The sequence below is a fragment of the Oncorhynchus clarkii genome, chromosome 4 (genome assembly GCF_045791955.1).
Source record: "Oncorhynchus clarkii lewisi isolate Uvic-CL-2024 chromosome 4, UVic_Ocla_1.0, whole genome shotgun sequence".
NCBI lineage: Eukaryota > Metazoa > Chordata > Actinopteri > Salmoniformes > Salmonidae > Oncorhynchus > Oncorhynchus clarkii.
The window spans coordinates 61172920-61317098 of NC_092150.1; the positions used below are offsets into that span (position 1 = coordinate 61172920).

General features: G+C 42.9%; 1 protein-coding gene across 4 annotated transcripts; it reads right to left on the minus strand.

Moving 5' to 3' along the window:
- Positions 1-42463: 42463 nt before the first annotated feature.
- LOC139407041 (ephrin type-A receptor 7) lies at positions 42464-114262 on the minus strand. Of its 4 annotated transcripts, none has more exons than XM_071150345.1 (17): positions 114062-114262; positions 112315-112379; positions 108486-109155; positions 92941-93096; positions 86816-87151; positions 58565-58689; positions 53261-53429; positions 52448-52559; positions 51400-51455; positions 49329-49454; positions 48702-48887; positions 46914-46975; positions 46358-46567; positions 45887-46036; positions 44131-44324; positions 43202-43357; positions 42464-42976 (listed from the first exon to the last, which is right to left on the minus strand). In XM_071150345.1, the coding sequence occupies exons 1-17, from the start codon at positions 114153-114155 to the stop codon at positions 42862-42864; spliced, it is 2982 nt and encodes a 993-aa protein (XP_071006446.1). In that variant the 5' UTR covers positions 114156-114262; the 3' UTR covers positions 42464-42861. The 4 variants fall into 4 exon arrangements, with proteins under 4 accessions (XP_071006446.1, XP_071006444.1, XP_071006442.1 ...); XM_071150343.1 differs by having other exon boundaries at positions 49329-49442; positions 52448-52556; positions 114062-114252; XM_071150341.1 differs by having other exon boundaries at positions 52448-52556; positions 114062-114252.
- Between the last annotated feature and the right edge of the window lie 29917 nt (positions 114263-144179).

Below are 144179 nucleotides of genomic sequence, written 5' to 3' on the forward strand. Positions count from 1 at the left end.
GGACCCTGGCCCCCCCACTGTCCCCTACACCTTCAGGAGCCCATTGAGGCCCCAGTAAATATCCACCTCACAAAGGGCTTGTTCTCAGTGGGGATAAGAGAAATCTACAGGCTAATTATCTCAGACCTAGCCAGGCAGATTTGTAGAGGCCTGCCAGGCATGCTCTCATTGGTCATATCTGGTAGGCTAGTCTGGGATTAGTGAGGTGGAGAGAGGGAGGCATATCCACCCCTGTGGCGAGGCAGCCCCTACCAGGCTAGCCCGACCAGCAGGCCTTTATCAGGGTGTGAATGGAGATGGCCTGCCACGATGACCGTCCGCAGAAAGGGCCAGGGCCGTCACCTATTATCCCTGTCTTTTGTTGAGAGATGGTGACTATGGAGGAGCGGGAGGGGGATTTGAGGTATTCTGAGACACGGCTAGGGCCTGTGAAGGCCAGAGTGGAATGTGATCGGAATCCAGCGGTGTGTTTGATGCTTTCGTTCATGTGACCTCTTTTCTCCCTGCCTCGCCGTGCTCCGTGTCTCTGAATCAGTGGTGGGATGGATGAAAGCAGTAGGTCTGGCCCAGGCCCCTCTGGACAGAGCCCCAGCCCCTCTCCCCTGGCTCCACGGTCCACTGAGCCTCACTGGGCCTCACTAGGGTGATGAGCAGGGATCTCCGGCTAGCAGGTTAATGTGCTTTTATTGCCATGGTGGAGGTAATAGAGTTGTGATGACTACACCTGCCACGGCCAGAAGGAGAGGGGAGAGAGAGAAGCCACCGTGACAACTCCCAGAGGTCTAGAGCTGTCTATACGGGCAAAAGTGCAGCTGACAGATAAAGCATCTGACAATGACATATTGCTGTGGGACAACAATAAAAAATGACTAGAATTTTAAAACGTAATCCGTCTCTCTTCTTCACTGTTTTGTCCTCTTGTTTCGGGCTTGCTCTTGAAATTTTACATAACAGCGAGAGGGTAAGAGAGAAAATTACAGCCAGACACTTCTCTCTCTACCCCCAATTCAACCCACACGCATCCAAAAACACTATACAGCATAATTCTGCTTCTAAAAAAACAATAGAAGTCTTTGCTGGATTTACAGTGTTTTCTGCCTTGCTCTCCCGTTCTGAAGAATTCCTATTCATTATTGATTACTGGAGGGTTTGCTGACGTAATGGACAAGTGTTTTGTTCACTGACCTCTCACCTGATTGCTTATTATTTCTATGGTTAAAATCATTTTCAGAAAAGAGCCACTCCATTGTACAGAGTCATCTCAGCTGGAAAGCAATGGTGTAACATCTGTAATACCGTCAATACAATCACAAGGCTACGGTTGTTCTTAAAGCTAACGGACACATTTGGATCAACTCCAAATTCTTCATCATACTGATCAAGAAAATCCCATATTACAGGGGCCTCTGTGAATATGAAGTGACTTGTCAGATTAAGTTTTACATTTCATTTCACCCCGCTAGAAAATCACTTTGTAACAAATCACTCAACAATTGTGCAAGGGGTTTAACTTGAGGAGGCCTCAAAGCAATGTGAGGTTTTAGGGGGAAAGTTTATTTTGCCAAAATGTAATCCGTTTGGAATTGATTTAATCCCGGATTCACAGGGTGAATAGTAATATGCACTCACATAATGATAGCGTCTCCTGCAGAGTCCAACAGCCTTCTGCATTCCTCGCCTGTGAGTCGTAGACTGTTTGCACGGCAAGGCTTTTCATTCCCCTTCACATCACTTTGACGGCAGTGTAAAATGCATGGAATATCTTAGCACAATTGTTCATTCCTCAACGGTGTCGGCTCAGCCCCAACAATGATCCAACTTATATCCCTCCAATTCGGTTAAAACAACAGATCAGAGCTACTACATCTGATAGGAAGATTTCTGGCTATGCTTTTTTTTTTTACAATTATTATTCATATCCAACATTTTACTTTCCTACAGTTGCTGTCTGGCTTTGTGTTTGTGTACTTGCGTGTGTAGCTATATCGTTTACATTTGACTTGTCGGTACCTTGTGCGCTGGCACGTCTTCATTTGCCTGTGTGCAATTTTGAACCTAGGAATCAGTCTTATATTCTGGATCCCCTCCATCGTATTTCAGTCATGTCCTGGCTACACAAAGGCCTCAGAACTGAATAGCACCATTGGACATATTTGTGGTCGCACTGAAAAACGGCCTATTTATCTGTGTTTGCCCTGAAATCCAGCACTCCTCTGTGCTCACCACTCCTCTGAAAGTGGGATTATGTCTCCTAAGGGTCCATTAAATCTCTAAACCCCAATTACACTGCTACTAGTTGATTTATGGGTTTATTTTTAATGACACATTAAAATGCAATTAGCATCTGTATCCAGAACAAACTGTGTGTATCCAATGAAGGTCTTTCAGTATAAATGACATGGGTTCCCCTTTACCATATCACAGACAGACTCTTTGGCAAGAATCCATTCAATCCACGTGCATTAACTTAGGCTACAGGAAAATAAAGTTTAGGAAAGTGTGAGAATTAATAAATGACCTGATCTGGATTCTATCGTGTTAAGTAGAAAAAGGTCTGGTCTGTGGCTATATTTCACCTGCTTCTCTCTTTCTCCCTATTTCTCCCTATTTCTCTCTCTCTCTCTCTCTCTCTCTCTCTCTCTCTCTCTCTCTCTCTCTCTCTCTCTCTCTCTCTCTCTCTCACTCTCTCTCTCACACACACTCACACTGCAAGTTCCAGTGATTTGCAGTTATGGAATCCTGTTAGCAAATGAAAATTCATTGATTTTTCACAAAAATGTTTTTCGATCCGATCTAACATGGAAGTGGGAACTTCTCCAGGCATTGACCTCAAGAATTACCAGAATTATTCGATTTACTCTACATGCAAACATTTTCCACTCAATACTGCCACTGACCTGCAGTCAGCAAACAAAAGACTGTGTCCCTTCAGGAAGATAGTAATCTTTACACACAGTGAAACACAGAAATAGCACAGAGATCAGCAGATTGCATTCTGGGATGCCGCGTTGCATACCGATCAAGCTCACCGTAATGTGTTCTCTTTAAAAATGAATTTGCTCTAGACAGGCCTAGAAGACATGTAATGCAAAACAGATGTGCTGTTATTCTTCTGGGTGTTTGACGCATTTACCAGGGCTTGTATACTGCACTTTGAACCTAGAGCTAAAGCCATCTCTTTAGCTAGTTTCCTGCATTTTTCATATGGCTGATCGCTTTTCCTCATCAGAAGAAATCTGTATTGACAAGGGGATAGACTAATGCAGGGGGAGCTCACCCGTTCCAATATCCCAATCAGCATATCCCAATCATCAGAGACGGCAAACGTCTCCATTGATTTGTTATGCTCCCTTGATACTCGTGTAATCAGAGGATTCAGATTGTCCATGTGGTCATACTGTACCTTTGAAATGCTCCGTGTGGATGGAAGGGAACATAAGATTTCACATAGATGTATAAGTACATCAAATGCTATAGCAGTAATCCTCCTAAGTGACGTAAAAGGTGCAGTTGAAATTCACTCAATTCCACTATGTTTTAAGGGAAACTACACAGCAGGAAGAGCCTCCTACTGAAATCACTAAAAAGTTATTGAAAGAATGTATTAATTGGACCTGATTCTGTCTTGCTTTTAAAATTCCTTTTATCGTCAGTGTCATGAGGAAAAGTCTTTGTCAGCGACAGGGAAAGTTGTGTTCGACAAATCAGAAGCAACAGGGGAGAAATGGGTATGAGATCAGAGGAGCAACCACATGGCTGAGTTAGTGTGTGGTGACAGCTGGAGTGAGTGGAGTGACCTGCTACAAGACAGCCTGCGTCAGCAGAAATGACATGAATACAATTGATCTTGCCTCCACTGTTGGAGCGACCTCATATTAAAAAAAAAAAGTCTGACAAAGGGTTTGACAGCATCTTTCCACTGAGAGTCAATGCTACTTACCCTTCCCAGCTCCTCAAGTAAAAGGAGGAAGTGTCACTTTAAATCGGATCCAACACTTCTATCTATCGCTCAATGTAATACTCATAAATAAGCTGCTTGCTGTAGCTTCCACCACTCCTTCACCGCATCATAAACCATCATAACACAGGTGGAGCACGTGGGTGCTAGGGAATACAGTAATCATTACGCAAATCTGCAACAACAAAATAATTGAGGATTTACTTTGGGTGGAACACAGGTCATGGAAAGCGGTCCAAACGGTGTGATGAACTGGGGAAGATTGAGCGTCTGAAGTTTCTCTTTCCTGTTCCCGTATTGCTCTTCGGTCTTTCATATGACCGTATACAGTTATTTAGGGCTAGGTAATTTGCGTATGGGACATGGGAATATACTAGCCTGAAGATGGGACAAAGTGAGATTTATCAGCTGAATACATCTTGATAGCTATTACAGTATGAGACATAACAGCGCTCACTCTCCGATCATCAACTGCAAAGCTTTATGGGAGAATAATATTTGGAGGATCCTTTTGTCAATAACTCCACCTATCAATCATGCAAATTACCTCTCACCTTGGAATATGACATTGTGCTAATTGCAGCCATTTCTCAACTGTTCTGATGGTGTGACACATATATCAGATAAGACCCTATTCCCCCCCCCCCCCCCCCATGTTTAGACTGCATCAATCATGTCCCTTTCTTTGGAGGTGATATTACATGTCGATAGAAACAATATTTGTGAATTGAAATGGGTTGTCTTCCCCTCTCCCATTTCCATTCAGTTGTCAAATGTGGAAACAGAGATTTTTTTTTATCTACCCATTTTGTAGCGCATTGGTTTATTTCAGTTGAAAATGCTATAAAATAAAAGCCAGGAAAAACATCAACTTAAAAATGAATGGCTGTTGAATGATTACATTCACACTCCAACTTTCAAGTTTTAACGTCACGTGCAGAAGTACTATACAGCTCCAAACACAACAATGCAGTAATCAATAACAATGTAAGACTAAAAATAACACAAGGTAGAACAACAACACACAAGAAAAACTAATAAGAAGTACATAACAAGCTATCTACAGGATCAGTTCCAATACCACATTTACAATTTGCAGGGATACTGGATCAATAGAGGTAGATAACTATAGTTGAAGTCGGAAGTTTACATACACTTAGGTTGGAGTCATTAAAACTAATTTTTCAACTGCTCCACACATTTCTAGTTAACAAAGTATAGTTTTGGGAAGTTGGTTAGGACATCTACTTTGTGCATGACACAAGTCATTTTTCCACCAATTGTTGACAGACAGATTATTTCACTTATAATTCACTGTATCACAATTCCAGTGGGTCAGAAGTTTACATACACTAAGTTGACTGTGCCATTAAACAGCTTGGAAAATTCCAGAAAATGATGTCATGGCTTTAGAAGCTTCTGATAGGCTAATTGACATCATTTGAGTCGATTGGAGATGTACCTGTGGATGTATTTCAAGGCCTCCCTTCAAACTCAGTGCCTCTTTGCTTGACATCATGGGGAAATCAGCCAAGACCTCAGAGAAAAAATTGTAGACCTCCACAAGTCTGGTTCATCCTTGGGAGCAATTTCCAAATGCCTGAAAGTACCACGTTCACCTGTACAAACAATAGTACCTAAGTATAAACACCATGGGACCACGCAGCCGTCACACCGCTCAGGGAAGAGACGTGTTCTGTCTCCTAGATATGAACATACTTTGGTGCAAAAAGTGCAAATCAATCCCAGAACAACAGCTAAGGACATTGTGGAGATGCTGGAGGAAACAGGTACAAAAGTATCCACAGTAAAACGAGTCCTATATCGGCAAGGAAAAAGCCACTGCTCCAAAAGCCAGCAACAGCACATGGGGAAAAAGATCGTACTTTTTGGAGAAATGTCCTCTGGTCTGATGAAACAAAAATAGAACTGTTTGGCCTTAATGACCATCGTTATGTTTGGAGGAAAAAGTGGGAGGCTTGCAAGCCGAAGAACACTATCCCAACCGTGAAGCACGGGGGTGACAGCATCATGTTGTGGGGGTGCTTTGCTGTAGGAGGGACTGATGCACTTCACAAAATAGATGGCATCATGAGGAGGGAAAATGATGTGGCTATATTGAAGCAACATCTCAAGACATCAGTCAGGAAGTTAAAGCTTGGTCGCAAATGGGTCTTCCAAGTGGACAATGACCCCAAGCATACTTCCAAAGTTGTGGCAAAATGGCTTAAGGACAACAAAGTCAAGGTTTTGGAGTGGCCATCACAAAGCCCTGACCTCAATCCCATAGAAAATGTATGGGCAGAACTGAAAAAGCGTGTGTGAGCAAGGAGGCCTACAAACCTGATTCAGTTACACCAGCTCTGTCGGGAGGAATGGGCCAAAATTCACCCAACTTATTGTGGGAAGCTTGTGGAAGGCTACCTGAAACATTTGACCCAAGTTAAACCATTTAAAGGCAACGCAATCAAATACCAATTGAGTGTATGTAATGTTCTGAACCACTGGGAATGTGATGAAAGAAATTAAAGCTGATGTGAATCATTCTCTCTAGTATTATTCTGACATTTCACATTCTTAAAATAAAGTGGTGATTCTAACTGACCTAAGACAGGGATTTTTTACTAGGATTAAATGACAAGAATTGTGAAAAATTGAGTTTCAATGTATTTGGCAAAGGTGTATGTAAACTTCCGACTTCAACTGTACGGGGGTAAAGTGACTAGGCATCAGGATATAATAAACAGAGTAGCAGCAGTGTATATGATGATTGTATGCGTGTGTGCGTGTGTGTAGAGTCCGTATAAATGTGTGTGTGTGTTCTAATGTCAGTGTGCGTGAGTGTGTAGAGTCCTGTGAGTGTGCATAGAGACAGTGCAAAATACAAAATAAAATACAAGGGTTTACTCAGATTGTCCATGTAGCCATTCTGTTTGCTATTTAGCCGTCTAATGGCTTGGGGATAGAATGCTGCTCAGGGTCCTTTTGGTGTCAGACTTGATGCACCGGTACCGCTTGCCGTGCGGAAGCAGAGAGAACAGTCTAGGTCTTGGCTAGCTGGAGTGTTCAATGATTTTCCGGGCCTTCCTTTCACACCGCCTGATATGGAGGTCCTGGATGGCAGGGAGCTCGGCCCCAGTGATGTACTGGGCTCTCCGCACCACTCTCTGTAACACCATGCGATCGTAGGCGGTGCTATTGCCATACCAAGCAGTGATGCAGCCAGTCAAGATGCTCTCAATGGTACAGCTGTAGAACCTTTTCAGGATTTGAAGGCCCATGCCAAACCTTTTCAACCTCCTGAGGGAGAAGAGGCGACTGTGAGCGTGTGAGTGGACTATTTTAAGTCCTTAGTGATTTGGACACCGAGGATCTTGAAAGCTCTCAACCTGCTCCACTGCAGCCCCGTTGATGCATTTCCTGTAGTCCAGGACATATGTGAGTCCTGCATTTGTCATCACCTCAAGATCGCTTCTCTTCACTCTGAATCTTTGTTTGGGAGGTTATGGGTTTCATTGATTGGTATTTTGAAAAACATAGTTTACTAAATCAGAATAACAAATATCCTTATACTGTATATGGAAATCATGAAATAGGAAATCTGAGAATCATCACTTGAACCTTGTGTAAGTCACACTTCTTTTCGACTTTCTCAAAGCCAAGTGATCAGATGTATCATTTCTCACTGGTTCCAAATCATTTTCCAAGTAATATATTGCTAAGAAATCGCATTCCACAAGGGTGTCTTTGTGCCACCTATCTCGCGAAAGACGTCTGGAGAGCAGGACTATATGGTGTTGTGACTGTCAAACTGGATCTAATTGAACCCTGCTGGAAGGAATCCACTAATCCTCTCATTTTCTGCCCTGTAATTGTTCCCCATGTATATCCAATGTCAGACAACTGAAATATGGGTTACTGCATGTGTAGCAGCAACAACACTAATGATGTCCTTGTACAAAACGACCAGCCTCTGAACTCCAACCTCAAATTCTTCTGTTATCTTTAGAGATAATTGTTTTAGCACTCAAGGGGGACCTGTTGTTTGTCTTGTTCTTCAGTGGTTCATGTGTGAGTTTATTCTCGAAGTCCCCCCACGCAACCATTCAGCTCTACAAGTATATGGGGGGAAATGGATGTATTTGATGGTATTCAAAGGCATCTCTGTTTCGGCTTAGCTTAGCTCTCTCCCTCCCTCCACCCAATTCTCTGTCTGCAGATGTGTGCTGCTGCTGCAGCTGACAGCTGAGTTCGTCACGGAAATAAAATAAGCAATTGTAAATAAAAGTTACATTTCTTGCTAACAATTACTGTTGAATGGAGACCAGGAGGTTAAGCTTGGTAATCAGTGAATCTGCATAAACGAGAGAAGTAATGAATTATGTAAACTAGAGGCATTCTCCCCAAAAAGTAAGACACAGGTTGTTTCCCAAAACGCACATTTACACTGAACAAAAATATAAATGCAGCATGTAAAGTGTTGAGCTGAAACAAAAGATCACGGAAATGTTCCAATTTTGTTCATTCATTTCTTTACATCCCTGTTGATGAGAATTTCTCCTTTATCAAAATAATCCATCCACCTGACAGGTATGGCATATCAAGAAGCTGATTAACAACTTCTTAGGGATAGGGGGTAGTATTTTGATGCCTGGATGAAAAGCGTGCCCAAATAAACTGCCTGTTACTCAGGCCCAGAAGCTAGGATATGCATATACAGTGGGGCAAAAAAGTATTTAGTCAGCCACCAACTGTGCAAGTTCTCCCACTTAAAAAGATGAGAGAGGCCTGTACTGTTCATCATAGGTACACTTCAACCATGACATACAAAATGAGAAAAAAAATCCAGAAAATCACATTGTAGGATTTTTAATGAATTTATTTGCAAATTATGGTGGAAAATAAGACCATTCCATAAAAATGGAGCTCTATAGGAGAAAGCCCTGCCTCCAGCTGTTTGCTTAGAAATTCTAGGGACAATTAGGAGGCCTGCGTCTTGTGACCGTAGCGTACAAGTAGGTATGTACGGCAGGACCAAATCGGAAAGATAGGTAGGAGCAAGCCCATGTAATGCTTTGTAGGTTAGCAGTAAAACCTTGAAATCAGCCCTTGCTTTGACAGGAAGCCAGTGTAGGGAGGCTAGCACTGGAGTAATATGAACGAAAGGGGCAGGCATTACACTGGATGTTGTCAAATCTATCCCGCTAAAGGGATTGGCGTGCGAAGGGTTCACTAACAGGTTAAAACTTCTTAGGGCTGCAATCCTGTTAACCTCTTTGATCTCTAGGGGCGCTATTTCATTTTTGGATAAAAAACGTTCCCGTTTTAAGCGCGATATTTTGTCACGAAAAGATGCTCGACCATGCATATTCTTGACAGTTTTTGAAAGAAAACACTCTGAAGTTTCAGAATCTGCAAAGATATTGTCTGTAAGTGCCCCAGAACTCATTCTACAGGCGAAACCAAGATGATGCGTCAACCAGGAAATGAGCAGAATCTCTGAAGCTCTGTTTTCCATTGTCTCCTTATATGGCTGTGATTGCGCAAGGAATGAGCCTACACTTTCTGTCGTTCCCCCAAGGTGTTAGCAGCATTGTGACGTATTTGTAGGCATATCATTGGAAGATTGACCATAAGAGACTACATTTTCCAAGTGTCCGCCTGGTGTCCTGCGTGGAATTCGGTGCGCAAACGCCAGCTGCTTGTACTTTTCCATTTGATTGAGGGGAGAAACCATGCTTCCACGAACGATATATCATTGAAGAGATATGTGAAAAACACCTTGAGGATTGATTCTAAACAACGTTTGCCATGTTTTCAGTCGATATTATGGAGTTAATTTGGAAAAAAGTTTGCGTTTTGAGGACTGAATTTTCGTTTTTTTTTTGGTAGCCAAATGTGATGTAGAAAACGAAGCTATTTCGAATTCACAAAGAATCTTTTTTGGAAAAACTGAGCATCTGCTATCTAACTGAGAGTCTCCTAATTGAAAACATCCGAAGTTCTTCAAAGGTAAATGATTTTATTTGAAGGCTTTTATGTTTTTGTTGAAATCTTGCGTGCTGGATGCTAACGCTAATGCTAACGCTAAATGCTACGCTAGCTAGCCACTTTTACACAAATGATTGTTTTCCTATGGTTGAGAAGCATATTTTGAAAATCTGAGATGACAGTGTTGTTTACAAAAGGCTAAGCTTGAGAGATGGCATATTTATTTCATTTCATTTGCGATTTTCATGAATAGTTAACGTTGCGTTATGGTAATGAGCTTAGGTCTGTAAATAGAATCCCGGATCCGGGTTTGGTAGACGCAACAGGTTAACGGGATCAATATGACAACAGCCAGTGAAAGTGCTGACTCAAACATACATGTATCTTATACCGTTTTAAAGGTAATCTTGTTAATTCCACCACAGTGTCCAATTTCAAATAGGCTTTACAGCAAAAGCACCACAAACGATTATGTTAGGTGACCACCAACTCACAGAAAAACCCAGCCATTTTTCCAGCCAAAGAGAGTAGTCACAAAAAGCACAAATAGAGATAAAAGTAATCACCAACCTTTGATGATCTTCATCAGATGACACTCATAGGACTTCATGTTACACAATACATGTATGTTTTGTTCGATAAAGTGCATATTTATAAATAAAACAATCTCAGTATACATTGGTGAGTTACGTTCACTAGTTCCAAAACATCCTGTGATATTGCAGAGAGCCACATCATTTTACAGAAAATACAATTCTTAGACATGGAAATATAGATATACCTCTCCTTAATGCAACCGCTGTATCAGATTTCAAAAAAACTTTACAGAAAAAGCAAAAACCATGCAATAATCTGAGACAGCGCTCAGAATTTTTTATTTCTTCATCATGTTGGAGTCAACAGAAATCAGAAATCACATTATAAATATTCCCTTACCTTTGATGATCTTCATTATAATGCACTCCCAGGAATCACAGTTCCACAATAAATGCTTGATTTGTCCAAGTAGTTACTTTTGTTAGCGCGTTTAGTACACAAATCCAAACGCTCGTGCAGGTCCAGCCGAACGTCGGACGAAAACTTCAAAAAGTTATATTACAGGTCAAAGAAACTTGTCAAACTAAATATAGAATCAATCTTTAGGATGTTGTTATCATAAATCTTCAATAACATTCCAACCGGAGAATTACTATGTCTGTAGAGAAGCCATGGAACGCAGGTCGCTATCATGTGAAATGCGTGTGATCCGGACCTTGCTCTCTGCCAGACCACTGACTCAAAGAGCTCCCATCCGGCTCCACAACACAGTAGAAGCCTCATTCAAGTTTCTAAAGACGGTTGACATCTAGTGGAAGCCCTAGGAAGTGAAAGCCCAACTTTATCCATATCCCACTGTGTATTCAATAGGGGCTGAGTTGAAAATCGACCAACCTCAGATTTCCCACTTCCTGTTTGGATTTCTTCTCAGGTTTCTGCCTGATATATGAGTTCTGACATACGTTATGACATATGTTATACTCACAGACATCATTCAAACAGTTTTAGAAACTTCAGCGTGTTTTCTATCCAATACTAATAATTATATGCATATATTAGCAACTGTGACTGAGGAGCAGGCCGTTTACTCTGGGCTCCTCTGGGCACCTTTCATCCAAGCTACTCAATACTGCCCCTGCAGCCATAAGAAGTTTTAAACAGCATGATAATTGCATAGGTGCACCTTGTGCTGGGGACAATAAAAGGCCACTCTAAAATGTGCAGTCTTGTCACACAACACAATGCCAGATATTGCCATGACTCAGGGTAAGACTCAGATGCAGACACAGGAGGCGAATAGTATGATTCTCAGAATATTTATTATAACAAAAGGGGTAGGCAAAAGGCAGGTGGAGGGCAGGCAGTGGTTCATCAACCAGATCAGAGTCAGGCAGTTACAGGATGACAGGCAGGCTCAGGGTCAGGTCAGGCAGAAAGGTCAGAACCGGGAAGATTACCGCGATCAGAGACCATGTTGACCAGAAGTCCGTGGATCTGAAAGACGTGCTGCACCATGTGCTGTGCCGTCTGCTTGGCTGAGGGTACCTTAGGAAGGAGAATGAAATGGGCAGCTTTGGAATACCTATCCACCACTGTAAGGATAGTGGTGTTGCCATCTGACAGAGGGAGACCAGTGACGAAGTCCAAGGATATGTGGCACCAGGGGCGGTGAGGAACAGGGAGTGGTTGAAAGAGGCCAGCTGGAGCTGGCCGTGGAGTCTTATTCCGGGTACAGTGCAGGCGGCGACAAATGTGGAGATGTCAGGAACCATGGGGGCCACCAAAAACGTTGTCGGATGAAAGCCAGGGTCCGACGGGAGCCAGGATGGCAGGTCAGTCTAGAGGAATGTGTCCATTCCAGTACCGGGGAACGAGCAGAGTCCTGGACAAACATCCAGTTAGCTGGGCCCCACTTCCCCACCCCTGTACTATATATACCCCAGATGACTGCAGCCGCTAGACAGGAGGTAGGGAGGAGGGTCTCGGGGTCAGACAGTGTAGCAATGGGGCTATACAGGCGTGAGAGCGTGTCAGGCTTCACATTATTGAACCCAGGGCGGTAGGCTATAGTAAAATTGAACCGAGTGAATAATAGGGCCCATCGAGCCTGCCTTGAGTTGAGGCGCTTAGCGGTGCAGAGATACTATGGTCAGTCCACACTAAGGACGTGCTCTTGAGATGAACGGGAAAAACAAGGATGTCGTCGAGGTAGACAAACATAAACTGGTTCAACATGTCACGGAGCACATCGTTGAACAGGGCCTGGAACACTGTGGGAGCAGTCCGAATGGCATAACAAGGTACTCGTGGTGCCCTCTAGCCATGTTAAAGGCCGTCTTCCAATCGTCTCCTTCCCGTATCCGAAACAGATGGTAGGCATTCCGAAGGTCCAACGTTGATACACGGGTGCAGGGTTTTGTACTTCTTCTCCACAAAGCTGAACCCTGCACCGGCGGGGGAGCGATGCGGAGGGACAGATGTAGCTAGGGCCTTGTTGAAAACCTCCCAGTGGTTCTGGTATTCCGTGGGAATTGTGGACAGATCTGAGGCTTCTCCCAAGCTGGCAGGAAGACGTCCCGCGCAGGTTGTCCCGACTTCGCGCATGGCAGAACGGGCTCGAACCCATGATAGAACCAGTTGCCCAGTCGTTCAGGGGATTGTGCCTCTGGAGCCATGAAAACCCCAAAACTACTGGTACATGAGGAGATTCAATGAGCAGGAACTGAATAGACTCACTGTGATTACCTGACACTTGCAGGTTAATATTAATCGTATTGTGGGTAACTCTGCCAATAGAGCGCCCATCCAGCGCTCTGACGTCCATAGGAATGGGGAGAGGTTGTGTGGAGATTCCCAGCTCCGACACTAGCGTAGCGTCCATAATGCTCTTGTCGGGCCTCAGTGCCAATAAGCACCTGGAGAGATTTGGACTGGTCACCCCACAACAGGAATGGTCTGGTAGATATGTAATGTCCTGTTGTTCTACAACACAGCTCTTGGTGCTGAGTCTGCATAAGCATTCAGTAGGAGACAATCCAAACCTGCTCAGGTGACATCGGATTCTCCCGATGTTGTAGATGCTGGAGACTTCCGTGATTCCACGGAGGTGAGGTGGGAGCCGTGGACGAATGAGTGTGACTGAGAACATAACTTCTCTCCCTCCTATGTTTCCGTAGCCGCCCATTGATGTGTATGATCAAGGCTATGAGAGAGTCGATCGAGGTCCATGGGAAACTCCCGGGCTGCGAGCTCGTCTTTAACCACCTCCGATAAGGAACGTGTCGAATAGAGATTCCAGTTTCCAGGCAATCTCGGTGGCCAAAGTGCAAAGGTCTACTGCGTAGTCTGCCACACAAAGGGAGTTTTGATGCAGTTGTAGTAGGTTCCGAGCAGCCTCTCTCCCAGATAACAGAGAATCAAACACCTTTCTACCCTCCGCCATGAGCTCCTCCAGACTGAGGCAAACGGTGGATTGTTGCTCCCAGCTCAAAGATGAGGGAGCACTGGGAGAGAAATGCCCGGCAGGTTCCTGGATCTCCAGCGTAGCACTCCGGAGGAGGTAAGCGTGGTTCTCGGGAAGCCAGGGCAGGCTGGAGAGAAGTGTCACTAGTAGCGGGATTACTGAGAGTCTGGGTGGGTTACTGCTCCAGCAATGCAGTGAAAGAGTAGTTATGGTGTCCCGCCAAGGTCTGGAGTCTATCCATAAGGGTTTAAAGTAACTCCTTGTGTCTTCCAATGGCGGCTCCTTTGAAGGAGACAGAGTTGTGGAGCTGGTCCGAGTCTGCTGGGTCAGTCATGGCCAGTTCGTACTATCTCGACTCAGGACATGACCCACATGCAGACACAGGAGAAGGATAGTACGATTCTCTGAATATTTATTATAACAAATATGGCAGACAAAAGGCAGGTTGAGGGTAGGCAGTGGTTTGTAAACCAGGTCAGAGTCAGGCAGGTACAGGACGGAAGGAAGGCAGACTCCGGGTCTGGACAGGCAGAAAGTTCAGAACCAAGAAGATTAGAAAACCAATACTTGATAACAGGAAAAACGGGAAACACGATGGTACAACCGGACAAGACAAGATGAACGCACAAGAAAATGCAGGTATAAATACACAGGGGATAATGGGGAAAATGAGAGACACCTGGTGGAGGCAAGCACAAGACAGGTGAAACAGATCAGGGTGTGACACAGATGTATCAAGTTTTGAGGGAGTGAGCAATTGGCATGCTGACTGCAGGAATGTCCACCAGAGATGCTGCCAGAGAATTGAATGTTAATTTCTCAACCATAAGCCGCCTCCAATGTCGTTTTAGAACATTTGACAGTATGTCCAACCGGCCTAAAAACCGCAGACCACGTTTAACCACGCCAGCCCAGGACCTCCACATCCAACTTCTTCGCCTGCGGGATCGGCTGAGACCAGCCACAAAGACAGTGGATGAAACTGTGGGTTTGCACAAATTAAGAATTTCTGCACAAATCATCAGAAACCATCTCAGGGCAGGTAAGTGGTTTGCTGATGTCAACATTGTTAACAGAGTGCCCCATGGTGGTGTTGGGGTTATGGTATGGGCAGGCATAAGCTACGGACAACGAACAAAACTGCATTTTATTGATGGAAATTTGAATCCACAGAGATGAGATCCTGAGGCCCATTGTTGTGCCATAAATCTGCCGCCATCACCTCATGTTTCAGCATGATAATGCATGGTCCCATGATGCGAGGATCTGTACACAATTCCTGGAAGCTGAAAATGTCCCAGTTTTTCCATTGTCTACATACTCACCAGACATGTCACCCATTGAGAGTGTTTGGGAGGCTCTGGATTGAAGTGTACAACAGCGTGTTCCAGTTCCCGCCACTGTCCAGCAACTTCACACAGCCATTGAAAAGGTGTGGGACAACATTCCACATACCACAATCAACAGGCTGATTAACTCTACGCAAACGAGATGTGTCGTGCTGCATGAGACAAATGGTGGTCACACCAGATGCTGACTGGTTAACTGATCCATGCCCCTAACTTATTCTTAAGGTATCTGTGACCAACAAATGCATATATATTCCCAGTCATGTGAAATCCATAGATTAGGGCCTAATAAATATATATAAATTGACTGGTTTCCTTATATGAACTGTAACTCATATAGAAATCAACTGCCTACAAACTGGTTGAGGAAGACGAGGAAGTAGACGGGAAACACATCTCCACAACCGACATCTCAGATCATACAACCTTTGAGTACAGCCCAAAATTTACACGGGAACATTCTCAGTGCTAGGGAGAAAAGAACCTTCCGAAGAAATTCTCCATTTAGGTCAGGGTGAATTGCCATAAGTTGATTTAGATCCTTTTCCAGACAGTTCCCTAACTGAAGAATGATTTACACTCATCTAAGTCATATCAGAAATATCAGTGGCACCCCACATCTCTCCCATTAACCCTGGAGGGCTGATCAAGCTGGAATCGGGGCATGATGGATGTTGGTGGGATTTCGACTTCCCATGACCCTTTGCACCACATACCAAACTTCACTGGCAAAGGTGACTGGGAGCTAACCTATTTTACATTGAATAACATCCCACCAAGGTTATTAGGGAACATGTACTCCATACATCATCGAGGCTACAGCTGTAAGCAGATTTTCCAACAGGGGCAATACGCCAAATAGAGAGCAGCTTACTTCATGTATCATAAGTTCCTTCAACATAAATTCTCAATATTCGTACAAGTCCGACAAGAGTTCTTTTGCAAGGTGCTATTTTAAATATTCTCTACGTTGTTGGTTTATCAACTGGGAATCGATCTGTGAGATGGAAAATACAATGTGTCTAAGGCACAGCAACTACTCGGTACACTTTCCAGGAACAAAACAGAGCCCTGTCTTTCTTTCCCCCCCAAGTCTTTCCCATTAACCCATGGGGAGAGTACTGGGCCTCGATCAATAGTGGCCCCATTAGAGACACCCATGGAGGGTGGGCTCATGGCATTGACTGGTCTTTAGCCATCATAATAAGAGTCTGGTAGCAGCAATTTGTGTGTGTGTGTGTGTGTGTGTGAGTGCATGTGTGCTAAGGTGTAGAGAATCAGAGCAGTTGGTCAGTCCAGTTAAAGTGTTTAGCAGTCTGATGGCTTTGTAGATACTATAGAAACGGTCGCTGAGCCTGTTGGTATCAGACCTCATGCCCCAATACTGTCTACTCGACGGTAAGGGAGAGAACAGCTCGTGGTCGCCCTGTGTGGGGTCCTTGATGATGCTGCGGGCCTTCCTCAGGCACCGTTCGAGTAGATGTCCTTGACTGGTGGGAGCACGTTCCCAGTGATTTACTGGGCCGTCTTCACCACCTGCTGGAAGGCCTTGAGGTCGTGGACAGAGCAATTCCCGTACCAGGCCGTGATGCAACTGGTCAGGAAACTCTCTTATTTTGAGAGGACCCGGGGTGGCATGCCGAATTTCTTCAGACGCCTTAGGAAGTAGAGATGCTGTTTCGCCCTCTTGACACGAGTGGTGGTGTTGGTCTATGACAAGTCCTCAGTGATGTGAACGTTGAGGAACTTAAAACTGCTGATTCTCTCTACTGCAGTCTCGGGGCATGTTCCCTCCTCGGCTTCCTGATGTCAACAATAAATTCCTTTGTTTTGCTGACATTGAGGGAGAGTTTGTTGTCCTGGCAACACAATGCCAGTTCGCTTACCTCCTCCCTATAGCCTGACACGTCATTGTTGGTTATAAGGCCTACAACTGTGATGTCGTCAGCAAACTTGATGATGGAGCTGGTGTCGTGCAAAGCCACACAGTCAGTTAAGTTAAGAGTCAGTGTGGAGCAGGTGTTGTTGCCAATCAGGAAGTCCAGAAAAAAATATGAAACAATAAAACATTTTCCTTTTTAGATAAAACTATACTAAATATGTTCACGTCACCAAATACCCGATTAAAACACACTGTTTTGCTATGAAAGTCTACAGTAGTCTCAACAACACACTCTAGTCTAGCACCATTGTGTAGCTGGAGGACAACTATTCCCCCTCTTCCTCTGGCTACATTCAATACTTCAATACAAAACCTTGGAGGCTCATATGCCTTACCCCCTTTCATAGATCTACACGGCAATTATGACCACTTCCCGGAGGACGTCCTCCAACCAATCAAAGCTTTTGTAATATGAACTAACATGTTGTCCATCCAATCATAGTATTAGAAACAGAGAACTAACTTAGTGTGGTGTATTGTGGTTGTGCCACAGAGCATTATGGGGGTTCTACGTGTTGAGAAGCTTGGTGAGTTGGTGACATATTGGATAGAGATTGAGAGTGAAGAATGATAGTTGAGCATTTTTAGGATATTATTAAATTCAAACTAGTTTCTTCAAACTGCAGGAGAAGGAGGAGGTAGATTCTTTTTTGTTTTCTTGGTTTTAGGACTTTATTTTTGTGTTGAGTTAGTGCAATTAACTTTAGTAGCAAGTGCTAGCGTTAGCTAGCCACCAGAGCGCAGTTTTCTCCTCCAGAATGGCTAGCAAATGCAAACAACAATGAGGTGGATTTTTTGTTGAAGAATCCCTTTCACTGGCCACATCAGATTCAAGCTTCTTGGGAAAAGCCTCATCGAACATCTAATGGACGAACGACCGCATGTTCAAACGGCGCAACACGATGAGAAGGTAAGAAGATACAGGGTCACAAGCAGCTTATCGACAAGAGTTGGCTTTTTACTAAGGGTCACGATGAGAGAGAGAGAGTTCAGCCAACAAATGCAACTGAACTCAGCAAAAAAATAAACGTCCCTTTTTCAGGACCCTGTCTTTCAAAGATAATTCGTAAAAATCCAAATATCTTCACTGATCTTCATTGTAAAGGGTTTAGGCACTGTTTCCCGTGCTTTTTCAATAAACCATAAACAATTAATGAACATGCACCTGTGGAACGGTCGTTAAGACATTAACAGCTTACAGACGGTAGGCAATTAAGGTCACATTTATGAAAACTTAAGACACTAAAGAGGCCTGTCTACCGACTCTGAATAAACAGCAAAAGAAAGAATCCCAAGTTCCCTGCTCATCTGCGTGAACGTGCCTTAGGCATGCTGCAAAGAGGCATGAGGACTGCAGATGTGGCCAGGGCAATAAATTGCAATTTCCGTACTGTGAGACGCCTAAGACAGTGCTACAGGGAGACAGGATGGACAGTTGATCATCCTCACAGTGGCAAACCACGTGTAACAACACCTGCACAGGATCGGTACATCCGAACATCACACCTGCAGGACAGGTACAGGATGGCAGCAACAACTGACCGAGTTACACCAGGAATGCACAATCCCTCCATCAGTGCTCAGGCTGAGAGAGCCTGGACTGAGGGCTTGTAGGCCTGTTGTAAGGCAGGTCCTCACCAGACATCACCGGCAACAACGTCTTCTGTGGGCACAAACCCACCGTCGCTGGACCAGACAAGACTGGCAAAAAGTGCTCGTCACTGACGAGTCGCAGTTTTGTCTCACCAGGGGTGATGGTCGGATTCGTGTTTATCGTTGAAGGAACAAGCATTACACCGAGGCCTGTACTCTGGAGTGGGATCGATTTGGAGGTGGAGGGTCTGTAGTCTGGGGCGGTGTGTCACAGCATCGCCGGACTGAGCTTGTTGTCATTGCAGGCAATCTCCACGCTGTGCGTTACAGGGAAGACATCCTTCTCCCTTGTGTGTTATTCTTTCTGCAGGCTCATCCTGGCATGACCCTCCAGCATGACAATGCCACCAGCCATACTGCTCGTTCTGTGCATGATATCCTGCAAGACAGGAATGTCAGTGTTCTGCCATGGCCTGCGAAGAGCCCGGATCTCAATCCCATTGTGCACATCTGGGACCTGTTGGATGGGAGGGTGAGGGCTAGGGCCATTCCCCCCAGAAATGTCTGGGAACTTGCAGGTGCCTTGGTGGAAGAGTGGAGTAACATCTCACAGCAAGAACTGGCAAATCTGGTGCAGTACATGAGGAGACACACTTCAGTACTTAATGCAGCTGGTGGCCACACCAGATACTGACTGTTACTTTTGATTTGACCCCCCCCCCCTTTGTTCAGGGACACATTATTCAATTTCTGTTAGTCACATGTCTGTGGAACTTGTTCAGTTTATGTCTCAATTGTTGATTCTTGTTATGTTCATACAAATATTTACACATGTTAAGTTTGCTGAAAATAAATTCAGTTGACAGTGAGAGGACGTTTCTTTTTTTGATGAGTTTACAAAGAGCTTGCAGAGGTAATTAATTGCAATTAATTACTTTCTGGACATGTGGAAGTTTCTACTGTCTTATCTGGGATGTCGAAATCAATTCAGAATTATTCATCTATTAAAAGTGAGATTAAAAAGAGAGTTTGATTTAGTGCATTTTTTTTGGCGCAAGCTTAAGTAGGCTTTTTACTTCCCTCCAGTATTTATTTACAAAGGTGATTTAGAAAGGTGATAACACATAATCACTCCGGGCAGACACAAACAAAAACTCATTACATAAATGTTGCAGCAGCCTAGACTACACCCAAACATTCGAGATCTGACATGCTGTATGGGATGAAAACGAGCTGATTTTTCAGTCTGATCACCTTTAGGCCACTAACAATAGCAGCTGCATACAGCTAATGCGCCCTGTCCATCTGGCCAGGGTAATAAAATTGGTAACGTTATGCATTTATGGTCCATTTGTTTGTCAGGAGAAAATGTGAATGGGATCAAATTTGGTTTATATACAAACATGGGCTGGCTAGGCTGCCTAAAACTTTTAAATTCAAAATTATTAACTGGAATGAATCACTCAAAATAATAGTTGCAAAGGCCTACATGATGCAGACGTGCATAAAGCAAGCTCAGCCATGTGGGTTCTATTGTCTATCAGTTGTTGTCTCTATGTCTGGGTAGAGGAAGCCCACCTGTTAGTCTAAATATAATTCATATGAACAAGTATAAGGTTGCTGCAATTTGACAAGGTTGTCATCCCCAGACCTTGATTTCAATTTTTTTTAACCATGTGATCTGATGAGAAAAACGTTTTTTTTTTTTTACAACTGATGAAATAACTCTCATACCCTATAGGGTCCAGAGTTGTCCTGGTTAGCTTACCAGATAAGGAACAACTCTGGGACCCATGGGGAAAAAATTGCCCCACCACTCTGGGACCTATGGTGCCACCAGTCTGCTCACAGTTGTCAGGTATGTGGAAGATCAGGGCATTGTTCAGGAACATTTCTTGTCAAGTGGGCGAGATGCTGTGTTTGACTTTGTGAATTCTGAGATATCTGAGTCTAACTTCATGGAGAGACTTGTTGCGCTGCTGTTCCCTTATTAGAGGTCATGACCTCTCCACTCCACTACTATTGTCAACTCTCTCCTGACATGAACTGCAGCCATGTCTCATGTGCCTGCTCATCCACTGGCACATTGAATGTTTCCTCTCCAAGCACTGTGAGTAGACCTGTCAATTTTCTCTCATTACTGTATGTTGAGTCAATCTCATACACAAACACAATCACATTATCAAACATAAATGATTTACTCCTTGCTTGGGCAAACTCATTCTTAGCTCTTTTGTCTAACTGTGTAGTGTATTGTGCTATAGTTTTTTGTCTTCCCAGTCCAAACCTGCCCTCAGTGGAGGAGTTGCGCTCTTCTCCAACACCATCCACCCATGAGGAGCCTGTCCTGCACTATGAACACCTCAACCCCTGTCCTGCACTACGAACACCTCAACCCCTGTCCTGCACTACGAACACCTCAACCCCTGTCCTGCACTACGAACACCTCAACCCCTGTCCTGCACTACGAACACCTCAACCCCTGTCCTGCACTACGAACACCTCATCCCCTGTCCTGCACTACGAACACCTCAACCCCTGTCCTGCACTACGAACACCTCAACCCCTGTCCTGCACTACGAACACCTCAACCCCTGTCCTGCACTACGAACACCTCAACCCCTGTCCTGCACTACGAACACCTCAACCCCTGTCCTGCACTACGAACACCTCATCCCCTGTCCTGCACTACGAACACCTCAACCCGTCCTGCACTACGAACACCTCAACCCCTGTCCTTCACTACGAACACCTCAACCCCTGTCCTGCACTATGAACACCTCAACCCCTGTCCTGCACTACGAACACCTCAACCCCTGTCCTGCACTACGAACACCTCAACCCCTGTCCTGCACTACGAACACCTCAACCCCTGTCCTGCACTACGAACACCTCAACCCCTGTCCTGCACTACGAACACCTCAACCCCTGTCCTGCACTACGAACACCTCAACCCCTGTCCTGCACTACGAACACCTCAACCCCTGTCCTGCACTATGAACACCTCAACCCCTGTCCTGCACTACGAACACCTCAACCCCTGTCCTGCACTACGAACACCTCAACCCCTGTCCTGCACTACGAACACCTCAACCCCTGTCCTGCACTATGAACACCTCAACCCCTGTCCTGCACTACGAACACCTCAACCCCTGTCCTGCACTACGAACACCTCAACCCCTGTCCTGCACTACGAACACCTCAACCCCTGTCCTGCACTACGAACACCTCAACCCCTGTCCTGCACTACGAACACCTCAACCCCTGTCCTGCACTACGAACACCTCAACCCCTGTCCTGCACTACGAACACCTCAACCCCTGTCCTGCACTATGAACACCTCAACCCCTGTCCTGCACTACGAACACCTCAACCCCTGTCCTGCACTACGAACACCTCAACCCCTGTCCTGCACTACGAACACCTCAACCCCTGTCCTGCACTACGAACACCTCAACCCCTGTCCTGCACTACGAACACCTCAACCCCTGTCCTGCACTACGAACACCTCAACCCCTGTCCTGCACTATGAACACCTCAACCCCTGTCCTGCACTACGAACACCTCAACCCCTGTCCTGCACTATGAACACCTCAACCCCTGTCCTGCACTACGAACACCTCAACCCCTGTCCTGCACTACGAACACCTCAACCCCTGTCCTGCACTACGAACACCTCAACCCCTGTCCTGCACTATGAACACCTCAACCCCTGTCCTGCACTACGAACACCTCAACCCCTGTCCTGCACTACGAACACCTCAACCCCTGTCCTTCACTACGAACACCTCAACCCCTGTCCTGCACTATGAACACCTCAACCCCTGTTCTGCACTACGAACACCTCAACCCCTGTCCTGCACTACGAACACCTCAACCCCTGTCCTGCACTATGAACACCTCAACCCCTGTCCTGCACTATGAACACCTCAACCCCTGTCCTGCACTACGAACACCTCAACCCCTGTCCTGCACTACGAACACCTCAACCCCTGTCCTGCACTACGAACACCTCAACCCCTGTCCTGCACTATGAACACCTCAACCCCTGTCCTACACTATGAACACCTCAACCCCTGTCCTGCACTACGAACACCTCAACCCCTGTCCTGCACTATGAACACCTCAACCCCTGTCCTGCACTATGAACACCTCAACCCCTGTCCTGCACTACGAACACCTCAACCCCTGTCCTGCACTACGAACACCTCAACCCCTGTCCTGCACTATGAACACCTCAACCCCTGTCCTGCACTACGAACACCTCAACCCCTGTCCTGCACTACTACCACCTCAACCCCTGTCCTGCACTACGAACACCTCAACCCCTGTCCTGCACTATGAACACCTCAACCCCTGTCCTGCACTATGAACACCTCAACTCCTGTCCTGCACTACGAACACCTCAACCCCTGTCCTGCACTACGACCACCTCAACCCCTGTCCTGCACTATGAACACCTCAACCCCTGTCCTGCACTACGAACACCTCAACCCCTGTCCTGCACTACGAACACCTCAACCCCTGTCCTGCACTACGAACACCTCAACCCCTGTCCTGCACTATGAACACCTCAACCCCTGTCCTGCACTACGAACACCTCAACCCCTGTCCTGCACTACGAACACCTCAACCCCTGTCCTGCACTATGAACACCTCAACCCCTGTCCTGCACTATGAACACCTCAACCCCTGTCCTGCACTACGAACACCTCAACCCCTGTCCTGCACTACGACCACCTCAACCCCTGTCCTGCAATATGAACACCTCAACCCCTGTCCTGCACTACGAACACCTCAACCCCTGTCCTGCACTACGAACACCTCAACCCCTGTCCTGCACTACGAACACCTCAACCCCTGTCCTGCACTATGAACACCTCAACCCCTGTCCTGCACTACGAACACCTGTCCTGCACTACGAACACCTCAACCCCTGTCCTGCACTATGAACACCTCAACCCCTGTCCTGCACTACGAACACCTCAACCCCTGTCCTGCACTACGACCACCTCAACCCCTGTCCTGCACTACGAACACCTCAACCCCTGTCCTGCACTATGAACACCTCAACCCCTGTCCTGCACTATGAACACCTCAACCCCTGTCCTGCACTACGAACACCTCAACCCCTGTCCTGCATTACGACCACCTCAACCCCTGTCCTGCACTACGAACACCTCAACCCCTGTCCTGCACTACGAACACCTCAACCCCTGTCCTGCACTACGAACACCTCAACCCCTGTCCTGCACTACGAACACCTCAACCCCTGTCCTGCACTATGAACACCTCAACCCCTGTCCTGCACTACGAACACCTCAACCCCTGTCCTGCACTACAAACACCTCAACCCCTGTCCTGCACTATGAACACCTCAACCCCTGTCCTGCACTATGAACACCTCAACCCCTGTCCTGCACTACGAACACCTCAACCCCTGTCCTGCACTACGACCACCTCAACCCCTGTCCTGCACTATGAACACCTCAACCCCTGTCCTGCACTACGAACACCTCAACCCCTGTCCTGCACTACGAACACCTCAACCCCTGTCCTGCACTACGAACACCTCAACCCCTGTCCTGCACTATGAACACCTCAACCCCTGTCCTGCACTACGAACACCTCAACCCCTGTCCTGCACTACGAACACCTCAACCCCTGTCCTGCACTACGAACACCTCAACCCCTGTCCTGCACTACGAACACCTCAACCCCTGTCCTGCACTATGAACACCTCAACCCCTGTCCTGCACTGAAGTCAAGCTTCTGAACACCTCAACTCATGCCTCATACCCTCATTCAATTACTGCCGTGATCCCTTCCCAAAACTTTGTCAGTAGCCCTCTCATTCCCATTCCCCATAATATTGTACTATAAACGTCTTTACTAAATGCTTTAGGTTAAAATAATTAATGTTTGACAATTTGTTAAACACACTTTGTCGTGTCCGCGCCTACACCGTAGGTTTCCCATCCTCCTCAATTATTTTCAAGTCACCTCCTCTGAACTGTACTCATCCATCAGGCCCTAGTTTATCTCTCCAGCCACAGCCACCAACAGCTCCCTCTCCCAGGTACACAGCACTAATGGCGGCCTCTCATCTATTCTAGTGGGTTTCAGTGTTATTATGAGCTGTGATTATTGGCTACTTAGGCAGTGCATTTATCAGCTGTGTTTATCCAAATCAAGCATCCTGCGAGAGGACAGCCAAACAGCTGTTGACCACTTTTTGCTGCTGGACTACTATGCATTCACAGTGTATTATCTCAGGTCTCGAATTGAACGAATTGTTGCTCATTTTATTTTAGTCCTTTGGAGATTCTCTTGTGTTGTTTTTCACATTCATAAGGGCTCATGTACAATACCACTACAAAGGGATAGAGAGGGGAATTGCCGTTAATTTACATATCAGAGAAAATAAAATCTGCACAAGAATGTAATCGTTTTTATAGGGACGGGGTATCATGCATGTATCGGTGCATAAACAATCATAAAGCAAGATTTCTTCTATATCACAAACCCTGGTCTAGCACATTTACCCAGTTACCCCTCTGCTGCCTGAGCCCTTGGCATCTCCTATAGTATCTATTCATTTTACCATGAATAATGTGGCGCATCTTGTGTGAGATGGAAAGATAATGGTGTCACAAAGCTGGCACACATCTCTCTATTGACAATGGGCTACTCTGTGATTTGACTGCCTCTTCATGCCTCGCATTGCTGGCCAATGAGAGAGCTATTTGCAGAGAAGATGCATGATTGACCCTTCAGCTGACCCTCAGTAGGGTAGCACCCACGCAGCTCACAATACTTGACCTCTTGGTGCAGTGGATGGTAAAGATCAGGTCTGATTTCACTGATTTCTTCCCCCCCTCTCATGTTTCCCTTGAGGAGTAAAAACAGAATTGCATCGTTATTTTCCAAGGTTTGACTTATTTCTATCCTCCCTCCTTAGAACCCAGCTGAGCAAGTGGTACCAATGCTCCAAGTCTGGAACCAATAGAAACCTGAACAGCTTTTACCCTCAAGCCATAAGACTACCAAATAGCTACCGGTCGATCTGCATTGACCCACTTTGCAGTAACTCTTTTGACTCATCACATACGCTGCGGCTACTGTTTATTATCTATCCTGTTGCCTAATCACTTTATCCCTACCTATATGCACATACTGTATCTACCTCAAATACCTCGTACCCCTGCACATCGACTCGGTACTGGTATCCGTTTAAGCAGCAAAGTTATTGTTACTCATTGTGTATTTATTCCTAGTGTCATGATTTTTTTCCTATATTTTTGTCTGCATTGTTGGGAAGGAATATAAGTACACATTTCACTGTTAGTCTGGACCTGTTGTTTTACAAAGCATGTGACAAATACAATTTGATTTAATCAATGATCTTTGCACTTTAGCTGACTAACCCTTCCGTAATGTTATGGAATAGTCATCATCATGCTCTCATTACACTGCAGGGAACAGCAAAATGCAAAGAGATAGATAGGGAATATCTATGATGATGATGAGTAAACACCATTGACCTCTCTGAACCCAAGAATTCTGATTATTGAGGTTTCATAAGAAGGGCGGCTGGACACAAATGTCATTTCAAATCCTCCCTCAGCCCAAAAAATGTTATCATGAATATATTCCACCATACTATGTGCAGCTACATGGCTTTCTGAGGCTCGTCTTCACAGTCGGCCATTACTGGGCCAGAAATAGAGCCTTGACTAGCTCATGCCATATGAGCTGTCTTCGCTACTGACCAGTTAATGGCAGGGATGCCGTAAATCATTTCTCTCCACTGTGTCTTTGAAGAAACCATCAGATCTGCCAAATCCATCAGCCTTCTCCTCAGAGGCATTTGCCAGCCTGTGAAATTGATCATCTTCCCAGGGGATGGCAGTCCATAGAGGGGGAGCCATATTTTACTAGCCCCTAAATACTTAATGCTGCAAGGTGCCATGGGCCAGACCGTAAAAAGGAAGCCGTGTGAATCCATGGTGTCCAGGCTATTCCCAATCAAATAGCCCGCAGTAGACTGATATGGTAAAAGCATCTGAAAGGCTTTTCATACTCAAGTCATGCAACACTCTTCATAAAAAAAACAAGATTTTTTAAAAAGGTATTAAAAATAAAAAGGATTATGATTTAGTATTCTTAGGGGTAAGACGAATGTCAGATTTGCATCAAAAACGCAAGTGACAATTATCCATTTATCTGCCTTGAGCAAACCAGGCTTCAATCAACTTAGCATGAGTTCGCGGAGTTTATGTCTTTATTTTACCCTAATAAGGACTGATGATTCTTACCTTCAAGCGTTTGAATGTCAAGCAATGACATGACTCTGCTGTCATTATCTTAGGTGAGCAGACAGAGACGGTGGTTATTATCCAGAAACCTTTCCCTGCACTTTGTTAATTATTTCTCTGCGTTTCCAGGAAATATTATATAAGCAGAGAAATCATAACGTTTCTGTTTGTCTTCTGAAGGGAAGTCGTGTCTGAGGGAGATCAGTGAAATCGATGACAGACTGTCTCTTCAATTCATACAATCATTGTGTGAATTACATGTTCTCATTAATTCAACTCATATTTCTTAAAGCCAAATGTGTGTTTTTAAAATGTCCTTGTATTGGATTTTCATGCTTTTAATTTGCATACAATCCGGTTCATTTGTCTTGATATGTCAAATAAATCGAGCCCCAGAGGATACATTTCTTCCTTCGAATATAAATATACTTCCTGATGTAATGATCAAACCCGATTGATGATTAAGCCTAAATGGAGACGTTTGAGTTTTGGCTCATTCTTCTTACCTGACAGAGTTGGTGCAATATCACGCCCACTGTAGTTTCAATGACATACCTGACAACAACAGACGACATATGTTTTAAAATAGTCTTCAAGTACGTATATTCACGTGTTTTGTGGAAAGACTAAAGACAGACTCTCAAACAATGCTATTAACGATCTCAAACAATGCTATTAACGATCTCAAACAATGCTATTAACGATCTCAAACAATGCTATTAACGATCTCAAACAATGCTATTAACGATCTCAAACAATGCTATTAACGATCTCAAACAATACTATTAACGATCTCAAACAATGCTATTAAACATCTGCAGGTTTTGCTGAACAGATATCCTCAAATTATAGTGTGTTTTTGAATGTTTAATCAAATCCTTAATTGCTTTAAAAAAATATATAATTTAAGAAAATATGATCAGTCTTTACCTGGCTAAAAGAGAAGGTATATAATATATTTTGTTTACAAGAACTCATTCTATACCTTTAGGCGAAGTTCTATGTAAAAAAAAAAGGGCGGGGGGGGGGGGGGGGGGGGGGGGCTAAGAAACTCAAAAGATGTGATGATAATTGGGGCGGCAGGGTATATTCCTAGTGGTTAGAGCGTTGGACTAGTAACTGGAAGGTTGCAAGTTCAAACCCCCGAGCTGACAAGATACAAATCTGTCGTTCTGCCCCTGAACAGGCAGTTAACCCACTGTTCCTAGGCCGTCATTGAAAATAAGAATTTGTTCTTAACTGATTTGCCTGGTTAAATAAATAAAATTTGATCTGAATGTGCGAACAGATCTGCAAGGAAGCCTTTTAAATATGCTATCGGACCATAAACATACAGTTGAAGTTGGAAGTTTACATACACTTAGGTTGGAGTCATTAAAACTTGTTTTTCAACCACTCCACAAATTTCTTGTTAACAAACTATAGTTTTGGGAAGTCAGTTAGGACATCTACTTTGTGCGTGACACATACTATTTACAACAATTGTTGACAGACAGATTATTTCACTGTAATTTACTGTATCACAATTCCAGTGGTTCAGAAGTTAACATACACTAAGGTTACCGTGCCTTTAAACAGGTTGGAAAATTCAAGAAAATTATGTTATGGCTTTAGGAGTTTCTGATAGGCTAATTGATATAATTTGAGTCATTTGGAGGTGTACCTGTGGATGTATTTCAAGGCATACCTTCAAACTCAGTGCCTCTTGCTTGACATCATGGGAAAATCCAAATAAATCAAAAAAGACCTCCACAAGTCTGGTTCAACCTTGGAAGCAATTTCCAAACACCTGAAGGTACCACGTTCATCTGTACAAACAATAGTACCCAAGTATAAACACCATGGGACCACGCAGCCGTCACACCCCTCAGGAAGGAGACGTGTTCTGTCTCCTAGAGGTGAACGTACTTTGGTGCAAAAAGTGCAAATTAATCCCAGAACAACAGCAAAGGACCTTGTGAAAATGTTGGAGGAAACAGGTACAAAAGTATCTATATCCACAGTTAAACGAATCCTATATGGACATAACCTGAAAGGCTGCTCAGCAAGGAAGAAGCCACTGCTCCAAAACCGCCATAAAAAAGCCAGACTAAGTTTGAAACTGCACATGGGGACAAAGATCGTACTTTTTGGAGAAATGTCCTCTAGTCTGATGAAACAAAAATAGAACTGTTTGGCCTTAATGACCATCATTATGTTTGGAGGAAAAAGGGGAAGGCTTGCAAGCCAAAGAACACCATCCCAACTGTGAAGCACGGGGGTGGCAGCATCATGTTGTGGTGGTGTTTTGCTGCAGGAGGAACTGGTGCACTTCACAAAATAGATGGAATCATGAGGTAGGAACATTTGGTGGATATATTGAAGCAACATCTCAAGACATTAGTCAGGAAGTTAAAGCTTGGTTGCAAATGGGTCTTCCAAGTGGACAATAACCCCAAGCATACTTCCAAAGTTGTGGCAAAATGGCTTAAGGACAACAAAGTCAAGGTATTGGAGTGGCCATCACAAAGCCCTGACCACAATTGAACATTTGTTGGCAGAACTGAAAAGGCGCGTGCGAGCAAAGAGGGCTACAATCCTGACTCAGTTACACCAGCTCTGTCAGGAGGAATGGGCCAAAATTCACCCAACTTATTGTGGGAAGCTTGTGGAAGGCTACCTGAAACGTTTGACCCAAGTTAAACAATTTTAAAGGCAATGCTACCAAATACTAATTGAGTATATGTAAAGTTCTGACCCACTGGGAATGTGATGAAAGAAATAAAAGCTGAAATGAATCCATTCTCTACTATTATTCTGCCATTTCACATTCTTAAAATGAAGTGGTGATTCTGATTGACCTAAAACAGGGAATTTTTACTAGGATTAAATGTCAGGAATTGTGAAAAACTGAGTTTAAATGTATTTGGATAAGGTGTATGTGAACTTACGACTTCAACTGTAAATTATTCGGCTCATTAATCTATATGGTCCAAATAATGAAGATCCACACTTCTTTGAAAATATATATCATAATTTATTATGTTTACAGGCAATACATGAGTCAATTATTATGGTGTGAGATTATAATACGGTTTTAGGTACCTCAATGGACCGTAAAGGAAATCACACTACAATCTATCACCCTCATGCACTTAAGGATATTAAGAATATTATGGATATTGGAACTAGTGGATATATGGAGGTTTAAATATCCTGACCTAGTGAGATACACAGTACATGGCAGAGGCTCAGTCAAGCTGGTTGTCTTGACTACTTTCTTATGTCATTTTCGCTGGCTCCAAAAGTTAAAAGATAGGAGACAGAATGTGGTCGGACCATCAAATAATTTGTATACACGTTACTCTTACAGAGTTTCCGCAAGGTCGAGGATATAGGACATTTTTATCAAAGTCTACTGGAAGACAACTTGTTTTTAACCAAGACAGAAGAATTTATAACAGAATTTTCTCCTACATAACATGGGTACAGCATATCCATTTATTTGTTCTTAACTGATTTGCCTAGTTAAATAAAGGTTAAATAAAACATTTAATAAAAAAATATGTGTATGGGACACTTTTAAATGTGCCTTTAGAGGCTATGCAATTCAATACTCATCATTAAAACAAAAACTATTTAGGTTATAATAGTTTGATCTTAACAAAGGAAATGGAGGAACTAACAGTACAGATAGAGGGCAATAAAAGCTGTAACATAGAGGCATAAAACAAGTTAGAGGAAAAACAAAAAGAAATGGAAGAACTTATTCAAGAAAGATCATGTGTATCATATTATAAAAAATAAAGCCAATTTGATGGAATATGGGGGGAAATGAACCAAATCGTTTTTGTATGTTCAACATAGTAATGCTACCAAAAATAATTTACAGAATCTTGTTACAAATGAGTTATCCATGATTCACTAAACAACATTTAAAAAAGAGGAAGCAAAGTACTTAAAAACATACGTTTTCATTTCAGTCTCCTCCATCTCAACTAACTGAAGTTAATTGTAAGGATTTGTTTTCTAATAATAGTGTAAAATTAGCAGCTATACAGAAAGAGTCATGTGAAGACCTAATTACAGAGGAGGAACTTCTAGATTCAATTAAAGCCTTCATAAAGCCTCACACAATTGGCCCTGCGTCGTCCGGGGTTAAGGTTCGGCCGGGGTAGGCCATCATTGTAAATAAGAATTTGTTCTTCAACTGACTTGCCTAGTTAAATAACGGTTCAATGAAACAATTAAAAATGTTTTGTTTTTTTTAAGTCAGGGAAAACTCCAGGGCTGGATGGCATACCAGTTGAGGTATATCAAATATGTTTCAATGTACTCAAAGGTCCGTTAACATGTTTTAACCGCTCCTATAGAAATGGTAGACTGTTATACTCAGAAAGAAGATGATATTTCCCTGTTACTGAAACAGGACACAGGTGGTAAAGATCCAGTCCACCTAAAAAAAAACCTTACACTTCAGTGCTGTGATGCCAAAATCCTAACAAAATGCATAGCGTATAGAATTCAAAAGGTATTGTGAGATATTAGTCATTGCAATCAGACAGTTTTTTTTTTACATGGACCATACATAGGAGATAATATAAGACAAGTATTGGAAACAATAGAACACTATGATATCTGGGAAGCCACGCCTGGTACTCATAGCTGACTTTAAAAGTACGACTGGAATTTATATATAAATGCCTGGACTATTTTTGATTTTGGAGAATCTCTTATAAAATGGGTTAAAGTTATGTATACTCACCCCAGGTGTAAATAGTGAATAATGGCTACTTCTCAGAAGGTATTATATTGTCAAGAGGAGTAAAAGAAGTTTGTCCGCTATTGGCATATCTATTTATTATGGCCATCGAAATGTTAGCTATTAAAATCAGATCCAACAATAATATCAAGGGGCTAGACATCCAGGGCTTAAAAACTGGTGTCATTATACACTGATGATTCATTCATATTTTCTTTTAAATACGCAATTTAAAATGTTTTACTTTTACATTACCTCGTAGTTTACTAATAACAATTTTTGACAGTGATGTGGACATACACTGTATTTAAATTCCGAAACAAATTATTTCACTGCAATACATTTTAATAGCAAGTTAGCCAAATTAAAAAAGATCTTGGTACCATGGAAAGGACAACACCGTCTATTTGTGGAAAAATGTTTTAGTCGTATCTCAATTGACCTATTTACTTATGGGCCTGGCTACACCTAACGACTTGTTTTTAAAATATTCCACTTTACCTGAAATGGCAGGCCAGACACAATTAAACGGGTGTAAAATAACTGTACTTAAATCCGAACTGGTTTTCTAGCAGACTAGTAAGAATGGCTCACACCGTGTTCAAGAACGGCCTTTTTCCCTTTATTCAGGTTACAACCTCTCACTTTCAGATATTATAAAAAGAAATCATCTCCAAAATATTGCTATTTTTTAAAACAAGAAAGCTATATATTTTGGTTGCAATTTATGCTTAATCCACCAGAATAGACAGAACAAATATTACCAAAAATATTATGCTTAAACACAAATATACTAATTGATTAAAAAAAAATATGTATATTAAAAAAAAAAGTTTAAAAAATGTATCATATTTTAAAATCATATCATAAATAGGACTGGTGGAGTTATGTCACACATGCAGCAAAACAAATGACATGGATATGTCTGCTCTATCCAAAATGACAACCAACTGATTGCAGCATTACAACCAAAATGGAGGAGGTAAGTGGAAGGGGAGGAGGTAAGAAACCTGTCTGTTGGCCCTGCATTAAAGACCAATCTTGGCTAAGGAAAATTGTGATGAATACAAAAGTATACCAGTTTCATTTAAAACTTGACAGCTGTGCCATACAGGTTGCAAAATAGCACAGTAGAAACATTCATGGCAGCTATAAATCAACTGGATGGTCTTCAGAGATAGATGAGAGGGGTTGAGGGAAGCTGAAGGTAAAAAAAAGCTAACTAATGTAAAATATACTGTGTCCGTAAGCTATAATTAGAAGCATAAGTGTTGTTGTCCATTATTTTACTCAAATTAGGTGAGGGGCGGTAGGGTTGGTAGAAAATAATGAAGAAGCAAAATATATTTTAAAAATATATATTAAAAATAATATATACATATTTACCAAAATATATATATATTGGGATTGGAAATGATGTATACAACTACGTTGATAGAAGACACAATCTATCAGCAATATTGAATCTGATCTACTCCCTCATTTTGTATTTATTTATAAATAAATACATTTATATTTTGGCTGCATTAAAACCCCCACAAACAAATACATTTGCATGCTCAATGTCATCATTATGTAGTATTAACACACTCATCAACGTCGTCACCTTGGGATCAGGCATTATAAATAGTCCTGCGCCCAGTCAATTACATTCCCAGATTTCCTTTGATGTAGTGTCCCCCAGCAACATGCACCTTTTCTTTGTTTGGGGATTTTATTCATGTGTGCAAATGACATATCTGCCCTAGTCTTTTTCATTCTGACAAGTCCACGAGCTCCAGTATACATGTTTCAACCAGAAGTGGGTTATATGAGGCATTAGGCAGCAAGGAAGGCACGTTTTCTAGTTAGGCACCTACTACACACCTGACTAACATCGTATACTACATAGAAGAAAACATACGAATATTGGATGGTGAGCACTTCCGTTATAGACTTTATTGTATCAGAATGGAGTGTCGTTTTAGACTTGATAGTACCAGGATGGAGTGTAGTTTTAGACTTTGCTGTACCCGTATGGAGTGTAGTTTTAGACTTGATCGTACTAGGATGGAGTGAAGTTTGTTTCTTGAGTGTACAAGGATGGAGTTCAGTCTGGAATATCAGAGCAAGGAGGGCTGCAGTAAATGAATGATGAGCAGGTGGATGTGTATTTGCATTGTGTCCGAGAGCCCAGGATGACCCTACCCTGTCCTCTCTGTCCATTCTACAGTTGATGGGAACAGGAGGTTGGTGACCCACACTGCAGGTGCCAGCCCACACAGGCCTGTGGCCCAGCCAGATGAGACTGAGGACCACTCCATGGCCAACCCAAGAAGACCGTGGAGGAGGCCAGACTACCTCCACCACACGTTTCTCAAGGTCTTCAAGGTCTGCAAGCCCCAACAGCTCCTTAAACTCCACAAGCTCCACAGAGCCCACAGTCTCGTGACAGGAGCAAGGCAGTGCCCCCAGTCCTGCCACAGCCAAGTCACAGTGAACAGGAGAGCCCTGTCAGTCATTGTGTAAATATTGCTTAGCTATGTACATCCTAGCTTTAACTCTGGGCTCACGAGTGGGGCAGCGGTCTAAGGCACTGCATCTCAGTGCAAGAGGCATCGCTGTAGTCCCTGTTTCGAATCCAGGCTGCATCACATACGGCCGTGATTGGGAGCCCATAGGGCGGCGCACAATTGGTCAAGTGTCGTCCGAGGTAGGCCATCATTGTAAATAAGAATTTGCTCTTAACTGACTTACCTAGTTAAAAAAAAAAGTACCTTTATTTAACTAGGCAAGTCAGTTAAGTGCAAATTCTTATTTACAATGATGGCCTAGGAACAGTGGGTTTGCTGCCTTGTCCAGGGCCAGAACAACAGATTTTTACCTTGTCAGCTCAGGGATTCAATCCACCAACTTTTCAGTTACTGGCCCAACGCACTAACCACTAGGCTACCTGTCACCAGGTAGCCTAAATAAAGGTTAAATACATATGTAGATATTTTAAACCCAGTAGGCAATTTAATGCACATGAATCAAAACACCATATGAACAGCTTTGGACAAAAACCTAAAAGTTCAACTCCCTGTTCACCCATGACTGCGCGGCCATGCACGCCTCCAACTCAATCATCAAGTTTGCGGACGACACAACAGTACTAGGCTTGATTACCAACAACGACGAGACAGCCTACAGGGAGGAGGTGAGAGCCCTCGGAGTGTGGTGTCAATTAAATAACTTCTCACTCAACGTCAGAAAAACAAAAGAGATGATCGTGGACTTCAGGAAACAGCAAAGGGAGCTCCACTCTATCCACTTTGATGGGACAGCAGTGGAGAAGGCGGAAAGTTTTTTAAGTTCCTCGGCGTACACATCTCGGACAAACTGAAATGGTCCACCCACACAGATAGCATGGTGGATAAGGTGCAATAGCGCCTCTTCAACCTCAGGAGGCTGAAGAAATGTAGCTTGTCACCTTAAACCCTCACAAACCTTTACTGATGCACAATTGAGAGCATCCTGTTGGACTGTATCACAGCCTGGTACGGCAACTGCACAAGCCTCTCCAGAGGGTGGTGCAGTCTGCACAACGCATCACCGGGGGCAAACTACCTGCCCTCCAGGACACCTACAGCACCCAATGTCACAGGAAGGCCAAAAAGATCATCAAGGACAACAACCATCCGAGCCACTGCCTGTTCACACCGCTACCATCCAGAAGGCGAGGCCAGTACAGGTGCATCAAAGCAAAAACAGCTTCTATCTCAAGGCCATCAGACTGTTAAACAGCCATCACTAACACAGAGAGGCTGCTGCCTACATACAGACTCAAATCATTGGCCACTTTAATAAATGGATCACTAGTCACTTTAAACAATGCCACTTTAATAATGTTTACATATCTGACATTACTCATCTCATATGTATATACTGTATATTAAACCATCTATTGCATCTTGCCTATGCCGCTCTGTCATTGCTCATCCATATATTTATGTGTATATATTCTTATTCCATTCCTTTACTTAGATTTGTGTGTATTAGATAGTTGTTGTGGAATTGTTAGATTACATGTTAGATATTGCTGCACTAGATATTGAAGCACCAGCATTTCGCTACACTCGGAATAACATCTGCTAACCATGTGTACGTGACCAATAAAATTAGATTTGATTTGATTATAGATTAAAGGTTTTGGTCAGCTGTGAAGAAATTTCATCCATTTGGTATGACTGCATATTATTCTGGTTGCCAGGATTTTGTCTGTGCTAGCAGAGAGCAGAAAGCCTTTGTGTGTTAGCTAGTAAACGCAGAGAGAGACAGATTGAGCCACAGAGGAGTCTGATTATCTCATCAACGACATGTACCTGTAGCAGCCCAGCAGGCACATGCACAGATCGGGCTGTACCTGTGCAGAGCCCAGTTATCTAAAAGGGTCATGATCTTTTAACCTGTGGCGGCATACTAGTATTTATCTAAGCCAAGTATATTCAAATATATTTTAAACATTCATCTCAAAATCAATGTTGACCTCAGTATTTGATGTGAATTGTATGAATAGTAGGAAACTAGTGCTTCAGATTATTAAAGAAATAAAGACATTTCTCCCCGTTAATCCTCTACTGGCAGTCTTTTAGTTTTTCTCCCTCCCTGTCTGACGGTTGAGTTTAGTGCAGTGTATCTGGGAGACATAAGCTTTTCCTATTCAGACATGGAGAGAAGGCTTTTATAAAGAAGATCACTATTGTAACACCTCAAGCAACTGACTGTTAATAAAAACCTCCCCTTTTCCAGCGAGCTTGCACTTTGCAGAGCTCCTTTTCTTTACTTGTTCTGTTGGAGTGTGCATGTTTTCAGCATGAATGCTATGTCCAATCAGCCTGCAACCACTCAGTGTCCCCATAGTTGTGAGAGAAAGAAAAACAACCTCTAGCAAAAATACCTTTAACATAAATCTGACAAACTAGGAGCCATGAGGTTGGAAGAACACTCTGTGTTCCTATTAAATCAGTCCAACTTTACTGTGTATATCAAAATACCTAAACATTTTCCCATCCCTGTTAGATGGCAGGGTGATAAGCAGGCTGCAGTGTACTGTAGGGATTAGTGGTGACAGAGGAGTAACCATGGATCCTCTCTTCCTCTCCCAAAAATGCATGGATGGGGGCCAAACTCCCCTGGAAACATACATTATGGATGTGTCTTAAATGGCACCCTATTTGCTATATAGCGAACTACTTTGACCAGAGACCTATGGGCACTGGTGAAAAGTAGTGCACTATGAAGGGAATAAGGTGCCATTTGGAACAGATATATGTTTTATGATTGAATTCCATCAGCCTCTGGGACGAGATGTTAAGATTCCACCAACTTAATAAAATAAATATTACAATAATGGGAGATATAATCTTTATAAATCCTTTACGGTTCCTTTGTTTAGCCTAAGTCCCTCAGGATGGAGCTTAATTAGATTTTTTGTGCAAGGTTGGAGGGCTGGTAATGTCTTTTTAATGACACCATCCCTTGCTGTCTTTCTTCATATATACTTTACCCACCCATGTCATTCACACACATACACACATCACGCAAACACACACGCACAACATCACGCAAACACACACACAATCACACACACACACACACCATCATGCAAACACGAAAAGGTCATGCATTCCATTTGTTTACATTCAATCAAAACAAGTTTGACCATATTCTTACTTTAACATTCAAAGAACACTGATTCATGATTTACAAAATGGTGCATGCTGATGGATATATGAAACGAGATCCTATGTAAAGACATGACACTAATGACGATGGAAAAGAGTCCAATGAGAGAGGATTTCTATAGAGATTGTATTATATTTCCAAAAATATATGTACAGTCTATTACAAAGGTTACGAAGCAAAAAAAAAGAAACGTCTATTTAACAAGAAATCGTCTAAGTAATGATTTTACACTTCTGCTGTTTGGGGAAAATACTCTTGACCAATGAATACTCTCAATACTCTCATCACAGAAAAATAAATAATAAATTGACAATTCGCATTACTGTACATTAAACTAAAAGGCAAAAATAAAAACAAAATGCAATTCTAAATGGGAAACCTATCAGCTGTCTTTGGTCCTAAATGAGAAGGTATGTACAACTGTGAAATCTTCTGGGTGACAGTAATCATCTGCAAGTGAGATAGAAAAATATAGTGCATTTTCAATGTATTCAGAGCTCACTACAGAGTAATGTGTGTAAAAAAAACAACAACAACAACAACAATATAAATAAAATGTACACGTTTTACAGTTAGAACATATACAAAGTTTCCCTCTGGATCTCTGATCTCTCTTGACACCATCAACAGTGCTGAACTCTTTGGAATTATCCACCATCTATGCAAAAGGCGCGTTCACAATTTCAGTTTGTCCAAAAGGTATGCAGAATATTAACCAGTCTACTTCAATATTTTTGAAACGACTTCTCATTCTTGAATCCAATAAACCCGCCACACAAACTGCCTTAAAAACTTAGTTGAAACACAATAACACCCCCATATATTGAGTTAAACATCCTCAACTACAAAATGGGTTACAAAAAGTAAAAGCGAACAGTAAAAGGTGACATTTCCTGTGAAGGTTACAGATTATTTGTATGGCGGATCGATTGTATCCACGTCTTAATCTCAATTTGGCTCAAATCGCTGTCTCTACGGGACCCCTGACTCAGAGGGAGAGAGGGAAGGGGGAGTGGGGGGCCACCGAGGTGTGAAGGCCCCCAGGGGCCCGCTGTTTGAGATCAGAGCAGGGGAGAGAAGACAGAGAGAGAACGGGAGAGGGGCAGAGAACGAGGACTGACTGCTGCCTGCCTTGTGAACTGGGGAGTTTTGTGCTGACTGAATGCCTTTGCGCTGGTATTCAATTCAAAGGGCTGGCATAGACCCAATTGCTGAGCTTTGCTGTATGGATAAAGAGTGGCTCTGTCTGTCTGTGACACGGGGCCCAGAGCAGGCTGGGCAAGGTCTGATTCCCAGGTATCCCCCTACCACAGGGGTGAGTCCCTTTGGACTGAGCACAATGGAAATGTATCTAGGAAAGAATAGACAAAATCGCTAATGGCTTTACAAATGCTAAGCTTGCAGCCAAAGTCCATGATGGTGTTTCAGGGTTGGCTTTCCGAAGACCATTTCATTCTCTACAGGCAAATTGAAGGGCATCTTAAATAATCATTGGGAAAGCTGCAACTTTAAAAATCTGTATCTATGATGAGTCCACAGGAACAAAGACAGCATCAGCCACAGCCAAATACTCTAACATTGGGTACATATACAGTACCAGTCAAAAGTTTGGACACACCTACTCATTCCAGGGTTTTCTTTATTTTTACTATTTTCTACACTGAAGAATAATAGTGAAGATATCAAAACTATGAAATAACATACATGGAATCATGTAGTAACCAAATAAGTTATATATTTTCTTCAAAGCAGCCATCTATTGCCTTGATGACAGCTTTGCACATTCTTGGCATTCTCACAACCAGCTTCATGAGGTAGTCACCTGGAATGCATTTCGGTTAACAGGTGTGCCTTGTTAAAGTTCATTTGTGGAATTTCTTTCCTTTGCAATGTGTTTTAGCCAATCAGCTGTGTCGTGACAAGGTAGGGGTGGTATACAGAACATAGCCCCATTTGGTAAAAGACCCAAGTCCTTATTATGGCAAGAACAGGTCAAGTAAGAAAAGAGAAAAGACAGTCCATCATTACTTTAAGACATGAAGGTCAGTCAATATGGAAAATGTCAAGAACTTTGAAAATTTCTTCAAGTGCAGTTGCAAAAACGATCAATCGCTATGATGAAACTGGCTCTCACGAGGACCACCACAGGAAAGGAAGAACCAGAGAGACCCTCTGCTGCAGAGGATATGTTCATTAGAGTTACCAGCCTCAGCAATTGAGATGGTTTGGGATGAGTTGGACCGCAGAGGGAAGGAAAAGCAGCCAAGTGCTCAGCATATGTGGGAAATCCTTCAAAACTGTTAGAAAAGCATTCCAGGTGAAGCTGGTTGAGAGAATGCCTAGAGTCTGCAACGCTGTCAAAGGCAAAGGGTGGCTACTTTTAAGAATCTAAAATCTAAACTGTTGTTTAACGCTTCTTCGGTTACTACATGATTCCATATGTGTTTTTCCATAGTTTTGATGTCTTCACTATTATTCTACAATGTAGAAAATAGTAAAAATAAAGAAAAACCCTTGAATGACTAGGCGTGTCCAAACTTTTGACTGGTAATGTATGTTCAAAATACTGTGAAACCTCCCCCTATTTCTTTTTTACACAACTGCAGTTGGAAATATCTATATTTTCCTTACTTTTAATGAGAAAGAAATGAGTGAACCAACCATTCGTCAGAGAATAATACAATGCTGAAGACATATACGATAACATTCATTTTTTTGTTAAAGGTGAAGACTGATGGCACCATTAGGTTGGCTTTTTAGCACATCTTTGCAGAGCCCATTCCTAATCTCTGTGCCCTGATTAGCATACAAAGGGGCAGGGAAGTAAAAAAAAAAGGGTGGGGGGTGGGGGGGAGCATGGAAACACTTTTATGCATGTTACATCACCCATACTGTTTGCCTGGCTCTCCTGAATGGCTAGGGCTGGGACGGTAAGTGATTTTCACAGCATGAGCATCGTAATAAGGAGTATCAGGATTTTCTATATATCATGATATTGGGTTATTAGATGCTGTAAGTACCTCATGCCAAACTGAAGGCCTTCAAACTAAGTGTGGTGCAATGGAAAGGATGATGTCATGACTAATGCGTGTGCCTCTCTGCTGCTTGAATGTCATTTCACCCCACGGTCACAGCCATATGTTCCAAATATAGTCATACACTGTGACCTTGTTATTAAGTCATTAGCATATTCGGGGATACCATTTCGTAAGTGGCATTACTATTTCATGATTTGATAACTTAAGTATACCGGTATATTATCCCAGCACAACAGGCATTTCTGTAAAACCTAGCACCTTCAAATCTCTGAGTAGGACCATTTCTACCTGGACTAATTATTGCTTTGTTTGGTCAATCTTCTACCCTACACTGACTGTGTCAATCATCAATCGTGAAATTCAACATACGCAAGTGTGCATGATTTTCAAGTTCAGGATGAATGGAGCAGGTTGGCATTTACTTTCATGAGTCTTGCCTTGGAGGCAGCTCTGCAGGGTGGTCACTAGCTTGCACAACCACAAAGTCATAAAACCTGATTTTAAACCTAAACTCTAACCTTAACCCTAGCATTGAGGGGTCGGGTTAAATGCAGAAGACACATTCCAGTTGAAGGCATTCAGTTGTACAACTGACTAGGTATCCCCCTTTCCCTTTCCTTTCCTTTAACCACACTGCTAACCCTAATGTCTAACCCGTACCTTAATTTAAGACCAAAAAAAGCGAATGTTTGTTTTCATGAATTTTTACGATATAGCCAATTTGGATTTTGCAGCTGGCCCATCTAGCGGAAACTGCTCAGTTCTGCCTCCAGGGAAAGATTCGTAACAATAAACGTCAACCTGCATGAAATGTTACCACAAAGAAAATGGGGAGCCTTTCCATTCAGACACAAGACCTGTCTCACTGAACTGCAAAAAAACATTGCCATTGAATAGCCTAAAAAGAATGTCAATACACTAGTCTAACACATTTTAAGGCATTATTACTTCTAGAAAGTGCGTACACAGCATTTCCTAGATTCACCCTCAACCACCGTATTCACTAAAATACGAAACAAATACCATTTGCTGCAACATTTTGTTGTAGGGGGGGGGCATTTCAATGGCAACACCATTTGCAGTGGATCGAGTCATCTCATGAAGTTTCAATACAATCCTTCTGTAGAGCAATCTGTGGAAACGTTCAATTGATGAATTCAACAACGGAAATCAAAGTTCTGATTGAAAGCACATTGGACAATAGGATCAAATGATTCATGTGGTAAACATGAACATGTAAAGAATGTTGCCACTTTGATGCTTGATATTACATATAAAACTTGTGATCAATCTCAAATCAACTTGAATGATTGGTGTCATACTGTTTCAAAATTTCAACATACAAATTTGAAATCTGATTTTCCATCACAAAATGGGAGCATCTGTGTTCAGGCAAATGCGTACAGCAAAGCACTCCTGTAAGCTTCAAACGACCGAGAGAACACTACTATCTCCGAAGTCACTTATCTGAGGTGCAGCATACCGTTGTTCACTTCAAAAACATCAGGAAGAAAAAAACACAACTCACTGCAAACAGTTAAAACAGCCAGTAGTGTCTCAAGACAAACTGGTCAAAGTACCTCGAAATCGTCTCCACCAAAATGTTCAGATACCATACTCATCCTTTTGGATGGGAGCGTTTACCCTGTTGTCAAGTCCAAAATAGAAAAAAAAGAAGAAAAAAATTGTAAGGGGAAAATAAAAATGAAAGACTACTGTACGTACCACACCATATCACTGTGGCTCCTGACACTAACAAATTGAACAAACTAGTAAAGAAAATACTGAAAAACCACCGCAAGGGGAATAAACAAATTGTTTGAAATCTTTCTTTTTCCTTTTTTTTTAAAGTGAAATCCATTTTCATGGTGCACAAATAAAATCATTCACGAGGTTAAAAGAACAAGGTAATACGTATCAAACTCGTTTTCCAAAGCTCCATCTCTATTTGATATGTTGTTGAGAGTTCCTCAGAGCGTTTTAAGTTCGGCATCATGTTCAGGTAGTATTCTGTCATTCTCTCCTTTAGTACCCGTTCTAAAGAGGGGTTCAAATCCTTCGCCAAGGATCACAGGAATTATTTCATTCCGAAACATCCGGAAAAAAAATTGTCAGATGGGAGACGACGTCACGTCACGTCACATGATTTTCAATGATTATCCTGGGAGGTTTTGCCTTAGTGCTGCTCTAGATAGCCCGTCCACAGGGGGCACTGTAGTCTGTCATCACACCTGGATTCCTGTGCCATGGAGATGCAGCATCTGGGCTCTCATAGTCTGTATGCTGCTCATGATCTTCTTCTGATGGCCCACTAAACTGATCCCCAAGCTCATCACATCCCTGCAAGACAAGACGGCCAATGATAAATCACAGCAGTGGACAACAGAGAGGCTCAAATAGATCTGAAAACATGACAGGCTTGTTTATGAATCACAATGATGAAATAAAAATGCAGTACTGCCACGTCCAAGGATATTGACTGAGAAAATAATGATATAACAACTCTCCAGAACTGGCCATATTGGATTTGACCTCCACACGTGTTTTAAAGTTCAGGTTCCTTACTCGATTGACATCCTGGCCACAGAGTCCAGTGAGCTGTAGCCAGCGGCGGTGAAGTTGTCTCTGTATCTCTCCATCTTGATGGCCTCCAGCCACTCCCCAACCGAGCGGAAAGTAGTGAAGTCTGGTGTGCTCTGATCTAACAGGGGACTAATCGGTCTGTTGGATGAGCAAGAGGAAGCCATTAACGTCTCATGCGAAAACTGAAACATTCCCATAACAAACACAAACTGAGCCTGGAGCAAGACACAAGAGACAACCAAAGACATCCCGGGGTAACAGTAAATTGCATGTGAAAAAGAAATTAACACATTTTGAAAATTTCAATCGATGTCAAATTCAAAAGTGCCAGTGCCATCTGATCCTCTTTTTCAAACAAATGTGTGTGCTAAGTAACTATCAAAAACCCTCAACATCATATGGATGGTAATTTTACTTCAAACCTCCACAAAATTGCCTTCAAAAATGGAAGCACTTTCTAACAGTTTTTTTTTTTTTTTTGGGGGGGGGGGGGGGTTACACTGTCAATCTCACCCAGGGAGATTGTGTTCTGAATGTAAATAGAATTAATTTGACAAATGTCCCAGAGGGTTCCAGAGTTCCCACAGCACTTAAAAACCCCAGGAACTCATTACAGGGATTGATTTAAAAGCCCTGCTATTGACCATAAAGCCATGGAAGCTGCTTTGGCTTATTGATTCTCCGGGATTTATCTTTCATCTGTGAACTCCTGTGGATAAATCAACCCCTGGATGCTTTGGATTGTCCACTAATGTAGCTCCATAGGAAAGAAATATGAAGAAGCAATACATACTTCCATAGTCTTACAGCTACTTTGGTCAAATGTTCTCTTTGTACTGAAGCTGCTAATTTATTCCATTGGAGTTGTGTAGTGCTCAGTTACAGGGTTTAATGAGACAAGCTTTCCTTACCTCGTGCAGGTTCCCACCGGGGTTTTCAAGGTATTGGGATTGCGAATCATCTTATCAAGGATGCCAACTATTTGATCAAATTTGGGACGATCGGCCCTGTCTTTCTGCCAGCAGTCCAGCATTAGCTGGTGCAGGCCTGGAGGGCAGTCCATGGGAGCAGGGAGGCGGTACCCCTCCTCTATGGCCTTTATCACCTGGGAAAACCAAAACACAGGCAAGTCTTTAAGGGCTATTACCACTACGATTACCACCACATTAACACAAGTCACCATTCACTACAGTTCATTTCCATTTCATTCTCTAATCAAGATGTTTGTAAACAGGAAGTGTCGGTACAAGTCTTGTGTGGTTCCCTATTTACAGAAGTGGTGCTTTGAGAAGGAACAGGCCTAACCAGATGTGATCACTCAGTCTCAGCTTGTTAAGATGATGGTGAGACCCAAGGACCCAGAGTAGCAAGACCCAAATGAGGAGATATTGAGAGTAGCATCTAGTGGCCCTGTCTGGTACAGAGATGGGTCTCTAGAACACCTGCCCATGCCTGTCATACTATACAAATAGACCTGATTGTAATTAATTAAGCAAACAGTGGCTCTGTTTTCCCTTAGATGCATCCTTCATATTGTTTGTACTCTTTGTCTCATCAATAGACTGCATTTACACAGGTCTAATGAATAATGAAAATAAACAAAGTTGCATATCTTCAAGCTACATCTATTCTCACTCTGTCAATAGCTAAAAACAAAGTCCATTGAAAGTCAACGGCGTGAGAACTTTAAACATTAGGGGCAATGGGCACCTTTGATTTGAGACTCAACCGTCTCTTCCTCTATTTCGGGGAATGTGAGTTTGTTTATTTTCTGCACATGTTCATCTGTTATTCCTGTCAGGGCTATTCAAACAAGACTGAGCTATGGAAGAAAACGTGTCAAAGGAGTGGTTTGCCAACATCTTGACAGAGGAACTGTAATCTCTGACATTGATGCCTGTCAAGCACGCTTCTTCCATAACCAATCATGTCTAGCATTTCTAACAGCTGATTGTTCAATCAGCAGGCTTCCCATTAGGAGGAGCTGAGCGTAATATAATCCTATTTAGTCTTTCTGCTGAGGAGAAGACTGTTTGTCCTACTGGATTATGTCCTCTTTAACTTCGCCACGGGAGAAAACTACCACTGGAGCATCTTTCAGACAAGTACTTGCAAACAGCGGCAACTTAAACCCTTTTTTCCAACTTAAGTATCACCGTTACTGACTTTCAAATCGGCGACCAAACCCCTCTAAAGCCACTTTTACGATCAGCACGGTGAACAGATTTGCAATGTTCATCTGTTCCAATTTAGCCTGAAACAAAGCAACGGCCGCAGCTAAAACTGAAAGTTCTACATGACTAACTAGATAGCTCCGGCATTATTGAACTCTGACAAATAAGGTTCAATTATCATAACTCAGTATAAAGGTTAAAAGCAGTTTTGAAGTCCAAAAAGTATTTTGTATGCCAAGTATCCAGTCTGTTTCTTTATATTATCATATAAAAGCATTTGATGAATATCAATCTCGGATTAAAACAGAATGAATTAATACCTAGCAATCCTCCTCATTCAACTCTAAATAGTAATTGTGGCTCACGTTTAAATCAGTCCTAAGAATTCAGCTAATTCTGTTCATTCTGTAATACGATAGCCAGTCTCTGAGTAACATGCGAAACCTGACATGTAGTTGGTGAATGATTGACTTCGTGTAACAGAGCAACTCACGTCTTGATTGGACATGTCCCAGTAAGGCCGTTCCCCATAGGACATGACCTCCCACATGACAATGCCATAACTCCACACATCACTAGCGGAAGTGAATTTACGGTACTGGATGGCTTCCATTGCTGTCCATCGAACAGGTATTTTTCCACCCTGTTCAGTAAAATGCAGGTCAGTGGCTGGAGTAAAGATCAAATTCATTATATCCTGCATCTTCCCCTAAAACATCAATTAGAATAGAGTTACAACTTCGCACACAGGGTCTGCAAAACTTCCAAAAGTTCAAAGCTAAAACTTCACCAAAGAGACTGCAGGCCTTGCATATTGAATAACTAGGCCCAGACATGCATGGGCATGCATGCGTACTTTATACTCCATTCCCATGCACTGGCTGTCGGCTTGATTTGAGTGTTCAGAGAGAGCTCAGGGAGTCTAGGCAGGGAAAGCAATACGGGGCTGGTTTAATTGACTCACCGTTGTTGTGTAGACAGCCTCGGGATCGTCATCGATCACTCTTGACAGGCCGAAGTCAGACACTTTACATACGAGATTGCTGTTGACAAGTACGTTTCGTGCAGCCAGATCTCGATGGACATACCCCATGTCGGAGAGATATCTCATCCCCGCTGCTATGCCCCGCAGCATCCCCACTAACTGGATCACTGTGAACTGACCATCGTGTTTCTGTACACAACAGAGGAAAACAGTCAGCTAAGCAAAATCCGCTCAGTTCACAAAGGCATTGCAGTGGTATTATTTATAGAATAAGGAACTCTTAATGCGAACATACTGTATTACACATAACTGGTAAGGGAGTTGCAGTTGACATTATTTATTTTTTTACATTGAACCTTTTATTTAACTAGGCAGGTCAGTTAAGAACAGTGACAGGCTACTCCGGGCAAACCCGAATGACGGCCGGATGTGATACAGCCTGGATTCAAACCAGGGACAATAGTGACGCCTCTTGCACTGAGACGCAGTGCCGCTGCTCCACTCGGGAGCATTGAACACGTTGAAAGGTACTCACCCTGAGAAAAGCATCTAACGAGCAGTTTTCCATATATTCAATCACAATCATCACCGGTTTGCCTGAAAACAAGGGTGACACATCCATTATTTGACAACAACAACAAAAAATTGTTTATTAACGGCTTGCTAAATTACATTTCAACCTTTAGTGTTATATTGAACCATTTCCTTCATTGGTTTGTAATTAAGTGTTAATATCTGTTCCTTATATTAGGCTGTCTAAATGAGACAATATAAACCAGGGAGCAAGCCTAACTTTATCAGAAACACTACATGTACAAAAGTTTGGGGTCACCCCTTCAAATTTGCGGATTTGGCTGTCTCAGCCACACCCGTCGCCGACAGCTGTAGAAAACTGAGCACGCAGCCATGCAATCTCCATAGACAAACATTGGCAGCAGAATGGCCTTACTGAAGAGCTCGGTGACTTTCAACGTGGCACCGTCATAGGATGCCACCTTTCCAACAAGTCGGTTCGTCTAGCAGGGCAGATTTCTGAGCTGCCCCGGTCAACTGTAAGTGTTATTATTGCGAAGTGGAAACATTTAGGAGCAACAACGGCTCAGCCGCAAAGTGGTAGGCCCACACAAGCTCACAGAACGGGACCGCCGAGTGCTGAATCAAGTAGCGTGTAAAACTTCCTTTGGAAGCAAAGACAGCACAATAACTTTTTGTTGGGAGCTTCATGAAATGGGTTTCCATGGCTAAGCACCCGCACACAAGCCTAAGTTCACCATGCGCAATGCCAAGCGTCAGCTGGAGGGGTGTAAAGGTCGCTGCTATTGGACTCTGGAGCAGTGGAAACATCTGAAGTGGTGTATCATGCTTCACCATCTGGCAGTCCAACGAACAAATCTAGGTTTGGTGGATGCCAGGAGAACACTACCTGCCTCTATGCGTAGTGCCTACTGTAAAGTTTGGTGGAGGAGGAATAATGGCCTGGGGCTGTTTTTCAAGTCCCTTAGCTCCAGTGAAGGGACATTTTAATGCTACAGAATACAATGACATTCTAGACGATTCTGTGCTTGGTTTGGTGAAGGCCCTTTCCTCTTTCAGCATGACAATGCCCCCATGCACAAAGCAAGGTCCATACAGAAATGGTTTGTCGGGATTGGTGTGGAAGAACTTGACTGGCATGCACAGAGCCCTGACCTCATCAAACATGAATTGGAATGCAGACTGTGAGCCGGGCCTAATCGGCCAAGATCAGTGCCTGACCTCACTAATGCGCTTGTGGCTGAATGGAAGCAAGTCCATTATTAATACTTTTGGTCTAGAAAAAAAAAAGTATGTGCACACCTGCTCATTGAACATCCCATTCCAAGATCATGGGCATTAATATGGAGTAGGTCCCCCTTTGATGCTATAACAGCCTCCACTCTTCTGGGAAGGCTTTCCACTATATATTGCTGCGGAGACTTGCTTCCATTCAGCCACAAGAATTTGACAAATTTGACAAACTGACTTGTTGGAAAGGTAGCATCCTTTGATGGGTGCCATGTTGAAAGACACTGAGCTCTTCAATAAGGCCATTCTACTGCCAATGTTTGTCTATGGAGATTGCATGGCTGTGTATACACCTGTCAGCAATGGATGTGGCTGAAATAGCCCAATCCACTAATTTGAAAGGGAGTCCACATACTTTTGTATATATAGTGTATGTACATATTAAGAATGGTCTTTGAGTGCACTTGCTTTACTTTCTTGCTGCAGTTGTAGGTGTGTGTGTGTGTGTGTGTGTGTGTGTGTGTGTGTGTGTGTGTTTGAGAGAGAATGCAGTCCTTACCTCTGGTCACCACTCCCTCCAGATGGACAACATTGGGATGGTCAAACTGGCCCATAATGCTGGCCTCACACAGGAAGTCCCTCCTCTGTTTCTCTGAGTAGCCCACCTTCAGGGTTTTAATGGCCACTGACATGTCCCGTTTCCCTGGGAGCTTCATCCGTCCACTACACACCTCCCCAAACTCTCCTGTGAGACGGACAAAGAGACAAAACCACTCATGGGTCATGAACCTTCAGAAAAACTAGCAATAATGCTTTTTTACAAAGTGCTTAGTGTATGTTCAGAGAAGACAGCTGTGCTGCAGGAGATAATAAATTGGAGTAGAACATATTGTTCTGCTCAAGCTGTGGATATATAGATACTCTCATTGACTGCATCTCTAAAACTGATGTGGCAGCAATTCATCAGCCGTGAAGCATCTTTGCTATTGTCGTACCTTTTAAAAAGATGCAGGCCCACACATTAACTGCAATGAACTTTTCCCCCCCTTTTTGCAATTGCCCTATCAATATACAGCGAGGATAAACCGTGTCCCCATTCAAAGTGTAAATATGTGGCTGTCATTGTGATGTATGAGTGTACGGTATGACTAAACAGAGAGAGCTGGGAGACACCAGCCAGACTCACCTGCTCCAATAACTCGCTCAATCTTAATGCAGGACGCGTCCAGCTCCTTGGCAAATTGATGGACAGCCCTGTTCGGGTCCTCGTAGGTTTCAGGGTCAATGTATGTTTTGGTGCCTGGAAATTTAACTGTAGAAAGGTAAGGGGATTACTGTTACGATTAAATATGCATACAGCATGCCGGGCCAACCGGGCGCTTGTCAGACACACGATAACCAACGGAAACCATTCAGAAGGAATTGCTAAACTGCCAGCTGATGGAAAGCACCTGTGTCAAAAGCTCTTTCTGCAAACACCCTTATACCACACATTTATTATTTTTTCCCTTTTTTTTTTATTTTTCCTCCGATAGAAATGAAAGCGTCATTATATTTTCTTCTCAACCTCCTCACAAAAGGACCAACAAAGATTTGAGCAGCCCAGAATGAGAGTTGCCCGCCAAGGTTGTCTGCTATACGGAACGGGGTTTGGAGCTAGCTCAGTCTATCAAGCTCTGCCAGCGAATGAAGAGCCAGTTAGACACGATACACAGTAAGTTATTTTCCTACGGTCGTTTCTGTGGCTTGATTAACCTCCTGAATCGAACGGCCTGGGTAATGGGGACTGCAGTTATATCACAGTTAGATCAGTACAACGAATACATGTTCCGAATCATGTATCGCCGTAAAATATGAAGTAACACAATGATACTGGAATGACTCCTACCTATTCGCGCACACGTAGGGCAAATGGGTAGTACAAAGAAACATAAGCATTTAGCTGACCGTGGTCTGAGAAAGAAATGTATATAACGCCACACTCATAAATTACACTGTTATGGTACATGAGTGTGTTCCCGCTGACCTAATTTGTTCATATCAAATCCACCCCTAATTACAACATAACCTGCCAACTACCATACCACAAGCTATTTAATGAGATGCATATAGCTGAAGACAATAACATACAAGGAGAGAACAGACACACCAAAACACCATAATTAAATTACTAATCAGCTCCGGGCTCAATAACGACAAGCAGATGCAAAAAAATTCTGCAATATCCTCTGTTTGCGTCCCGGAAAGCCATATTGGCCCATCCACTAACAAACACTATGCATTGTTTTCCAGCTAGGAGCTCCAGCGATGGCAGCTGATATTTTCCTCCACTCGCTCCTATAATTGCTTCGTCCATCCAAGCTGTCACTGGATCTGATAGGGAGACGTCTTATCACAACTGCTCGCGCTACACCGCGGACAAATTAAGCCTACATGTTGAATTCACGCACTATCTGGCTTCTGTCGCCCTGGCAGCGTTTCCTCATTTAATATTGTAGAGCAAGTCCCTCTATTAGGCCCAACAACAGCGGAGCGCTCTTGTTTGTGTTTTCATCACCCAGTGTTTTTAGCAAGAGGGCCTGTGCCTTCCTGCAGCTTGATCTGTCAGATACTTAGCAGCCGAGGACCGTGGAACGCCAACACAGCCCTCTTTCTACCGCTGTGGCCATGCCGACACCCTGAACCTTTGTTTCCAAATCGTCAGTTTGCCTCCAGCAACAGATCATTACGGCTTCGCTTGGGCAGATGTCTGCGGCTGCATCTCCAGGGGCATCGTTAGGACAGGGTGGTGTGGTGTGTGTGTGTGTGTTGGTTAAAGGAGCGTGGAAGGAGAACCTTAGGATAGAGTGAATGTATCTCTATCTCTACTCCGAGGAACACCGGGAGACGAACAGTATACGCCGAGCATACGAAAGAGCCTGAAAAGTTAGTGCTTTTTCATTTTTAATGAAGACTTATCACTTTGAGCTCAGCCCTGGCTCACGGCTCTCTCGCAAATCTCATACGCATGTATTTGCAGTTTGGAACTAGGCCTAATGTCCTCATCTCAACAGATTTGTCCATTAAATCCCAAACAGATGCTCGTGCGAGGGTTCCCGTCTTTCATTCGAATAAAAACCTATCAAATGAAAGGGATCAAACATTACGGCGCGGGGGGCCTTGATGTTGGACCCATTTCCCGTGTCGCGGCGAGGCCGTGCTGTAGTTGAGGTGTTTCAATGTGTGCGTGTGAGCTGACGGGGAAAGAAGGGACTCACATTGGAAATACAGCTCCTCGTCTCCTTCCTGGTCCGCCTTGCTGTAGCCACAGTGTCTGACAGGGAGAGAGGTAGAGGGACACACAATCAACTGATTGGGCAGAGGCAGAAGGCAGAATGGTCTGTTTTGCTCGAATCTTAATGCAGCGAAGCCATGACGCTGTCTATACAGATACAGTACCAGCGGAGAGGTATGGGAACAATGTGTGGCTGCTGAAGTTGAACTAAAGTACCCTCGTGTGGTACTACTACATGCTGTTCTCTGTAAAAGACTGATCAGCATTCCTCGTAATATTAATTTGCAACACTGATGTATTGAATGCACCCTCAAGCAGGTAATTAATTGCACTATACAATAGTGTTTGCTGGCAAACTGAAAAATGGATGGATGGGAAACATCCAAGTAACACATGGTTGACATGCAGGTTAATATGTCAAATGTATATAGAGATTCCTTGTGTACAAGGCTCTACCCCCATGTAAGGCATGCTGTGATGAAATGCTATCCATAATAGTAATGAAGCATCATTGGAGGAGCGCACCAGGAAATGGCGGTAATGGGGACTGACACACAGGAGGGTTGCTCTGGTAGGAGATGGCAAGAAGCACTGACAGACAGTACTTCATCCTACCTGAGTGATTTACTGTATAACACCACAGATGTAACACATGCACACACATACATACACAAACACATGGGTTAACGGACACACACGCACACGCACTCACCATCACCCTCTCACCCGCACACACACAGAAATATGAGCAAAAACCTTTCATTTTAGAGTACACTTGTCTCTATAATGGATCCATTACAACAACAACAAAAAGACATGCACAAAATAATATGGTCCGTTTTTCTTCACAGTGTGAGGACTGGGAAAATGATGCATCACAAACCATTAGCACAGCATGCCACAGATGATGGGTGCGTGTGGTGTGTGGTGGCCTGACTCCACGGCTATGGAGGCCAGTGAGTGACAGTAAGGCTAATTGACAAGCAGAGACTCACAGCAGCGGAGAGTCAATGGGGCCCGCGAGAGCGTACCTTCTCCCAATGATGAAGCCGAACACCATGAAGACCAGGATGATGGTCCCTGCCACGGCCACCACCGCGATGATGATGACGGGATTCTGCTCGCTGGAGACAATGGTGGCTGCTTGGAGAGGGACACACACACACACACACACACACACACACACAAAGGGCACACAGTGTGAACTTTCAGCACATCAGACGTTGGAATCTACAGGGCATAATAGAACCAATGAGGAGTGAGCGGGGAGACTGATAACCCCCTTCTCGCCCTTTACCACAGAGACAAGGGTGTCTAGTTCTATTTCTAGCCTCCGCATGCACGGCTCCACTGTTTCAGAAAGTGGGCTTAATAGTCCCAGATGGTAATGCTGGTGCCCTTCTCCTGAAACAACGACACATTCAGGTTGGATTGTCTCCCATTCAGAGACACATTACACTGCTAGACTATTTGCATTGACAAACCACCAATTGCTCAAAAGAATGGGTGCAGTGGCACTTTCTGCTGTCAGTGCAAGCGGTGCATTACTGGGAGAATTCTTGCATTTTAAATCAAGTGAGTTCAGTTGCTATATAAACACCAGCGAGAGAGGACAGCAATGATTTCTGAGCCCTGCCACTTTAGTTGAGACCTACTGCTCCTTGTGGACGATCCTCAAGCATATTTCTAAAAGGGAAAATTGGAGCTATGAGATCAGTAACTCGGCGAAGGTCTGAACACACTAATCATCTCTATAGAGTGTGTGTGTGTGTGTGTGTGTGCTCATGCGTGTGTCCGTGCGTCCCTTTCGTGTGTGCACGCCCATGCATGTGTTCTGCTGGTACCTGAGGCCTCCTCCTTGGTGGTGACCTCCAGCCGGGGTCCATAGGTGCCGTAGCCGGCCGCGGTGAAGGCTCGGATCTGGAACACGTAGGCAGTGCTGGGCTTCAGGTTGTTCACTGTGGCTGACGTGGACCTGGACTTCACTGTGGAGTAGATGCGATCCTTCTGGTCCTTTAGAGAGGAACAGACATTGGCTTTGTGTTATGTTAAATTAGTCCTGTCAATCATAGACACCAAGATACAGCCATTTTTGTAACATACTTTTTTTTTGTTTTTGTTTTTGTTTTTTTGAATTTTACCCCATTTTCTCCCCAATTTCGTGGTATCCAATTGTTTTAGTAGCTACTATCTTGTCTCATCGCTACAACTCCCGTACGGGCTCGTGAGAGACGAAGGTTAAAAGTCATGCGTCCTCCGATACACAACCCAACCAGCTGCACTGCTTCTTAACACAGCGCGCATCCAACCCGGAAGCCAGCCGCACCAATGTGTCGGTGGAAACACTGTGCACCTGGCAACCTTGGTTAGCTCGCACTGCGCCCGACCCTCCACAGGAGTCGCTGGTGCGGGATGAGACAAGGATATCCCTACCGGCCAACCCCTCCCTAACCCGGAAGACGCTAGGCCAATTGTGCATCGCCCCACGGACCTACCGGTCGCGGCCGGTTACGACAGAGCCTGGGAGCGAACCCAGAGTACAGCGCCCTTAACCACTGCGACACCCGGGAAGCCTTAACATAAATGTTTTGACAATGACAATTGAATCGCGACACAACATTTATTGTGTGTGTGTGTGTGTGTGTGTTTGTGTTTGAGGCCTATCAGTGGGAAAGCTGGAATGTTTCTTCAGTTTGATACATTTATTGAAACTGGGGTGATGGTTGACAGGTCAACTCGGAGGACATGCTGGCTGTCCAGTCTGTTTCTGCTTTTAGTTTTCAGCATGGCCCTAGCAGAGAAGCCACTTTCACACAGATGGGTAGTGCTGAACGGCAGCATGATTCTAATTGCATGACAGGCGAGAGCAGGATACTCGTTTCCCGGGAGACGCATGCTCAGTCCGCAAACAATCGACAGCTCCACCAGCTGATCCTCTTCGTTGCGCGGCAACGTGACGCTTCCCATCTACACTCGAAAGGGCTCCCGTATCCAGTCATCTTGTCTCCTGTTCTCCTCCGGGAAGCAGTTGCAAAACTTTCCCTGCAACTTGACAAGACGCTGTTCAATGTTTGTTTTTCTTCAGTGTGTCGCCGTGCGCTTTGTTGACCAGATTCGGAATCTCTACACCGGCATTGGGAAACACGTTGATCCTTCCGTTAGAAACGTGACTTGCCCAAACGGTGAGCTTCACCTTGAAGGCATCTACTTTGTCCCTCTGTTCACATCGATTGTGCCCCCTCCCCAGCATTGACACACTGAGCGAATTCAGATGATCAAAAATATCTGCCAGGTAGGCTACCTGCACTAGCCATTCCTCACAATCGAAATGTTCAGCCAGAGGTGACTTGTTTTCCCGAAAGAAACTCAGTAATCTCCGACTCGAAGCTCATAAAAACGACCCAAAAATGACCCAACACTTTAGCCCTGGAAAGCCAGCGGACCTCTGCATGATAAAGCACCTGCTGCTGCTTTCCCGTAATGGCAGCTGCCCCATCAGTGGTCACACCGACACACCAATCCCACAGAGCCCAGGAGCATATCCATTGTGTTAAAGATATCCTCTGCAGTGGTGGTGGTGGGCAAATCAGCACTAAAAAGAAACTGCTCCTCGAAGTTATTACCCAAGACGTGTCTGACATAGACCATTAGAATTGCATGGTTGGCCACATCTGTGGATTCATCAAGCTGCAGTGCGTAATGGCCATTTGCGCTGATGCGCTGTGATGTCTGGTGCATTGCGTCGTCAGACATGTCCTGGATTCTCCTCCTCGTGGTGTCATTGGATAGGGGTGTGGTTTTAAGTTTGTTGGCAGCTGACTCTCCCATGATTTCAGTGCACATATCAACCACAGCAGGGAGTATGAGATCCTCTGTGCTGGTGTGGGCTTTTCTGCACTTAGCAATGCGCTGGGCCACAAGGCGTGCCCAGAGTGAAGTGCTTTTTCTTGTACCTTGCATACGTTCTTCAATGAATCTTGTGAGGCCTCCAGATATTGACATTTTCCTTTATAAAAGTCAGATGTCTTATCTTTGTGGCATGGATGCTTGGTGTCCAGATGCTTTTTTGTTTTGGAGGGTTTCATGCTATCATTAGCTAACCTTTTTGGGATAGGGGGCAGCATTTTTACTTTTGAATGAATAGCGTGCCCAGAGTGAACTGCCTCCTACCCTGTCCCAGGTGCTAATATATGCATATTATTATTAGTATTGGATAGAAAACACTCTGAAGTTTCTAAAACTGTTTGAATGATGTCTGTGAGTATAACAGAACTCATATTGCAGGCGAAAACCTGAGAAAAATCCAACCAGGAAGTGGGAAATCTGAGGTTTGTAGTTTTTCAAAGCATGGCCTACCGAATACACAGTGTCTATGGAGTCAAGTTGTACTTCCTACGGCTTCCACTAGATGTCAACCGTCTTTAGAAACTTGTTTCAGGCTTCTGCTATAAAGGAAGAGCTTGTGAGACCTGTTTGAGTCAGTGGTCTGGCAGAGTGTCTCAGGCTCGTGACGCGCGCTCCCGACAGAGCTCTCGTTCCAGTGCTTTTCTTCAGACATAGGAATTCTCAGGTTGGAACATCATTGGTGTTTTATGTTAAAAACATCCTAAAGATTGATTCCATACATTGATGACTTGTTTCTTCGACCTGTAACTGAACTTACAGGCCTCATGAAGATGGATTACTGGGTTGAACACGCTAACAACAAGTGGCTATTTGGACATAAATGATGGACTTTATGGAACTTTATGGAACAAATCAGTCATTTATTGTCGAACTGGGATTCCTGGGAGTGCCTTCTGATGAAGATCATCAAAGGTAAGTGAATATTTAGTGTTATTTCTAATTTCTGTTGACTCCAACATGGCGGATATTTCTCTGGCTGGTTTGGGCTCTGAGCGCCGTTCTCAGATTATGCTTTTTCGTTAAAAAAATTGAAATCTGACACAGCAGTTGCATTAAGGAGAAGTCTATCTTTAATTCTGTGAATAACACTTGTATCTTTTATCAATGTTTATTATGAGTATTAATGCAAAATCACCGGATATTTTGGAATCAAAACATTACTGCACGTAATGCGCCAATGTAAACTGAGATTTTTGGATATAAATATGCACATTATCGAACAAAACATACATGTATTGTGTAACATGATGTCCTATGAGTGTCATCTGATGAAGATCATCAAAGGATAGGGATTAATTTGATCTATATTTCTGCTTTTTGTGACTCCTATCTTTGGCTGGAAAAATGGCTGTGTTTTTTTTGACTTGGCTATGACCTAACATAATCATATGTTGTGCTTTCGCCGTAAAGCATTTTTGAAATCGGACATGATGGGTAGATTAACAAGATGTTTATCTTTCATTTGCTGTATTGGACTTGTTAATGTGTGAAAGTTGAATTTCGGTTGCCTTTTCAGCGGAATGTTGTCGAGGGGTTCCGCTAGAACGCCTGCCCTAGAAAAGCTACAGCGCATTATATAGGACGCACTGCGGTCTACACTCACCCTGCCTGTCTTCTATATACAGTACCAGTCAAAAGCTGTCATCAAGGCAAAGTGTGGCTACTTTGAAGAATCTCAAATATAAAATATATTTTGATTTGTTTAACACTTTTTTGGTTACTACATGATTCCATATTATTCTACAAAATATTATTCTAGAAAATAGTAAAACTAAAGAAAAACCATGGAATGAGTAGGTTGTTGGAAGCAGCAGAAGATGAAGTGGGAGCTGCATGTTTTAAAAAGTTGTCCATGATTTTACTCTGACAGCTAGCCTACATGAGTTAAGTGACAGCTAACTATCAACATGTGCAATGCCTGCAGAACACATCTGCATAGTTAGCTGTCAATCAAGCTACCTGTCTGAAGAAAATCTGTATTATCTGATTGGACGTGTCACATTTAAAACAAAACAATGTGGCAGAATTACATTTTTATTGGATCAGTGTGTGTGTGTGTGTGTGTCGGGAAATCTGTCATTTAATTGGATCAGTGTGTGTGTGTGGGGCGAGGACATTATTGTATTGGTCAGTGAGTGTGTGCAGCGCGAAACCCTGCGAGTCAGAGTGTAGCTAGCCTTTTCACCACTGCGGACGCGCTGCACGTGTACAGTACACGTGCACCTGCACCAAAACATTTATTTTGAAAGGATACCGCCGCACCGCTTATTGGTGCAGCGTTTACCTAGCAAAGTAATGATTTTTTGTGTTTTATTATTCTATCTTTTATGTAGATATATATATATTCTTGCACAAGTCCCGCAACCCCTTAAAATAATCCTGTGACCAGCAGTTGAGAGTCACTGCTGTAAACGCTTTCTATCAAAGCCAATAGGCAGAAAAGAAGCTCTGCGATGCCAGGCTCGGAACCCGTCTGGAATCTACAGACTGCGTGTACTGTGTATTTTGTTGTTGATCTGTAAATTATTTTGTCGGCAAAAACACCAAATGGAATGCCAAAGACTATTAGGAGAGAAGTCATGCTTGTTTCCAATTTTACAGCTGGGCAGACTACAGCCACAGTACGTGACACAGGAGACTGATTCCTGGCAGCCTGAGAGGTCGTGCTCAACAGGGTCTGGAACCTCAGGAGCCATGGAATCTAGCCCTTTGATTTGTTGTGTTAAACCCACTCTCCTCAACCTCATCAACCTCCTCACTCATCTGTTCGGAGTTAAAGTACACGGGAGCTCTATTATATATGAGGGGGCGAGGGAAGATACAGTAAGAGATTGTTAATGCTGGCAAGGTAGTGCAATGAAGTGTGTGCTGCCTGGCATGCGTGTGTGGGTGGCTGTGAAGGACCAGGGACTGATTAAAATCTTATGAGCATCTCATTCAATTTTGAGACAAAGGACGCACTCGCAGAATCCTGCTGATTCCACTCGCAGCGTCTTGCAGATATAATGCAAAATGAAGAGTAGGCTAAATGAAACTAAGAAGAACAGGAGAGAGATAGGGGGAGAGGGTTGAGGAGAGCCAGAGTTGTCTGTGTTCAAAGCTGCCACACACAATCACAGAGAGACAGAGAGACAGACAGACAGACAGACAGACAGACAGACAGACAGACCGACAGACAGACAGACAGACAGACTCTCTCTCTCTCAAACATTAATGGATTCAGCGGGGCATCACACACTCACTTTTTCGTAGTACTTGATCTCATATTCGGTGATGACCCCATTGGGCTGCTCAGGCTCCTGCCAGGAGAGCTGGATGCTGCGCTGCTGCACTCTCTCCTTGATGACTTCACTGACTTGGGAGGGAGCTGTTGGAAAAAGACGTGTGTCAATACGTGATGGGCAAACATACTCACAACTCACATCGTGGCACCTGTGTGCTGGAGTCTTTCTCAACTAAGTATACTTCTTTTACTTTCTCAAACTCACATTGTCTCACACACACACACACACACCGCACGCACGCACGCACACACACACACACACACACACACACACACACACAAACACACACACACACACACCACACTCACGCACACACACACACGTCTTGCAAACTAACCTTGTAGGGACACACAATTCAGTCCCATTCAAAATCCTATATTCCCTAACCCCTAAACCTAAATCTAAACTTTACCCTAACCCTAAACCTAGAAATAGCACTCGACCTTGTGGGGACTAACAAAATGTCCCCATTTGGTCAAATTTTTGTTTGTTTACTATTCTTGTGGGGACTTCTGGTCCCCATAAGTATAGTTAAACATGTCCACACACACACACACACACACACACACACACACCTCCACTAGCTGCTAAACAACAGTCTTTCTGTGGCCCTCGTGGCTTTGCCACCACTCTGATGAATATTCACATGGCCACTCTTAAATGTTTACACCTCATAATGGAAATTTCAATTACTGTCGAAACAGCGGAAGATAGCGTTATCTCAACCAGTGTAAAACTGCAATGTGGGTTATGAATGACAATTAAGTTCAATTAATTCCGTTGATACTCCGGATGGAACAGGCAGCACTTATTCTCCCACATGGCAGAGGCATTCAAAAAGCATTTCAGAGAAATGTACCTGTTACCTTGTGACACCTAGTTTATAGCTGAGTAATTATCTGTTGCACTGGGCATGAACTCTGAAAGTTGGTCTATTTTCATCTACGTCTACTGCACAGACAGTGTATTGTTGCTGCACCTGGTGTGACGAGCTATGAAGTTACGATTGTAATTGTACATTGTAGCAGCTCTGAATATTGAAATTCTCACACATTTAAAAAAATAAATAAAATGTCCACAGTTAAGCAAGAGGAAGTAAACACATAGACGCGTTTCTTTAAGCAAAGATAATAAACCCAAGACATTGAATTCCAATATTTGTGCAGATGGGGCATGCATTGCTCATTGGTGGTGTGAGCTTGAAGACGGACAGATTGGCGGCTGATACCCTACTCCCATCTACAGTATCAACCACACAGTCGTGCCTCAAGGCCAGCTGGCTTCTGAATGAAATGTCGCTTTTATTTTCACAGAACCACAAATGATGACCGATGCAGTTCAACTCCGAAACCTCGACAGAAAATGGGAAATAGTCCTCGTTGAACGTTAAGTTATTGATATTGTAAGAATATGTTGGGAAATACACAACTCAGAGATGGAGGAAAAGAGGTCAAGAAGATGACAATTCAATAGAGTTAACAATCAATGGAAATAGTGTTTTTTTCTGTAATGGGGAATTATTTATCAATGGGTCCGAGTCATGGGAGGAATTTGTCTATACAGTAAGCCTGAAATAGGGTACTTGTTATTTGGCCATTGGCCCAGTTGTACTGCAAGGACTTCTAATTGGTCAACCACAGGCTAGTGCTGGGTAATAAAACAAGATCCTGTCCCTTTGTTCTGGGGAGATAATCACAGGAGAGAATCACTGAGAGCATCACTAAGGACAGGAGAGCATGACCATCTACGTCCAAGCTTAAATTGCTAACAATATTGAGCTGCCATGCTCAACTGGCGGACCGCAGTTCGGATTCGGACCCAAAACGGGTTCAATATGGACCGAGGGTCCCGACAAAACACAAAAAATCACATTTTTAGGAACTCAATTGGGCTTTTCACTTTCTGGTTCAAATTCTGGTTCAAATTCGAAATTAATTTGCTAGTGAACGGGCAGTTATCCTCTTGTTATGTTATTCACTGACATAACAAAAAGCTATTTTTAACCTGTCAAAATGTCCAGATGATTAACTACTGGCCATGTTAGCGAGATTGGTAAGTTAGGCTAACCAGCTACAGTTGAAGTCGGAAGTTTACATACACCTTAGCAAAATACATTTAAACTCCGTTTTCACAATTCCTGACATTTAATCCTAGTAAAAATTCCCTGTCTTCGGTCACTTTATTTTAAGAATGTGAAATGGCAGAATAATAGGAGAGAATTTATTTCTTTCATCAACATTAACAGTGGATCAAAAGTCTACATAAACTCAAATAGTATTTGGTAGCATTGCCTTTAAATTGTTTAACTTGGGTCAAACGTTTTGTGTAGCCTCCCACAAGCTTCCCACAATAAGTTGGGTGAATTTTGGCCAATTCCTCCTGACAGAGCTGGTGTAACTGAGTCAGGTTTGTAGGCCTCCTTGCTCGCAAACGCTTTTTCAGTTCTGCACATACATTTTCTATGGGATTGAGGTCAGGGCTTTGTGATGGCCACTCCAATACCTTGACTTTGTTGTACTTAAGCCATTTTGCCACAACTTTGGAAGTATGCTTGGGGTCACTGTCCATTTGGAAGACCCATTTGCAACCAAGCTGTAACTTCCTGACTGATGTCTTGAGATGTTGTTTCAATATATCCATCAAATGTTCCTGCCTCATGATGCCATCTATTTTGTGAAGTGCAGCAAAGCTTTTTGCAGCAAAGCACCCCCACAACATGATGCCTCCACTCCCGTGCTTCACGGTTTGGATGGTGTTCTTCGGCTTGCAAGCCCCCCGCTTTTTCCTTCAAACATAACAATGGTAATTATGGCCAAACAGTTCTTTTTTTTTTCATCAGACCAGAGAACATTTCTCCAAAAAGTGAGATCTTTGTCCCCAGGTGCAGTTGCAAACCGTAGTCTGGCTTTTTAATGGTGGTTTTGGAGCAGTGGATTCTTCCTTGCTGGGCGCCCTTTCAGGTAATGTTGATATAGGACTCGTTTAACTGTGGATACAGATACTTTTGTACCCGTTTCCTCCAGAATTTTCACAAGGACCTTTGCTGTTGTTCTGGGATTGGTTTGCACTTTTTGCACCAAAGTACGTTCATCTCTAGGAGACAGAATGCGTCTCCTTCCTAAGCGGTATGACGGCTGCGTGGTCCCATGGTGTTTATACATGCATACTATTGTTTGTACAGATGAACATTTTCAGGCATTTGGAAATTGCTCCCAAGGATGAACCAGACTTGTGGAGGCCTACAATTTTCTCTGAGTTCTTGGCTGATTTCTTTTGATTTTCCCATGATGTCAAGCAACGAGCCACTGAGTTTGAAGGTAGGCCTTGAAATACATCCACAGCAATTGACTCAAATTATGTCAATTAGCCTATCAGAAGCTTCTAAAGCCATGACATCATTTTTGGGAATTTTCCAAGCTGTTTAAAGGCACAGTCAACTTAGTGTACGTAAACTTCTGACCCACTGGAATAGTGATACAGTGATAAGTGAAATAATCTGTATGTAAACAATTGTTGGTAAAATTACTTGTGTCATGCACGAAGTAGAAATCTTAACCGACTTGCCAAATCTATAGTTAGGTTAACAAGAAATTAGTGGAGTGGTTGAAAAACGAGTTTTAATGACTCCAACCTAAGTGTACGTAAACTTCAGACTTCAACTGTATCTAAATATTGTAGTTTTCACAGCCAGATTATGTATCCAGTGGCCTCGACCACCAGGGGTCCCCATTGATTTCGTGGTATCAAAACACACAAGACATGGCAAAATGTGTAGAACTGACGTAAATTTGCTTTAAAACTGCAAAATGTTCTATCTGCCCCATGGCATGGTGTTGAATTGCCGGGAATGAGTTTAAAAATGGCAAGCCAACAAGAGGGATGGGAACAGTTTGGGGTCACATGGGTCACGAGGTTGGGGTTTGTTACTACGCCGATAAACAACAATATTAATCCGAACCTTTGACATCTAAGTAAAATGTGTGAACGGACCTTCTAAAATAGTAGTTGAGTACCCCGGATATAAAGTATATCCTATATCCTATAAAATGAGATGGCAAAGGAATTCCCCATAGGAAGGAGGTGAGGAAAGAACCCTGATTGTGTGGGAAGGAAGGTTGGTGTTGGAGATAAAAGTGGATAAAGTGCTGATGTTTCTGTGTCATGCTGCTCAGTGACCCGGTGGGAGAGGAGCTCTCGGCGCTCTCTTGCCCTAACACGGCCTGACCCCAGATTTGTTTTAAGATGCCCTCCCCGCTAATGACTGCTGCTGGATTAAAACCTTTTTCGGGCTCATCTGCATTCCTGACAATAATGCACACGGTGGACAGTGGACACCAAAGACCCTGTCACAATCCCCTGTTTTGACATGTCACATATAATCCCATCAATCCAACCAAAACACGTGAACAATATATCCTTCTCACGATGGCCGGGCAGTTACAGGGACAATTAAGTTTTCCTTTCCGGAGTCACAACAAGCGGTTAGGGCAGCTTAACTTGGACCAGCTTTGATGCTTGTTCTCTGCACCCTGTCATGTGACTGGCCCTTTAATAAGTGCAGACAGCCTCCCTTCTCCTGATTGATGTAAGTCCTGGTTTGAGTTTAGAACTGCCTCAAGACACCTCTAGTGTGTGTTCCTCTCTGAGGTTCTGCTCTGGCATTTTGTTTTCATATAAACGTGTCAATTACCCTGGGAGGATTTCAGCAGCCATTGATGTGGGTAGATAGATAGATAGATGCAATCTAAAGTGACATTTGTACAGCTGAAAGCACTTGTAGCTCAGTAATTGGATCTTTTTACACTTTACTGTCGGTTACTTGCCTCCATCGACTATTAGTTTGGAGGTTGAACGAAGACGCTGGCTATTGTGTGTCTCTCTCTCTCGCTCTCTCCCTCTTTTCAGCTAAACTAGGACAGCAGCAGCAGCTTGCGTGAGCCACCGTTCCTCAAAGAAAACATGACAAAGCCAATCAAATAGATTGAGACGTTCAGTCTCTTGTCTGAGATCTGTAATTATACTGAGGTGTTTCTATGATGAGTTGTAACACTGTGACACACACAACCAGACCTCATCATCAGCTTCACCTCATTTAGCCCCCTCTGGCCTTAGGCATTCTGCTGCTATGATTCAGTCAGTCACCCAGCAGCCCAAAAAATGTAACTCCTCCATCTCACCGCTCCCTCCCTCCCTCCCTCCCTCCCTCCCTCCCTCCCTCCCTCAGCCATGGGTGACATAGAGACAAACAATTTGCAGATCAGTTCCACAGGAGAGAAAACCCTAATTCCAGGATAGTAATTCCAAAAAGTAAAGGGTAGCATTGGCCTTTAAGAACCTGCTTCTCCCCTGTGGATTACTACTCAGGCAGCACCCTGTGACAGCCATTAACGACATACTTCAAATTATGGAGGCCAGAACCCAGTCAGCCACTCTGAGACTTTTAACATACCTGAGGGGCTTAGTGTACCAGAAAATGGTATAAGTGTTATGCCTGTCTCTAAGTGACTGTTTGGGGGAAAGCATTTGTGCAATCGCTCACTCTGCAATATTATAGATTGTATTAGTGACCCCCCCCCCCCCCCCCCAACACCTCCCCCTGTAAAGCTAACTGATCCAGAAACACTCTCTCTCTCTCTCTCTCTCTCTCTCACGTGCCGCACTTGAAAACCTTCATGAATACATTATGCAGGGACATTTTAATATCCGCTTCTTTCACTCAGCCGGTTGGTTCTGAGTAAGTCTACAGTGGCGAAAGCCGTGTCAGAGGCAGAAAAAAAAAATGTCAGCTCGTTAACGAAGCTTCTTTCTTTCTGCTCCTCTGCTCGGCTTGTGAACCAAATCTAGGCTATAAACTACTCGTCTTTTAATTACCAAACTACTGAAGTCACGCTTGAGTATCTTACGCCCACACTGTTGATTGATTATACTAGATGACTTACCGTATACCATCTTAAAAGCCACAGCTACTTGACAGCATTTAAATCCAATACAAGGGGTAGATTGCTGCATCTATTCTTCAACAGGCTCTGCGCAACAGACAGGAAATCTTCTGACAACAGGGACATTTGAAATCAAAGGTTTTGGTCACGTGTGCCACGAATACAACAGGTGTAGACTTTGCAGTGAAATGCTTACTTACGAGCCCATTCCCAGCAGTGCAGAGTTAAAAAAGTAAGCCAAATATATGATGAATTAAAAAAAGGAAAGAGCAACACAATAAACACAACAAATACAATAAATAACGAGGTCATATACAAGGAGTGTCAGTACCGAGTCAATGTGCAGGGGTATGAGGTCGTTGAGGTAACTGAGGTGATAAAATATGTACAAGTTGGCAGGGGTAAAAGTGGCTAGGCAATCAGGACATAATAAACTGAGTAGCAGCAGCTTATGTAGAGTGTGTCTATGTGTGAGTGTGGCGTCAATATGCAGGTGTTTGTGTGTTTTGTGTGAGCGTATGTTGTGTGTGTGTGTGTGTGTGTGTGTGTGTGTGTGTGTGTGTGTGTGTGTGGTATGCGTGAGTGTGTGGGTTGAGTCTAGTGAGAGTGCATAGAGCCAGCGCAAGAGGGTCAGTGCAAAACAATTCAGATAAATAAGTAATATAGTGGTCAATGTAAATAGTCTGAGTAGCCATTTGATTAACTGTTCAGCAGTCTTATGGCTCGGGGGGCAGAAGTTGTTCAGGTGCCTTTTGGTCACAGACTTGGCACTCCGGTACTGCTTGCCGTGCGGTAGCAGAGACAACAGTCTATGCCTTGGGTGGCTGGAGTTTTTGACCACTTCCTTTGACACTGCCTTGTATAAAGGTCCTGGATGGCAAGGAGTTCGGCACCAGTGACGTACTGGCCGTACACACTACCCTCCGTAGCCCCTTGCAGTCGGATGCCGAGCAGCTGCCATACCAAGTCAAGTTGCTATCAATGGTGCGGCTGTAGAACTTTTTGAGGATCTGAGAGCCCATGCTAAACTTTTCAGCCTCCTGAAGGGGAAAAGGCATTGTTGTGCTCTGTTCACGACTGTGTTGCTGTGTTCGGACCATGATAGGTTGTTGATGTGGACACCGAGGAACTTGAAGGTCTCGACCCACAATACCACAGCACCGTTGATGTGAATGGGGGTATATTTTGCCCTCCTTTTCTTGTAGTCCATGATCAACTCCTCTGTCTTGCCCACATTGAGGGAGAGGTTGTTGTGCTGGCACCACACTGCCAGGTCTCTGACCACCTCCCTATAGGCCAGTTCTATGACCTCCTCCCTATAAACCAGGTTTTTGACCTGTCTCCTCGTCATCGAGTCTTCGGCAAACTTAACGATGGTGTTGGAGTCGTGCGCGGCCATGCAGTCGTGGGTGAACAGGGAGTACAGGAGGGGACTGAGCACAAAACCCTTGAGGGTCAGTATGGCGGATGTGTTGATGCCTACCCTCACCACCAGCAGGCGGCCCATCAGGAAGTCCAGGATCCAGTTGCAGATGGAGGTGTTCAGACCCAGGGTCCTTAGCTTAGTGATGAGCTTGGAGGGCACTATGGTGTTGAACGCTGAGCTGTTGTCAGTGAGCAGCATTCTTACGTAGGTGTTCCTTTTGTCCAGGAGGGAAAGGGCAGTGTGGAGTGCAATAGAGATTGCATAATCTATGGATCTGTTGGGGCAATATGCTAATTGGAGTAGGTCCAGGGTTTCTGGGATGATGGTGTAGATGTGAGCCATGACCAGCCTTTCAAAGCATTTCATGGTTACAGATGTGAGTGCTACGGTGTGTTAGTCATTTAGACAGGTTACCATGGTGTTCTTAGGTACAGGGACTATGGTGATTTGCTTGAAATCTGGCCTCCACAATCACCCGACCTCAACCCAATTGAGATGGTTTGGGATGAGTTGAACTGCAGAGTGAAGGAAAAGCAGCCAACAAGTGCTCAGCATATGTGGGAACTCCTTCAAGACTGTTGGAAAAGCATTCCAGGTGAAGCTGGTTGACAGAATGCCAAGAGTGTGCAAAGCTGTCATCAAGGCAAAGGGTGGCTACTTTGAAGAATCTCAAAAATATTTTGATTTGTTTAACACTTTTTTGGTACCTACATGACCCATTGTGTTATTTCATAGTTTTGATGTCTTCACTATTATTCTACAATGTAGAATTTAAAAAATAAAGAAAAACCCTTGAATGAGTAGGTGTGTCCAAACTTTTGCCTGGTACTGTACGTACGGTCACTGTGGGGACAACGTCTTCGATGTACTTATTGATGAAGTCGGTGACTGATGTGGTAAACTCCTCAATGTCATTGGATGAATCCCTGTTTCGTTAGTTTAGCCTCCGCTTCATTGGACCACTTCCATATTGAGTGCGTCACTGGTACTTCCTGTTTGAGTTTTTGCTTGTAAGCAGGAATCAGGAGGATAGAGTTATGGTCCAATTTGTCAAATGGAGAGCTTTGTATGTGTCTCTGTGTGTGGAGTAAAGGTGATCTATAGTTTTTATCCCTTTAGTTGCACAGGTGGTAGAAATGTGGTAAAACAGATTTCAGTTTTCCTGCATTAAAGTCACCGGCCACTAGGGGCGCCACCTCTGGATGAGCATTTTCTTGTTTGCTTACGGCCTTATACAGCTCATGGAGTGCGGTCTTACTGCCAGCATCGGTTTGTGGTGGTAAATAGACAGCTACGAAACATACAGATGAAAACTCTCTTGGTAAACAGTGTGGTCTGCAGCTTATCATGAGGTATTCATACTCAGGTGAGCACAACCTTGAGACTTTCCTAATATTAGAGATCTGTTGTTAATAAAGAGACAAACACCACCACCCTTGGTCTTTCCAGACTCTGCGGTTCTGTCCAGCCGATGCATGAAACCAAATTGATTTACATTATCCGTGTTCTTGTTCAGCCATGTCTCCGAGAAGCATAGCATATTACAGCTCTTAATGTCCCGCTGATAGGATAGACTCGAACGGAGCTCGTCCAGTTTATTCTCCAGCGATTGCACATTCACCAATAGAACATTTGGATAGAGGCGATATTCATTCGCTGCTGTAGTCTCACAGCGCCAGCCTCTATAGGGCCTTGTCCGGGGTTGATCAATATGTCATTCGCCTCACCCTCCTCCTAATCGAGGTTAGCTATTTTCGGTCATAGGAAAACAATGGCGGAAACCGGTGGAGGCTGCTGAGGGGAGGACGGCTCATAATAATGGCTGGAACGGAGCGAATTGAATGGCGTCAAACCATGTGTTTGATATATTTGATACCATTCCACCTATTCCGCTCCAGCCGTTACCACGAGCCCATCCTCCCCAATTAAGGTGCCACCAACCTCCTGTGGTGGAATCATTATGCACCAAAAAATACACAAAGTAGCAATTGGTCAGGAGCCCGTAAAACGGCCGCCATTACCTCCGGCGCCATTCTTTTCCCAACACCATAAACACCTACAAACAACATAGACCTACATTGACTACGGAAACGGGTGTGATATCACACAGACAGCAACCACCTCAGACCTGTATTACACAAGTAAGTTGTTTTTCGTCTGTCCAGCATCCTCTGGATTTCATCCTTGTAGAGACCATAATTTTGATATTTATGACCCACTTTGTTAAGGCACTCAACTTTAATAGACTGGGAGCTTTTTTTAGACATCTTTTCCAGAAGTCTATGAAAACATCAAGATCGGCGACAGAATGGTCCCAGGGTTGACGCTAACGAGCTATGACATAATTCTGATGACTTCCCATTTGACATTGTGACTCCCATAAGAGAGAAAAACTCCCTGGTATTAAATGTTGGCGGCGCCCAGGAGAGAGCCAGGGGAAGTAGAACTGGTGTGTGTGTGTGTGTGTGTGTGTGTGTGTGTGTGTGTGTGTGTGTGTGTGTGTGTGTGTGTGTGTGTGCGTGTGTGCGTGTGTGCGTGTGTGCGTGCGTGCGTGTGTGTGTAGGTAGTGGTTGAACTCCCTCATTGTTACACCTAGGTTCCCGAAGCTTAATAGCTTGATTGGCTGTGAGGCAGTGTAGTGCTGCCTGGGCTGAAACCAGCCGGGGCCTAGTAGTCTAGTAGTGAAAGGTATTCAAATCACTCAGTAGGCTGCACACCGGGAGCAGACATGAAAAAGAAGAGGGAGGGAAAATTCCCTTTTTGTGTTCAGCGCAGTCAGTAGAGGCTCAGTGAGTCTGGAAATAAAAACCTCAGACAATGATAGGCTCGGCCTTTGATGAATGTGAGTGGAACTATCGGAATTGGCGTGACAAGGTTCTGGCTAGTGGGCCTCCACCCGTGAGTGTCCTCCGCCCGCCCTCTCTCCTGCCTGCCCGCCAAGACGAGCCACACACGGAAATGTGCTTCCCCATCTGCCGCTCACAGCTTTGTCGCCTCCATTTAGAGCCGGGGAGGGAGACAGAGAGAGAGCGACCACTGCCGATGTAAATCGTTCAGCCAGTTAAGTAACGGTTTCGTTTTTTTTTTGAGGGCTTCAGCTTTCACGTGGATGACATCGCTGAGTGGAGTTCTTTGTAACTGAGAAATGCCCAAGCTCTGCTCGGCACCTTCAGCTAAACGAGGCCTGTCTCCTATCACTGCCATCACTTGGCAATCTCATACTCTTTTCAAACCAGACATTACGAACAGACAATAAGGATCTATAAATTGTAGCTAAAGCTATAATGTCATATTATTCATCGGTAGGTTACACTTCATTGATCATCTCTATAGTTTATCTGATTCTAATTCAGTGTGAGTGCTATGTATAAATGAGGATGTGTGAAAATACCCAATTTATAAGTACCCTTGATGGGTGTGATTCGAAATAGAGTTAGAAACGGCTCGAGGACAGACCACTGCCTGTATAATGACAATGCTGGAATATATAGGACACCTTTGCAAGGGAGGTCACGGGGGAATCTGTTTCAAAGCAATTAGCAAATACTGATTTGGGGAGGCTGGCTCTTTTATGTTCCATCGGAGAACTGACAGCTCCACAACTGAGGTGCCAATGATGAATACATATCTAACACTTCAGTACTGACAGCTAGACGGGAGCCTTCAAAATGACATTTTCACATCATTATTTTCCCGCTCAAAGACCTTTTTAGGAAACCCAGCCTCCCTATCGTATATTAATTTGTATTCTCCTGGATCAGTGAGGTATCGAATCCAATTTTCTTGGCTTCAGAACTTTTCTGAAAGTGTCACCGTCTATCATGTACTGTATGTTACTACTATTTTTTACATATCACGTGACAATGATATACTATATCTTTTTTTTTTTTTTATCGAAGAAAAGCTTTCGGACCGGAATTTGAATCACCAATGAATAATTTCACGATCGCCCAATTTTATGTCTGCAAAGAAATTAGATTTAATGCGTTTCAGTAGGTCTCCTGTGTGTCACCCTCCATAACAACATGAGTAGAGCTTTGTGCCGGGCTGTGAAGCTGTGTGTGTGACTCATAGCAGAGGGTCAGCGGGGAAAAAATTGCTCCAGACCCCTTTAAATGTTCATGCTACACTGACGTGCTGACACCATGCGCATCATTCCCCCTCCATCGCGTGCTGACAGGGAGTCCGTTCGTTCGTTCGACCCTGCCCCTCGATGGCCGGCCCATGCTGTGTGAACACTGTCCTAATCTCTAAATAGCATTTGGTTGTGTAACAGATGCATAAATCACTGGTCAACTTTGTTACATAATTGTTTAGCCAGCAGGGACCCCACTTATTTAAAATCCACTCCGCTGCTCTGTGTCAGTGGCCAAATTAGGGAACAGGGCTAACCGGGCTGGCAGCCTATCATCAGCCTCTCTGAGACACACCCCGATTCCTCCAAGAGAATAGGAGAGTTGAGGTTTTGTTTTCAAGGCCAGGGGCCATAAGAATTCTGTCTTCATTAGGACATTTCCCTGCTTATAATAGTCAACTGGGCTAATGTACTATAATGATGGCACAGACAATAATACATGTCTGAACCCAGAAAAAGAAAGACACTGTAACATACGGAGTAAACAAAGGTTTGTGTACTACAGTACAAACCACAACACTACACCGAGACCATGCATTCACCCCTGAAGTCAAATTTGGCCTCTTTACATGCAATAACCTCATAAAATGTGCACTTCAGCTACACATTTCTGTCAAATCCTCTGTTGCTCACATTGGGGAGTATACGAGAGCTCAATTTAACGCAATACATTTTACTAGCTGCCAAATGAGGGCTTTCGTTGACTTCCGTTGGCAATCAAAATTTCACTGACTATAAACAGAAGGCCTGGATGTGAGAGGAGAAGAATGTCAACGACGCTAAACGCAAGCGTGTTTCACGGCGGTCGTCAGAAGTCAATGACAAGGTCAGAAACGGAGTGAGAGCTCTGCGGCTTTGTAAATAAATCCTGGTTTTGTTGGGAGTCCATCTGAACTCACTTAATTAGATTAAATCCCAGTTGGAGAACAGAACAGAACAGCCTTCCTGGAAGATGTACAGTGCCACATCCCGGATCCCGGCTCCTAATTGCAGCATTTCCCCGAGATCAACGGAATTCACCGCCCAATAATGAAGTCATAAAAATATGTCATGCCCATGCTCCTCCAAATCCCTTTTTTTCCTTGGGAGTCGTATTCTAATGATGATATCTAAGTCCTGCTCAGCACACTGAATGTCACAGGGAATCGTCTGTGAAACAACAGATGCGGCCCAGATGAGAAATGAAAGTAGCGGGACAGGCGGTAATGTACTAACTAACGCAAGACGCTTGGTTCTGCTTATCGCCCGCCTCAATGACCTTTCTACTGCAGGCAGCTGCCGGGCATGTCTTTTCAGATACACTAACAGGCCTAAGCAGAGATATGCGTTTGCATACACAGTGGCTTCGTCATTTATCTTAATAAAACAAAGGCTCTGGCGTGAACAGGCACAGAGGCAGATTACAGCAGTGGCTCACGCGGACAAACGTTCCTAAGAGTAGGTCTGACCGCGACTGTGGATATTTACAGGATCCGCTGCTAACCAGCCACAAGGCCCTCCACCTCCTCCCCGCTTCTATTAAAGGTCAAAGCACAGCCCCAGGCCCCCGGCGCATGCATCTCCATCCTTGATTGGATATCCAAGCCATACAGGGATTGAAACGCAAGATAATTCATAAAATGCAGTGTGCTGGTGACTGATGGGGCCCTGCTTGGGTCAGAATCCAGGCATGGCTATTATATAGGGGTTTGGAGCATTATGGCTACTTATCTATGCCTTCCCACAGAGGCAGCTCTGCCTGCCTTAAACTGCCTTAACCCCGCATACTCATTCCCTTATCAGCTGCGAATAAATCTTGTGTTTTTGGCAACGCCGCGGCAAAGATTAACATTTCAAATTAGACCTCCACACAACCGTTTCGCAGGAACAGGGGGAAAATGTGATCGCCGAGGGTTATCATCATAAACATCCATTCTAGAAATACCTCTGTCATCACCAAGATGATCACATTAATCAGAGTTCTTATGCCCTTAATCACAGTCTTGGACAGCATCCATCGCAGGGAAATCATATCCAGAGCCCCTCCAGCCAAGTCTGTAATTTTGCACTGAGCACTGGTTGGACGCATTGTGCTGATTGCCAACAGATCCAGGCCAAGCCGACAGGCCTCTCCCTGTCTGCCTCTACCTTTTTGGAAACACTGAGTCAGGCCCATACCTGTGGATTCTGGGCCAAAGGCAGACTATCGTTTCCCCCAGTGTGGGAAATAACCCTGCCTACTTGAAACAATTTGAACAGATGCAGGGGTGCAGTATGTTGGGAAAGAAAGACATCGTCATCACCCCTGGTACTGCTGTGGCCAGCGTACCAGAGTCTGTCAAAAAAGATAAAGCAGGAGCAGCACAATCATCAAGGCTGTGTTTTCAAACACCACGTATTTGCGGTAAAAGTGTTTTTTTGTTCTGTTTGGCAAGCAGACAGGAAATGATCAGTGGAAAGAGGGACACATCTGTGCGAGTGGGGACATGGTACCAAAATTGGCATCACGGAATCACAACAGTGAGATGAGAGGCGAGCTGTGTTCTATTCAACAAACACTTGAATGTCGACTAAACAAAAAAAAATGAAAAACAGCTCAGATTATTAGCCCCCCCACCCCCAAAAAAACCAACTACAAATATTTTAGCCAACCCCAGTAGTTTTCACCACAGCTCTGACACCCTCCGATTACTGCCAGCTCTTGATTCAGGTGATCTGGGTTTCCAAAGCCACAGGTCACGCTCTCGGGAGGGGAGGTATGCTGCTTCACAGCTCTCTCATGTTGGGCCCATAAATCCCCCCCCCCCCCCCCCCCGCAAATCCAATAAATGCCTCAGCCACAACCCCACCTAGCAACCCCGCCTAGCAACACCTCATTCTACCTCCTATTTCACCACGCCATCAATGAAACCTCCGCCGCTACCGCTGCAAACCACAACCCGGCTTGCGCTGAGGTGATAATGACCGTACATGGAAGTCGGAGGAATAGACCGAGTGGGCGTAGGACGGAGCATAACTCATTCCGCCCGTGACAGGCGAGCGTGCCTGTCCATGTAAAAAAAAAACAACATCAGCTTCAGCTGTGCCCCATCCGGGAAACGAAGAGAGAAGAGAAGTGCATTACTGGAGTTAGTGTGCCTAGCGATGAGGGACAGAGCTGGCACGCCCACCCAACTCCAAGCAGCCAGTAATGACGGGGAAGGCCCCACATACAAGCAGCAGTCCCACACTGGGGGAAGATGACTAAACCCTGCCTCAGACACCCAGACAAACCTAGCCCTCAGCCCGCCCCTCCGCTGAGCCATATAGACAGCTAAGACACAGATTGCGCAAAACAGTCTGCTTAGTCACGGCATAGTTTTGGAGGTCGGCTTTTTCAGTCTGTCATCGACGGTGAGCTGCACTATCATTCATCTGTCTGATGTGAAGCAAGCTTGATGTCTTCTTTATGTTCAGACAAAAACAAAATGACAGGGCATGACGAAAAACAGACACAGGCACACACACATACATTGACAGGGTGTGGCCCCCTTAGCTCACTTTACACTTCAACGTCATGCTTCAAACCGTAGTTCTCTCAGAGAATACTATAGAAATACACAGTATTGACGGTTCATCCATCTACAGTATATAGATGTGTTGATGACTTGAAATGTGACGGTCCAACCAGCCACATCTAGCTATTACTTCTGTCTTATTAGCTAAACGGAAACACAAACTGATTGTGATTCATGTCTGCTTAGAATACACAGAGAAACCCCATGTGTGTCTATGGGGCTTTCCCATATACAGTAACAGCGCGAAACATTACAACTCCTGCCTTTTTTTTTGAGAGTCCGTTTGCCACATCTCCACAACTTGTAACCATCTGTTTTAATCACAACTGTAGCCATGATGAATAATACAATGTCAGGTAAAAGCTGTCTTTTGACATGCTAAAACTTACGTTGTTTCCACCCCTAATCGGTTGAACAGCGTCAGAAAGGGCTGTGATGTGCTACCTGCTAAAAACAATAACCTCACTCAGGTTGCTTAGCCGAACCCAGAGCTGACTAGTCTCTCTCTCTCTCTCTCTCTCTCTCTCTGCTCTCTCTCTGCTCTCTCTGCTCTACAAAGATCAGTGTCCTTTTGTCCCTCCTCCGCCCTACCCAGCCAGTTTCCAGGACATGTGATTGGGCACAAATCGGCTTCAGTTTGCCGTGAGAGGCGCAACACCACTGTAATACCCAGCAGATAACCAGGTTAGCTCCTTTTCCCTAGAAAGCAGCCCCCTAAATCCTCTTCAACACTGTGCTGTGTGGGATCAGAATCACAATCAAAAACGAGAGTGTTTGAAGGTAGCCGTCCCACCTCTCAGCTGGTGGGATATTGGCTAAGCTGTACTGTCCACAACAGTACGACCCTTAACCCAGGAAATAGAGCCACAGGAGGTTCTGTCTGCTGATGTAGAAGGATGTGGTCTGTTTGCTGTTGTTTTGTATTCAGTACCTGAACTGCCTGTGGTTAAACTAATTCCCCCAGACCGCAGCTCTCAGGAAAATAACAGATCTCTCAACACAATAGCTGAAATGATTCTACTGCTACACATGCCAGGGAAATAATTCATGGGGGAATTATAAATGTAGTATTTTTTGGTATTCTGGCAATACTAGTAAGTGCATGTGTGACTGTGTGAATATGAATCTGTTCTCACATTTTGACATAGTGCCAGAGCCCAGGGTCCCTATCATTATGAGTTACATTGGCATAATTATTTCATGGTAATTATCCCTCAGAACGTTATTCAGTCACCTGACGAGAGGATATATTTGGTTACTAACTCTTGGACTTTGTAATGACTCTTTCCTCGCCCCTCAATCTCTGACATAAAGCAATATATCGACACTATCAGTGTGGTAGCCTATGGCACTGTAACGGAATTCTTCGTCCTCCTCTGACGAGGAGTGTGAAATGTCGGACCAATGCGCAGCGTGGTATGTGTTCATGATGATTTATTTTACTGAACACAAAGAACAACGTGAAAATAAACGAAAACCCGAAACAGTCCTGTAAGGTGCGTAAAACACTAAAAACAGAAAATAATCACCCACAAAACACAGGTGGGAAAAATATGATTCTCAATCAGAGACAACAAACGACACCTGCCTCTGATTGAGAACCATACCAGGCCAAACACATAAACACAACATAGAAAAAAGAACATAAACTACCCACCCCATCTCACGCCCTGACCATACTAACACAAAGACATAACAAAGGACCTAAGGTCAGAACATGACAGGCACTTTGAATAGAATTACAAGGAAGTCTCTAGTATTGAATGACAAACGTTATGAAAGCTACAAATCAACATTTTACTCAAGGTTGAGAAACGTTTTTTGTCGAGGACAGACCAGCTATATTTATGGAGTCGGATTTTAGTACCCGCAGAAAAGCAGGACAACTTTTTGTAATTGTTCCATTAGCTGCGTAATGTTTTCTGATTTGGGGACCAAAGCGAGACATTTTAATGTCTTTATGATGAAGTTATTGATAGTTGCTTAAAATGACACACCCAAGGAACGGTCCAATGAAACTCGGGCAGATTAATCCGTTTCTCTGGTTGTATGAAAGGAGGAACACGGCCAGCGGAAAGTATTGAAATGTAATAGGGGAATAGAAAGGCTGGCAAAGGTCTTTGAAGTCTGATTAAAGTTTGGAGCTTGGCTAGATACAAAAAAAAAACAATCTTACTCCAAATTTTCTCTCGGGAATTGTATTTTATTTCTCTCAAAGAGAAGGCAGGTGCAGTATGAACACAAGTTTCTTTCACGGGGGGGGGGGGGGTGGGAGACACAACACATTCCCTAATCTAGTACAAATGAAATCGCACTCTGGTCAAATAAAATTCTCAGTCCTCCAACTGGAACTAATCAGTAGTCAATGCCTTGAATCACAATCTCATTGTGTTGCTTCTTAGGGCGTTTCCACACGTGATTCTGAGCTATAGTCCAAATCAGAGTTTGATTATTTGCTACATTGTATTGTTGGTTGGTTTCACATTGCCACAGTTTAAACAAACTAAACTGCCTAGACATAACTTTGTGTCCATGCAAGTCCATTTTGTTTATTGGAGGTAAATGCTCACGTTAAATCCATCTATGGATCTATCATCATGTAGCATCACTTACGTGTCCTAATCGTCATATTACTTTCGCTTTGGTCTTCCAACAACACGCGGGAGGAAAACAACGCAATAGACGCTCTAACTGCGTCGCGCAGTCAACACGATATATTCAGTTATCTTTAACCCCTGTATAGCCCTGGTTTCCTCTAAATCTGTTTCAGAGATATCGAGTTATGATAATGTGTGCATTTAATCAAACGCTCGCAGTCAAACAACAAATAATACTGTTCGAATCGAGTTATTTTCCGTGTGTTTGGTCCGCACCAAGGTTAGGAGCGAACCCCAGTGGGTTGTTTGACGTGCTCCTGATTCTGGACAGAGTGTTCACACCAGTCCAAACTAACCGAACTAAGGGGGCAAACACATTCATATCCATATCCCAAGCACTCACCATTGTGCCTCAATGTGGATTTAGGACAGGCGATGAGGGGTAAGGGGGTTAAGGGAGCGTTTGTAATGCAGATCGATATTCTACACTGAGTAGGACCACCAGCAATGCAGATAGCACAAACACACCACTTTTACACAGATAGTAGATTTTTTTCCCCCCTAACAATGGGCCCAAGGGATAACAAAATTATCTGAAATTGGACTAAGGCGGCTAAATGCTGTGCATATAGGGGGAGTTAGTGACCGAGGATCCCTCAATTGAGAGATCAAGTAAACCTTGTTGATGAAGATGAGCCAGGTGTCACTTCTATCAGCCGTTGTGTATTAGAGGGAAGGATTTGCCATTACAGTAATTGGTCATTTCTGTGCGTTGTGAGACAATAAGGAATAGGCTTAGGCCTAAGTGGGAGGGCTGGACAATCGTTTGCTTTCAGGCCGTTGAGCTTGTCCCGAGCCCCGTTCCCAATTACCCCCACAGCACAGTGACGGACCGAGGCTTTCGCCTCTCTTTGTGTCACGCCGTATGTGTTTCTTTAGCAAATCCAAATCCACTTTGTCGCCAGTTAATTGGCGGACGTTGTCGTATTATTATGTAAATATCAGGAATGTTCACACAATTTAACACAAGCTACCTTTCAGTTATCTGGAGGTGACAAACGAACAGAACTGCCAGTCTGGGAGATCAGCCTCCTCTCACCTGCAAGCAGCATGCTTAGTAAAGCCATTGTGGAGCAGTATACCTTTACAGTATCCACCCATGTGCCAGTTACCTGTAATGTTGTGTCCACAGTGAAACAAGAAGGTCTTGCCAAAGTGTATTAGTCTAGCCACTATGTGAAAGCATTTATTTTTTGGCCACGGCTACTCAGTGGTGCGACAGCGAGGCAATTTGAGAGGAATTCAACACATTTCATTATGTCGGTCTCTGAGGACATCAGCTCCTCCAAGTTTCATTTAAATTGAATTTTTCCTCCGAGAATACTTTTCAGAAAACAATCCCAAAAAACACAATCCTGGCTCTCTTCAAAGAAAAAGATATTGATAACTCCAGTAAGAAATATGGTCGTTTTATATGCATGAGGAACTGTGTGACCTAGAAAGCACTTTTTTTTTTGCCTAAGCTTTAGGCACATCCACACAATCACAACAAACAACAAACACAAAGAATATCAAAAAGACTGAATCTGGTCATGCAAGAATAATGCATCCCCAACACACACTATTGTCTAATGTACTACCTGAAGAAATATCCTGAGACACCACAGAGGGTAATTAAGCCATTTATCAAGCAGTGTTAAGTTGTGAAACCATGTTTTTGGCACCTGAGTATAAAATTATTACATTTCACTGATGCTCAAGGTTAATTAGGCAATTAAATTCCCTACTACATGACTCCCTAGCTAACGGACCCTTCAAAAAAAAGGTTTTCTCTAGATCGTCTTACAGAACTGTCGAAGGACTTCGTTTAAGACAACCAAAGATGACCACAGAGATGACTCCACTCTCTCCTCTGGGCATGGATACTGAAGAAAGGAGGCGGGGAGGAATGTTGGTTTCAAAGCCCACAGAAGGTCACTTCTCGACAGTTAGTCCCAGCTTCTCTCCAGCCCAGATGTGTCCCATCTGCTCCACAACCAGTAACCAACTCTGCGAACTCTGCGGACGCTATAATCTTTTTACTGTTGTTTTTATATCAAATCATTCAAAGCAGCCTAGCAGATGGCTGTCATATATTCCCCGTGCTTTGATAAAAGACAATGTGTTGTTGTTACGGAGCTGCTGGTGTAGTTACGTTGGGGAGGTGAGGGGCTCAGTTAGCACAGCTGAGGAGACTAGCAGCTAGTGAGATGAAACCGAGCCATAGTCGCTGTAAGGCTTTTGAGGCGACAGCTTTGGGGTCAAGAGGTCGACCATAATTACCAGCGGGCCTTTTCAGAGGTGGCAACTGCTGTTTGAAGGTTTCCTGGATTTTTGTTCTTTTTAATTTTTCCTCCCGTTCTGAGCCGAAGTGTTCTTCTGACTCAAACTCATTATTATTTCCAAGTGTGATGATCTGAATAAAGGGTGAAGGGTGAAGCATGGGGTTGAAGACATAATTAGTTCCTCTCACTGCAGGAGACAGTATGCTGATGAGACAATGAAAGAGTGAAACAACAGACCTGTCAATCTGCCCGTATTCTTTTCGTGAGTAATGCTCACAGACACAGAGAAAAGTTTATCTCTCTCTCACTGCTATCAAAATACATTGTTGTGTTATGCAAACATACAAGTTCTGCCAAATCCCTTCCCATAAGACAATCTGTGGTTCTCCCGAAGCTGAACAGAAAAGAAGAAGAAAGTAAGCAAGTAGTTGTTTGAATAGAACGGTTCTCTCTGTATAAAAGCCTTGGTAACAAGTTGAAATAGACTGCAAACGGATATCAAATGTCCTTTAACCTCAGGCTGACCGAGCTGTTTCCCAGTGTGTGGCAGTCTAAGCAGACAGAGTTAAACCTGTCACCCTGAGTGAAACTGTCTGGGTCGTATGAAAGGTATCCCCCGAGTCCACACCCACAGCAGAGCTGGGAAAATACCCTCTGTAAAAGGAACAAACCAAGGTCTTGAGATTGGGGAATGGCTTCGTGGGAGTGTGTGTTTTTTTTTCTTCCTCTCAAGTCTATGGGGATTTGGCAACTATCAGGCACCTATGACATGCATCACTATTTAGGTTTTATTACCAAACTCCTTTAAGTTTTTCGGGCAGGAAATGAAACACTTGAATGGCTATTCTGCAAAGTGCTGGAGCCCTTTCCAGCCAGGGTATCTAGCATGGACGAGCATGTGTTCCATATAAACACAGTGCCTGGGAGTCACAGGTGCATGCTGAGTTTGTGTGTGTGTGTGTGTGCGTGTGTGTACATATAAGAGAAATAGAGAGAGTGTATGAGTGTTTACTGGGGCCTCTCAGTCCCCCCCCCATGGGCAGTAAAGGGAGTAGAGCCTCTGCATAGCATCACAGGCCAGCCTCGGCTTGCTCCACTCACTGCTGAACTGGACTCATCCAAAAGAGCTCCCTGGTCCATCGTAAACACAATTTCTGTTTCAAGCACTTTACCTTAATAAAGTTGTTACAACGTCACTTCCTTCAGCCAAACCTCTATCCTTTGATCCATTTGTCGCCGTGGACGTGTACTGTATGTATACGTGTGTATTGTATACGTACTGTATGTATACTTGTATGTATATTTTTGGATTTGTATTTATTAGGGATCCCCATTAGCTCTTGCCAAGGGAGCAGCTACTCTTCCTGGGGTCCAAACACATCAAGACAGTTACATTGCACATAAAGCAAAACGTAAAACAGTACATCATATAACATCGCAAAACCAACACATATCCGCAACACAAACTGCACAATAAACACCGCAAAAAAAAAACACAATGTACGTGTCTGTAGAGCGTGTGTGTGCGTATGCCTGTGCTGGTACCTGTGTGTGTGTGTGTGTGTGTGTCTCTTCACAGTCCCCCGCTGTTCCATAAGGTGTATTTTTATCTGTTTAATAAAGAATCTGATTCTACTGCTTGCATCAGTTACCTGATGTGGAATAGAGTTCCATGTAGTCATGGCTCTATGTAGTACTGTTAGTACCTCTGGTGGCATGAAGAGACCTCTGGTGGCATGAAGAGACCTCTGGTGGCATGTCTTGTGGGGTATGCATGGGTGTCCGAGATGTGTGCTAGTAGTTTAAACAGACAGCTCGGTGCATTCAGCTTGTCAACACCTCTTACATCTCGAAGGCGCCGGAGGTAATTACACACAAGAGTTTCATACTACTGCCGAGTACATTCTCAACAACTCAGAGGTATACAAAAAGTGTGACGTCATTGAAAACAAAGGGTTGTGCATTGCGAAATCCATTCCTCTGCATAAGAATGAAGGCATTGTCTTCGCGTTTCATTGTTCGCAGGTCATGCTATTATTTATCCCGCTATTTCCACCCAGCCGTGGACTGCTGCCAAGTAGACATTTACTTTGTAAAGACATTCAAAGTAGACATTTACTTTGTAAGGACATTCATTTTACTGAGCTCATAATCTATACTACATGGAATGTTCCTAAATGCCAGTGCTCTTAAACGAATGAGTCATAGAGGAAAAATGTAGATTTCTTGTCCTTGACATAAAAAGTGAACATTTTATGTTGGAACAGTTGAAAACTAGCTAGCTGGCTTAATCTGGCATATGCATGTCAAATGCATGTAAAAAAAAGTATACGAATACGAAGGGTGTAAATGTTCTGGGACAGTGAAGAGTTCAGTTGCTGTTGCTAAGGTAAACAATAGTTAGCCTGGGAAAAAATTTGTGGCCTCAAACTAGTTTGCAGTTTCTCAATAATGAAACTGGTTTCAATCCTGAATTCTGTGGGAAACACTGGCTAGAAGATAAAACTGAATAAGAATCAGCGCTGTAGCCTTTTAACTTTGACAAGATTCCCAGCTGGGCAAAACAACATCATAATCACAAAAGAATTGCAGTTCCCGGCAGTGTTTTCAATCCAGATATCAAATAACATTATTTTCGACAAATGTTCACGCATCACTGCAAACGCAACACGCTTAGACACACACACATAAACACAAAGGAAGTATAGAATGAGAGATTGACAGATACTGCTTTCGTCAACATTATCCCAGCTATGAACAAAAATATTTTTTTCAAATGCTATTTAGTGGACGGTAACAATGTGTTTTTCACAGCTCCTCAACACACTCTGACCGTGTCTGTAAATGTGTCCTTTCCGAGGCAGAGAGAGAGAGAGTGAGAAATGGGTCTGTAATTCTGACAGAGTGCATGGAGCGCTTAAACTCTGTGTGTTCTCAGAGAAAGGGCCCCTCTGCCACTGGGCTGTCCACTGGTGGTGATAGGCACCAAGTCAAGGGGAAAGAGGGAACACTGTGGGGCTACTGTGAGAGAGAGCTCAGTCATGCACGCCAGATTCAGGGGGATTTAGGTGGCTCGTCTGCCAGCAATAAAAGACTGAAACAGGATACTTGGGGAGATTAATTACCTAGATAGGCCACGATAATGCCATTTAAATAGGAAAGTAATTAAAGTGCACCTTCCATCAAAATTATTCATTGCTGACGGATTGGGTGACAGGCAAATCAGGAGGCATTTACAGAAAGCTACAGGTTAAGTGCCGGAGCGCTTGTGCTTCGGGGAGACCACCGCTGTTTTATTGCAGCTGTTGAATCGGACTGCTTTGCCCAGCTCTCATCAAATTACTGCATGTGGAGGGACAGAGCAAAGGGGGGGGGGGGGGGGCTCCCAGGTAACATAAAACCACTGACAAATGCAACAAAGGAGGATCCGCTTAACTTTAAAGTGACACCGGCCGCGATGGTGGTGGTCAGTGGGGAATCCTCCGAATCAAATCCACTCTGTCTAAGGCCACCACGACAGTGTAGGACATTAAAAAGAATCAACCAATGGGCCTTTGTTTCCATAAGTGTTGCTCTCACCAACACATTGAGAAATATCCATTTTGCAGTGATAAAGTGGAGATAAAGTGACCATATATATATTACCGTTCGAGAACCACAGAGTATCAGCTTGCATGGTTGCCCGTTTAAACACGTCTCACTCCCAACATTTACTGTGTTAAAGGGGCAATCAGCAGTTGCTACATCCCTTTTTGGACCTCAATTTAATGACATGTACCCATTGATTCTTGAAGAATATGACTCGCGATCAACTGTCGTACCCCCATCAGAACCCCAGATAAAAGCTTGTTTTACTCCAATGTTTGTAACAAAGAAAATGTAAACAAACACTATACAGCCTCAAAACACAGTTGACACTCTAAGTTCGATATCATGGATGGTCAAAACCTTGCGTCTATAGCTCGGCCAATGAATTTTTCTGACATTTCTCCAGCCCCTTCCCTCGGCTTTGTTAATGTTTCTACTGCTGATTGCCGCTTTAAGGGAGATGAATTATCCCATCACAGCACTAATACTTGTTGCTTTAGACCGTCATACAAATGACTGACAGCAAACGATAACGTAGTCCTGACTATACTAGCAGCCCAACAACTTGTGTTGAAAGGGGGATATTTGCTTCTCACGCAAGGCTAGAGCATAGAGGCTTCTCAGATCAAAGTGAAATGCTTAGCTGACACTCATGCGTGCCACAATGCATTTTTCTCACCAAGTAAAATGGTGGCAAAGGGAATAGCCCGTTGTTCCCTTTGAATGTTTAAATAGGTTTGCACTTCAGGACACTCTGATCTCATTCAAAGTAAATATGAAGTTACACCACAACAGTCCTGAAGGAGATGATCTAAAAATAAACCAGGAAAGCAAGATTGTTTTTCTGAATCCATTAATCTGCAACAATTGATAAAAACATTTTTTTAAAGGCTATCAACGGTGCAATCTATTACAGTTCCAACCATGAAGGAGGATGAAAGGAAGAATAAAAGACAACCCCCGATTTTCATCGCGGTGTAAATCAAACATATCGCTAAGTTATATCCCAATCCCACGCTGACTCATACTAGAGGGCTCTGAACACAAACAGCAACAGTAGACGTTTCTATCGGTATGTAACACGTTCCCTGCTCCTGGCTAATATGAGCAGTCAGCATTAAAATCAATTTCCACAGCTTCCCCCTTTCCCCCTTCAAAGGTGCAATGTGCAGAAATCGCTTCGCCATTTCCTGGTTGTTCATATGACAAAACAAGCAATGTAGTCTATAGTGTAGATCAGTGTTTCTCAAACTCGGTCCTTGGGACCCCAGGGGGTGCAAGTTTTGTTTTTTGGCCTAGCACTACACACCTGATTCAAATAATGAACTCCTCGTTAAGCTTTGATTATTTGAATCAGGTGTGTAGTGCTATGGGAAAAAAAAAAACTGCACCCCATTGGATCCCCAGGACTGAGTTTGAGATACTCTGGTGTAGAGAATACCATATAAACCGCTGTGAAATATCTTTTCAATATTCAAAAATATAGCACTTTCAGCTGTTTGAAGCTGCTATACAAAACCGAAAGTTAAATACGCATAAACTAAACTTGACAACGGGAAGCATAGAAACAGCGCACATAGAACAGATCTACCGCTTCTTAGACTTCAATGAGATGAACCTACAACTCACATTTCTATGTGAATTTGGTCGGTCGACACATTGCAGCTGTAATACATTGTTTACGCCACTTTATGCTCACACCTTAGCAGCATCATCCACTGTTCTGTGGCTGAGTGTCCCGTCACACATAGTGCTCCTATAGCCATTCCCCTTAACCAATTCCAATCATATTTCTACCGTGGTTCTCCACAGGGAATTTTCGGGTTGAGATGTGATGTGTTGAGATGTGATGAGATGACACACTCTCTTGAATAAATATGAATGGTTATTCCATCAGCAGTTCTCACTCACAGGCTTCTGAGAGAACAAAAGTCCTTCTCTACAAGTGTAGCGGCATGAAAGCATCCGGAGTATGGAGGATCTTCGAGGGCAGCTCTCTAGAGTTGTCAAGCGACAATAGTCCCCTGATTGAAATGCACTCTCCGTCTAGCTAGCCTAACTTTTTTTTCCGGAAAAACTCCACCTCGTCAAGATGTGATGACAAATTCATATGAATTCACCTGTGTATGAGGACGTGGTGAGGATGCGAGGGGGAGAGTCGAAGACAAAACAAGATGATGAACTTGCAATGCAACAGTAGTTATTTAAACACACTTGTAGACAGAGCTGGGAGGTAATTTGGTTTCCCTGGGAACAATAAGCACTCAGCACCTTGTGCAGATCCTTGACTCATCCACGGCTGCAGACTGCCTCACAGCCTTACTCCTCACACGTCCTTTGGTATAATTAGGGGAGGTGTGAATTCCTAATCAGATAAATCACCATCTGCATTTTCGCAGTCACCCTGCTCCTCTACTTCTCTCCTCCTCTCCCTCTGTTCTGCTCCTCCTCTCCTCTTCACGGGTTGATTATCCTTCAACAGGAGAGAGAGGCACTACCTGCTCGATGGCCTCTCCTCTCCTCTCTTCAAGACTTTCTCAGGACCACGGCTCACTCTCTCGCTACCTCCATCCCGAGGAACGGTTCATCAATTCTGGATGGTGAGGCGTAAAAGGGTTTATTATTGCAGTCATCCATTATCAATGTGGCCCGACTTGTACATGCTTGCTCGGGAAGGGAGCCATTGTTTTAGGAAGCGCCGACGTTCCAATTAAAAAGCGCTGGAGCGTTCCCTAATGGCCCGGGCACAGGATCCGGACACGATGAAGGCCCAGTGGCCAGTGCTGAAAAGCACCGCAGGACAGGGTTAACGTCTGGGCTGCAACCCGCGCAGCAACACTGATTCTGCTCGCTCTCTCACATGAGGATCTCACTAACAATTTGTGTTGGCACATCATCAAACTGAAGCCAAGCAGTCTGCTACATCCCCAATTGTTCAAATGTGTCATAGTGTATCTAGGCTATAGGGTAACAAAACATCTAATTACACTAAATAGCAGTGAGCATCTCAAACTATGTAATTCTTGCTTCAAATAGTAGCCTAATGCTAGCTTTAAGACGTAAACCTAATTTCTTCCTCATCAAATCCTTCCCTCTATTTCCCACTATTTCTGATGGCTAAATATACCGCAGGGTTAACAGAGCAATTGTCTGTTGTCAACATGCCACGTGTAATTATAAGAGGCTCTGAGGGAGCCATGTGTTAATTGTTTTCCCCATCTTTCCCTGCAGTTCTCCCTCCTTGCAGTGTCCTTGGCAAGGCAACCCCTAGAACCATCCAGCGTGTGTCTCTGTCATGAACCGTGTCACGGAACATACATCATTCCCTACAGTTTAACCCACATTCATGCTGCTGCCTGGCCACAATTATCCATTCTCTTTCTCTCTCTCTCTCTGTCTCTCTCCTCTCTCTCCTTTTGACAGTCTTAGAATGGGGGGGGGGGGGGGGGTTGTTGCGAAATTTGTTCTTCCATTTTGTCTATTTGATATATATTTCTTAGTACACGCAAACAAACAGCACAGTAGAGTATTCTAAACGAGTGCACTCAAAAAATGTCTGAAATAAAACAGATACCGTATGCAGATTCATCTTACTAGGAGAGCATCACAGGACATGGCTGCATGTTCAGGATTGACCCAATTCTTTCAAGGAAAAAAACTCTAAAGAGTTGCAGCTCTTCTGCAGTCATGTATAGGGCTGGGTTGGGGTGAAGTCAAGTCTAAAAAAGACAACATCAACAAGTCTAATTTCAGGTAATCTGAAAGGTGGTTCAAAGTCAAACCTCAACATCTACCACAAGAGCCTCAGTGTGCGCCACACAAGTCCCCGAATTCTCGTAGCTACTGGTTAGCAACATGGTTATGATGATGATATTCCCCAAACACTCTTTACAAGCTACAATGGCTGTGCAACCCTCTTTTAATGACCCTAGTTAGTATTCCCTTTCGACTCCAACTGCGCTTCATGGACGCTTGAGCATGAAAGATAAATCTTGTTTGGTGGATCCATAGAAATAATGAATTTAAGAAAAGGTGGAGTGCTGCCTTCAGTTGGAGTGCGTCACCAAGAAAATACAGCATTTTAATTATGCTAGGTTCCCAGGGGAGCTAGCGACACGCACTGTTTCCGATGGTACAACTCGCAGCAAGCCTTGCTATGCTACTAATGTTTTCCACCGTAGCTCTGACACACATATTAAATGAATCTGGGTGATATGCCAACTGTAAATGCTGTGTATCAGCCTATGGTCATTAATGCCAATGAGGTATGATTAAGGTACTTAGCGTGTTTTCAGTTGAACGGCAGACCGCAGCGCAAAATAGCCATTGGTTTGTATGTGAAATATGCAAACATTTCTATAGTGCATAGGCTAAGTGCAAACGTTTGACATTATTCTGTATCCTAAAAGGGCCAGATCTGTCTCGCTTATCCTGAACATCTAGGAGACCATGAAGTACTGCAAATGAAAACGTGTGTTTCTTTGTAACTTAATCGTGAAGGCAATTCTATACCACACCAGCGGAATATGAAAGTGCAAGGAATTTAGCAATCGTTATTAATTAAAGTGTACAGGGAAGGGTGGATGTTAGGACGTAGGACCGTGTTCTGGAATCTAGCCAAACCCCCAGAATTTGATCTCTCTTGAGCCAATCGGACTCCTTACTTGCTTGACTGGTGGCGATGCTGACTGCGGCGAACAGCCTCTGGGTGCGGCTGAGGTCAGATACCCCGTTGACTGCCTCAACCTCGAAGGTGTAGTTGGCGTGGGCCAGCAGGTCCACCACGCTCACGTAGGTGTCCACTAATCCCGCCTGCTGGGGGGAGTATCCCACGTTCCCCCCGCACGCTACGCACTCCTCGGGCTCCCAGCTGCAGCGCCGGCACATAATCCTGTAGGTCACGTCGTTGCGACCGCCCGTGTCGGCCGGCGGGCTCCACTCCAGGCTGACCGTGGTCTGGTTGATGTTGTAGACCAGGTTCTGTGGCGCCGAGGGAGGTCCTGTCAGGGCGGGAGGCAGACAAAGAGGGAGAGGAGGGAAGGAAGGAAGGAGGAAGAGGAGGGAGAGTTAAATAATGGAGGGCCAGGGAGGGAAAGTGACAGCCGACTGGGTGTGCGTACTGACTGGATATGCGGTTCACTGTTCTGCTCTGTTCTCTCAGACTGACTGGCACGGGACATGCCAGCTCTGACCCTTTGGGCCACACTGACACGCAATTATAATAGAGCTCAAATCTAAAAAGAAAAACTAGTGCAGGTAGGTAGAGAGGAAGTCAAACACCAGCAAAGCCAAGGTCAATGAGGAGTAGGCTGCGAAACTGAGACAACGCATGGGGACAATTACAAGGCATAACGACTGCATTCCTACCACTCTGATTTGATGCGGGTACATGCTAAGTATGAATGCGAACGTGTTACGTATCGCTCATTTGTCATGTCAACTGTGGAATGGTATTGCCTTTCGAGTGTGCTTAGCACTGTTAAAGAACAGGTACCTGTTTAAAGGAGTGAATGGTTCATGCGAGGTGAAGACAGGTCCTTTTTGGATACCCATTCTGTTCATTCGATAACCATGCATTCACAAGTCACCAATTGTCGTTAACGTTCAAACGTGGAATATATCAGAAATGTAACATTGGCAGGAATATCCAGTTGAAATGATTGAGATGTCATTCCATTGTAGAACTATTTATCCTGAACAGGGGATCAGAGGGAGGCAGATACGAGGCATTATTAGCTCTCCCTCAGTCCTCCCCAATATACAATTATCCCAGTGTGAGACAAAGGGTTTCCTTTCCAATGAATCGCAGAGACAAGACACTTAAAGTTGATGTTTTTGAAAAATAGCCCCGGAATTTACAAGTGAGATTAAATCTTGAGTTATCGCCCCACAATAGCCTCTATATAGAATATCACTGGAAGCACACTACCCTCGTGTTCAATAAATTATCCATCCTTCACTAGAACATAAACCATTGTCCTCTGAACAATAGCAAAGAATTACCCTCTTCTCATAAAAACAATGATTTACAAATTGCTGCTTTATTCACTCAAATTCAAGCCCTTGTTTTTTATGACCCAGATGTTTATATACTGTAGGCCTCCAATTAAGTGATCGTTTTATGTCCCTTTTAATGCACTATAGATTATGACTTGTATTCCTTGTTCATGGGCGTTTTTAGAAGCATCTTTCATTTTCTCTGTGAAATACTAAACGACTCCATTTTCATCCAAATCCAAAGAGCTTCTCACCACATTTATTTAGACAAAAGTCTTTACAAATTGGTAATACTTATGCATAGAGCGAAAACTATAATTGTCTGAGTCATTATTTATATTATTTATTTAACCTTTATTTAACAAGGCAAGTCAGTTAAGAACAAATTCTTATTTTACAATGTCGGTCTACCCCGGCCAAACCCTCCCCTAACCCGGATGATGCTGGGCCAATTGTGCACCGCCCTATGGGACTCCGGATCACGCCAGTTGTGGTAGAGCCCAGGATCGAACAAGGGTCTGTAGTGACACCTCTAGCACTGAGATGCAGTGCCTTTGTGCCACTCAGGAGCCCAATATTGCACATTAGGTTATTTTCCTAATTCCTCCCATTAAGAAGAATGAGGCAGGCAGAACAGAGCAATCCATATTCACGGCTACAGAGGGAAATGATGAGATGGAGCCAGTGATACTCTGGGCTCTGGAGATGAAAGAGACACATGTGGCAGCTGAAGAGGAGAGGCGGCACGACTCTCTAGCTAGAGCCAAGGCACGACTTCAGCACTGTCACCTACACTGGACCCGGGCTCATAAAGGACTAGTTCACTATTTTACAACTTGACGTTAGACAGTTTCTCACCCTGGAAGTCGTCTATGGGCCAGGAGTAATGTAATCCAGGGTTCAGTCTTCTTTAAACAGCCACTACAAATGTCCGCTAGCCTTAGCCACCACAAGCTAACAATCAATGGAAGCGATGGGGGCATGTGTTACTTAAAGGTGATCTGGCAACAAGAACTAAAATGTACATGCTCACATGCCACCATCACTCCCATTCCTTATTAGCTTGTGGTGGCTAAAGTTAGTAGTGGCTGTTTAAAGAGAACTGAACCATGGATTACAGTTTCTCCTGGCCCATAGACGACTTCCAGGGTGAGGAACCAGCTAACATCAAGTTGTAAAATAGTGAACTAGTCCTTTAATCCTCTTCAGGGACAAAGAGCGAGAGTCACACACATACACGCACACGCACATGCACGCAAAAACACACGCGCAGGCACACACTCATCTCTCAGGCGTTTGTTTGTACTGCATTACCATGGTCACGGTTACCAACAGACAATAGCTTGTTTTATTTACTCAGCCACTCTCATTGAGTCTCAGGTGACAAAGATCAGGGCAGTGATTTCAGAGATAACAGCTGGAGGAGGATATTGAATTAGAATGAATTTGAGTGGTCTGTGTTTTGGTCTTGTTTTGCGGACATGGAATACAGTGAGTGCTTCCCTTCGCTGTCCTAGACTAGACATAGTGCTTCCTGTTCCCTGGGTTGGCTTTGTTCCCCCGCCACCACACAGTTCTCTCCCTGCCTCTGTAAGGTGAGGTGACACTGTCCTCCCCGTCTTACCTGCAGCTAGGAGAGGCGACATCCTGAGCCTCTGCCGTCTGTCTGCTGATCCTCGTAGCTCAAGGGCTTGCCGCCCTCGCTCTCTCTCTCTCTTTTTCCGTCTCTCACTCCTCTCCTTTCGGTGTCTTATCTCTTTACGTTTTCTCCTCTCACCCCCTCCTCCCGGTGAAGTTTCATTTCACGGATTAGCCTTCCATAGCCCTCACAGTCTGAGACGTCTCAATCACAAGCTTCTTCCTTCCAACGCCGCAGTGTGTGTGTGTGTGTGTGTGTGTGTGTGTGTGTGTGTGTGTGTGTGTGTGTGTGTGTGTGTGTGTGTGTGTGTGTGTGTGTGTGTGTGCGTGTGTGTGTGCGTGTGTGCGTGTGTGGGTGGGTGGGTGAATGTGTCCTGTCACCTCCTTCTTATAGCGTAATACAGCTGATTCTCCAGACACTGGGTGAACCTGTGATATTGCTGATGAATAACCACCTCTGACAGCACATTCACTCGTTAACCAAATCGAATGGACCTTTTTAACTGAATGATATGGCATAAACCAAGATGGCTGACTCTTTTTGGATAATAGCAATAGTTACTAGATAATTAGGTCATCTTGCTGAGCCTGTCTCTCTGTGTAGAGCTGAGAGACCTGAGTTAGTCAGAGGGCTTAGGAGAAAAGACTAATGTCCTGATTTGCTGTGAGAGAGAGCAGAGCTAAAAGAGAGAGGTGCTCTTGGCCGTCTCAGCCCTCCACTGCCCTATTAGGGGGCTACACACTAATTGGAGGGATGGAGGGAAAGAGGGGAGGCTGGGGGTGAACGGTATTCAAATCAGCCAAGCACTCATCCTTCATCTGCAAACATGTGTCGTGACCTTTGACCTGGGTGGTTTAAAACCTGGCTGAGTGAAGCCATGTGGAAGAGAGGGAGGCCGTGATAGGAGGAAGAAAGGAGGAAAGGGACTCCTACGTTCCACTGGCCCTCATCCGTCCCCTAGCAACTACAGGCTCCAATCAGGATGGAATCTTTCTTTCTCTTTCTCTCTCTCTCTCTCTCTCTCTCTCTCTCTCTCTCTCTCTCTCTTTCCATTTCTCATTATTTCCTTCTCCCTCTCTCTCTCCCTCTCTCTCTCCCTCCCTCCCTCTCTCTCTCCCTCTCTCTCTCTCTCTCTCTCTCACTCTCTCCCTCTCTGTGAGATGTCAACTTGTTGAGGTTGCAAATATGAGTGGGACGACGGGGGCGAGATGGGGGAGAGGGGTGGAAGGGGGAGATGGCTGCTCACAACTGCCCTTTTCAGACCCTGCTAGCGCCAGCACTGCTCACAGCTGTCACATGATTGATGCCCACTCCCCAACCTGTCAGCAGCTTCAAGGCTTTGCTCCGCTTCTGGAAAAATGCTCCCAGCCTTCCTGCAGTGCCATCCCCATACATTTCTCATTATCTCCTGGCTTTGCATAAGAATGGAGTGAGCAAATATTGGAAAAACAATATCATACAATGTGTTTTTCCTTCTCTCTCAACACGCAATATTTGCAACAATGATAATGGAAAATATATTGTCAGACGGCCTTTCAAAACTAGTGTCTTAATTTCCGTTTTTGCCTGTTGCAGTGAATTACCTCTCCCAATATATCCATGTTTCATCTTTATCTTCCTCCTCGTCCAATCTTAGTCTCATAAAGACATTCCTAATCCATGTGCTGCAGAGATCTGTCTCTCTGTTTGTACAGAGCCTAAGATAAGGGAGGTTTACAAGCGCCCATTTAAAAATCTGTCAATCAAGCTGTTTACTCAAGCAATGTAAATTCACTTTCAATTACTATTGAATTCTACCCCAGACCAGACCAGACCAGACCCCACAAAGGCTGGCCCACATTGGGAAAAATGTAGGGAGAATGGCGCAGCACACCTTCTACAAAAAGAGTCGCATTCAAAACTAGGGATTTTGTGGCTAATTGAGATAAAACAGTAATTCTGTTCATAGATTATGCATGTATGAACTACACATTGAAACATCCAGCTCAAAGCGGGAGTTTTTACATTTAAAAATGTAGTAGTCGCCAAAGTTCCAGAGCACGTCTTTATGTAGATAAACAGTGGAATCTATTAAAAAGACAACTTGGCCATTGCCATTTCACATGTCTGTTTCCACCAAAGTGATTCTTCACAGCAGAACAGACAGAGGGCAACGGGAAATAACAAAAGAATATAAAACTTCTTCGTGGTCAATTGCGTAGCAGTAAAAGTTATTGTTTTCATCTTCCGACAGTAAACCCACAGGACAGGCTTGGTGGGGAAGGAAATGTATCAGTCCTTCATAAAATCATCTGAGTGGTTACCGTGGAAATGTGGGCTTTTTGTTTACTACCGGGTTCTGATTGGAGTAGCTAGGGGTTAGGAAGGGGGAAGGGGGAAGTAAGTAGAGTCGGTCCTGTCTTTGTTTCAAGTCAAGGACTGAGTTTAGACTGGCCAGAACAAATATGGACAGAGAGAGAGAGAGAGACGCTGGGATAAATCAGACTTACAGAGGAAGTCCACTTTTCCACCTCTCCTTATTAGCCCAGTCCTTGTACCACCCTGACCGCTCTACTGTTCCTTTAAATTGTGTGTCCTCCCTCCCTCCATCTCTGTGGAGTCAGTCATTGGTTTGAGGTGGTGGTGTAGCCTTGTAAAAGCCCCCCATGAATCTACCTGTTTGGGAGCAACAGATGTGGATTTTGGAGCAAATGAGCCCCACCCTCTAAAATGAATCCCCTGGCCTGTGTAAACAGGTCATCAATGCCTGTCACATAATTGCAACACTGACCAGAACAAATGGAGACACAGGGTGCTGCTGTTGACTGTAATTGCAATCTTTTAGACGGGAAATGGCAAATTGCTCCTCTGATCATTAACTACCAGCTGGGGGGGGGGGTAAGAGGGGGAAAAACACACTCAGGCCCATGAACATAATTATAAAGACATATTGGGAAGCAGAGGCAGGGGACTGGTATGGTCTCTGGAGTAGATTAGATGGTGAACAGATCTGGGCTTTTCACAATCCTCCAGATTGAACATTCTCAGTGTGGCCAGTGGGGGTCTGGAAGGGAGACTTGCATGTGCACGTGCAAGCATGTGTTCTTGAGAGCATAAATGCAGAATCTAAGACAGGTCATTCCTGTATTTACCTAGCAACGCTCCCGTACTTACTTGTGCAGGCCACAGAGGGTGGGTCCGAGAGTCCCCGGTAGTAGCCGTCCTCACAGTCGCAGCGCCACGAGCCCTCCCGATCATTGTAGCTGTGTGCTGGGCAGCGCGAACACTGCAGGTCCTGGGACGAGGACTTGTAGAACCCACGGCCACATGCTATAATCAGAGGGGGGGGGGGGGGGGGGGGGGGGTTAGTTCACACTTGAATTCCCAGAAAAGAGAAAGGGCATGATAGAACAGAGAATTACACTTTTGTTCACATCACAGAACAGCTGGTGTTCGGATCAACCTGCCCCTCTGGCTTCATCAACCTGCTTGACAAAACCCCACTTAAAAAAAACGCATCACAAATATCACCATGTCAAAGCCTGCACTGAATGAGGGAGAAAAAAACGACTGCTTATTAACCTGAGAGGCGAAAATAGGGCTATTTATGTTCTGTTTTTTTTATCCCTGGTCAGTAAATAAATACGTGTTTAGTTTATCAAAGCCCAGTCTGAGCGGGAGTGTTGTCCTAGTCAGGCATGCAGTGCTAAGTGAGGTGTGAATAGAGAAAACAGACAAGGTTGTAGAAACCCTTAATGGATTATTGGAGCGTTTCGGCTTCGTGAATATGCTCGTATGCCGGGGATAAGAGACAGTGTATGAATTCTTCCCTACTGGTCACATGGCTGTTTGTGTGATGGGTAGAGCCCTGTTTTTTGGGGTTGGTCATGTCACATGACCTGGATTTGAAACTTTTAAGCCTTTTCCAGAAATGAGAATTACGCCAAACAAAACAAAAAAAGCGTTTGTCTGAGGATGGCGCTGGACCATCTGACATGAAAAAAACAGAGAAGAAGAAGCTTGATGAAAGTAAAGTTTAAATTCCAGGTCACGCGACACGATCGACCAAACAACGGGCCCTTAGCGATGAGTTAACTCAGCCACTTGTGAGTTATTAGGGATCATTGTTTTATGCCACAAACCAAACACTAAATCTGGAGGGGGGGGGGGGGGGAAACAGAGACAGTAACTGACAAGATCCAGCAATAATGCAACAACAACAAAAAAACAGAACAATTCCTGTATAACAAATGAAACGATTCATACAGAGGGCTTTGTGAATCACATGCATGTTCCAAATTCACTTTTAAGCATGAGTGAATAGGGAAATGTCTATTTTGGGTTTGGCTTTTTCAGTCTCAACACTTCAAGACAAGCAAGCCACAGTGACCCGCTGTTTGTGGAAAATCCAACGCTAAGCCTTGTGGGGAAAAAAAAAAAAACTCAATCTAGGCCACATGATTTCTGTTCCAATCTGCAAAGGATTGTACATGCCTGTAAATAGCTCTGCATACAAACTATCAAATTATACAAAACATTTATTTTACATGAGCCGCTGGGAAAATGGGCAACGTTTTTTTTATATACCGAGGTCCCCCCGTTTCACATCTCTGTTACACCCTTTTTTTTCGGAGATTCAGGATATTTGGCCGTACTTCTGTGACAGATCTAAAATAGAAAGGATAAAGGAACCTGGTTTCCCCTCATTCTAACACCTCCACAGCGCAAGGAGGAGACCGAAGGACGGGGTATCCCCATTTCAGCAACATGAAAGCCCTGTCACTCTCTATTTATCTCACCGCACCAGCCTCGTGAAACAAGACCTTTTTCGGAAGAGGGGAAGAATAGACGATTTTATCTCGAATACTTCCTCACCTGAGAACGGCAGTAATTGAAAACAGGGTTTTAAAGCTGCGAGAGAAGTGCCTTGTGATGGGAGCAGTGTGCTGCCTACCGAAACATATTAATCACACAAATTCTCATGTACCAATCCACCATAACGTTAGACGTTAAGTGCAAACAATGTACCTACACGTATACCCACACCTAACGCACCACACAATCCTCTGATAAGACTACGTAAATATTCACATAGGTTAGCTTGTGCCTGTGATAACACAGAGCAATCCATTTTGCAGAACGCTCAAGAATGGTCAGCGGTGCTGTTTGAAAGGCTGCTCTCTCCTCTCCCACCACGCATGGCTGTTTAAACACTCTGTTTGCCTTTGGGTTTGGGTAGTGGTGCTCCGCTGGGTGGCCAGCAGTGTTGAGGGGAGGCCCAGCTCGCTCCCATTGCGACTGCCATCTCTGCCTGCCTGGCTCTCAGGCATCCAGGCTCCAGATTAGTGCTATCTCAGCCACTAGGAACAACAGGGCTTTCAAAAGTAAACAGTACTCCAAGTTAAAGTTCCCATGCAAAAATATGGTTTATTTATCGTTTCTTTTCTGTTTTTTCTTCCATGATGGCCCCTGTGTTTATCAATGTGTCTGACCGGCTGTTTACAGAAGCAACGAGGCGGCAAAGTAGGGCATCAAATCAAACAGCTGTGTGACATGGGTAACCATTTTTCTGGGCTCGCCTTGGCTCTCCCTCTCCCGTGCTCTCTCACAGTGCACTGAGTGACAAGGGCAAACACAGCCATCCCAGAGCCTGCATTCCTGTCTAAGCAGCGCAGACGCTCTTGGCCAGTTCCTGGTCCTGGAATCATCAGCTGAAAACACACTCTGTAACAGAGATGTTGAAGCAGTAGATGAAAGCGGGTGATAGTGAGTGATTTTCCCCTCCTCTTTCCTTTGCAGCCACATATTTCTTCAGAGGGGGAGAAGGAAAAAAAACTCTGCTGTATAATTACCCTGGGTTCACTCTCTAGTGCTTGTCTGTAATATCAGGGCAAACCTGGGGCGCCTCTCGTACAGTACTTGAGAACTTCGCTAACAAAGTGTTACACTGACAGTGAAACACTTTAGAAGACTGTACGCGTCTCCCGACTCACGATAATCCCTAGCACACCCTAGATTGATCACATCCAACAGACAAACGTATAATTACGCGCATGTGAGGGGGCGGGGGGCTAATAGGCTGTGCTTGTTGACACAGGCGAAGGGGGAGGAAAAACACCGAAAACAACCAGCCTCATTTACACTACACTGCAAATATAGCCGGTCCTTAGAGAACAGGGCTGAGGTTGGAGCAGAGAGAGCGAGGGAGGGAGGAAGAAAACACAAAATCTGACATTCCACCCCGCTCCTTAGCGAGGAGTAACAGAGCCAGCATCTGTAATTTTCCTTCCAGTGGTCAAACGCTCTCATTCAGCGACGGGGGGAAAAACAGTGTGCAGTCAGCGTTTTTATGCACCGCACTGATAGAACAGAAAAGGCCTCAGTTAGGAATGACTTTGCCCCGACTCACTCTATCTCTTCTGAGGACGTTTAAATCACTCTCCGCATTGTGTGAGACAACGAGAGGATAAAACAAGAAGCCGTTATCTGGAACAGACACACACTAAAGAGACGAAATTCTCAATATTTATTTTCCCTCCGAGTCTGGCTTCTTAACATTTTTGAATTGCATCCAGACAGCGGCTCTCACTGTTTGGCGATTAAATGACAATCTGGATAAAGGACACGGAGGCGGAAAGAAGGGAAGAGGACGGATGAGATTCCTGCGTTGACATTTTGTGACAGGCTGACATATCGCTTCCCGTGGCCTTACCAGACGATAATTATTCCTAATGTCCCGGCGCAATGGCACTTGAACTATATTTCCTGCGTTTAATCTTCCACTTAGATTGACAGTTTGCATTTCATTTCGACTTCTAGCTAGTGCTACCATTACGGAAAAGCAAAGGTTTTTACCTTTGTTTTAGAGAGTCGGTGAAATATGTAAACAACCCCTCTTCCACTTCCCAATTAACCCTCAGAACTAATCAGGTTCTCCTTATCAACTATTGAGGACAGAGGGGACTTCAGGGTCTTAACAAGCTAGAAGTAATATAGAGTTTCACCACATCGTTCTCATTGTACTATGTATGGTAAGCCTTCAGAAGGACAGGCGTAGCCCCGAGAAGTAGTACCAGTAATCCTGCCTCGGTCGAGAGTGGGGGGAATGGTGGTGGTGGTGAGTGTTGAGCTCAGTGCTCTGCTCCAGCTCTCCTGGCCAACAGTGCGATGAGATGGACTAGTGTGTGCCAGTCTGTCTCCATGGCATGCCGTGATGATCCCTGTCAGAGCCGGGCCTCCCCCTGGCCACCCTCCCATCTAGCTTGATTATGTGTTAAATCCGCATTGCGTGTCCCATCTAGCTTGATTATGTGTTAAATCCGCATTGCGTGTCCCATCTAGCTTGATTATGTGTTAAATCCGCCTGCGTGTCTTTCAGGATGGATGTGGAAAGAATGCAAGAGTCGGCCGGCCGGCAAGAGAGGAGAGGAGCGAAGGCTACAGAGACCCGGCGAGAGAGAGAGAGAGCAGCGTGGAGAGGATAGCACCCCATTAGAGTGATAAAGGAGGCCGAGGGAGAGAACTGCAGCCGACAGGACCAACAGGCAGGCCAGGCTCTGCTCGCTGATGAATGCCAGGTGGAGCGGGTCAAACGCGATAAAGGAAACAGTTTATTTTCTTATTTCAAAAACGCCATTGACTTTCCTTAAACAGTCTCCGTCGCCACCGCCACTGCTACGATAGGGAAACGTCCTTATAAATATCAACTATAAACACAGGCCCCACGAAGGATGGGATTCTAGTCTGCGCTGCTTTTTAATAATCCATTTCCTCCGGGTATCTTTCTCTCCTTCCTTGTTTTGCTTTGTTCTGACCTTGGTGCTCAGTTGTCTGGCTAGACATCATAAACACATCTACCTCCTATTCTCTCTGCTAGACATTGTTTCATCAACTCCATTATACTGCTAACTCAATGTTAATATTACCAGGGACATTCTTTGCCAGTAAATTAAATTAAATTAAAAAACACCCTGCTTCTAACTGTTCACAGAGCCATGACATGCTATTCCAGAATCATTGCTTTAGATCCATGTTTGGGTTTTATTTCTAAAGCATAATTAAGCAATAAGGCACGTGGGGGTGTTGAATATGGCCAATATACCATGGCTACGGGCTGTTCTTAGGCGGCGATGCAACCCCGAGGTTGTTGCTATTATAAACTGGTTACCAACCTAATTAGAGCAGTAAAGATAAATGTTTTGTCACCCGTAGTATGCGGTCTGCCATACCATGGCTGTCAGTCAATCAGCATTCAGGACTCGAACCGCCTAGTTTATAATATACAATTATGACCGTGACACTGTGTCGTAGCTGGAGAGGGATGCCAATAACTCTGGAGAAGCTGATTTCTTATGCATTACTTAACATTGGCTACAGGGTGTATACTGTGTGGCTTAGATGTAACTTGTGTGCTTGCCTGAGTAAATAGTATGTGTTGGGACATCCATCAAGCTCTGTTTACTGACATGTTATGTACACTACACTCTCTTTTTATATGCTAATGAAATGTTGTTTTACTGCGTCCGCCTAGCAACAGGTGTTTTTACACTTTTCCACCTCTGTGGAAGAGGAAAACAATATTCAGGTAGCCTTCTGCACTTTCTATTAAATCTCCCTTTTTTTTAAATATATAAAGAAAGAAAAGAAAGAGAAAGTACGCTGAAGAACTGGGCTTTTTCCCTGAGACATGTTCACCTTTCACCTTTAAAAGGCGAGGCGCCTAACCAGCTCCTGGAAACAGTGGCACAACACACACAGAAGTGGAGGGAGACATAACTGAGACCCTGCAGGAACCCTCTTCGCAGGGGACGCAAATTTTAGTTTGAATGTCTAAACCCTTCCAAACAAGCTACTTTCAAACACCTACACCTCCTGTGGGCTTTAGATGGGGGGGGAACAAGGCTACAGGGAGTGAAAAACTACAAAATGATCAGATTAGGAGTCTTAGCTAGAAAGAACCAGATTAAATGGTTAAAACTCCTAAAAACTATCATATTGTCGATAATTCTTCCCACATAGGCCCACCACGCACAGCTGGATTGGCTGGCTTGGCACATCCAGACAACTGCTCCATTCATCGGTGCTAACTGTGCTTAGGGGGAGATAAGTAGCTTTACCATGAGAAACAAAGAGAAGATTAGCATTCCCTTACACTGTGTTAGAGGGCGCACTCCCTGAGGAAGTGTCTGGTTAGATGTACCGAGCTAAGATCAAAACTAGCCTACCAATTTTTTTATTTTTTAAATCTACTCTGTTCTGGCTAACCAACAATTCCATATAATTTAAGTCTTAAAGTATTTGGGTTGTAGAATTAGAAATATACGCATCATTGGGAATGAAATCTAACAGGGAAATATGGTTTCAATTTCACAGCAAAATAGAACTGATTTAAATGATTTAGGCTGCTGATTTAGGCCCAGAGCAACAACAAAAAAATATCATGGGTTTTATATACTGTATATTTCCACACTATGGAACAATACTGTGAAATTGTGATTTTTCTTATGTAAGATTAATGTAAGAGCTGTTTGAAAAGAGCGCCTGAAATTTCCACCTGTTTTGGTGGGAGGGAGTTTTGGCATTCCATGGTGACATCACCACACAGTACATTAGTTAATAGACCAATAAGTAAGAGAGTTCTACCTCTCTGCCAATAACAGCTAATTTTCTGTTTTCCCCTCCCCACTCAGACCACTCCCCGACAGTCCTAGCAAAATTCTTGCTCGAGAAATTACTAAGAAGCTATTTTTGTTTCTTTTTGATGCTTTTAATTGAAAACAATCACTGCAAGGTGCTTAATTGTTACCCAGAAATGATTTGATATTGAGATAAAAACCACTGCATTGGACCTTTAAGTAAAATAGCAGGGCAATCTAATTACTACTGAATACATTATATTTCTGACAGTCCCATTTGTGTTGGCTCCACTTCGTCGTCCGCACTACCAAAGGAAGTATCTTTAGCCTCACTTGTAATTGTTCATGTGTTAAACCTAAAGCCAAGACATCTATGTTAAGAATTAAGTCTTAGAAGAGAACATATTGTATCGGGTGTGGTGATTATCATGCCAGTACATCTGATTCAATAATCAATATGTACCGTAGTTTTGGTAAATGTCGCAACAGTTACAAAAGTCACATGATAGGAGTGAAGAAAACACAACATAATTGACTTATAACCAGTTCATAACTAGTTTCCAAACTTTTCAAAAGACATCTGCTCCTAATGCATTACAGCCTGTGCTGCTGCATGTTGTCAGAAATAGAAATAAGCAACAATAAACTCCAGCACCTGTTTCCTCCCTCAGCTTTCATATTGATTTACTGCATGGATCTGCAGATGGAAAATGAAGGATGTTATCACATTAAATCAATTATATTACAGAATTTATAGCTCTGGTCCCGCCTGAGCAGAAACTGAACATTGCGTCCGTACAAAACTATAGCCTCTTCCAGAGAAAGAGAGAGGTCTTCACTTCTTTAATTCATCATGCAGGGTAAAGGCTTTCCAAATGAATTTCCAGTGACATGGAAAATGTCCCTGCCTAATCGTCTTTTATTTAGTTCATTTAACTCGCATGGCGACGGGAGAGAAAAGTCTTAAGGGCAGCTAGGCCGGGCAGCTACATTTTAATGGAGGATGTGGTCAGCTCTGAGAGGACCTCTGCTGAAAGACTTCTAAGGAAAGGAGAAGAGACTGTGCTGCCCTGGAGATAAAAGCAGTGGGCCAAAGGTTTACCCAGACCCAAAGCCCCCTACAGCCACAACGAATCAGCACTCAAAATGTCCCCAGTCAGCAACTAAGCATTATATCCAGATTGTGCCAATGCCCCCCACTCTCCCCACTCCCTTCCACCCCACTCCAATCCCCATGGTCCCACTACTGTGACAGAAAGGACTGAAACACAGGGACAATGTCAAACCAGCCGCTAGTTTCCCCACCATGGTCCAGCCCCCTTGGCCTCCAGTGACACAAAGGTGTCCATTTGCCCTCAGATGGCCGTGCTGCCGTGCACGCTGCTCCAGAGACAGCCAGAGCCCCTCAGGAGGCCAAGAGAACCATCGATCAAGATTTGACAACCAACCACACCCAATCTAAACCCAGTTCCTGTCCTGACTACCAACCACACCAAATCTAAAACCAGTTCCTGTCCTGATAACCAACCACACCAAATATATACCCAGTTCCTGTCCTGACAACCAACCACACCAAATATATACCCAGTTCCTTTCCTGACTACCAACCACACCAAATCTAAACCCAGTTCCTGTCCTGACTACCAACCACACCAAATCTAAAACCAGTTCCTGTCCTGACAACCAACCACACCAAATATATACCCAGTTCCTGTCCTGACAACCAACCACACCAAATATATACCCAGTTCCTGTCCTGACAACCAACCACACCAAATATATATCCAGTTCCTGTCCTGACAACCAACCACACCAAATATATACCCAGTTCCTGTCCTGACAACCAACCACACCAAATATATACCCAGTTCCTGTCTTGACAACCAACCACACCAAATATATACCCAGTTCCTGTCCTGACAACCAACCACACCAAATATATACCCAGTTCCTGTCCTGATAACCAATCACACCAAATATATATCCAGTTCCTGTCCTGACAACCAACCACACCAAATATATACCCAGTTCCTGTCCAGACAATCAATCACACCAAATATATACCCAGTTCCTGTCCTGACAACCAATCACACCAAATATATACCCAGTTCCTGTCCGTGGCTGCTCCAGTTAAAACAAACGCTAATGGATTATGGATTATTATTATCATGATAATTAGAACAAACTTGCTTTTTTTGCATCTGAACAAGCAGTATCACTGAGATGCTTTGCTTACGTGAGCAGATAAAATTATTTGGAGTACGGAAAAACAGACAGCTTGAGTCAAAAGAACATGATCTGTTTTATCATTTTTTACAACTTGCTGAAATGTTTTATTTGGTAATAACCTAGCACAGAAACACACTCATTGTCTGCCTCACAAAGTAGCTTGTATTCCTCTGTTCAGTGCTCCTGCTCTTTGTAACCCCTAGTTATGAGAAAAGGGCAGTTTCTTCTGCTTCTCATTAGTATAACGTAGCATAGTTCCTTCCTCAGAGAAATGTAAAGAGCACAAAATGGTTTAAATTGTGAATTTGGGGAGCTTTTGAATTGTAAATTTGGACAGTTAACAAGGCATTCATTTTAATGTTGGATCCAATGTCTCTCCCTTTTAAATATATACTACCACTTCCGAATGAGAAACAAAATAATACAAAATCAAAGTTAGTCTCCTAGCTGCACAATGCTGCCAGGCCTGACATTCTGCAGGAACGTCCACATGTCAAATGAAATGCAAATGCCTCGTTCTCCTAACAAAAAGGTTTTACCGGGCTCACTCTTTTCCATTCATTTTGATTTGGTAAATATTTCTATCAAAGTCATATGCAAAACTAGAATAGCCGATATGCATCGATTCACATGATTATAGGCCTTAATCTAACATTAATGCATATTGGGTTAGGGCAATATCAAACGAAAAGAAAACTCTATTATCTTTCATGTTTGCTCCTACTGTTTGTCATTCTTGCAGATATTATATGTATAGATAAAAGTGGATATAATGAGGGTATAAAATCCACACCTGAAAGTATCCGGCATAAGTCTCCCCGCAGACAACACGTTGTTGCTCGCTTGCTGCCTGGTCATTGGTAAAAAGGTTTTTATTTCACCTCGCTTGATAAGCTGCTGGAACTAACTCATGTACATATGAATATAAATCAGATAGTAAAACATAAACCACTTCAAACGTGTCGGGACACACCAACGTGTCCAGAAGACACTAACAGATTACATTTATTTAACCCCCTTCGCTGAATAACTGTTGATCAAATGGGGCAAAATCAAATATATTATCCCTCTGGTAAGCACTCTGTGAGTCATGCTAGTTCAAAATGGAGAGTAACTAACTGACACACATTAATCATCTATAGATGTGTCACTAAATAAGAGCTGTCAGGCCAAATTAGAGACCCAAGTTGAATTTCATGAATAGACAGAATCCTGGTAAACATTCTCTGTTTTAAAGCAAACAAAGACAACGAGGAGAGATATGTGGGTAGACATTGTTGACCCTAAAATGGAGACCTGTCAGATTGTGTCATTTCCAATGTGACACTGGGGTCTCTCATTGGCTATGCATAAGGTCACGGAATATTAACTTCCTTTACACATGGCTACAAACAAGGACGGGCTGGACAATGGAGGCCTGCCTCTTGCGCTTAGTAACGTGAGCGCCCTGGATGACAGGACACTGCCAAGATGGAAGATGGATGATCGCAGCAGATGACCCTTGGTCATCAAAAGAGTCACCTCTCCGGCTCCCTCTCTCTCCGCACAACAATAGCCCCTTCCGCGTGCCTCAGCAGTCCTCATCTCCACTTGCACTAACAGGTTCAGACACCTCCATCGATCCCCAGTTCCATACCTCTTGAGATTGCGGGCTTTACTTCTCTTTGGCTATCTAAACTGTGGCACAGATGTCTTTTTTTGTAATTGCTCAGCCGCTGACTCTTGGGAGGCATGCTATCGGACAGGCGAACACGATGTCAGAAGACAACGTCTTGCCATTTAGTGGTACTGTCCCTGTGGGTGAAAGTGATATGTGACTGGGCCCGGGGTCTTAGCACCTAGCTGTGTGTCAGGGAGGGCCTTGTCTGTTGTCAGCGAGGCTCTCTCCTCTGGGAGCTCTGCAGACTGGTGGCTCTGCACTTCAATCTTCCTTTAAGAGGAAAATCAATAACTTATTACATAAGCTCACACTTTTTCCCACTTACACCCAGAGCAGGCAGAGGGGGGACTTAGAAATGTGCTTGGAAGTGCTCTGTAGCATGAAAGCCTAGTGTTTTTTTTCCCAGTGACTTGTTCTCCTTGTACAAAACAGGCACATGCTCTATTACACAGTAACTATACATTTGGGGTGTGTAAATAGTTGAGGGTGTTTACTATCTTACGTGTCTCTCCAGCTACTAACAAAACAAGCACTACAATTTCCAGCAAAATGAACAATAATATCCCAAACTTGGTAAACATGTATAAGCCAACATACTATTTAGATGAATCCGCCCAAAATACAAAACAAATTGATTTTCAGATTCGATGTAAGCTGTCGACCATGTTTGTGTTCAAAGGCAATAGATACAATGGCACATCTGTGCCTATATCACTCTGCTACCTGCCAGGTCAAACAAAAACAACAAGAACAACCCTGAAGCTGTGGAAGAATGCAGCTATTTACAGGAAGTTAGCCAACACTGGCGGTGACAAGACTAGCCACCATCTATCCTCAAATTACTTCAATCTTGAGTGATTTGAATCCAGTTGCGTCTCCTGGTGATTCCGTGTGTACCGTTATTTGCATAATTAAGCTTGGTAGCGGTTACAAAGGACCGCCATTTGGAGCATTAAATTCACACCTTATCAATCAGGAGGAGCGTCAAGATGCATGGGGTCCCCTGACTCCTGGCTTCCTTTGAAATGCTAAGTAGTTGCCTGGGCCTGGAGCTGATTTGGGGCCTCTCTCCCCTTCACACAGACACACCTTGGCTTCTGTGGTCAACCTAGGTCCTTCTCTCAGGGGCCTCGGCCCATCAATCAGCCCCAGACTAACTCCTGTCCGACTTCCTGACACCCCAAGATGGATGGTATCAGTGTATGCAGGATGCTATATCCTTTCATTAATTCTCTTGTTAGCATGTAGTGATAGCTCTGGGATAAGGTTTTGTTTTTATCTGTTTACTGGAGGTACCAAGCCTTTCACACTGGAGAAATAGTTGAGCAGGTCAATAGTTAATCAGTTTTCAGGATAGGCTACTAAAAAGGGCAACTCCGACACATTTAACATTTGGGTTGCTATAATGAAGTATTTAGCAATCTCCTACACAGTTTCAGTGTATGTCATAATTTCACGTATATTGATTCTTTAGTGATGAGGAGGATCCCTGAGATGACAAATAAAATCTGTAGTTTTTGATCATAGTGGAACTCCCTGCTATATGTTGCTCTGGTTGTCCAATAACATCTGGAAATATTTCAAACAGACGCTCAGAAACCTAATGACATTTACAGCCAGCTTACTCCAATATACTTCTGTTGTTCAAGGCTCAAAGTCCCATAATTCCATTCTGCAAAACCACTCCCACCATCACCGATGTAGTTGCGTGGACATATATTTTTATGGTTACTGCTATCCGGGATCCTTGAGACGTCACTACCCTGAACCCTAACCCCTATCCTTACCCTAACCTTAACCCTTAACTTAACCATTTGAAATGTCAACTTCAATGGGGTAGGCACGTCCCAAGGATCACTAATTGCAAGGAACATATTTTCGTAGCGAATTACTTGTTATCTTTTTTTTATTAGTTCCAATAGGTCTTCAGTGTTGTTGGATGGATGCTTGGACAGTTCTTAAGGTTGTATTTGGCTTCTTTTTTTAAAACACTTTATTTCAGATGCAGCTGGGTTAGCTATGTAGCTAGCTAGCATGGCTAATATTAGCACCAAAGATACAGGCTTCAAGCATCAGACTAGGATTCCGTAGTGATGTGCCTGTACATTTCATAACACGCCTGCATGTTTTTTGACTGTTGTTTAAGACAGTCACTAAGATTAAACTTGGCTGTAATTGTTGCAAACACTATTATTTCTGATATAGCAGTCGGGCTAGCTAACTATCAGATACAGTAACTTAGGGTTAGCAATCATTAGAATACAAATTCTAATTATTTTTGAGTGTAATGCAATTGATTGGTGACAATGACATGAACATACATTCAGCATGATATTCATGTAAACATTATAATATATTTACAACCCAAAAGTAAAGTGAAATGGACTCATAACTTATGACATAAGCTTCACCTGAGCTTGCTAGCCAACTAAACAAACTGAAGATTGGGCAGAGCATTGCATCTTGGGAGGTGAAATGCACTCCGGGAATTGTAGTATACTGTATGTGAGGGCAATGCCGATGATAAAAAAAAAAATACAAAAATAAGGAATTGTGCAATATGACTAACAAAAATGTATATAAAATCTTACAGTTGTGCATTTATACTAACATCATAATAACTGGTTCTAAAGTGGTGGAATTGTCCTTTAACAACATAATTATGTGTTCAAATTGGACAACATACAGGTCAATAGTTATTCAGCTCTCAGGAGTTGGTTGCTTAGGAACAATTATGTGATGTGTTAAAATTGGAAAACATACATTCCTGGGGTTCGAGAACAACTCAGGAAAAAAACACAAGGGCCCTCTCTTTCTCAAAATGATTTTCTCTATTTCAGTGAGTGGGCCACTGCTGAACAGAACCTGAACATGAATGCCCACTATTTTAACACCACACACTTGTATGCAAATAAACCCTGCGCACGCTGCAGGACACTTCAAATGGGCCTTTTTCAAAACCCACAACATTGAATCTCCTAACACTGGGAGAGAGAGAGAGAAAGACAGGCATTTATAGTGCTGCAGATTGCCACACACAAAGAGTTAAACAGAGACAGAGACAGGGAGGGAGAGGACTGAAAGACATGCAGCCCTTCTCCGGTGACGGTGATGAATGAGCGGATCACAACGCGTTCTGGAGGAGGCTGCTGCATCCACCGAGGGGGAGGGGGGGGGGGGGGGGGGGGGGGGGGGGGGGGGGGCTGCTAGTCCTCGAATGACATGACTGACAGCTCAACTCACTCGCTCCTCCTTCAACCTTCTCCTCGATATATCACAGACGGCCATTTTATAGTTGGGGGATACCGTAGATATTGAAAATGGGACAGTGGGGGAACGTATGAGGGAATGTGTATCTCTGATCTATATAGCGAGGCGCAGTATCCCGTTGAGGAGGCTAAAAGGGAGGCCTGGGTAAAGACTGTATGAAATCCAACGCAAGTACTTTAGCTGTACTGTTGTAGGGCAATGACCTGCAGGATACGCTAGTCGTGGGTACAAAAGACAAAAAACATCTTCCATCCTAGGCCCCATTGCAGTGGTGTTCAACCGATGGAAAACTTGAGTATTTTCCCCTTTGATTTGCTCCAAGAGGAAACCCCTGAATGGGCAGTTTAATATCACCACATATCTGAGAAGCTGCTGATGCTGCAGTATGATGTTCATTTTATTTAGATTAACTACCCCCATAATACAATAGCCAACCATGCCCCAATTGAAATAAATCTCTTAGAAAGTTAAGGGCAAGTTTTGTTCTGCGTTGGATCAGTTCATTGCCTGGGATGGGCAACAGTTCAGTTCAAGCAGGCCATGTGCACAATGCTTTACAAGCAGAAGAGCAGGAATAAAGCAGGCATTTTTTTAGACAAAGCTTTTAGACTATATGCTACATTGTTTGCTCCTTTGGAAGTGAATCAGAAAATGGCCCAAATGGCTTTTTAATGTAGCTTTTGTCCCTGGGGCAGAATTGCACACCTACTTACCAAAATAACATAAACAACACCAGAAAAAAAGACTCCTGGGTGTTGAACGAGCTCTACCACATTTGAGGGAACATAACTCAAGAGGCAATTTTTTATTTCTGATAATATCACCTAAGTACACTTCACAGGGTAGAGGGTATATGCCGAACACGCTGGCGAAGGACCATGTTTGGCAGTAGTGGCCTAAAAGTGGCTAGCCTACTTATTATTACTTGTCAGTACCCCTCATAAGCTGCTTTAATGGACATTGTGAAGGGGAAAAAATGTTTGGCTGACAAGACAGGGCACTTAAGCTATGTGACCTAAGTAGTTCTCCTTTAATCCAACGTGATTTTTATCTTACAAGTCAGGTGGCCACTGAAAATAATCCTTTGTGTAATTATAGTGACATAAAGCATTTTAATGCTAATTGCCGAGGCTTGGTGCTAGGACCAAACAACACAGCCAAGCTTGACTGTAATTGCGTTTCCTGTAAATTTCCTCATAAATATCCCGAGGCCTACATGCCACAGTATGGCGGCTATTTGTTTCCCTTTCTGTCAGGGTCGTTTGGATTGGGCAGAGGGATACTGAAATATTGGATGGACTTCCTTCAGACCTGTGTATTCTGCAAGTGATTGCCTTGGCCAGTAGCCATCCATAGAGGTAAGTGCTCTTGCAGAGGAGTATTGAGCTAAACTGAAGTGCAAGTTATCATTTAATCCCAGTGTCAACAGAACCACGGATATAAATTAAGAGCCCGCTAATCAAACAATTAACATGGATTCCAATTATAACACTGAGGATTTCTGGGCCTCCATACTTTATCCATCATTATTATTGCCTTCAAATCAGCTGCTTTAATTTTATTTGCCACCACAACTATTCAATGTGGCCTAACTTGTAATTTGCATGCTTTGCATAATTAAAAACTAAAATGCTCAACAGATTTTTTTTCTGGTGTTTAGTTAGGCATGGCATGGGTGATTCTGTGCGATAATGATTCAAAGGGAAAAAAAACTATTCTAAACATGTACATTTGAATGAGGCACATTTTCTGCTTACCAATAAGTTTAATATTACCCTAATTAAAACAATGTTTGGAGTTCAGTAATATTTCTCAATATTGCAAACTGACGTTTTTTCAGAGGATGGAAAAATCTATGCCACTGATGAAAACTGAGTATGGATAGAATATATACAGTGAGGTTACTATACTGTAACTGTACTCACGTTCACATGCATCGCCCTTCTGATGAAATCCCGCTTTGCATATACATTTCCCTATAGGCACCAGCCATTCCCCCTCTGCGCTGCAGTGCATCTTGGGAGAGTTGTCGGCCTCCTCCTCGGCGTCACTGACACATGTGCCCTCGACCTCGACCAGAGAGGAGAACTCTGACCCCGTCACTGTGTCTGGGAAAGTGGCCAGGTTCTCAATGATGGACCAGCACTTCTTGTAATAAACTTTGACAGAGACCAGAGCGATGCATGCCCCTACATCCTGGAAGGCCAGGTAAAACCCTCGTCTGGACAGCGGCCCAATGATGCGCACTTCTGTATTCAGCTTCATCTTCCTCTCTCCCAGGTCCCCCTGGGTGAAGCTCTCGTCTGCTGCGATTGTGTCAATTTTCACGTACTGGTTCTCTCGTATATTCCTGCCGACTTCCGAATCGGTTTCCTGATAATACAAGTTGAATGTCTCCTTGCACGTGCCCACCACACCGGGTAGACTATTACAATCCCTCAAGGTGAACTTCAGTTCCACAAAAATCCTCTGGGCATCGCCCTTCTCTATCCAGCTAGTCCGAAGCCAGTTGTTCTGATTCGGCTCCATGACCTGACAAACCTGGTATGTGCGAATGGGGGTGTAGTTTTCATCCAACCCGCTGATCTCTTCCCACTAAAAAAAAGAAAAAAAGAACAGAGCACAAGTTTGGTAAATTTATATTGATTGGCTCTCATCAGCGATGTATTTTTTGCACCGAAATCAAAACCCGACGATGTAAATGACGGACGTTTTTTATGTCCTACTGTGGTATTGCTTCAACGCAGTGTCTTTGTATGTAATATATGGTAATGAAGTAATGTGAAAGCTGCACAAATGAATAATAAAGGTGCATAAAGGTGGTGCAGCAAAATGTTATTCCAAGTACATAGGGAAAGAAAAGACCTGTTATTGGAGCACTTTCTGAAAAATGTGTCATCCATCATGCTTTTAATCTATTTGTCAACTATTATACATAACCCATAAACGTATCACTGTTATTCTGAAATCAGGCCCAAATAAATATTATGAAATACTAACAGAAACTAACAGAGTAAATACAGTGCCTTCAGAAAGTATTCATACCCTCTCGACTTTTTCCACATTTTGTTGTGTTACAAAATAAATCTACACACAATTCCCATAATGACAAAGTGAAAACCTTTTTTTTTAGAAAGGTTTACAAATGTATTGAAAATGAAATACAGAAATAACTAATTTACATAAGTATTCACAGTCACATGCATGTTAGAATCACCTTTGGCAGTGATTACAGCTGTAGGTCTTTCTGGGTAAGTCTCTAAGAGCTTTCCACACCTGGATTGTACAATACATATCTTTTTTTTTATTCAAGCTCTGTCAAGTTAGTTGTTGATCACTGCTAGACAGCCATTTTAATGTCTTGCCATATATTTTCAAGCTGATTAAAGTCAATGTCACCTTGGTAAGCAACTCCAGTGTATATTTGGCCTTGGGTTTTAGGATATTGTCCCACTGAAAGGTGAATTTGTCTCCCAGTGTCTCTAGGATTTTGCCTGTGCTTAGTTCTATTCCATTTATTTTTATCCTAAAAAAACTTGGTAGTCCTTGCTGATGACAAGCATACCCATAACATGATGAAGCCCCCACATGCTTGAAAATATGAATAGTGGTACTCAGTGATGTGTTGCGTTGGATTTGCCCCAAACATAAAGATTTGTATTCAGGACAAACATTTAATTTCTTTGCCACATTACTTGTAGTTTTACTTTAGTGCCTTATTGCAAAAAAATATGCATGTTTCCTTCCTCTCCGGCAACTGAGTTAGGAAGGGCACCTGTATCTTTGTAGTGACTGGGTGTATTGATACACCATCCAAAGCGTAATTAATAACTTCACCAAGCTCAAAGGGATAGTCAATATGCTCGACTGAGGGACCTTACAGATAATTGTAAGTCTTGGGTACAGAGATGATGTAGTCATTCAAAAATCACATTAAACACTTTTATTGAGTGAGTCCAAGCAACTTATAATGTGACTTATTAAGCAATATTTTTTACTCCTGATCTTATTTAGGCTTGCCATAACAAAGGGGTTGAATACTTATTGACTGAAGACATTTCAGCTTTCCATTTGTAATTCATTTGTAAAAATGTCTAAAAACATCACTTTAACATTATGAGATATTGTGTGTAGGCCAGTGACACAAAATCTCAATTTAATCTATTTCAAATTCAGGCTATAAGACAACATCATGTGGAAAAAGTCAAGAGGTGTGAATACTTTCTGAAGGCACTGTAAGTATACCTGATAAGCATAAAAACAAATGATGGCTCAATTGAGATTACTTCCATACCCGACTTTCCAATCACATTACTTACATTTGTGTTTATTTTTTAAATGTTTTTATTTATGAAAATTTTAAAAATATTTAGGGACAAGCTATTATGGAAAGTTGACTTGAGGCCTAGGCTACATCAAAAACAAAATGAATATCTCTTCACTTAAATGCCACCCATCCAATAGATTTTCAGGACTGCTACTACTGACATCAATTAACATAAACAAACATCCCACCCAAATGGTCTTTGTCGAACTCAGTCCGACACTGTGGAAATTTGAAAAAGCTTGCCTCTGGATAGCGTGGCTGTCAATTACCGAGAGGCACATATGCATGGTAATGAGTCAGCCAGATATAATTATACTGGACCGTGTTGAAATTTCCCATTCCAATTAGCCCTAGATTTTCCTCGTTAGTAGGTCTACAAAGCCCATTCCCGACACCAATAAAGAAAATCTGACTACGAGTTATGAGATAGTATGTCATAACTATTAGATAGTAAGTCATTATTATGAGATATATAAATCATAATTCTGAGATATATAAGTCATAATTCTGAGATATGTAAATCATAATTATGAGATAGTAGGTCTGGATTTTAAAGGGGCAATCTGGGATTCAAACCTAAACAAAAACCAAACTTATTCCCTGCCACTTGTTTGGTAAACAGCTGAGGAAATGTGCAGGAGAAATGTAACCACTCTCATACATAGACAGAAGGACTCTCACATATGGAAGCAAGGACTGACCATCCATGATAGTTTAACCATGTTTTGAAGCTGTACCGTTTTGTTTACAATTACATTGTTTACGAAAAATGGAGTAAAATAAGCATATATTTGGGGTTCTGGTGGGGTAAGAACGTTGCTCATGCATTTCTAAGTTACATTCCTCAATAATAAATGGCTATACAGTATATTAATAATTTAAAAGTAAAAAAAATCGATGTACCAATCCCAGATTGCCTCTTTAATTGAGGCACCAACTCACATAAAAAAAAAAAAATGTTAATACATTAATATGGAACAATATCACCACAAACTCTCTCTCTCGCTCTCTCTCTCACACACACACACACACACACACACGCACAACGTGTGATTGACTTTAGGACATACATATGGTTGTCCTTGAATGTTGCGGAGGGCCTGATGCAAAGTACACATTGGATTCATGTAATACAGATCGCCTAAATGCATATCATTATAATGATTTACATATCTCATAATTATGACATACTATCTCATAATGACGTGCTATCTCATAATTATGACTTACTATCTCATAATAATAACATACTATCTCATAATAATGACTTACTTTCTCATGACTTGTAGTCAGATGTATTTATTACTTGTGGTGGGAAAGGACTTCCACATGGAGCATGATAACGGTGAAAAAAATAGGGTTGATTTAAGTATTTTATGTGAATGTTCTCAGAAGTGTGTAGGCTAGTTAGTGTCCGTCCCACTTACCCCACTAGGAGGATAGGATATCCACTCCAGCTCTGTCTGCTGCGCCTTGGAATCCAACAGAATCACTAGCGACAGGAAATAAAATGGTAGAGCAAGCGATTAAATCTCTGAATGTCTGTTCGCTGAATATGACTAATAATCTATAAAAGTCTACTTTGCTGCTAGATGAGTAGACAGACGTATGACCCACTTTCTGCAGCCAGCTATTCAAATGAACATTTACAGGCATAGCAGACGGGCATTGATGGCAATACCTTTCACCTAAATGACACTGCATGAGAATACTGCTATATATTCAAGACATTGCACCACCAAACACTGGATAAACACATGTTCCTTCCTATAAAGACTTTGGACAACTTGTAACGTTATCTTCATTTATCTAAAAAAGTAAGTGTTGTGTGTGACAACTTTGTGTTCCATGTAGCCTGCAAACCACATAACATGAGGTAAAATAGCAAAAAATTCACAATCGATCTGTGTGTCTTTTAAGTATGCATGCATGCTGGTGCAATAAGGTCAGACGAGAACACCTGCCTCTATACGTAAATCTAGCACATTAAAAATCAACGCATGAGTCCTTGCTGTGCCCGGGCGACATGCGTACGAACAACAGGAAAATTATCCCAAAACAGTTCAGATGTAGTCAACCAACGGCGACATGAATTTGGTGTAAAGTGTCACTTGTAAAATATATCGGGTATAGGCATTCAATAGATTATTAGCGGGTAGTCACGGCCGAACCATTCACCGAATACAGCCTGAGAGCGCACTGCCGATTTGTCTCCATAGAACGCAGGGCCGTGAGAGAGTATGTTTGTTAACGGCGTTATTATATGCTTAATATCTTAATATCTGTTAAATATATTGATCAGACATACGAGCATATATATAGCCCTATATGCTTTAAAAAAATAATTTACACAGCCAGTTTCAAACTTCAGACGGACACTTCAGTAGACTATGTCAGAATCAATACAGTGTGTTTACGAACACAATAATCCCCGTATAAGTGAAGGTCAACAGCTTGGTGCCATTTTAATCTTATTTCTCTCCTTCCAATTGTATTTATTTATTAATACGCGTATTTCTTTAGCAAGATGAACATAACAGCCTTTGGTTTATTTCAAGTGCATAGTGATCTTTCTATCGCTCTGTGTATGTGATATAGACTTTCCTTGCGCGCTCTGAGCATGCCAGTTTGTAGAAAAACTGATTTATTTAAGGTATTTCAAACATGAACTCCTGTAATGACAATGAGGTTTACTGTGTACCATATTTATGGTGTCTAATGCGATAGTAATGCGCTTATCCAACGATCATAGAAGTTAATTCCTAGTCATAATGTATGTATGATATGACACTGAGTGGCATGACAGTCTTCCTAAATGTAGACTTGTAGCCTTGAAAACTAAAATGTAACCATCGTCCGTACGGAGCCTTATTTTTGATTGGGTGCCATGCGTAAAAGCCTGCTAAGATAGCCTACAACGGACCGTTTGTCACACAAACGCTGTGTGAATGCGCACAGAGACTGCGATCTACTGAGTAACAACACTCTAAGTCACTGAACTAATGTCATGACATATTGCATTTGACAGATTTCACAAATACAGGAATGATCGTTCGTGCGCAAGAAACAGAATGTCAGGGTGTGCGCTGTCTTTGGATATCACTTCGCGCCATTGCCGATCAGTTTTCGGGATGTAGCCTGGATGATGAGAGGGTGTCAAACTTTATTACATACCTTCTTTCGCATTCTGTGCTTTTCCAGTGTCCATAAAACAACATAAATTAATGCAAAATGTAATCCACAAACACGGAATCGACGTGGAACCCATGTTGTAAATGGAAGTTAGCTAGACAGTATTCGCTTTTCCACCGTGGCGTGTGCTTCCCATTGACGACGCTAAACCCCCTGCTACTTTAGGTTAATGTACAAGAAACTGCCGTCTCTCACTCAAATAGCATCAGCAGCTGCTGGGCGGGGACTGTAACACAACAGATGTCACTAAACTAGACTGATAGAGGGATTATCCACTCACGGCTCGTAGAAAAAGATCATGTGCAAGCTTTGTGACCAATACATTCTTTGCAGATTCTGTTCTTAGACATAAGGCATAAAGTATGATTTTAGGAAATGTTACAGTCTAGTCCTCTTTGGCCAAGTTGAACATCTTTTGGGTAATATGATGGTAAAAAAGCTTTTATTTCTGTACAAGACAACACATTTTTTATCAGCATACATTTCCTTAGCCTAGAACAAAAATATCAATAGGCCTATTTGACACCGTCTCTCTCTCTCGCTCGCTCGCTCTCTCTCTCTCTCTCTCTCTCTCTCTCTCTCTCTCTCTCTCTCTCCCTCAATTCAATTTTAATTTAAGGGCTTTATTGGCATGGGAAACATATGTTAACATTGCCAAAGCAAGTGAAGTAGATAATAAACAAAAGTGAAATAAACAATAAAAAAGTAACAGTAAACATTACACTCACATAAGTTCAAAAATAATAAAGACATTTCAAATATGATATTATGTCTTGTAACGATTTGCAAATAGTTAAAGTTCAAAGGGGGAAATAAATAAACATAAATATGGGTTGTATTTACAATGCAGTTTGTTCTTCACTGATCGCCCTTTTCTTGTGGCAACAGGTCACAAATCGTGCTGCTGTGATGGCACACGGTGGTATTTCACCCAGTAGATATGGGAGTTTATCAAAATTGGCTTTGTTATCGAATTCTTTGTGGATCTGTGTAATCTGAGGGAAATATTTATCTCTCTTTGTCTCTCATCTCTCAAAGAAAGGGTTTGAGGATGAGGGTTGGAAAAGGTAATATACTCAATGGTGGAAAAAGCACACAATTATCATACCTTAATAGAAAATGACTCAAGTCAAAGTGAAAGTCACCCAGTAAAGTACTACTTGAGTAAAAGTCTAAAAGTATTTGGTTTTAAATATACTTAAATATAAAAAAGTAAATGTAATTGCTCAAATATACTTAAGTATCGAAAGTAAAAGTATAAATCATTTCCAATTCCTTACATTAAGCAAACCAGACGGCGCCATTAATTTTTTTTTTTTTAACGGATAGCCAGGGGCACCCTCCAACACTCTTTTACACAATCTTTTACAAACGAAGCATGTGTTTAGAGAGTCCGCCAGATCAGAGGCAGTCGATGACCAGCGATGTTCTCTTCATAAGTGAGTGAATTAGACCATTTTCCTGCCATGCTAACCATTTAAAGTGTAACAAGTACTTTTGGGTGCCAGGGAAAATGTATGGAGTAAAAAGTACATCATTTTCTTTAGGAATGTAGTGAAGTAAAAGTAGTCAGAAATATAAATAGTCAAGTAAATTACAGATACCCCAAAATACGACTTAAGTAGCACTTTCAAGTATTTGTACTTAAATACTTTACACCACTGGATATACTCTATATCAAAGCATGTGGTGCATTAACCTGAAATAACAACATATATATACACTAAATTTAAGGGGCATCTGGGTAAATAATGTTGTCTTCATAACTTGTTACCATTGTTTACCATGTCACCGCTTGATTCTGTGCTGTGATGTATTGAATTGAAATCAATTTATTTGGGGTAACAAACATATACAATATAGTGTACAATGTGCACCCAGAGGATATCACTTGAAATGATGAATTAAAACGCTTGTTTCCAAAGTGGATCCTCGATTGTAAATACAAAAGCACATATAATGCAGCCCAGAGTAACATTTCAAGTCAGGAGCCTCCATTTTCAACTCCACAGTGCCATGTCTTTTTTTTTTTGTATTTGCTGAGAAGAGTGAGTAGAGACAGTGGGACACGGTTGCGTGCGTCATCTTCAGAAGGTCACCTTTAAGATAGGAGGAGTCCCACTGAGTCTGGTCATTGGGAGGAGGAGAGTTTGACTCATTATGCTTGTGTTGTGTTTCTGCATGAAAGACTGCTGCCATACAGATTGAACAAACTGCATCCTGGGGTTCTAAGTAGCGCTCTAGAATCAAGATAAACACAAAACACAATTAAAAAGTGTAAAGTTCATTTCCAGTCGCTCAGATGACTTGGCAAATCACTGATAAATTGCAGCATAAAAGAGAAACTCATTAGCCCTTTACATATACAGCATGTGTTTCAGGTCACTAATTAATCTCCATTTACCTCATACCAAGTAAAAAACTGCTATAATTACGACTCACAAATATTGATTAATAAACGATGTACATCATGAATGGATGGTAGGAGACAAGGACTAACTTCAAGGTTTATTTACATCAATCTTTTGTTTGGCCTGTTTATTATGCAAATTACTGTTAATCCTCTTTACCCTTGATACATGTTCCACCATGGCATTATTCTGTATGCCGCATAATTAGAGAATTCAAATGTATTAAAGTTAACTTCATTATACAGCATTTGGTATTATTGATAGCTCAACTTAACAATATAAATGGTGCCTTTTTTGATTCGAAGAAGAAGAAGAAAAATTAAGGAAATATTAGGAGAAAAAATTATGTCCAGGGGGGCCTCGTTTCAGACCTGTTGCGTGTGTTGTTTTACTGTACCACTGACTGTCAAAGGTAGATAGTACTCTGCCACTTGGATTTGTGTCAAAGGCGTTTGAATATTCATGGTTATTGGTAATCCACTCTCCATCTTTTGCTTGATTCCCACGTGACAAACTAATGCATTACAAGGCTTCCTCTTCCATTTCTCTAGAATAGACTGAATCCCTGGATAATAGATTCACGAGGATATATACAAAGAGTAAGCAATCCATATATGTTTGTACATTTACATTGTACAATAGTTATGTGTAAGGCACGGCGCAGTCTTTTTGTGATATTATTAACACTTGGGCATTGCTACATCATAGAAGATCTATATTCTGTATCATGCCACGGAATTGTCAAGCTAGGTCAGATTTCAGGTCATTACAAGCCTCTGAGATGAATTAGCTATGTTTTCTTTTATTATCTGTTGCTTAATGTTACCATGGCCCTCTCTAATTGGGTCCTTGTTATTACACCATGCTGTGGTCAGGTGGAAGTGACACTCTGGACAAGGGAATACGACTGTATTAGTCGTGTGTTCAGTGTTTTCCAGTAAAACTATCAGCAGCAGCTAGTCTATCCTTTGGTCTGGGGTGTGGATTGGTTATTACACAGGAAACCCTTATAACCCATACAACATGTGACAGATGAAATCTTAGTTTTTCAAAGGTTTAATATTTAAATTATTGTGGGTGAGAGTTGCACTTGAAGCTAATTCAGATTGAAACGGCTGTCCAACTGCCCATCATATGGGGAAACAATGATGAGGGACTGTCCGGAGGGAGAGATGCAGCTGTTGCTGGAAAACCAAGTGTTATTGCAAGCTGTGAACTGACAGACACTTACCGCTCCCATTCAGTCTGTTTGAAGACCCCCCTAGTTGTCGAGATATCAGTGGAAATTAATGTGAAATCATTAGGCAAGTGAACGTGTAGCTAGACCCACTCCCCAAAACCAAAATAAATCATAGAGCCTGAGAGAAAATGACCACCTGTGACCAATAATTCACAAGAGTAACCACAGGTTTAATGACACAGACACAATAGTTTATTATATAGTATTAAACATTCATTACTTTTCTGGTTCTCTCCCAGTGAAAGCCAAACCTCCACCAACCAGACTGTCCTCATCAGCAGGAAGTGACACGCCACTTCTTTTAAAGCTTCTTTCCCTGCAGGACTGAATGATGTGGTTCTCACCCAGAGCAACCTGAAGACTGCTGCGATGTAAAGAGGGTGAAGGACTACTCCTGTATACAGCTCTGTCTTGTTCCCATGTACCTCTGGCTGTGTTAGTAAGTAGTGGGAAACACCTTCACAGCAGCATGCTACAGGCTGATCCTGGCATCCTGCATGGCTGGGCGGGGGCAGTCTGAACGTCTGTGAGGCCCTGAAGGAACACACCACCCAGAGGTTTAATAGCGACAATGAGGAAAAAGGCACGAGGCCCTGTCAAATGGTGGTTGGATTGGTCTAGCAGGTAATTCAGTTCTTTTTATAGTTCCTTAATATGGAATTGTGGTCCCATAGGAAATCTCAAGTGTTGAAAATTCACTGGGGCTGTGGGGCAGCTCACACCCATTTGCACCTGACACCGGTTTGTTGATATAATCACATTCCTGTCGGAGTCTGTCTCTGTTTAAAAAAAAATGCAAAGCACTGAAGAAACAGTAATCATGCCACCCAATTTCCCCAGTGCTAAAACAGATAGAAGCCTCATATTCATGCCTTGGGTCACAATTAAGTTCATATGAAAAAGTTTTTTTTTTTTAAATAGGGAAGTATTCTGGAAATCCTAAATATGCAGTGATCCAATTAAACTGTTCAAATAGAGCGATATGCAAACGTATCTTTATTAAGCATGTTCCTATCTGGCATGTATGTCTATTCCGAGATAACAGGAAGGATGTGGCAGGATGGTTCCATTCGAGGCATATGCTTAAAAGAGAGAGCATAGACTGTGTTCTAGGCTACTTGTATAGGCCATTGGAACCACCAGTCCGATGATCTGTCAGTGTATAAAGGCAGGCTGGTTAGTGTGACTAACTGTCATAGCCACATACAAAAAAAAAACAATTCACTTTTTTTATCTTTAATTTAATTACACGAAGAGCATAAGTCAGAATGGAAAATTACAGACACAACCGAAGACTAATGGAGCGTCAAATGACACAAGTGTCACCAGAGGAGGGGAAAAAACATGCACTGACCGATGTGCTCATATTAAAGTTAAGCAGCAACAACACTTGTGCTTTCAATTTTGAGCATGTTATTTCATAGAGAGTGGAGATGAATTCAAGCTCGCAAACACTATCTGCACTGTGTACGCAAAAGCACTGCCTTGATGCAACGATTTCAAATGAATCTGACATTTTACCAACTCCAAGTGGGGATAGAGCCAGTTGCTCTGCTTTCCGTCAACATTTATAATTCAAGTTCCAGTAGTTTGAAGGGGTGCCCTTGAGATCTGCTTGTGTCCTGTGAGTTCTGCCTCTGCGTGTCGGTTCCTTAGAGGTCTTCCTTACTAATGACTGGGTCAGTGCCTGCACCATGGGTCTTTGGGCTAGCCCAGACATGGAGGGATTCTTCTAGTGACAGCTGAAGACATCCAGACATCAATATGTATGGAAATCATGTGGTTGGTACGTTCCTCCTTCATGTTTCAGGAGAAGCAATTTGATTGGCTCAGCCAGGATCATTAATGTCTCCCTGTGTATTTTGGCATTGTGAAAAAGACCCGCCTACACAGCCTCAGATGTTTACTTTAAACGGCTGCCAATTTGCAGCTGGAAAAAGTAGGAACAATAAGGTAGCTTTGAGCCAAGAATAAATTCTCAAATCAACCGTTTGCATAAACTGTAGAAGGAAGGGTGGAGCATTGTTGTGATCAATGATTGAGTCGTTTTTAAGTGTGAGAACATTGTGTTGTAGCAATGATATATACTACAATTTTTCTCCCTATACCTGATAATAAATGTGATCTTCACATCCTCTGAAACACAGATGAATTGATAAGGTTAGAACCGGATCATATTATAAGGCCGCTATATCTTCTTGTGATATAATGAACCCTGAGGAGTTTAAAAGTTAAAACTGAAAGGATGTGAAAGGATGAGGAGTCACAATGACACTAAGAACCTATAAGCCTCCAATTACTGTCCATGTTGCATGCAGATCACTGTTCCACGAACTGTACACGTGGTGTACACTATTCTTCTCTAATAATTCATGCAAACATAGTGTCTATATATGTATTATATAATATAAAGTGTTACCATGCATGTATTAATAACCTGCTGAAGTACTTAAGCACGGGGTGTGTGCTGCAAGGTTTATGTGGTGGAGACAAAGTCACAACTGAACTCATAATTTAGTTATCATTATTCAGCTGTTCATGCAATGATAAATCTAATTTTACCGACAAAAATAGGTACGGATTGCTGGGCTCAAATAAAGGGTTCCGCATCCCAAATTCCTAGATAGTGCACCCTATTCCCTACACAGTGCACTACTTTTGACTAGGGCCCAAAGTCTCTCTCTTTCAGGTATTGCAGCTCTGTCAGACTGTTACTGCACGTGTCACCAAGATCCAAACGTGGTAACAGTATAGCATTACTCAACTGTCTCTTATAAATCAACTACCTCAGAGAGACAAAAACAGCCAGGGAGTTGGTAAGGCTTTCCATAGCGTGAAATAGTAGTCGGTGGCCCCTGTGAATCTGAAGGATGCCCAGCAGAAAGGTGTTTTATTTCACTGTTTCTCCAGCTGCCTGCTCCAAAATGCTGACGGCATCCACTTTGGTGATGGTTGGCTTGCGTCTCCCTGGCCTGTTCAGTCAGTCAGCCAGGCCAAAGGGGGCCCACAGCCCAGACAGAAGCCAAGCTCGGCTAGCTGCTGTCTGGCAGCCATGGCTCCTGAGAAATATTACATGTCCTGTCCTCCAATTATGGTCTAATCAGTTCCCTGCACAACATATTGACCAATTCTAATTCCTTTAGGCCTTTTTGTTTTGGATATTGCAACAGTATCCTCTTGTGCCATTGTCTCACTCTGTGGGGAATGTTATTAGATGGCAAGGCTATTTTTGGATAATTTGCTTAGGGGCTTAGTCTGTAACAAACCTGCGCAAACTTGTCAGAAATAAGAGATTGTGGAACTTGCTCAGTGCAAAAATAGTGTATTGACAGGAAAATCATAGGGGTTCAACAAAAAAATCCCCCCAAAATCCCGGATATTATAGTTTCGCCGGTCGGCACAACTATAGTATGGCATTGGTTGAAGCTCAATGTTAAATTCAAATATCCCTACCATTAAATTTAAGCCAATATGACTTGTCGATGAAAATTTGCACATCAACTTGATTGTAGGTACACAAAACTCTCTTCGCCTTTCATCATAATCAAATAACCAGTTTACCTGATTTTTGACAGTGTCATTAGCATTAGGGTCGCCAGACAATTTTTTGCCCAAACCTAGCTCAAATTCTAGACGTTGGATTAAAACGAGGCTGCAGCGTCCATAAATTGACCAATAGACTTAGATACATTTGGACTAAATACGTTTGTAGGTGCAACACATTTCTGTCCAATAAAAAAACAATGATATGCTACCTTTTTGTAGCATGTATGACAATGCTAACATCATTTCTGCCGAATCTCAGTGTTCTAAAACCGGGTTTTTACCGTTTTCGTGGTATCCAATTGTTAGTAGCTACTATCTTGTCTCATCGCTAAAACTCCCGTACAGGCTCAGGAGAGACAAAGGTCGAGAGCCATGCGTCCTCCGAAACACAACCAAGCCGCACTGCTTCTTAACACAGCGCGCGTCCAACCCGGAAGCCAGCCGCACCAATGTGTCGGAGGAAACACCGTACACCTAGCGACCTGGTCAGCGTGCACTGTGCCCGGCCCGCCACAGGAGTCGCTAGTGCACGATGAGACAAGGATATCCCTACCGGCCAAGCCCTCCCTAAACCAGACGATGCCAGGCCAATTGTGCATCGCCCCATGGACCTCCCGGTCACGGCCAGCTGTGACAGAGCCTGGGCTCGAACCCAGAGTCTCTGCGATGCAGTGCCTTAGACCACTGCGCCACCTGGTAGGCCCCAGAGGAGACATTTTAACCATTCTCCTTTGTGTATAGTTTTTGACACCCACTTCCTTTCGCGACACACACACATCGGCACCCACACATATGCACAGTGTTAGCTTATTTTCATTTATTAGGTGCCTCTTAAAAGAGCCATTGGGTTTGTTAGGCATCATTGAGGTGGCAAGGGACAGGAAGTGTGACATGTACTAGTAGTAGTGCTAGTAATAGTAATAGTGCATGCGTCTTGCTGCTGCGTAGGAGAGAACGGTGGAGAGACCAACTCTCAAACTATCAAGGAAGACTTCATTGCCCTCATCCGTCAGATTTACGCCATCCCTACAGTAAATTCTCGAGACAGTTGATTACCCCCCCCTCTACCGACATGCAGGGAAAGCCCCAGTCTGCTTAATCACCAGGATAGATGCCATTTATAAAAGTGTAAACGTGTACTCTATGACTGGAGTTGGACAGCTGTGTACAGCATTACTAAGAACATTTGTAGCTAAAGGATTTAGAGCACCTATGCCATGTCATATTTGTATCTATGCTTTCTTAAGTGTTTTGTACTTGTTAATAAATGAGTTTGTATTTTACAGGTGTTTCTTAGCAGTTTGACATTTGTCACAGTGTTTGAATCAGGAGTTACCAAAATTGCTATGGACGAGCCACAGGGTTATGCATGTTTTTTTGTTCAAGCCCAGTGCTACCACACCTGATTCTACTACTCAGCTGTTCACCAAGACCTCAGCTGTTCACCGAGACCTTGAATAGTAGAATCAGGTGTGGCAGAAATGGGCTTGAACAATAAAGCCTGCATAACCCTATATATCTTTAAGTGCAATTGTGGCCATTCCTGAATTGTATAACTATATCTGATGAATATACGTTTGATTACACATTTTATATTTTGTAATAACTCACTATTGTTTACAGGTAATGAAGTACTATGCTTTTTTATGGAATAAACGAAACATACAGTCAATAATACAGTAGAAAAAAAGAAAACAAAAATGTCTATATACAGTGAGTGCAAATGAGGTAAGATAAGGGAGTTAAGGCAATAAATAGGCCATGGAGGCGAAGTAATTACAATATAGCAATTAAACACTGGAATGGTAGATGTGCAGAAGATGAATGTGCAAGTAGAGATACTGGGGTGCAAAGGAGAAAGATAAATAAATACAGTATGGGGATGAGGTAGATAGATGGGCTGTTTACAGATGGGCTATATACAGGTGCAGTGATCTGTGAGCTGCTCTGACAGCTGGTGCTTAAAGCTAGTGAGGGAGATATGAGTCTCCAGCTTCAGTGATTTTTGCAGTTCGTTCCAGTCATTGGCAGCAGAGAACTGGAAGGAAAGGCGACCAAAGGAGGAATTGGCTTTGGGGGTGACCAGTGAGATATACCTGCTGGAGCGCGTGCTACGAGTGGGTGTTGCTATGGTGACCAGTGAGCTGAGATAAGGTGGGGCTTTACCTAGCAGAGATTTCTAGATAACCTGTAGCCAGTGGATTTGGCGACGAGTATGAAGCAAGGGCCAGCCAACGAGAGCGTACAGGTCGCAGTGGTAGGTAGTGTATGGGGCTTTGGTGACAAAACGGATGGCACTGTGATAGACTGCTGTGTTGGAGGCGATTTTATAGATGACATTGCGAAGTCGAGGACCGGTATGGTGGTCAGTTTTACAAGGGTGTGTTTGGCAGCATGAGTGAAGGATGCTTTGTTGTGATATAGGAAGCCGATTCTAGATTTAATTTTGGATTGGAGCCTAATATCAGTCTGGAATGAGAGTTTACAGTCTAACCAGACACCTAGGTATTTGTAGATGTCCACGTATTCTAAGTTAGAGCCGTCCAGAGTAGTGATGTTGGACGGGCGGGCAGGTGCGGGCAGTGATCGATTGAATAGCATGCATTTAGTTTTACTTGCATTTAAGAGCAGTTGGAGGCCACGGAATGAGAGTTGTATGACATTAAAGCTCGTGTTGTATTATTATAATGTTGTATAATAATGTTGTATAATCACCTAAAAAACACGAAAAATCTAAAAAAAGAAACAAAGTTTTAAGTGAGAAATAGGTATTGGTCTAAAGCCGAAAAATAAAGGAAATTCCCATGATCACCACAGTGTGTATTTCACACATGCTCTACCAAGATTTTCCAGCACAAAGCCTTGACCTACTACAGTAGCTATGTTAGTCTATTGTACTTCCAACAACGTGTAGGCAGATTGCTTAGGATACTAACCTTCTCAAAAAGCCCAACTCATACTCTTCAGAGTGATAATGGATTTTACAGTGTCCTGCTATTCAAATAAAGTATATACATATCTACAGTATATACTATACAGTTGAAGTTGGAAGTTTACATACACTTAGGTTGGAGTCATTAAAACTTGTTTTTCAACCACTCCACAAATTTCTTGTTAACAAACTATAGTTTTGGCAAGTCAGTTAGGACATCTACTTTGTGAATGACACAAGTAATTTGACCAACAATTGTTTACAGACAGTTTATTCACTCATAATTCACTGTATCACAATTCCAGTGGGTCAGAGGTTTACATACACTAAGTTGACTGTGCCTTTAAAAAGCTTGGAAAATTCCAGAAAATTATGTCATGGCTTTATAAGCTTCTGATAGGCTAATTGACATAATTTGAGTCAATTGGAGGTGTACCTGTGGATGTATTTCAAGGCCTACCTTCAAACTCAGTGCCTCTTTGCTTGACATCATGGGAAAATCAAAAGAATCAGCCAATACCAAAATTGTAGACCTCCACAAATCTGGTTCATCCTCGGGAGCAATTTCCAAACGCCTGAAGGTACCACGTTCATCTGTACAAACAATTGTACGCAAGTATAAACAACATGGGACCACACAGCCGTCATACTGCTCAGGAAGGAGACGCATTCTGTCTCCTAGAGATGAATGTACTTTGGTGCGAAAAGTGCAAATCAGTCCCAGAACAACAGCAAAGGAACTTGTGCAGATACTGGAGGAAACAGCTACAAAAGTATCTATATCCACAGTAAAACGAGTCGTATATTGACATAACCTGAAAGGCCGCTCAGCAAGGAAGAAGCCACTGCTCCAAAACGGTCATAAAAACGGTTTGCAACTGCACGTGGGGACAAAGATCGTACTTTTTTGAGAAATGTCTTGTGGTCTGATGAAATAAAATATAATTGTTTGGCAATAATGACAATCGTTAGGTTTGGAGGAAAAAGGGGGAGGCTTGCAAGTCGAAGAACACCATCCCAGTGTTGGCACAGTGTTGGCAGCATCATGTTGTGGGGGTGCTTTGCTGCAAGAGGGACTGGTGCACTTCACAAAATGGATGGCATCATGAGGTTGGAAAATTATGTGGATATATTGAAGCAACATCTCAAGACATCAGTCAGTTAAATCTTGGTCGCAAATGGGTCTTCTAAATGGACAATGACTCCAAGTATACTTCCAAAGTTGTGGCAAAATGGCTTAAGGACCACAAAGTCAAGGTATTGGAGTGGCCGTCACAAAGCCCTGACCTCAATCCAATAGAAAGTTTGTGGGCAGAACTGAAAAAGTGTGTGCGAGCAAGGAGGCCTACAAACCTGACTCAGTTACACCAGCTCTGTCAGGAGGAATGGGCCAAAATTCACCCAACGTATTGTGGGAAGCTTGTGGAAGGCTACACAAAATGTTTGACCCAAGTTAAACAATTTGAAGGCAATGCTACCAAATACTAATTGAGACAAATGTAAACTTCTGACCCACTGGGAATGTGATGAAAGAAATAAAAGCTGAAATAAATAATTCTCTCTCTATTATTCTGACATTTAACGTTCTTCAAATAAAGTGGTGACAGGGATTTTTACTAAGATTAACTGTCAGGAATTGTGAAAACTGAGTTTAAATATATTTGGCTAAGCTGTATGTAAACTTCTGACTTCAACTGTATATGTACTATAACAGTACCAGTTAAATGTTTGGACACTCCTACTCATTCCAGGGTTTTTATTTATTTTCACTATTTCCTACATTGTGGAATAATAGTGAAGACATCAAAACTATTAAATAAAACATATGGACTCAAGTAGTAACCAAAAAAGTGTTAAACAATAATATATTTAATATTTGAGATTCTTCAAAGTAGCCATTCTTTGCATTGATGACAGCTTTGCACACTCTTGGTATTCTCTCAACCAGCTTCATGAGGTCAAAAGTTATTTCCTTCTTAATGTGTTTGAGACAATCAGTTGTATTGTGACAAGGTAGGGGTGGTGTACAGAAGATTTGGTAAAAGACCAAGTCCATATTATGGCAAGAACAGTTCAAATAAGCAAAGAGAAACGACAGTCCATCATTACTTGGAGACACGAAGGTCAGTCAATATGGAACATTTCAGGAACTTTGAAAGTTTCTTCAAGTGCAGTTGCAAAAACCATCAAGCTCTATGATGAAACTGGCTCTCATGAGGACCGCCACAGGAAAGGAAGAACCAGAGTTACCTCTGCTGCAGAGGATAAGTTCATTAGAGTTAACTGTATCTCAGAAATTGAAGCCCAAATAAATGCTTCACAGAGTTCAAGTAACAGACACATCTCAACATCAACTGTTCAGAGGAGACTATGTGAATCAGGCCTTTATGGTTGAATTACTGCAAAGAGACCACTACCAAAGGACACCAGTAAGAAGAAGAGATTTGCTTCGGCCAAGAAACACAAGCAATGGACATTCGACAAGTGGAAATCTGTTCTTTGGTCTAACGAGTCCAAATTTGAGATGTTTGGTTCCAACCACCATGTCCTTGTGAGACGCGGTGTGGGTGAACAGATGATCTCCGCATGTGTAGTTCCCACCGTGAAGCATGGAGGAGGAGGTGTTATGGTGTGGGGGTGCTTTGCTGGTGACACAGTCTGTGATTTATTTAGAATTCAAGGCACACTTAACCAGCATAGCTACCAAAGCATTGTGTAGCGATATGCCATCCCATCTGGTTTGGGCTTAGTGGGACTATCATTTGTTTTTCAACAGGACAATGACACCTCCCAGCTGTGTAAGGGCTATTTGACCAAGAAGGAGAATGATGGAGTGCTGCATCAGATGACCTGGCCTCTACAATCCCCTGACCTCAACCCAATTGAGATGGTTTGGGATGAGTTGGACCGCAGAGGGAAGGAAAAGCAGCCAACAAGTGCTCAGCATATGTGGGATCTCCTTCAAGACTGTAGGAAAACATTCCAGGTGAAGCTGGTTGAGAGAATGAAAATATAGAATGGCTGAGAGAATGTGCAAAGCTGTCATCAAGGCAAAGGGTGGCTATTTGAGAATCTGAAATATAAAACATATTTTGATTTGTTTAACACTTTTTCGGTTACTACATGATTCCATACGTAATTCTTCAAAGTTTTGATGTCTTCACTGTTATTCTAATAGCAAAAATAAAGAAAAAGCCTTGAATGAGTCAGTGTTCTGTTTCGTATAATAAAAAAGCTTGAAAAGGTAGTGGAATGGGGGTAATGTCATAGTGTGGGAAGCATGTAATACGCTACCTTGTATGCGGTACAAATTGCATTATTCTGGGAGCACCTCCTCTAAGAGTATGAATTAGGCTTTTTGAGAAGGTTTGAATCCTAAGCAACCTGCCTTCATATTGTTGGAAGTACAATAGACCAACATAGCTATTTTAGTAGGTCAAATAGTTGTGCTGGAAACCTTGGTAGAGCATGGGTGAAGTACGCATTGCTCATGTGAAGTTTTTGGCTTCAGACCAATAATAAAGTAAACAATACAAAAGAAATGGAAGGTGGTGAGTATTCAATGTATACCAACACAGTGGAATATAGGAGGAAAGAGGCCTTCATTTTCATTGTATTCTTTCATTTACAACTCTACTATACTTCATTGCAATTTAACCCAAAAGTAACATTCACCAATTCGACAGATGGACACACACTGTCATTTTTCACTGCATTAAGCTGTGAGATGGTAAGTGTAATTTCAGAAATTTTATCCTAAAAGGCCAATTAGTACTTACAGTACTCCCTATCCATCTCTATTATTAATTTAGTATGTCTTTACCCATGGAGAAAAATGGCCAAGGTCCTTAATCTGGTGAGTCAAAGTAAAATAATTCTATCCTCTCTAGATTTTGCAGAAGCCCTGAGCTTTCATATAATGAACGAGTGGCCATGGGAAGAACCTGATATCATAAAAAAATAAATTGTCAGTCTGCCTTTCTTTCAGACCTTTCTTTTTACTCAGAAAACCCATTTTCTAACCTGTATGCCTTAGCTCAGAAGGGAGACAAAATAAGGAACCAGGAAGACATCCTTTAACACCGCCTCTAACCTGTGAGACACGTTAATGAGATACCACTGGCTCGCTACAAAGTTTCTGCTCATCTCTGTCATTAAGGCACCCGAGTTGACTTTTGACTTCAGATTTAGTTCATTTTTCCTGCAGGGAAACAAAAGGGATCATGTAAGCTTTAAAGAGATTGGCCCGCATCTAGCCCTGCTACTCTGCTCCGTTTCATCTCCTGATTGGGTCAATTTTTGGTTGGGGTAAAAGGAGGAGAGAGAAGTGCTGAGTGATAGAGAGAATGACTTTGAAGCAGAGCCAGACATGCCATGCTGCAACCATACATACACTGTTTTACCAGAGCCCTCTCTCTGCTCAGAGTACACAGGCTGAGGAGCCACTCTCCTACTCTTCTCTCTCTCCTCTCTGTCCGCCTCTCGTTTCTTTCTACACATCACCATGTGTCCACTGTCTCTACCTATGTTTCCTCATCTCTCTCTCTCTCTCTGGCTCTTTGGCTCTCTCAATTCAATTCAATTTAAGGACTTTGTTGGCATGGGAAACATTTGTTTACATTGCCAAAGCAAGTGAAGTAGATCATAAACAAAAGTGAAATAAACAATAAAACTCTCTTTGCGTGCGTGTATTTTGCGGCAGCTCTCACTCTCTTTGCACGGCCCCCACTCCCCCTCTATCTATATGTACAGCATTATGTGAAACTTCCTCCTTTCCTCTACTACTCCCTCTGTGAAGCCACACTCCTTCACTTCTTCCTGTGTACATCAGTTAGAGAGAGAGAGAGAGAGAGAGAGCGAGAGAGAGTCTGACTGTGCTTGAGCTGACAGCCATGCAAACCCCAAAGTCACATGCGCAAGTTAACAAGTGGCATATTTTCATATGCTAATTCAGGCGCCCTGGGTAGTGTGGGTATGCAACGGTGATCTCTCTCCGAGTCAATGTACGCCAATAGCATATTAATACCAACATGAACATACTCCAGGGGTAAATTACACTAGTAGGGCAATACCTACATTTTAATCAATATGATGTATTATTTCACATTTAGGGTGTTTAAAATGTCCACTTACTGTAACATGAAAGGGCAAGAAAATAAATGCAAGATAAATTACACCAAGCAAGCCCCTAAGGGTAGTACTGTATTTGCATTTTTGTCCCCACCCCAGAAAATACAACAATCATCACAAAGTGACCTCAAGAACCGCCAGACTCCCACACTCACCTAAAAATCTGAGAGAAAAAAATGCTTCTAATCGAGAACCTAAAAGGGTTATTCGGCTGTCCTCATATTAGAACCCTTTAAAGTAAAACCGGTTTGGGTTCCATGTAAAACTCTTTCCATGGTTCTCCCATGGGGACAGCCTAAGTACCCTTTTGGAACCCTTTTTCTAAGTGTAGACAAGGCATCCTGAGAGAGTGTGTAAGGTGGTAAATGTAATAAGGTTTTAAAAAAAAAAATGAAACGCATGCTAGACCTACCAAGCCAACATTGTCACAAGATTGGATAGATAACAGCTACAAGACAGATGAGGCACCTAGGTCATGAGGCCTGCTTTCCCCTGACACACATTTTGACCTTTGTCTCAAATGACAAACACGGTGGCACAATACACATTACAATATTTTTTATCAATGAGATACCTGTAGAAAGACCTAATACAACATTTTCCATGTGTAGCCAGAGGTTGACATACCGCCAAAAACGGACATTGTCAAAACGAATATTATCGTATGTGACCAAAAGGAAAAAAAGCAGATAAAGCATCAAAAGATTTGATTTGAAGATAGACAAAAACACACCATTAACTTTATGACCCCGAGAACTGTTGGGAAAAGGGGAACAAAGTGTTTGGGCTCTTGTGAGGATTGACAAGACAGATCCAGATACCTGGGATTTAATTGGAAAAGTATACGTCTTTACAATGTTATCAGATAATTAAATCATGGAACAATTGTGTTTCACATGTCCTTAAATGTCTGATTCAACATGTGAAATCTAAACCGGCACTCAGAGACACAAAGCGCAAAGAGAACAGACACTTTTAATTCCCAGCGATAGCTCAACATCAGAGGATTAGAAAGCTCAACGTTGTGAAGAATTACATTACCAATCATTCCCAGTTCCAAGAGCTTTCACTTAATAATAGCCACTGCATAACAAAGAGAGCACTAAAGTGCACTTTATGGGTTTAAATGGATATAGTTATATTTGCTGTTAAAAAAATAAATTCCTGTTCCCTTGACATAACAGATATGGCATTGAAAATAATAATAAGTCATTTTAACAGCTCATCAACATTGCCCCGCTAGCTTGGGCTCTGCTCAATGGACATTTATGTCTCTTCGGCTTGAGGGGATAATGTACTTCCTGTCAAGTTGGTGGTAGAGTGATATTCCAAGACAGCTATTAGACATTCCCTCCTAAGCCTGTCTTTTATTAATGTCCTCAGAGTATGAAGATGCAGGGTGAGACAGACATTGTTTAGTGAAATGATCCTTGCTCCATGCTGCTTTCGCAAAATAAATGTTTTCTACTCCCCTGGGCAAGTCATCAGTGTTAGCGTCGTATCACCACATGACACTCATATTAGTTCCCTCAGTTACATAGCGGTGCACTACTAGACTTTATAAAACTGTTAACATTTCTCTCTAGGCCCATGCATCTGCAGCATATGATTGTCAGGTTCGAAATTATTGGCACTTGATAAAGATGAGCAAAAACAAAATACTATTAAAACAATTTTTCAAATACTGAGCTGTATTGTATGCTATAAATATGGTACATTATATTATTTTATAGTCATACAATTGCTCAGAAAAATATATCTTATTATTATATTTTATATCCTATTTAAAATTTCTCACAAAGAGCCTTTTTCTGAAATGTTTTCTGAAATTGGAGAACACGTTGGTAGGGATCTTAGACCATTCCTCCATACAGAATCTTTCCAGATCCTTGATATCCTTCATCTGCACTTGGACTGCCCATTGGACTGCCCATTGGACTGCACTTGGACTGCCCATTTAAACCACGGGTTTTCAATGGGGTTCAAGTCCGAAGAATGGCCATTGCAAAATGTTGATTCTGTGGCCAATTGACCCTATACAAAAAAAATCTGCTTTTCATTTATCTGTATGTCCAGCCCTTATATTTAGCCTCACATTTAAGTGTTTTTACCATTTTCTTTTCAGGACAACAAGTAGAACACAAAACTATGACATAAATAGTTGCATTCATGAGTTTTATTGACAAATGTCCTCCAAAACAAAAATCTGATAAAAACTGAATTTATATGAATGCTGTAAGTACAGAAACTGAATGTTCAACTGAATATGAATGCCAGTGACAACTGTGTGGAGGTTGGAGTTTGTGACAGCAACTATGTGAGTGTCACGCACTGACCTTAGATATCTCTGTTTTCTATATATTTTGGTTAGGCCAGAGTGTGACTAGGGTGGGTACTCTAGTGTTGTATATCTAGGGTTTTGTATGTCGAGGGTTGTTGTAGGTCTAGGGGTTTTTGTATTTCTATATTGGCCTGATATGGTTTTCAATCAGCGACAGTTGTTTATCGTTGTCTCTGATTTGGGATCATATTTAGGCAGCCCTGTTTCCCACTTTCAGGGGTAGGATCTTGTCTACAGTAAGTTGTCTTTGTGCACTCCAGTAGCTTCACGGTTCGTTTGTTATTTATTGTTTATGTTCGGCGTTCATTTAATAAATAGAGAATGTACGTATACCACGCTGAACCTTGGTCTCCTTCATATGACGAACGTGACAGTGAGCTTATTACAGTATGTAGACACTTACTGTATGTCCTGGGCTTTCCTATGACCTTCTATGACTCTTTCCTATGACCTTCTATGACCTTCTAACGACTCTTGCGTAGCTTGATGTTATGGGGCTATTTTGCTTCCACTGGTCTTGGAGCCCTTGTTTAGGTCAACAACATCATGAACCTTACCCAGTATCACAACATTTTAGCCAAAAACCTGGTTGACTCTGCCAGGAGGCTTTGGCCACAAATTTGGCCACAAGTGGATCTTCCAGCAAGGCAATATTCCCAAGCACATATCAAAATCCACACAGAACATGTTAATTGACCACAAAATCTACATTTTGCCGCCTCCGGACTTGAACCCCATTGAAAACCTGCTGTTTGAATTGAAGAGGCCAGTCCATGAAGGATATCAAGGATCTGGAAAGATACTTTATGAAGGAACGGTCTAATATCCCTCCCAATATGTTCTCCAATCTCATAAAACATAGAAAAGGGCCCGGTGCCATTATCCTCGCAAGGTGAGGTATTGAAAAGTATAATTTTGAACCCCATCTTTTTTTAGGAAAGTATTATTGTTAAACATGACTGCTTGGTATGGCAACATCACCACCCTCGATGGCATGACGCTACAGAGGGTGGTGCGGACAGCCCAGTACATCACTGGGGCCGAGCTCCCTGCCATCCAGGACCTCTATATCAGGCGGTGTGAAAGGAGGGCCCGGAAAATTGTTAATGACTCCAGCCACCCAAGACCCACAGAGCACGTGCCCTCATTGATTTTGTTAGTTACTCTCACTCAGAAATCATTAACATGGCTTGAGACATGGCAAGATGTGCTTTAAAACTGCAAACATTTCCCTCCACCCCATGGCAAAATGTGTAGAATTACAGGAAACTTGCTTTAAAACTGCAAAAATGTATCTCTTCCTCATGGCAAAGTAAGTAGAATTGCATGAAATGTGTTATACAATTTGCAAAATGTTCTCTCTAACTTCCAAAAATGTTGCCTGCTTGGTGGGGGTTCCTCCCAACCAAATCTCACTAAGGGCCTCCGAAAAGCCAGAGCTGGCCCAGTGCGACATGAGGAGCTCTCCTAAATTCAAGGTGTTTTTGTCTTCAATATTAAATGACTCTAGGCAAAACGATGAAGTTGAACACGCAGAAGTTTAGTCCTGCACAGGCATGTCGTCGATCTCAGCGTTGTGCTTTTCCCCATGCCTCTGTGTTGAAATACTGTTTATGTACAAAGGTCACATCCATTCACATTTCTCTCACTGATCAGACAGAGCTGACCATTGTGGCTCACTGCACACATAATGACATTTACCCTCTGGCCTTCACAAACATAGTCATCAGCTGGTAATTGCTTAATGGTGCTGGGGTGCTAGGTCAAAATGAATGTTTTGCTGTTAATAGCTGAGCCTCATGCTGTCTGTATGCACCAATGTAATCTACATGATTACCTTGACTCTGTAATAATACAGTGCATTCAGAAAGTATTCATACCCCTTGACTTTTTCCACATTTTGTTGTGTTACAGCCTAAATTCAAAATATATTAAAAAAATAAAAAATTCTAGCCCATCTACACACAATACCCCACAATGACAATGTGAAAACATGTTTTTAGAATATTTTGCCTATCTATTGAAAATGAAATACATAAATATCTCATTTACATAAGTATTCACACCACGGACTCAATACTTTGTAGAAACACCTTTGGCAGCAATTACAGCTGTGAGTCTTTCTGGGTAAGTCTCTAAGAGCTTTCAACAACCTGGATTGTGCAACATTTGCCTATTCTTTTTTTTCAAAATTCTTCAAGCTCTTTCAAATTGGTTTGTTTATCATTGCTTGACAACCATTTTTAGGTATAGCCATAGATTTTCACGTAGATTTACGTCAAAGCTGTAACTCGGCCACTCAAGAACATTCACTGTCTTCTTGGTAAGGAGCTCCCGTGTATATTTGGCCTTGTGTTTTAGGTTGTTGTCCTGCTAAAAGTTGAATTTGTCTCCCAGTGTCTGGTGGAAAGTAGACTGAACCAGGTTTTCCTCTAGGATTTTGCCTGTGCTTAGCTCCATTCCGTTTATTGTATATCATGAAAAACTCCCCAGTCCTTAATGATTACATGCATCCCCAGAACATGACGCAGTCACCACAATGCTTGGAAATATTGAGAGTGGTACTCAGTAATGTGTGGTATTGGATTTGCCCCAAACATAACACTTTGATTTCAGGACAAAAAGTGAATTGCTTTGTCACATTTTTGCAGTATTACTTGAGTGCCTTGTTGCAAAACAGAATGCATGATTTGGAATATTTTTATTCTGTACAAGCTTCCTTCTTTTCACTCTGTCAATTAGGTTCGTATTGTGGAGAAACGACAACGTTGTTGATCCAGCCTCAGTTCTCACCAATCAAATCAAATGTAATTTGTCACATGTGCCGAATACAACCGGTGTAGGCCTTACAGTGAAATGTTTACTTATAAGCCCTTAACCAACAATGCAGTTTTAAGAAAAATACCTAAAATAAATAAGGAAATAAAGTCATTAAAGAGCCGCAATAAAATAACAATAGTGAGGTTATGTACAGGGGGTACCGGTACAGAGTGAATGTGAGGGGGAACCGGTTAGACGAGGTAATATGTACAGTTGAATTCAGAAGTCTACTTACACTTAGGAGGGAGTCATTAAAACTTGTTTTTTTAACCACTCCACACATTTCTTGTTAACAAACTATAGTTTTGCAAGTCAGTTAAGACATCTACTTTATGCATGACACAAGTAATTCTTCCAACAATTGTTTACAGACAGATTATTTAACTTCTAATTCTCTGTATCACAATTCCAGTGGATCAGAAGTTTACATACACTAAATTGACTTTTCCTTTAAACAGCTTGGAAAATTCCAGAAAATGATGTCATGGCTTTAGAAGCTTCTGATAGGCTAATTGACATCATTTGAGTCAATTGGAGGTGTACCTGTGGATGTATTTCAAGGCCACCTTTCAAACTCAGTGCCTCTTTGCTTGACATCATGGGAAACTCAAAAGAAATCAATCAAGACCTCAGAAAAAAATAGTAGACCTCCACAAGTCTGGTTCATCCTTGGGAGCAATTTCAAAACGCCTGAAGGTACCACGTTCATCTGTACAAACAATAGTACGCAAGTATAAACAACATGGGACCACATAGCCGTCATACCGCTCAGGAAGGAGACGCGTTCTGTCTCCTAGAGATGAACGTACTTTGCTGTGAAAAGTGCAAATCAATCCCAGAACAACAGCAAAGGACCTTGTGAAGATGCTGGAGGAAACAGGTACAAAGTATCTATATCCACAGTAAAACGAGTCCTATATTGACATAACCTGAAAGGCTGCTCAGCAAGGAAGAAGCCACTGCTCCAAAACCGCTATAAAAAAATCCAGACTACGGTTTGCAACTGCACATGGGGACAATGATCGTACTTTTTGAAGAAATGTCCTCTGATCTGATGAAAAAAAAAATAGAACTGTTTGGCCATAATGTTTGTAGGAAAAAGGGGGAGGCTTGCAAGCCGAAGAACACCATCCCAACTGTGAAGCATGGGGGTTGCAGCATCATGTTGTGAGGGTGCTTTTCTGCAGGAGGGGCTGGTGCACTTCACAAAATGGATGGTATCATGAGGTAGGAAAACTATGTGGATATATTGAAGCAAAATCTCAAGACGTTAGTCAGGAAGTTAAAGCTTGGTCGCAAATGGGTCTTCCAAATGGACAATGACCCCAAGCATACTTCCAAAGTTGTGGCAAAATGGCTTAAGGAAAACACAGTCAAGGTATTGGAGAGGCCATCACAAAGCCCTGACCTCAATCCCATAGAAAATTTGTGGGCAGAACTGAAAAAGTGTGTGCGAGCAATGAGACCTACAAACCTGACTCAGTTACACCAGCTCTGTCAGGAGGAATGGGCCAAAATTCACCTAACTTATTGTGGGAAGCTTGTGGAAAGCTACCCGGAATGTTTGACCCATGTTAAACAATTTGAAGGCAATGCTACCAAATACTAATTGAGTGTATGTAAACTTCTGACCCACTGGGAATGTGACACCAGGCAGTGATGCTACCCGTCAGGATGCTCTCGATGGTGCAGCTGTAGAACCTTTTGAGGATCTGAGGACCCATGCCAAATCTTTTCAGTCTCCTGAGGGGGAATAGGTTTTGTGGTGCCCTCTTCACGGCTGTCTTGGTGCGCTTGGAGCATGTTAGTTTGTTGGTGATGTGGACACCAAGGAACATGAAGCTCTCAACCTGCTCCACTACAGCCCCGCCAATGAGAATGGAGGGCGTGCTCGGTCCTCCTTTTCCTGTATTCCACAATCATCTCCTCTTGATCACGTTGAGGGAGAGGTTGTTGTCCTGGCACCACACGGTCTGGTCTCTGACCTCCTCCCTATAGGCTGTCTCGTCGTTGTCGGTGATCAGGCCTACCACTGTTGTGTCATCGGCAAACTCAATGATGGTGTTAGTCGTGCCTGGCCCTGCAGTCATGAGTGAACAGGGAGTACAGGGGGGACTGAGCATGCACCACTGAGGAGCCCCCGTGTTGAGGATCAGTGTGGCGGATGTGTTGTTACCTACCTTTTGTACCAGCGGCCGGCCCGTCAGGAAGTCAAGGATCCAGTTGCAGAGGGAGGTGTTTAGTCCCAGGGTCCTTAGCTTAGTAATGAGCTTTGAGGGCATTATGGTGTTAAACACTGAGCGGTAGTCAATGAATAGCATTCTCACATAGGTGTTCCTTTTGTCCAGGTGTGAATGGGCAGTGTGGACTGCAATAGATTGTATCATCTTTGGATCTGTTGGGAAGGCATGCAAATTGAAGTGGGTCGAGGGTTTCTGGGATAATAGTGTAGATGTGAGCCATGACCAGCCTTTCAAAGCACTACATGGCTACAGATGTGAGTGCTATGGGTCGGTAATCATTTAGGCAGTTAACCTTAGTGTTCTTGGGCACAGGGACTATGATGGTCTGCTTGAAACATGTTGGTATTACAGACTCAGACAGGGAGAGGTTGAATATGTCAGTGAAGACACTTGTCAGTTGGTCAGCGCATGCTTGCGGTACACGTCCTGGTAATCCGTCTCATCTTGCGGCCTTGTAAGTGTTGACCTGTTTAAAGGTCTTACATCGGGTGTGGAGAGCATGATCACACAGTCCTCCAGAACAGCTGATGCTCTCATGCATGTTTCAGTGTTACTTGCCTCCAAGTGAGCATAGAAGTAATTTAGCTCGTCTGGTAGGCTCGTGTCACTGGGCAGCTCTCGGCTGTGCTTCCCTTTGTTGTCTGTAATAGTTTGCAAGCCCTGCCACATCCGACGAGCGTCGGAGCCGGTGTAGTACGACTCAATCTGAGTCCTGTATTGACATTTTGCCTCTTCGATGGTTTGTCAGAGGACATAGCGGGATTTCTTATAAGCTTCCGGGTTAGAGTCCCGCTCCTTGAAAGTGGCAGCTCTACCCTTTAGCTCAGTGAGTATGTTGCCTGTAATCCATATCTTATGGTTGGGGTATGTAGGTACAGTCACTGTGGTGATGACGTCATCGATGCACTTATTGATGAAGCCAGTGACTGATGTGGTGTACTCCTCAATGCCATCGGAAGAATCCTCGAACATATTCCAGTGTGTGCTAGCAAAACAGTCCTGTAGCTTAGCATCTGCTTCATCTGACCACTTTTTTTATTGACCGAGTCACTGGTGCTTCCTGCTTAACTTTTTAGCTTGTAAGGAGAAATCAAGAGGATAGAGTTATGGTCAGATTTGCCAAATGGAGGGCGAGGGTAAGCTTTGTACACGCCTCTGTGTGTGGAGTTAAGGTGGTCAAGAGTTTTATCCCTCTGGTTGCACTTCACAGCCATTTCTCTCTAGCAACTGGGTTAGGAAGGACTCCTGTATCTTTGTATTGACTGGGTGTATTGATACACCATCCAGTGTATAATTAATACATTTTTATTTTTATCCATCTGCCAATAGGTGCCCTTCTTTGCGAGGCATTGGAATATCTCCCTGGTCTTTGTGGTTGAATCTGTGTTTGAAATTCCCTGCTCGACTGAGGGACCTTACAAATAATTGTATGTGTGAGGTACAGAGATGAGGTAGTCATTAAAAAATAATGTTAAACATTATTATTGCACACAGAGTGAGTCCGTGCAACCTCTTATGTGACTTGTTAAGCACATTTTTACTACTGAAGTTATTTAGGCTTGTCATAGCAAAGGGGTTGAATACATTTCAGCTTTTCATGTTTAATCAATTTGTAAACATTTTGAGAAACATAATTCCACTTTGACCTTATGGGGTATTGCGTGTAGGCCAGTGAGAAGACATCTCAATTGAATCCACTTGAAATGCAGGCTGTAACACAACAAAAGTTGGGAAAAGTAAAAGGGTGTGTGAATACTTTCTGAAGGCACTGTAGGTCTCGTTAATGCTGGACTGGAAGCTTTAGTTTCATGAGTTCATTGGTGTTACCTTTAACCTTGAAGCTTTTCCTCTGCTTGTGATTTGTTATCTTTTCTCATCTTTCAGATCCTCCTGGTATCTCTCCCTTTCAACGCTCTGCCCTTTCTTTACCTGTCAGATGAAGAAGTGCAAGCTGTCAAAGGGATGCATCCAGTCTTTGTCTTTCTTACCCAGGACACACTGCAATCACACACTCAGATAGGTTTTCCATTCCCCGCTTTTCTTTCACTTCGTCTGGAAATAGCAACTGTAGACTTCAGGTCAGGACACCGGCCTATCCCATTTTGACAACAGACACTCACAATAATTTATCTTCTTAATGTCTCGGGAAAACAAAACAATTTAGACATTCCATTAGAACCCTGCCCATATCATTTCCCAATGTAGTTTTCTTCCGTAGAACCAGGACAGAAGATCTAAGCTAGGAAAAGCCTGAGTGCAGACGTCAAGTTATTTGACACTGACGACAGCCCAGATGACTAGATCTCCCATGAGAATGCTACTGTACAGTATGCATAGGTGGAAAACTATATAACATGCTTTTGATGCAGTGTCCTCTGCATTTTGCAACTCAGCAACATTTTTATACAGGCTAGTCTAAAGGGATACTTCGGGACTTTGGCAATGAAGCCCTTTATGTACTTCCCCAGAGTCAGATTAACTCACGGATAGCATTGTTATGTCTATGCATACATTATGAACAAAGTTAGAGGTATTTATGCGAGCCAATGCAAACTAGCGTTAGCGCAATGACTGGAAGTCTATGATAACAGCTAGCATGCTAACTGATTGCGCAACACTAGTAGCAGTTGAGCTAACGCTAGTTAGCAACTTCCTTCAAACTGCACGCAGAGACATAAAAATGGTATTCATGAGTCCATCTGACAATGGGAAAGTAGATAAAGGGCTTCTTTGCCAAAATCCCCAAGTATCTCATTAAAAACATATATCCAGCAAGTTCAAATATTTTATTATTACAAAACATTTACAAACAATTATATCTTATTACAAAAATCTAGCTTTTAAACACCAGCAATAACAAATCTGTACATAACCATAGTTTCAGTTTAACCTAAATATTAAATTTTGTTCATGTCACATTCATTTCTGACACAGAAACCTATTTCAGGCGCTCTAAACGATTACAAGAGGGCGTACAGCATTATCAAATTCAGACCTGAGACATGACATGAGCACCATCTGTGGTCATGTGATACCATTATGAAATGTTACAAATGGTTTTGGTGAGGAAATGTATATGGTTATTGCACCTGGTAATATGGGGCTAAACCACAAAGATTTTTATGGACTATCAGTGGCTTCAAACATAATTGAATTACCTTTATAATCAAGATATATATCCAACAGAGTAGATTGTTGTAGGCTACGACATTGCAAACATTTGTTCGCAATTCTGTCGTTGCCATTGGCAAAGACAATGACCAGTCAATGCAGTTTGTATTGAAATGCATTGGTCCTCATAGGTTTTACTGTCATTCAAATACATACAGCCTTCCACTTATAAGCCTAAACCCCCACCTCCCATTCTCATCCCCATCCCAACAGCTAACCATGATCTGCCTGAACATTGATACACACAATACTGCACAAAGCTAATTAAAAGTCACATGAGATCATTGCATTCCCTATCATTTTATTTGAGTCATCTGGCACAAATAATAATTTGACTCACGTTTGGGATGATTCCACAGATGTGCCCCAAATGAATACAGTAAATGGATATATTTTGGGAATCAAAGTAATTTAATTGTGATTTCCTGTATTCACTCACTCATGAAAACACTACTCATTGTCTAGCCCCTTTTAGATTGAAATCAGATGAGTCTAACATGAAAATATGAAATACAGTACTGCGTCATGAGTAACGGTGAGGGAATTTACGTTGTCTTTAAAGAGTGCCCTCTATCTTTGGAGCGTGACCACCGCCCCCCCCCCCCCCCCCCATGCTGCTGGGAGGCTTTTAGGAAGTCCTGCAATAAGCAAAGCCTTATGTCTCTGTGTGTAACGATCCCAGCACTTCCCCTTTTTGTTTTGGGCATGACACACCCACCAATGAAAGCTCGTAGCCTGAAGGGAAAGGGCTTCCATCGGCTGTCTGTTTTGTGCAGGTCTGCAAAGTTTATATCAGAGGGCGGAGGAAAAACAGAGCAGATTCACAGGATCACTTCTGTTAACAGATTTCCCAGCAGGTCACAGGCCCAGATTGCTTATCTCCCCACCTGGGTGTTCTTTTCTTCCCATTCCCAGTGGCTCCTGAGCAATGACACCATGTGGACGTTTTGTTCACGTTCTTGGGTTTGTGTGTTGTTTTAATGCACTGTACGTGCTGCCAGTGCTTCATACAACCTGTCATTCGCACTGGACTAACAGATTTAACAGACATAAGTGGTGTTCTTTCTCTCAGGGCTTGAGAATAATGTGGGTTTACTTATTCCCCGTAGTGCACCTGCATTGCAGTCCTGTTTCCTATGCCAGGGATACATTTCTGTGTTGTATTGTGTTTTGGACGATGTTAATATAATACAAGCCATTTCTCGTTTATCTTCTCTAATTCAGATCCGTCTGTCGGTGGCAAGTAGTGCGGGGGTCTTGCAGCACTCCCAGTGATCATTTCAGACACAGACCTGGCTTTGACTCACATCTGTCACTTGTATCTTCAGAGCTCCTTCACAGACGATTACCATAGCAGTACATGCAGACTAAGAAATGAAATGGGAACAGTGAATGTATGTTAATCAACCACACAATATTTGTCCCACTTTACGGTGCCTGTTCTCACTGAGTCAGTATTTTGTATTCTGTTCTCACTCCACACCATGCCTTAGTGATCAGGGAATCAACGTGACAGAGCATACAGTTTAGTAGCTGCATTTTTGTCCCCAAAAAAATCACTACTTATGAGGTCCAAATAAGTCTGACTGAATAAATTGTGGAGGTGCTGTGCAGTAGTCTGGATTTGACATTCTATTAAATGGCTCTGTCTGGGCCCTTGCATTTGCAGCGAAGCATTTAAGGCACTGTGCACTGCTAATAGATCCGCAGCTAGGGCTGGGAGACCAGAGCACGACGGCGACAATGTCTGTGGGTCTGGGATCAGACGTTACGCTGAAGTCTTAAGTCTTAACTCCCTCTGGTCACATGGCACTTATCTCAAAGAGGATTATCATTAACCTCTGCATACTGGACAACTTCTCTGCCCACTTTTCTCATTGTCTCCACCTAATTATCCCCAAGTTTAATTGGCTAAATAAATCACAGCCAGGCCTTAACAACTTCAGTGTCGGGGACTAGTCTGGAACCCAATGGGCAGTGTGAATCAAATCACCCAGGTGATTTAAACATAATTTGGAAACATAGGTCACATCAGGGCTTTTGTCTTCGTGTACTATGGTGTTGATTGTGGTAGAATGCTAACTTGAACAGATATTGTATAGATGTTTCTTTTATTTAATAGATAGCCAGCATTCATGTTCGTATAAGAGAGTTGTAATGGGGTATCAAGTATGGTTCCCAAAAGGGTGCCATGTACTCCCTTTATACAAACCATGCAAACTCAAAGGGTTACCTGCAAGCGGTTTGATTAAACCATGGCTTGGTTCAGAACAAGGTACAAAAGGTTTTTTGAATTGCAGGTGTAATGGTAGTCAGCTATTGAAGTCCCCCTATCAGGTGGTAAACATGTTGTCAAGCAGAACCTGAAATATCTGTGGTGGATTGAAGGCATAGCACCCTTCCCATTTCATGCTGCAACGGTTTAAAGAATTCTAAGCAGTCAATTCATGGCTCAGGTTAGACACGATCTGAGGTGCACCTCGGAAATAACTGGTGAAATCGGTCACAGATGAAAACCATGTTTAATAAAGCCACTGTGTTGTCAGCTCATAACCAGAAAGCTTTTTTTCACACCATGCCATTTGATCATGGGGGATTTTCATGCTCTCGCTTTTTTTGTTGTTGTTGTTGTTGTTGCAACTGCTTAACCCTGTGAGACCCAACATTGCAAAAAAACGCATCCTAAATTGCATCCTGTACAGGGCCTAAACCAAAAGGTAATGTCAAAAACACTATGTAGTGGATCTTAGACCCAGAGTCTGTGTTGTGTGTGTTCTGTGTTGTGTGTGCTGTGTGTCAGTGTGAATATGGTGGCCTCTGAAACATTTGAAACTGTCCTCTCATCTGACACCACACTTGTGCCCTGCACAAGCATATGTTGTAGGCCATCCATGTAAGTGCATGATTTCAACGACAAATAAATATAACCACCTGTCTTCTCTAAGATGTAGTGATGGTGTAGAAAAGAAACGAAATTGAGAAACAAACATTCTGAGCCAGAGCTAGATGTAGTTTGTAAGTGTTGCAAAAATGCATCATCGGGCTTAAGGACTGTTTGAAAAGACGGCCTGAAATTTCAGCCTGTTTTGGTGAGGGGGAGTGTTGGCCTCCCATGGTGACAACACCACGGGGTTTATTAGACCAATAAGACAGAGAGTTTCAAACCTCTGTGTCAATAACTGCACATTTTCAGTTTTCCCCTCCCCACTCAAACCACTCCATACTGAGAAATGTTTATTTTTGCTAAAAAGCCATTTTTCTTCTTATTTTTTTTATCATTTTAATTGAAAACAATCACAGATAGGTTCTTAAGTGTTACGCAGAAATGATTTGATATTGCGATAAAAACCGCTGCATTGGTCCCTGTAAGCGTTCTCTCTCTTGGTGAGGTAGAAAGTCCAATGCAATGGGTCAGCATGGGTCTCTTGTTCTGTGGGCAGGGAATGTATGACACTAGATTGACTCTGACACATTCTTTACCAACTATCTCTTTGTGATAGAAACCAATGAATAAAAAATCATAAGCTATTTGTTGTCCAGTAGAGAACACTGAGGTACGGAGGAGGCATTTTTTAATCCATGTAATAGGTTATTGACTTTGACCCCTTGGGAGCTCAGTTTGAGGACATTGGTGTTCCTATTTTACTTACATTACAGTTCTGCAATGAGACAGTCAGAAAACACCTATTTACGTTCATCTGTTTAAGAATTTGAAATGCATTTGAAGCATTTATTTTCCAAGGGTGAAACAAATTGCTTTCAGAGCCTATATATGTGTGTTTACTGCTTTGATTTATCCACTAGTTTTCTCTGCGTCTCAGGCAGAACATACACTTCTACAATTATTGTTCAAACACAAATACCATTTACATTTGTCACGACAGCTTTATACTTTTCTCAATTTCATCTGTGAATTTGACTACAAAATGGCATTTTGTAAATGACAGTGAAGTCAAACGTCAAGAGATCTCTAATTGATCTACCTCAATATTCTAAAATAACATTTTCAGCAGCCTACATGTTCTATGGAAAACTGCCATGTTAACTGTGTAGTACACACATTTTGGATGGACAAACTATAACACGAGGCAAAACGATGCTATAGGTTTGCTACATCTTTTAATTAGTTGGGGAATGCGCATATGGAATATCACCTGTGGAAAGCCATTACCTAGTAGCGTAGAAAGGCATTTGTGATTATGTTGATTGCCACTGTCAAAATCTCATGTCAAAGTTTGTTTTAATTATACTAAACAGGTGTTGCTA

Coding starts and splice junctions, on each gene's coding strand:
- LOC139407041 (XM_071150345.1), bottom strand. CDS start 114,155: ATGGGTTCCACGTCGATTCCGTGTTTGTGGATTACATTTTGCATTAAT. Junction 58,690..86,815: donor CATCGCCACCAGTCAAGCAA/GTAAGGAGTCCG, acceptor TTTTTCCAACAG/CTCCCTCCCAAGTCAGTGAA. Junction 44,325..45,886: donor GGGACATGTCCAATCAAGAC/GTGAGTTGCTCT, acceptor TGGTTTTCCCAG/GTGATAAAGGCCATAGAGGA.